Source organism: Cyanidioschyzon merolae, chromosome 6 (genome assembly GCF_000091205.1).
Source record: "Cyanidioschyzon merolae strain 10D DNA, chromosome 6, complete genome".
NCBI lineage: Eukaryota > Rhodophyta > Bangiophyceae > Cyanidiales > Cyanidiaceae > Cyanidioschyzon > Cyanidioschyzon merolae.
In genome coordinates, this window is record NC_010132.1 from 89,861 (window position 1) to 207,968 (window position 118,108).

At 55.6% G+C, this 118,108-nt stretch overlaps 36 protein-coding genes and 2 non-coding genes across 38 annotated transcripts, besides 9 other annotated features; 16 read left to right on the top strand and 22 right to left on the bottom strand.

Annotated features, from left to right (window-relative positions):
* Nucleotides 1-3,220: part of a sequence feature (repetitive element) that runs on past the window's edge.
* Nucleotides 3,221-7,376: a sequence feature (retroelement, dead).
* Nucleotides 7,377-8,498: 1,122 nt separating this feature from the next.
* CYME_CMF038C (similar to sedlin) lies at nt 8,499-8,999 on the bottom strand (the record flags this gene model as incomplete). The annotated part of the gene is made up of 1 exon (XM_005535652.1): nt 8,499-8,999. The coding sequence occupies one exon, from the start codon at nt 8,997-8,999 to the stop codon at nt 8,499-8,501; it is 501 nt and encodes a 166-aa protein (XP_005535709.1).
* Nucleotides 9,000-9,824: 825 nt separating this feature from the next.
* Nucleotides 9,825-10,769, top strand: CYME_CMF039C (hypothetical protein, conserved; the record flags this gene model as incomplete). The annotated part of the gene is made up of 1 exon (XM_005535653.1): nt 9,825-10,769. The coding sequence occupies one exon, from the start codon at nt 9,825-9,827 to the stop codon at nt 10,767-10,769; it is 945 nt and encodes a 314-aa protein (XP_005535710.1).
* Nucleotides 10,770-11,620: 851 nt separating this feature from the next.
* Nucleotides 11,621-12,568, bottom strand: CYME_CMF040C (hypothetical protein; the record flags this gene model as incomplete). The annotated part of the gene is made up of 1 exon (XM_005535654.1): nt 11,621-12,568. The coding sequence occupies one exon, from the start codon at nt 12,566-12,568 to the stop codon at nt 11,621-11,623; it is 948 nt and encodes a 315-aa protein (XP_005535711.1).
* Nucleotides 12,569-12,755: 187 nt separating this feature from the next.
* Nucleotides 12,756-13,956: a sequence feature (possible transcribed region).
* CYME_CMF042C (similar to programed cell death protein 5) lies at nt 13,530-13,949 on the top strand (the record flags this gene model as incomplete). Its single annotated transcript, XM_005535655.1, has 1 exon — nt 13,530-13,949. One exon carries the CDS (start codon nt 13,530-13,532, stop codon nt 13,947-13,949), a length of 420 nt encoding a protein of 139 aa, XP_005535712.1.
* A 481-nt stretch (nt 13,957-14,437) lies between the features above and the next one.
* CYME_CMF043C (probable glutathione synthetase) lies at nt 14,438-16,183 on the bottom strand (the record flags this gene model as incomplete). Its single annotated transcript, XM_005535656.1, has 1 exon — nt 14,438-16,183. One exon carries the CDS (start codon nt 16,181-16,183, stop codon nt 14,438-14,440), a length of 1,746 nt encoding a protein of 581 aa, XP_005535713.1.
* Nucleotides 15,760-17,217: a sequence feature (possible transcribed region).
* On the bottom strand, nt 17,119-19,104 carry CYME_CMF045C (probable alpha-1,2-mannosidase, endoplasmic reticulum; the record flags this gene model as incomplete). The annotated part of the gene is made up of 1 exon (XM_005535657.1): nt 17,119-19,104. The coding sequence occupies one exon, from the start codon at nt 19,102-19,104 to the stop codon at nt 17,119-17,121; it is 1,986 nt and encodes a 661-aa protein (XP_005535714.1).
* Nucleotides 19,105-20,845: 1,741 nt separating this feature from the next.
* On the bottom strand, nt 20,846-24,202 carry CYME_CMF046C (similar to beta-tubulin folding cofactor D; the record flags this gene model as incomplete). The annotated part of the gene is made up of 1 exon (XM_005535658.1): nt 20,846-24,202. One exon carries the CDS (start codon nt 24,200-24,202, stop codon nt 20,846-20,848), a length of 3,357 nt encoding a protein of 1,118 aa, XP_005535715.1.
* Nucleotides 24,203-27,108: 2,906 nt separating this feature from the next.
* CYME_CMF047C (probable mercaptopyruvate sulfurtransferase) lies at nt 27,109-28,053 on the bottom strand (the record flags this gene model as incomplete). Its single annotated transcript, XM_005535659.1, has 1 exon — nt 27,109-28,053. One exon carries the CDS (start codon nt 28,051-28,053, stop codon nt 27,109-27,111), a length of 945 nt encoding a protein of 314 aa, XP_005535716.1.
* A 2,436-nt stretch (nt 28,054-30,489) lies between these two features.
* CYME_CMF049T lies at nt 30,490-32,978 on the bottom strand. The gene has a single exon (XR_002461260.1). It is a non-coding gene; the product is annotated as a hypothetical transcript (transcript).
* Nucleotides 30,524-31,606, top strand: CYME_CMF048C (similar to E3 ubiquitin protein ligase Itch; the record flags this gene model as incomplete). The annotated part of the gene is made up of 1 exon (XM_005535660.1): nt 30,524-31,606. One exon carries the CDS (start codon nt 30,524-30,526, stop codon nt 31,604-31,606), a length of 1,083 nt encoding a protein of 360 aa, XP_005535717.1.
* Nucleotides 32,979-33,214: 236 nt separating the features above from the next.
* Nucleotides 33,215-34,591, top strand: CYME_CMF050C (similar to ribulose-1,5 bisphosphate carboxylase/oxygenase large subunit N-methyltransferase; the record flags this gene model as incomplete). Its single annotated transcript, XM_005535661.1, has 1 exon — nt 33,215-34,591. One exon carries the CDS (start codon nt 33,215-33,217, stop codon nt 34,589-34,591), a length of 1,377 nt encoding a protein of 458 aa, XP_005535718.1.
* A 1,211-nt stretch (nt 34,592-35,802) lies between these two features.
* CYME_CMF051C (probable calcium/calmodulin-dependent protein kinase) lies at nt 35,803-37,098 on the bottom strand (the record flags this gene model as incomplete). The annotated part of the gene is made up of 1 exon (XM_005535662.1): nt 35,803-37,098. The coding sequence occupies one exon, from the start codon at nt 37,096-37,098 to the stop codon at nt 35,803-35,805; it is 1,296 nt and encodes a 431-aa protein (XP_005535719.1).
* Nucleotides 37,099-38,463: 1,365 nt separating this feature from the next.
* Nucleotides 38,464-38,657: a sequence feature (possible transcribed region).
* A 1,651-nt stretch (nt 38,658-40,308) lies between these two features.
* CYME_CMF052C (hypothetical protein, conserved) lies at nt 40,309-42,741 on the bottom strand (the record flags this gene model as incomplete). The annotated part of the gene is made up of 1 exon (XM_005535663.1): nt 40,309-42,741. The coding sequence occupies one exon, from the start codon at nt 42,739-42,741 to the stop codon at nt 40,309-40,311; it is 2,433 nt and encodes an 810-aa protein (XP_005535720.1).
* Nucleotides 42,742-43,368: 627 nt separating this feature from the next.
* Nucleotides 43,369-46,638, top strand: CYME_CMF053C (similar to hormone-sensitive lipase; the record flags this gene model as incomplete). Its single annotated transcript, XM_005535664.1, has 1 exon — nt 43,369-46,638. One exon carries the CDS (start codon nt 43,369-43,371, stop codon nt 46,636-46,638), a length of 3,270 nt encoding a protein of 1,089 aa, XP_005535721.1.
* A 944-nt stretch (nt 46,639-47,582) lies between these two features.
* Nucleotides 47,583-47,663, bottom strand: CYME_CMF054R. The gene is given in 2 exon segments: nt 47,583-47,641; nt 47,650-47,663. It is a non-coding gene; the product is annotated as a tRNA-Ala (tRNA).
* Nucleotides 47,664-49,097: 1,434 nt separating this feature from the next.
* On the bottom strand, nt 49,098-49,952 carry CYME_CMF055C (GTP cyclohydrolase I; the record flags this gene model as incomplete). The annotated part of the gene is made up of 1 exon (XM_005535665.1): nt 49,098-49,952. The coding sequence occupies one exon, from the start codon at nt 49,950-49,952 to the stop codon at nt 49,098-49,100; it is 855 nt and encodes a 284-aa protein (XP_005535722.1).
* Nucleotides 49,953-51,758: 1,806 nt separating this feature from the next.
* On the bottom strand, nt 51,759-53,645 carry CYME_CMF056C (NADH dehydrogenase type II; the record flags this gene model as incomplete). The annotated part of the gene is made up of 1 exon (XM_005535666.1): nt 51,759-53,645. The coding sequence occupies one exon, from the start codon at nt 53,643-53,645 to the stop codon at nt 51,759-51,761; it is 1,887 nt and encodes a 628-aa protein (XP_005535723.1).
* A 1,601-nt stretch (nt 53,646-55,246) lies between these two features.
* On the bottom strand, nt 55,247-56,629 carry CYME_CMF057C (hypothetical protein, conserved; the record flags this gene model as incomplete). The annotated part of the gene is made up of 1 exon (XM_005535667.1): nt 55,247-56,629. One exon carries the CDS (start codon nt 56,627-56,629, stop codon nt 55,247-55,249), a length of 1,383 nt encoding a protein of 460 aa, XP_005535724.1.
* Nucleotides 56,630-57,962: 1,333 nt separating this feature from the next.
* CYME_CMF058C (probable zinc transporter) lies at nt 57,963-59,267 on the bottom strand (the record flags this gene model as incomplete). The annotated part of the gene is made up of 1 exon (XM_005535668.1): nt 57,963-59,267. One exon carries the CDS (start codon nt 59,265-59,267, stop codon nt 57,963-57,965), a length of 1,305 nt encoding a protein of 434 aa, XP_005535725.1.
* A 2,731-nt stretch (nt 59,268-61,998) lies between these two features.
* CYME_CMF059C (hypothetical protein, conserved) lies at nt 61,999-62,613 on the bottom strand (the record flags this gene model as incomplete). The annotated part of the gene is made up of 1 exon (XM_005535669.1): nt 61,999-62,613. The coding sequence occupies one exon, from the start codon at nt 62,611-62,613 to the stop codon at nt 61,999-62,001; it is 615 nt and encodes a 204-aa protein (XP_005535726.1).
* Nucleotides 62,614-63,648: 1,035 nt separating this feature from the next.
* CYME_CMF060C (similar to dishevelled associated activator of morphogenesis) lies at nt 63,649-68,433 on the top strand (the record flags this gene model as incomplete). The annotated part of the gene is made up of 1 exon (XM_005535670.1): nt 63,649-68,433. One exon carries the CDS (start codon nt 63,649-63,651, stop codon nt 68,431-68,433), a length of 4,785 nt encoding a protein of 1,594 aa, XP_005535727.1.
* A 625-nt stretch (nt 68,434-69,058) lies between these two features.
* CYME_CMF061C (hypothetical protein) lies at nt 69,059-69,517 on the bottom strand (the record flags this gene model as incomplete). Its single annotated transcript, XM_005535671.1, has 1 exon — nt 69,059-69,517. One exon carries the CDS (start codon nt 69,515-69,517, stop codon nt 69,059-69,061), a length of 459 nt encoding a protein of 152 aa, XP_005535728.1.
* A 1,563-nt stretch (nt 69,518-71,080) lies between these two features.
* CYME_CMF193C (hypothetical protein) lies at nt 71,081-71,791 on the top strand (the record flags this gene model as incomplete). The annotated part of the gene is made up of 1 exon (XM_005535672.1): nt 71,081-71,791. One exon carries the CDS (start codon nt 71,081-71,083, stop codon nt 71,789-71,791), a length of 711 nt encoding a protein of 236 aa, XP_005535729.1.
* Nucleotides 71,792-72,352: 561 nt separating this feature from the next.
* On the bottom strand, nt 72,353-73,426 carry CYME_CMF062C (mitochondrial general import pore subunit Tom40; the record flags this gene model as incomplete). Its single annotated transcript, XM_005535673.1, has 1 exon — nt 72,353-73,426. One exon carries the CDS (start codon nt 73,424-73,426, stop codon nt 72,353-72,355), a length of 1,074 nt encoding a protein of 357 aa, XP_005535730.1.
* A 1,435-nt stretch (nt 73,427-74,861) lies between these two features.
* Nucleotides 74,862-75,641, top strand: CYME_CMF063C (hypothetical protein; the record flags this gene model as incomplete). Its single annotated transcript, XM_005535674.1, has 1 exon — nt 74,862-75,641. The coding sequence occupies one exon, from the start codon at nt 74,862-74,864 to the stop codon at nt 75,639-75,641; it is 780 nt and encodes a 259-aa protein (XP_005535731.1).
* Nucleotides 75,642-76,429: 788 nt separating this feature from the next.
* Nucleotides 76,430-78,313: a sequence feature (repetitive element).
* A 1,339-nt stretch (nt 78,314-79,652) lies between these two features.
* On the top strand, nt 79,653-80,639 carry CYME_CMF065C (mitochondrial ribosomal protein L3 precursor; the record flags this gene model as incomplete). Its single annotated transcript, XM_005535675.1, has 1 exon — nt 79,653-80,639. One exon carries the CDS (start codon nt 79,653-79,655, stop codon nt 80,637-80,639), a length of 987 nt encoding a protein of 328 aa, XP_005535732.1.
* Nucleotides 80,640-81,647: 1,008 nt separating this feature from the next.
* On the bottom strand, nt 81,648-83,993 carry CYME_CMF066C (flavin-dependent tRNA:m5U methyltransferase trmFO; the record flags this gene model as incomplete). Its single annotated transcript, XM_005535676.1, has 1 exon — nt 81,648-83,993. The coding sequence occupies one exon, from the start codon at nt 83,991-83,993 to the stop codon at nt 81,648-81,650; it is 2,346 nt and encodes a 781-aa protein (XP_005535733.1).
* Nucleotides 83,994-84,690: 697 nt separating this feature from the next.
* CYME_CMF067C (hypothetical protein) lies at nt 84,691-85,038 on the top strand (the record flags this gene model as incomplete). The annotated part of the gene is made up of 1 exon (XM_005535677.1): nt 84,691-85,038. The coding sequence occupies one exon, from the start codon at nt 84,691-84,693 to the stop codon at nt 85,036-85,038; it is 348 nt and encodes a 115-aa protein (XP_005535734.1).
* Nucleotides 85,039-85,519: 481 nt separating this feature from the next.
* Nucleotides 85,520-88,720, top strand: CYME_CMF068C (2-oxoglutarate dehydrogenase, E1 component; the record flags this gene model as incomplete). Its single annotated transcript, XM_005535678.1, has 1 exon — nt 85,520-88,720. The coding sequence occupies one exon, from the start codon at nt 85,520-85,522 to the stop codon at nt 88,718-88,720; it is 3,201 nt and encodes a 1,066-aa protein (XP_005535735.1).
* Nucleotides 88,681-91,392, bottom strand: CYME_CMF069C (chromosome assembly complex Condensin I, subunit H; the record flags this gene model as incomplete). Its single annotated transcript, XM_005535679.1, has 1 exon — nt 88,681-91,392. The coding sequence occupies one exon, from the start codon at nt 91,390-91,392 to the stop codon at nt 88,681-88,683; it is 2,712 nt and encodes a 903-aa protein (XP_005535736.1).
* A 362-nt stretch (nt 91,393-91,754) lies between these two features.
* Nucleotides 91,755-93,373: a sequence feature (possible transcribed region).
* Nucleotides 93,374-93,607: 234 nt separating this feature from the next.
* Nucleotides 93,608-96,490, bottom strand: CYME_CMF070C (probable mannosyl-oligosaccharide glucosidase; the record flags this gene model as incomplete). The annotated part of the gene is made up of 1 exon (XM_005535680.1): nt 93,608-96,490. One exon carries the CDS (start codon nt 96,488-96,490, stop codon nt 93,608-93,610), a length of 2,883 nt encoding a protein of 960 aa, XP_005535737.1.
* Nucleotides 96,491-97,308: 818 nt separating this feature from the next.
* Nucleotides 97,309-97,650, top strand: CYME_CMF071C (hypothetical protein; the record flags this gene model as incomplete). Its single annotated transcript, XM_005535681.1, has 1 exon — nt 97,309-97,650. One exon carries the CDS (start codon nt 97,309-97,311, stop codon nt 97,648-97,650), a length of 342 nt encoding a protein of 113 aa, XP_005535738.1.
* Nucleotides 97,651-97,684: 34 nt separating this feature from the next.
* On the bottom strand, nt 97,685-99,455 carry CYME_CMF072C (glutamate decarboxylase; the record flags this gene model as incomplete). The annotated part of the gene is made up of 2 exons (XM_005535682.1): nt 97,685-98,680; nt 98,766-99,455. The coding sequence occupies 2 exons, from the start codon at nt 99,453-99,455 to the stop codon at nt 97,685-97,687; spliced, it is 1,686 nt and encodes a 561-aa protein (XP_005535739.1).
* A 1,951-nt stretch (nt 99,456-101,406) lies between these two features.
* On the top strand, nt 101,407-103,749 carry CYME_CMF073C (probable high-affinity potassium transporter; the record flags this gene model as incomplete). The annotated part of the gene is made up of 1 exon (XM_005535683.1): nt 101,407-103,749. One exon carries the CDS (start codon nt 101,407-101,409, stop codon nt 103,747-103,749), a length of 2,343 nt encoding a protein of 780 aa, XP_005535740.1.
* Nucleotides 102,694-105,205: a sequence feature (possible transcribed region).
* A 425-nt stretch (nt 105,206-105,630) lies between these two features.
* CYME_CMF075C (hypothetical protein, conserved) lies at nt 105,631-106,719 on the top strand (the record flags this gene model as incomplete). The annotated part of the gene is made up of 1 exon (XM_005535684.1): nt 105,631-106,719. One exon carries the CDS (start codon nt 105,631-105,633, stop codon nt 106,717-106,719), a length of 1,089 nt encoding a protein of 362 aa, XP_005535741.1.
* Nucleotides 106,720-108,400: 1,681 nt separating this feature from the next.
* On the top strand, nt 108,401-109,186 carry CYME_CMF076C (similar to dnaJ protein; the record flags this gene model as incomplete). Its single annotated transcript, XM_005535685.1, has 1 exon — nt 108,401-109,186. One exon carries the CDS (start codon nt 108,401-108,403, stop codon nt 109,184-109,186), a length of 786 nt encoding a protein of 261 aa, XP_005535742.1.
* Nucleotides 109,187-110,598: 1,412 nt separating this feature from the next.
* Nucleotides 110,599-111,378: a sequence feature (possible transcribed region).
* Nucleotides 111,379-111,529: 151 nt separating this feature from the next.
* Nucleotides 111,530-112,777, top strand: CYME_CMF078C (26S proteasome ATP-dependent regulatory subunit; the record flags this gene model as incomplete). The annotated part of the gene is made up of 1 exon (XM_005535686.1): nt 111,530-112,777. The coding sequence occupies one exon, from the start codon at nt 111,530-111,532 to the stop codon at nt 112,775-112,777; it is 1,248 nt and encodes a 415-aa protein (XP_005535743.1).
* A 511-nt stretch (nt 112,778-113,288) lies between these two features.
* Nucleotides 113,289-114,212, bottom strand: CYME_CMF079C (hypothetical protein, conserved; the record flags this gene model as incomplete). Its single annotated transcript, XM_005535687.1, has 1 exon — nt 113,289-114,212. One exon carries the CDS (start codon nt 114,210-114,212, stop codon nt 113,289-113,291), a length of 924 nt encoding a protein of 307 aa, XP_005535744.1.
* Between the last annotated feature and the right edge of the window lie 3,896 nt (nt 114,213-118,108).

Here is a 118,108-nt window from a genome sequence, read left to right on the forward strand (position 1 = left end):
GAACGGCCACCCACTACTGCTTCCAAATTTCTATCATATAGTTAAACATGAAGAGGTGTCCAATGAAGTTCTCTCTTGTCGACTCTGGAGGTCTTTTCTCCAGCACCGCACATCTCCTTATATTGATTGCGGCATTAAAGTCTCGGTTCACAAACTCCATACGTTTCTTGCAATTGATTGTACTTCCTAATGCAAGTAGCCCTCGAACTTTCGCCCTCCTTTCCATTTGCTCGTCTGTCAGCGGTCCGTACTTTGCGATTTCCTCAGGGCTCCGTTGGCACTTTTCCATCTCGACCCTATGAAGTATACAGTCCAGTCCATGGTGTATATACGATGTTCGAAACTCATCTACAGGTATTGTAACAAAACGCCTTGCCCACTCCTTGTACGTTCTTGTCGTTGGAGCTGGCGTAGTCCATTTTTTGGGTCTTCTAGCGCCCTGCTCCGTACGCTTCTACTAGCCTCTGATTTTCATCCTCCTTCAGGGCACTCAACTGATTGAAAAAATTCGCGAACGCCCGCTGCTTCCCACAATACAAATTCATTCGCAAACGAGCCCACGGGGGTTGGTATACTTCTCCCACAGCGCATCCCAATGCGCCATGCGAACTTTCATGAACTCCCGAAAAGCTTCAAAGTCCGCCCCTCGGCTCGTCACCTCGCTCAAAGCTTCCAGGTGATCCTTCGTTCCTGAATTCCATGTAACGATTTTCTTCCTCGCATTCATGGTGCCCGATTCCCGATTGTATCTCGCTCTCGAGAACCTCAAAAGACGCATGTCTTTCTGACGTAAGTTACCATCAGTCCCATCTTCCGCACACTTTGGTACAGAGATGGTTATGATATTTGTATTCCCAGGGTCCGCGGCAACGACAAAGTCGTTATCTTCCACTTTCTGGGTCGCAGGATCCGCCTCCTTCTTTTCTTCATCCTTCGCCGCGTCAAAGACAAAGTCGTTATCCTGCACTTTCTGGGTCGCAGGACCAGCCTCCTCCTCATCTTCATTCTTCGCCGCGTCAAACATAAAGTCGTTATCCTCCACCTCCTGCGTCGCAGGACCAGCCTCCTCTTTGTTTTCTTCATGCATCGCCGTGCCAACGACAAGGTCGTTATCTCGCACCTCCTGCGTCGCAGGACCCGCCTTCTTCTCATCTTCATGGTTCGCCGAAGGCGGAACTGGCCGATCTTTCTTCAACCGCCGATAGTGTATACATAAGGCCACTCCATCGGTTTCGATCACCCCCGTGAATACCTTTTGTTTGCTCACGTTGAGACGTTTGAAATCGAAGATACTCCTCCAGTACGTCTCCCGTTTTTCACCGGAGAATTACTCCCTGCTGACATCGAACTCGGGACTGATCTCCCTCATGATGCCATGAAGGACTGCGGAGTCGGTAGTCACAAAATGTGACTTGATCTTGCACACTGGAACCACGTCGAAGCGCTTACCCATTCGGAAAGCCTTCCGTCTCTCCTACTCTTCATTTGTCTCTTCACTCAGCTTCATCTCTGCCTTGCGTTCGAACTCTCGCTCCAAAAACACAAAATAGCGCACGATGAGGCGATAGTATCTTTCCTTACCTTTTTTTCAACACTGATATCTTTTCTGTTGGATTCGCCAGCCCCAGTACCGCACGGTGCTCTTGTATAACCGCGCGGATGACGGAGTCCTCATTTGTGCTCCTGCGTGACGTCTTCTTGTCGACGAATTCGACCTCACCTTCATGCTTGCGATCTTTCGTGATGCCATTGATAATCGCAAATTTTCCATTGCGAGACAGACCCGGGTAGAGTGCAAACACGGCGCGTATCATGAAACGTTCGAGGTTCGTTGTCAAACGGTTCTTCAGGTTCGTAATGTACTTCATTGCCCCGTATGTGTAAATATCCTGGTCACCCTTGTATCGAGTACCATTGAAGCTGTAAAAGGGATGTTTTCCGTGGAGGGCATGCACCCGCTCATTTTCCATCCGCGCTTCCTTTGTACCAAGCATCAGCTGACGAATAAACTTCTTATCGAAAAACTCGTCTGGAATCTCGACCGTTTCCATGTGCGTCACGTCGCGATACATCTCTCTCACCAAATGCATCAGTCCTGACGACGCCTTGACGATACTCTTGGAGTATGACGCAACACGTTTTTCGATAGCGTCTCGCAACTTTTCCCTGTAGGGATCCTTGATATGTCCAAGAAGAAAGGTTTTCACCACCATCTCGTTGTACAGCCGTCTTTCTTGCCGCCTTCGACGTAGGGCCTCTCCCTTTAGGTCCTTCTTCGCTTCCTTGTCTTCTGGACTCGGCACAGTTTTCGTTTTTTTCTGGTAGTCGGCGACCCTCGGCCTCCAGGATCGTCGACTTGCTTTTTCATAACTTTCCTTTTTTAGTTTTTTTTTGAAAAAGAAAGCTCCTGGAACGCTTCTGTTATATACTGCGAAAAAACAATTGAATACACATGTTTGAGGTTTGAGACTCAAATGAACTGAAAACTATACTTGGCTATGAAGTTAACGAAAATACAACTTTTACATTAGAGCTACATGCTAGATATCAAGATCACGTTTTCCTTCGACGGCGGCATTTTTTTCATAAACAAAACGTTTCCTTTGGCCAGCGTTCTCCGACTATGCGCGTTTCTCTTTTCTTACTTTTTTGTGTTTTCCAATGTGCGGTGAAGTATCCATCAAACAGCCTACTTCCAAGTTCCATTACCTATACTTCTTCTAGGATATTCTGGTCGTTTCATACGTCCTATCGGGTGTGCCTCGTACCTGCCTTTCTGTATTCGCCTTTGCACCTTAAATGCTGGAGCAGATACCTCATAGAGACAGAACGGCGTTGCCGTACCACAGAGGGCGTCGGCTCAAGGCGTGGTTCACCCGACGTAGAATCGGGTGTCGTTGTCTGTTTGTGCTCGGACAGTCTGCGGATGCAGGCCTGTCTTCGCTGTACGACACGCTGGAGACACTTGGCTGTTAGGATAAATCGAGGGAGTCGCCTCCCTCCTTTGTGATCATGCATGGAATGCGTTGTCGTCGGTTGGCAATGCGGATTTGTGCTTGACACCCACCACAGTGGGTAGGCGCAGAAAGCGCACTGGCCCCGTGTTCGCATCCGATCCGCTGGACCTTCCGCCCAGAAGGTAGCATGTGAGTTTGTTCGCCATTAATGAGCGCTGAGGCTCCGTTAGCGGACCATCAGTTGCCAGTGCTGCACTCAAAGTGAGTGTCCGGCCTTCGCCTATCACGGCGATGTCCAGCTGCTGCTGTCCTTCAAGGAGCTCGCTGCGCTCCTGTTTCCAGTGCGGGCACTATAAGCCTAAATATGTCAGCGTCTCGGGGGTCTGGTCTCCAGAGCAGGGACAGTGTGATTCCCAGTGCGATTCCGGTGTTTCCGTACGGCTTAGAGACGGTGCTAGTCAGAAACCACCAACGCGGATTTCGGCGATCCACTGGGTACCTCGAGCAAGTCCCGGGAATTCCAGCACCCACTACCAGTACTTGCATGTGTATGCTAGGGTGTAGTTCCGGATAGGGTCAAGCCGGCGTTACTTGCGCGACTGGTTCCATGTCTACATTCCCGTACTGTTGTTTGGACCGTTCGCTTCAGGCGACGGGAGAATTCTATATTTCTGGGGAACGATTGGGTAGCGTGTTTTCGCGTAAGAGGCGCTTCAGCCAAATCTGCGCTGATTTCATCCAAGTGTTCTAGCGGTGCGTTGGGGTCTGCATGAAAATCCGACTGAACCAGGTGTACATGGTGGGCCCTTTGGCCCACACACGTGCCTGGCAGCCTGCTGCTATCGCTTCTATTGAGGGTATTTGGAGTTCAAGTCCGAGTGCCAGGCAGGTTGGTTGCTCTGCTCTGCATTGAGCATCCAACAGCAACAACGAGTCGCATTGCCCTGTTGGCGGCTATCTGCAGACGTGAGATATTTGTGTGGTTCATGCCGCACCATTCAGCACCCCAGGTCGCAGGCTGGATGATACACATCCTTAGCGCCCTGGTACGAATTGCTAAGGGGATAGAGGGGTCGGATGGGAATGGGCGTGCGATCGCTGTACGTCTATGCATCTTGGCGATCATCTCGTCGATGTGTGCCTTTTCGTCGAGCGTCGGCGTGAGACAGACCCTGCAGATAGCGATATTTTTCCACGATTGGAATTTCCTGATTCTGCAACCGCCACGAGCGATTGCGAATGCTCTGCGAGTCTCCATGGATGAGCATGACGCCGCACTTCGATGCTCCTACGTTCATCTTCCAGCGATCGACCCAGGTGCTGACTTGTTCCATGCTAGCCGCAAGCGTTTCCGGGGCGGATGCCAACAGCACGACATCGTCCGCAAGTAGAAGGCCTGCGAGGCGGTTCGTATGTGAGGGCTCCTCATCGGGCATCTCCACAGTCTATCCACGGCACCTCAAGCCCGTATTGTCTGCAGTTGTTCAGCAGATCGTTGATGAAGATGTTGAAAAGGAGCGGGGATGCGGGGTCGCTCTGTCGCAGTCCACGGCGGATTCTTATACGAGGGATTCATGAGCCGTCGCCCAGTCGGATGCGCATCCATGAGTCTGCATAGAGCGCCCGGAAGAATGCTAAGCACTTTTCGGAGACTCCGGCGCGTTCCATCTTGAGAAATAGAGCCTCATGCGGGACCGTGTCAAAGGCCTTTTGAAAGTCGATGAAGCATACATGAGGATCGGTGCGACCTCAACACTCCTACATACATCAGGGATGTATGCTTCTTCGAACATGCGTTGGATGAGCTCCAGAAGGCGTTTGCCCAGGATTCTGTCAGATTCATCTGGTATCGATGGTGTCCCTGTTGTCTCGTCTTTTGGGGTCGCCAGTTTCATCCACTCCGTCGCGATACCGTCGATGCCAGGTGTTTTGCGGTTGCTTGAGCATAGCAGGGTCCGAACAGATTCAGGCCAGAAGATTGGGTCGTTCCATACCGGTACCGGTTCGAGGCGCGGTAGTTCTGCAGCATATTGGTGCCGATAGATTCGGTTTTGGCAGTGCCCAGTTGCGTCTTCATGCAGCTCTGTCCCGTGGTCTGTGCAGGCCTCATTCACTGAGGCACTCTCCGTCCTCAGCGCTTCCTCATAAACGATTGGTGTGAGCCCCAGGCACTTTTTTGGTGGGTCAAGTCTCGATCGGATGTAGCGCCAGGTCTCATCTTCGTTGGTGCTCTCTAGCATAGATTTCGCCAGGGCGGCGATTTTGCGGCTTCGATCCTCTCGTTTGTCTTCTCTGGAAAGTTTCTTCTCTCTTTTGATAGCTTCCTCATGTTGTGCCTGTAGCGCCGGTAGCGCTGCCTTCGCTTCCATGTCTCCGGCGTTGGCGCGTATGGCGGTGCGGTTGACGATCTTATAGAGTCGGCGGTATTCATCAATCCGAGTTTTGGTACGTCGTTTCAGGAACTGAGGTTTGCAACTGTTGTGTTCTGGTCCAAGCAGTCCCAGCTCTCTGGCGGTCTTCTGATTCCCAGCTACAAACTCGCGTGCCAATTGGTCTAAAGATTTGCATGCACGGCTTTTCGGATCTACAGCGCTGTGAGTAGGTGACTGGGTTTGGCGACGGCTTTCTTGAGTTCCTGCTCGGGTGCTCTTTCGGGGGATCACTCATGATGGGCTCGTTTGGGAGTTCTTCTTTCTATTCTTCTGTTTTTTTCTTGCTGGTCTTTTTCTTCTTCGGGCTCTTTCCTGAGCTGCATTCTCTGCTTATTTTGCATCTAGGTGGATCATGAGGTTTCTGTGCCTCCTTCTCCGTATCCCGTTGGGTCTCTTTCGCTATTGTAGATCCCTCTATTGTTGTCTCTTCTTCGTTAATGTACTGATAATTCGTTATCTTTTCTCGGAAGGCTGCAAGTGACTTGTTGGTTAGCATCCGGGCTTGGTATGTTGAGGGTGCACTTGCTGGTAACCCTTGCTGTGCGCTCTGAGTCGTGTCGGCTGCTGGTTCAGCATTTTGGTTCCTCGGGCGCGGGTACCATCTGCAATGGATGGGCCAGTGATCTGAGGCATCCCAAATTCGGTCAACGGCGGTTTGTAGGAGTGCCGGGTCGCATCGGTCGCTTAAGATGTGGTCTATCGATGAGCGAAGCAAACGTTGGTCGGTAATGCGGTGCCACGTCAGGGGTGAACCTCTACACGGATTCACCGACAGGAATCCGCATCTCATTCGTTGTAGGTGTTGCCTAAGGTGGCCCGCCGACATGTTAAAATCTCCCATAATTATCATCGGTTCCTGATTCCGTGTGCGGCGTTTCAATCGCTGGATGTTGGAGGCCAACTCTTTGAGTGCCTGTTGGCGCATCTCTCCGGCGTGTGGTATATAAATGGAGCCCACAAGCCAAGGTGCAGGCTGACCTGGAATTGTAACACTCACAAAGACCATCCATGGAGACGGGTTGCCGACCGCATAGCAAGTGAGGCGTCGATCGACAGTGAGCGCCACACCACGTGTGCGTAACGAAGTTGGCTTCTCCGTAGGGTCTACGTATGTTGGTTCAAAGGTGTTGTCGCCTGGGGTATGCAGACGATAATACGTCTTTGTGTTCTCTGAGTGTAGTGTCTCCTGCAATGCTAGGATATGGACGTCTCAGCGTTCCAGGAAGTACCTTACGTCATCTAGTATCGAGGCTGTCCCACAAATATTCCATGATGCGGAACCTATCGAGTCGTAGCGCATAAGGGAATAGGAATAGCGCTGCGGTACTCGAGAGATACGTTGTCGATTGAGATGCACCCTCCACGGCGTGTGAGAACGCACATGCCACCATTGCCTCCTGCATTCCAGTCGTTCAGTGAGTGTCTGCCGCAGCGCTAGCGTAGAATCAGATGTACATTAGTCAAAGTCGATTCGAATGCGACCTTTATCTTGCCGGACGTGTGAAGCTACCTTCAACCACTGGGGATACGCTATGAACCACCCTGTCAGCGGCTTCGTATCCGCTCCCCAAATACATAGGCGGGCAAGTCGCTTGTTCCAGCTTCTACCGCGAACATACTGCCAGCTGTCTTCCGAAGTATCCGCCGAGATTGTTTCCAAAGTTGAGGTAGGTACCCAAGGTAGGAGGTAAAACTGAGCCCGATTTCGAGGATGGATCTAGGATTCGCGCCGGAACCCGCAGCGTTGTTTCGAGAGCAGCGGATAACTGCTCAGCATTCTCGTCAACTTTTTCTGCTGCTGCTGCCTCCGCCCTTCCGTTCCTTGCGGTCAAGGTTCCTGTTGTGGGCTTCCTTCCTCGTCGCCCGAGCACCCCGTGTTTACCCACTTTCAGAGCTTCTCCGGAAAAACTAGACCTCTTAGGCGGGCGTGGTGTGTGGGTCTTTAAGATAGTTGTTGTTTATTAAATAGTTTGCGACTAGTTTGTTTTTTTCGTCTCCTATCAATGCGGCAGATGCCGAGATCATTCTACGGGAAAAAATCCGAAGCGGCTATTCAGTCGTTTTATGGTCTACCGCGGGTTCGCCTCGCCGTTTCGTGTGCGGAAACAGACCAGCAGCGGCATCACTCGTGTGCGCCTGCTTGGTATCGCTCCGAACGGCTTCAAAGCGTCGACTAGAAAAGTCGCGCATGCGTCTGGTAGCGCGTCTGGCATGCTAGTCCAGTGCCCACAAACGATGATCGTTTCCCTGCACGCTGTCCGAGCATTGGACGCGATGGCTTCAATACCGCCTGACTCCAGCCATCCTTTCTTGATCGGCGGAACGTTTACACTGACCAGAGATACATGCCACTGTGCAACTGGATATCTGCATCCGGGAAAGCGTCCGTGATAACTCGCGCTACGTCAAAGTTCCACGACGCGTACTTATGCTCGGAGGGTGTGGTCTATGCATAGGTTCCGCAGCACACCGAGTCTGCTGTGAGCGCTCGCCAAGACGCCTGTAGCGCCGGCGCTGATGCAGCACACTGACAGAAAAGCTTTGCAAGAACGTTGAGCGTGTCGGCTCGAGGCGCCGTTCATCGATCGCAGGGTCGTGTCTCGTCGTCCGTGGGTGCTCGCCCAGTCTGCGTATGCAGACCTGCCTTCGCGGCACGACGGGTTTGAGAAACCCCGCGATGACGAAGAATCCAAGAGGCCGAGTCTCAACTTTGCTCGTTATCCACCAGTGAGGTGGTGTACGAATCGCTGGACTCGCGTGCGCATCTAGTTCGTGGAACCATTCGCCTAGAACGTTGCACACAACGACTGGCCCAGAGATCCAGAGTAATTCCAGCGGATTCACTCCAGAGCGATTCTTTCTCGCACAAGAACGGGCGTCTAGAATCCGATTCCGCGGATGTGCAACTGCTGCTTGTCATCAGAAAAGAGATCAGGATCCTTCACAGATGCACCCCGTGCGCCAGCTCTACCAGCATCATATTCATCTTTTGCTTGTGAATCGAGGCTACCACTCCCGATCGAGATGCATCAGCGGATACGAGCAGGAAACTGCCCCAAGGCGTACATCGTTGCAAGTGAACGCTGCCCATACGAGTGAGGCCATAGCGCTAACCGGAGAAGTAGCGCTTTGCGAGATTTTTAGCCACTTCGTGGAACCGCTTGCTCGTAATCGGTGCATCCTCTTCTTGGAATGGGTTGCACACCACATGAGGCACATAGGCCTCGTACACGGCGTGCAGAAACGCCCGTACGTTCCGTGACGCATCGTCGCTAGCCCCATGCACTAATACGAAGCGCGTGGCTGCGTTCGGCGTGAGCTGAACCGATGCAGACCAGTCACGGAATCGGAAGATATGCTTCAAACTTCGGGCCGAGGTTAACCAATATTTCTCCTCGATATGGTCCAGAGCGCTGTAGGCAACGAACTGCAGGAGAACCTGGATGCTCGGTATGAAATGATGGGGCTCGAAGTCTCCACGCTCTGCCGGACTCGAGAGCTCTGAGCTCGTTCTCCAGTCCAGCTCGGAGAGCGATGCCGGATACAAGAGATCGTAGAGAACACGGTCATCTCGTCCGACGATCACAAAATAATAGAGCCGCTCGCTCATGGTACGACGTTATCGATCTTCCCCGCCTGCCGCGGTTGCCTCTAAAACCAAGATGATGCCGGGTCCGCAACACCGCCAAAAGACGCGGCAGTTCCCCAAAACCGGGATCAATCAGCGCTCGGGGAGTAGCGCCCCGCCGAAAGCACCGAACCCTGCTCTAGGTTCAAGAGCAAATCGCAAACAACCCGTCTACGTCTTTTCAAACGTTTGCCGAACCAGGGCAACGAAAGATACGTCAAGTGCTGATCAGGCTCCAACGACGGTCGTCGTAACAGCAACGATAGCAGTCGTAATGATATCAGCAGCAGGAACAGTAACAATAGTAGTAGCCTGAACCTGTACCCAGTGCCACTAGTGCCAGTCAACGGAGCCAGGACAGCTGAACTGCACTTTCCCAAATTCAGGTGCCCTGCTTCATACCCTGCCTTTGAAATAAGACACAAACTCAGCTCTAAACCCTGAAACAGAAATAACAGCAGTTTTACTGAACGTTCCCACAGCTCTTGTTTCCTGACAAGTTGAGGCTGCTGCTAGGCGTCACACCTCCGAATTGTACAGGCACGTGTGCGCTGAAACAAGACACAAACTCAGCTCTAAACCCTGAAACACAAATAACAGCAGTTTTACTGAACGTTCCCACAGCTCTTGTTTCCTGACAAGTTGAGGCTGCTGGTAGGCGTCACACCTCCGAATTGTACAGGCACGTGTGCGCTCTTAAGAGAAACGCCGCTGCAGGGCGTCTGGGCAAACAGCACAGCGGCTCTGGAGGGAGCGACGCTGTTGCGACAACGAGTTGAGGTTTGTTTCGAGCGAGAGTTTGCTCCTATGGTCCAAGATACAGCTTGGGTAGCTTGGGGTTGCAGGCCAACTTGGTGTACGCGGACGGTCTCAAGCGGGCAAGGCCATAGTCGAGACGCTGGGTGCTGCAGGTACGCCGGCAACCGCCAGCAGCGGTGGCACCCAAAGCTGCCAGCACGCGGTTTTCCTCTGGTTGAAGGTAAACGGCTCTGGTGCCGCAAGCTTGGGGCTTTGCGCGGGCGCTTTCGAGCAACAGCAGACCCACCAAGCGATGATAAAGACGGCGCTGAGGAGTCGTCGTCGGACAAGCACGAGGAGGACGCTCAGCAGCCGCCACCTGGCGAGCGCCCGTTGCACCAGATTCCTGGCACTTCTTTGCCGTTAGAGGAACTTCAGAAACGCATACAACAGATGAAGCAAACTAGGGCGAGCGCTGATAGCCCCGAGGACGCCGCCAGAGACCAGACCACCCGTGCAGGTAACAGCGAGCGCTCTGTATTCGAAGTCGAAGCGACTGTTGTCGAGGGATCGCAAACGCCCTATGACGCTTCGAAAGAGGTCTGCGTGCTTGTGTTTCGCTCGTCACCTCGTGGTGACGGGATCTACAGTCTCCGGCTGGGCGACGAAGACATTATTTTGGCCTTCGAGCGGGACGTGGAGGCCATACGCTACGCGCGTTTACTAGCGGCGCAGGAGTTTCCCGAGCCGCACGTCGAAAAACTGCAGATAGGTGAGGTCTATGCGTTCTGCGAACAAGCCGGCCTGCGTATGGGACTGGTTCCATCCGGCATGATGGTGATCCCTCCAGAGGACAACATGCCCGGCTATGAGCGGTACTTCCGCGACGCAAAGGATCAGGGGCCTCCAGATCGCGAATACGTGGGAGAGCTCACTGAACGTCAACTGAATGAGCTGAAAAATCGCCTTGGACGACTTGTGGACGGCGATTCAGGGCCAAGCAGCCTCGACTAGGGTAGCGATCCGACACGAGCGTGCCGTTCGAGTCGGTCGGAGCCGCTCGCGCTCTGGTACGAATGGCGGCACATGCATCATGACACGCTACCTTATGGAGTACTTGGGAACGAATGGATTGCTCACGATGCAAATCAAGGTTACGGAGATGGGTAGGGTTGTTTGGATTTCGGGTGCCTGCTCTACGCTGGTACATAAGCACAAAGCGTTTATCACTGTGGAACGCGGTGATCAGCGTAACCTCCGGTGATTGCTCACGATTACCGGAGCCGATAGTGATAATGATGATGGTGGTGATGATTTCAGCCGAATACGGTGAGACTAGCAGTCCGTGCTTGGTTACGTGAACGGTGTGCAGACGCCTACTCTGGCGACCACGCGCGTAGTGAACCAGTTCGCAGCACTTTTTCCGCGAACAGTGAACGTGCTCAAGCGAGCGTCTATGGATGGCCGCTGATGATGCTGTTGTTTTTGTATTTGCTACGACTACGACTACTACTGCTGCTGCTGCTGCTGCAATATGTTGTTGTAGGGATCAATTGCTAAAAGACCGATCGACGGGGGATGCTGATGCTGGCGTCCATTCAACGAAAAGGTATGCGTTTCTGGATGTTCCAGATGCTTATCCCTTTCGATAAAGAATCCTCGATAGCTTCGATACCGTGCGTGATGAGTCCTACACCAGTGAATCCCAATGCATGCCGAGAGTGCGAGGTTGGCATGCTCCTGACAGACACATCATCAAAGAAAAAGTCCATTGGCGTCATCGCTGGCCCTTATTTCACATCCGAGTTTCCGCCATACCTTTTTGCGGAAGGTGAAAACGCTTCGCGGGATACACGCTAACGCCTCTAAGATTTCTCGGGCGATCGCGGGTTGCTTGGAGCTGCACTTTTCGACACCAGCTCTACAACTTGATCGGACATTTTCCTCTGCTCGATTGCGGGCGCAGACTGTTCGGCTGACAGAGCGCCAACGCTTCCGTCAGCGAAAAAGGTGGTACCCTGCCCTGCTCTTCGAAGCAGGGGTAAAACGCGTAATGCAGTACCTGCCGGACATGGCTCGCCGATGCTCACTGCGGGTAAACTCTTCGTGGTCGTTCTCCCATGAGCCAATGATGCCAGCGCTTTGGCAGCGGTAGCCTGCGCAAGAGAATCCAACCGAGACTGGTCAATGGAACGGCTTTTCGGCTCGGGGTAGTCATACATGATGTGCACCGTCCGTGGGATATCCACCGCTGAGGCGCTGGTCCGCCATCGCGTGTGACTCGCTGTTCCATCCGGGTAGCCGGGTTCGCCTCCAGGTCGCAGTTTTCGTGCCAGAAGTTCCTCCTTGCGCGGACGGCCACGTTTTCGACGAGGTAGCTGTGACGCCACAGCCGGCAAAGCATCTCTACCCGTTCGACTCGAGCGATACATCATGTCTGTCACAGCGGATTCTCCGTTTGCGTTCGTGTTCTCCCCGAGCTCTTTCGAAGCCCCACCTGACGCATTGGATGAAGAAAACTCCGTCTCCTGTTCCGACGCCAACGCTTTACTCGGGGCGTCACTTGCGATTCGGTTGCTTGCGCAGTCCTGGATATCTGCAGACTGATGCGGCGGCGGTCGCTTCGTACACAAAGTCGGTCTCTCGGCGGGCACAAATGGCATCTGTGTTTCTCGCGCATCGTATTTAGCGTCTGTCAACGGGGGTACATGGACCGCTTCGTCTGCTCCTTCGCCAAAGACTGGGCTGTCTGCGTCTGCAGAATCTGGGTCCCTCGAGTCCCGGACGTTCTGCGCTCCCTGCAACTCGCCCATACACGCTACTTGTCCTTGACCTTGCAGGACCTAAATATCGTTGTAAAGGGGCGTGGACAATGCCCCAAAATGCCCCCCTGACCGCAGACAGATCGCTGACGTTTGTGACTTGACAAGTATACGGACGAGCGGAGCGCGCGAGCCAGCCCCGTGCCGCACGCGCGCTCTAAAGACGCTTTTCTTTTCCGGTTTTTACGTAATACCGTAGCGCGTACGCTTTTCGACGCACTCCTGAATATCTCTGCCCCGCCTTGAGGTCTTTATGTACACGTGCCCCGCACAAGTCCGAAACCCGCGAACAAAACCGGGAAGCGCGACCGCGAACGCTGACACAGCGTAGCCGGGAATGCGCGCTCTCCAGAACTTGTACGAAGTTGACACCAACACAACCATCCGTCGAGAAATTCCCTAATTCGTAAGGGAATTTCGTACCTTGTTTGTCAATCGCTTCCCGCAGTGCCCAGCTGACACCCGATCCGCGTCCCTGCACCGTTCTCGCGTCGACTGGGTTGCGGGTGAGCGTCCCAAGCCACAATGCGCTAGCGCCTCGACGAGCTACGCGTGTCGTCTAACAACGCTGGCACCATCAGTGTACAGTTTACCGCGAAGAACGCATGATCCGCTTGATGAAACTCGCATATTCTGAAATGTGTGCGCACTAGATCAGGACGTTGACTTCATTTCACACCACTCGGGATTCCTCCGTTGCACACGACATCATGGCACAGGCGCTGAGCAACATACGTGGAAAACACCGATTTCCAGGCTATACCCCGTAGCAGCGGGCAACGTCCATCTGACAACGACACCCCAGCAGTGCGCTGTTCCGAAGCACCGACGCAGACGCTCCGCGCCACGGCAGCCGACAGCAAGCAGGCAATCGTCGCTGCGGGTGCAGTCCCAGGGGACCGTTGGTCTCTGTGTACTCAGCGAGACCGCGGTTCGAAACACAGTTGCTTGTATGCAGTCGTCGCGGTTTGGTTGGTCTAGTACTGGTTCAGATCAAACACCGGTTCCGGGGAAGGCCCCAGGGCTTGCAACGCACCTTGACGGGAGCAGTGCGGAGAAGGAACGAGCCGATGAAGCTGCTCGCCAAGCGGCTGCCGCGGAGGAAGAGCGAAGGCGTTCGCTTCTGCGTCTGATTCTCAGTGAGGAAGCTTCTGAACGCTTAGCTCGTGTCGCGCTCGTGAAACCGGACAGAGCAAGGGCGGTAGAAGACTACCTGCTGCGAGCTGCGCGCTTTGGGGAACTAGCTCCAGGCTCGCGGGTTACCGAAGAGCAACTGATTGCGCTCCTGCAACGGGTGCACACCGAGTCGGAACATAGGCCATGCGTGACGATTGCTCGGCGCAGGACCTGGTCTGATGACGAAGATGAGTAAGGCAAGCAGAGGCGGTATTGACGTGCGCCTTGGAGCAACGGTCGCTCGGCTGCTGCGGGGGCCAGGCGCTCGCCCGCACTATTGCCACGCGAAGGCAGCGCCACATGATCCAGGCGTTTTCACCGAAAGCACCGCATGTTCGCTAGTGACGGATGATGCCCGACGACTGCTGTGCTGGGCAGGGTGGTCGCGCTACGCCGCAGAGGCGTGAAGCTGCTCGTCAAGTGGTTGGAACCTGGGCGTCGGCCTGTGCGGCACGCTTGCGAACACACACACGTACATACATAGATACACACACAGCAAAGCGTAGTGCGTACTTGGTGCAAGGAAGCACGCCGCGATCACATACCAGTCCAACCGAAAGCGCGAGACGTGCACACCAATGCACTGCCTACCTCACTAACACACCAACGCACATCAGACTGGAGGAACAATACCGCAGATACCGGCTGTGTCGGCTTCGATTCAGACGTTTGACACGTGGACGTTTACGCAGTGTCCAACCAGGGCGAGTCCAGGGCGGCGACCCCGGCAGCAACTCCACCGTCATCCTGCCGTGCTAGCTTAGTCCGTAGGAGATGCCCAACTGCCTGATTCAAAGTCTCTATCACACCGATGGATCCAGGCGACCCGGCATTCTCAGTGCTCCCGAAAAATATCCCGAAAATACCGAGCTCGGAAACACAGTCGCTCTGTACTGGTGTGTGTCCGTTTCGGAGGATAACATTCGGAGATATACCTGGGTGAATTCTATCCATGAGTACGTAAGCGCAAAGTGGGTGGTCTGGGTCCTGTCGATGTGCCAACATGTCGGGAGCATTCCACGTGCGTTCAATGAATGTTTTCATCTCTGCTCCATAGAGATTATGACCGCCACCTTCACGTTGTGGCTTGAGAACATAGTTTTCCGGCTGATCCAGCACGCGCTGCACCAGCGCAGCACGCGTACTTGGATCATCGAACGCATACATCCCTACGAAAGTCTCACGCAGCGCCTCGGCTTTGGGATGCGATGGACGAATCGTTGACGCTGCCGCATGCCCATGCGTCATGCGCTCCGACCCGCGCGTATCGTCCAGATACCGCTCTAGGACACCAGGTTCGCCCAGAATCTGTTGCATGCGCTTCGTTCCGACCAACTGATACGAGGCGTTTGGGCACTCTACCGCATTGGAGCGCGCAATCATCGCTCGAGCTTGCCACTCGCGATCGCTTGCATAGTCCTGCGGCACGTAACCGGCGCGATAGTAAACAACCGAGATGAACGCCTGCTCCGTTTCCGCGTTTGAGGTGCTGCGAAGCTGCAACGTCGGACGTGATCCTTCTGCTCCGCCGACGAGTTGTCCGTTCTGAGCAATCTCGGTAAGCGTTGCGCGCCGCACCCGAATATTGTGCTCCTTCCACAACGTCAGTTCGATCCACTTCTGATCGTAGATATTGCGCTCCTTCGGTTGGACCACGAAGAGAATCACCGTGCTTCCAACGGGTGACGAATAGCGCTCGTGCTGGGCGCGCCACCAGCGGTGCGCATGGGCAAGTGCCTCCGCAATACCCTCGAGCGCTCCGCTCTCGGGCATGTTGTTTTCGCACTGCCCCCGTCGCCATGAAGCAAGCTGCGCCATTGCCCCGTCGAACTGACCGGATCCATCCGAATGTGAACCGTGTCGGAGTTCGCTGGCGAGTCCGAGAATATCCGCGCGGTGCAGGACGTGTGTATGGAGTGCCCGTAGACGGCTGCCGAGTGCTCCAAAGGAGCTCGCAATGGTATTGATTTCCACCAGCTGCAACCGGCCGTTTGCAGTTACAAAGTAATCCGCACGCGTAACGCTCAAAGCCGGAACATCCGCTTTCAAGGGCTGCTGTCTGACAAGGTCACATAATCGAGCGGTGAAATCATCTTGAGAAGCAGTTGAGTGCAAGCTCTGGAGCAGAAAAGGAGTATCTCGGGCGAGCCCGTCGATGCAACGGTGCAAGGTTGCCACCAGGCTCCGGGCTTGGTGGTAGCAGGCGCGCGGAATGACCGTTGGGAAAAGCGTCATGGGCACCGGCACCGCCGTCCAGGTTTGAACTTGATTGCATTCAGTACCGGACGACGTTTCTAGGGCCATAACCAAGCCATAGAGCACTGCCGCACACTGGGCGTATTCGGCGAGCTCATGAACGTCGGCTGGTGACGGCACACGCACCAGAAAGGGTAGCTTCAGCTCAACGGCCGACGACGACGACGACGACATGCCCCCAGCCGATAACTTTACGCCCAAAAATGGTGTCCCGTTGGAAACGTTTCGTGTCGGGACGCAGGCGGGGTCCACGCAACGAAAGTCGACTCCGCTGCAGCAGCTAAACGCGACTCGCCGCAGCGCTCTTGACGACGCTGCGTCGCACGCGTGAAACAACTGACACCCAAACTGGCAAACTTGTTGCCAAACTCGTCACAATTTACCACAAACCGAGTTCCAAAAAGCAGTCCCCTCACGTGACTTCGCCCGAGACAAACCGCGGCAGCGTACGCTTGTTTGCAGAGCCGAACAAGCCAGCGCCCCGCTGAGTCGGCTCCAGGAGCCCCGCTCGGACACGGGGCAATGCTGCGGGTCCAGGGCCTGGACTAGACCTCTGGATGCTGTACAGGTTGCTGGTGGATTTTCTGCTGGTCTGTGTGTGTGTGTCTGTGTCTGTGTCTGTGTCTGTGTCACTTTTTCCGTACCTCCACTCCGGTTCCAAGAGCCAACTGGAGTACTAGACCAAACAAATTTCAGAGACGAGCAAGAGTTGCCCCATGATGTTGACGCACTCCGCACCTGGCAGACGCCGAGGCGGCTCCAGAGTATAGCGAGCAAGCCCAGGATCCAGCGTCTAAGCGTATGAACGATTTGAAGATTCACCTCCATACACGATGATCTTCTTTTGCCGAATGCCGACGACGATGCGATACAAGCGCGAACTACGGATCGCTGTATCTTCCTGATGCATTCCTGCCATGCCGACGAAACGAGCCATGATACGATGCATTGCCGCTGTCAAGTAGCAGGTCATTCGCGCTACGCATGCCGGTCCACAGGCGTTGGGTTCCACAATGAACTCACGGAAGCGCGCTCCCTTCTCGGGAACACACGACGCTAGTGGCCTTCTGGGTCGCTCACGAAACTCGTCGGAGGGCGTTCCAGGTGCGCTAACGCTCCCTCGAAACGCTCATGATGCGCAGTGGATGTGCCTCGGTGTTGAAAACCCATTCATTCTTGATGTCAAGCGCTGCATCGTCCGAGAAGAGTAAATACGCGTACTTGAGCGTCTCTGCCAAGAGAAAACTTTCCATTTTGTCGATCGGTATCCGGCAGCCGTTGTCTGGATCTCTACAACCAACGTAACCGCCCGAGGGCACGCGGGTGTACCATTCCATGGCCTGGAATATTGTCCATCCCCAGTCTCGGTATTTGGGGTCATGTGTCGCTCTCCAGAGATAAAACAGCGCCTCCAAAGTCTCCGGGCGCTGATGGTAACCGCGCACATAGCTCCGAATCTGCACCAGGGGACGATCCGCGTAAGGCGAGTCTTGCGGCGAGGATGGCTGCACCTCGACGCTCTCGCTACTGAGGCCCGCATTCACCAGATACATTTCGAAGCAGAATCGAGCATGTTCACCGGCTAAGCGGAGAAGACGCTCCGCGCGATCGTTTCGAACGGAGGCGTCCCATTGCTCGGGCGGCACCGCCAAGACAAATAGACTGGACGCGAAGCACGACAAATGATCGGGCTGGTGGATTTCTTCGCTATTCGAGAGCACGACCGGCCAGCTCACGTTCACAAAGCGCTTCAGCGGTTGCTTGAGTTGGTGTTGGCGTTCAGTCTGACGCGCTGGGTCGCTCGGTGACTCGAGCGTCTCGATCAGAACGCCGCGTCGGAAAACAATTCGTTCCAAAGCGTCGATGATGCGATCGCTTTCACGTCGCCAAAAGGGATCGGTACGACCGAGTTGAATGTAGGATTTGAGAATGTATTCGTAGTATGAGTCACCGGCAGCGCCCAAATTCACAAAACGTACGATTTCGGCGGACTTGTTCACAAAGCTGCTCCCATCCGCACTGCTAAGGATGTTGTTTGGCAGGCCATCGAGCGGAGCTCGCGCGATAATATCGCGCAGAACCTGGTCAGCGCGTTCGGCAAGTCCTTTTAACAGAGGGTCCCGCGTGGCTGCGCCCAGCGCTCGAAACTCCAGTTGTAGCGTACCGCACTCGCTCAGGACGACTCGTTCCGCAGCTCGACAGGTCACGATGGTTCCGTTCTCGTCATCGGATCCCGTACGCTGACTCCGGACTCGAAACCGACAAGATGGATGTGGCATGCGAGGCGGTGGACGCCCCAGGAACGCATGGGCAAATAAATGTCCCAGTTCTTCAGCCTTCTGGAGGAAGAGCGGGTCTCCACTAAGTTGGTAGGTAGAGAGGAGCCCCCCGAGCAGACGAATATTCATCTCGAAGATGGATACTGGCTCCGCTTTGGGTCTCGCAAATCGGTGCTCGGAACGCGCAAGCCAAGCTCGAGCGTCTCGAAACTCATCATGGAGCCCCATGAGGTACAGTGTGTCCAACGCATCGATCAGGGTCAGGCCGACTCCATTCATGCTGTCCTCGTAACTGTGCGAGAGCGGACGCAGTTCGTCGTGATCCCAGGCGTACTGGCGATACCCCCGCCACGCGTGTTGCATCGCTCGACGCACCGCTTCCCTGCGCCGCTCGTTACGAGTCACGTCGTCCAAGAAGAGTTCGTTTCCCAGCGTCAGGTTTGGCCGCAGCGCCGGGGGCCACCGCGAGTAGGATTGATGGCGCCGCTGAGTCGAGCCCGCCGACAACGCCTTCGCCAAAAGACCGGGCAGCCTCGGCTGCAGACGCCCAGCCAACTCGTTTTCGTCATCAAGAGCTTGAGGACGCCCCACTCGATACATCCACAGAAGCAGTGTGAATACCGTGAGTGCGAGCAGCTGGCGATAGTACCGGAAACGGCTGAACGTGCGTTGCCAGCTGTTGATCGTGCGGTGCACCGTACGCCTTGTCAGACCAGGATTCAACCCGCAAAACGTGTTCATTGTTTTGGACCCACAAAAATCGAGCTCGTGGTAACTTGCCTTTGGGACATGTTGCTCGACTGGGCGCCACTGCATGACGGGAGAAACGGTGAGACGCTTTTCTCCTCCAAAGTGTGCCCAGCCTTCAGTGGCACTTGCGTCCGCACTTCTTGATTGAGGATCCTAGCGCACGATGTACTGTAAAAGTCACCAAAAGATAAAATGATGTTCGTATAAAAGTTCCTTGCGTCCAGTATGAATACGGAAAAGCCGGGTGAAACAGTCCTGTGCCACGATTCGAAGAGAAAACGGGACAATTGCGGATTTTACGAACGGCTCGCACGGACGGTAAGGCCCATGCGCCGAGAAAGCGCCGCGAGATCTCTCGCCACCACCAGCCCTGAAACGGATCGGAACGGCCGTGCTCAAGGCCTCTGGATAGATTTGACCAGGAAGATTTATTTTTATACTACATAGGAAGGTCTCGGGTAGAGACGCTTCCAGTTGGCTTTTTCTGTTTGCAATGTACGGGCCTCGACGAAGCCAGTCCACAGCCGATTCGCAGATGCCTCCGTGTTTCAGAGAAGTCAGAACATTGCAGCTTCTTATATCTGAGCAGCTTGACACTCAGCGCAACTTGTCAGTCGTCATCCGTTTCGGGCGGCTGCGCAGAACCATGAGGCGGCAAGCGCATTCGACGGCGCGGCACACGCATGCGACACCCCAGCGTGCATCCGTGCACGACAAACGCAACGCCCCCAAGTATGACCTTCCACACTGGATCACTGGGAACTTAGAGGCATTCTGGAGGCAGCGGCCGTCTTTCCGCTGGTCACCAGCAGCATCCTCAGCACCTGTGTACCCGGATCAACGCAGGGCCAGTGCAAGGTTGCCGATCCTTCGAAAAGACGCTGGCGTACCGCCAGCGCACAGAGTGTAACCCGTACGAACAAACGCGCGCGCGTGTGCTGCGGCGGCTCGCGGCAAATGCGCCCGCGATTTTGAAACGCCGATCGGTGTGTGCGCGTCGACTGCGCAAGCGCCGTTTCTCGTGGGCGAAAAAACCGCCAGTAGCGCTGGTTTTCTGTGAGTCGCCTAAGCGGTACTTGAGGACTGTCCAAACGCAACATCAGTGATGTATTCATGCACTTGCAGTCGAGTACGATGGGCAAGTGATGACTCCGGTGCGACCTCTGAGCGTGAAGACGTCTTTACGCGAGCCAGCGGGCTTTCGGCTACCGTTGACTCTAGATGAAGGCCGCACGCTTTTCGAAAAGCGTTCGGCGACGATGAGCGCCTCACGACCGAACACTTGCATCAACTTAGATACGCAGTGTAGATCCATTCTACGCGATAACAATCACCAAGCGATATCCTCGAGTGAAGCGACGCTCGCAAAGCGCGTGGCGACACTGAATGCGCTCATCGAAGCCATCGAGTACAGCAAGGCGATTTACGTGCACTACGACTACAGTGCCGCAGCTCGTGCTGGCGGTGCGATCGATTTGTTGCGCGTGAAGCAGGCAGTGGTTAAGGCTGCCGGTGCACTCGGTCTGCGTCGCTCCGTTGTGCAGACGTTGCAAAGCTGCTCACCAGAGACGCTGACCAACGAGTGGCTTCTGACGGTGGTGATAGACGGCTGGTATCGACCGCCGTCGCCGTTACCGCGACCCGAGGAGGCATCGGGGAAATCTCTATATCCAGGTTCGGAAGCTGCAGAGCCGACTGTCGAGACGCAAACGGTGCGCAAGCCGCGCGTATCGCAGTCTATCGAGCGAACACGCGGTTTCTGTTGTTGTCGCTGCATGTAGGATCGGTGTCCGCATTCGAGCCTCTGCTAGGCGTTTGGCTCCTCATCCAGTGCGTCGAGCTGGTGAATCAGTGCCCTGCATCTTGCGTGGATGGTTTCGTGGGTCCGGCAGCATTCGTGGAACATGTTATCAGCTCTCGGAATGACAGCTAAAGCGCAGCTATAGAGTTGACCGAGAATCTCTTCATCGAGCCAGGAAAAGCGGCGCTGCAACAGTGCCTCGACGACGGATGACGCAATGTTCCGGTGTGCTGGGTACCAGCGTAACTGGATGGCTGCAGTGGCTGCCCCGCGTAATCTTTTGGGGTCCTGCGAACGCTGAGCGTATACTGAGGCCAAAGCCAGCGCTTTTGCACCACAGTGAGTATCCAGGAACTCGACACAACGCCAAGTACGGGGCAGAAGCGAGTACGCTCTCAATGCCGGCCACTGTAAACGCTTGAGCTGTGCTGAGGCTTCCGCAGGGCAGTCCCAAAACTTGTTGAGATGCGCAGCGATCACCAATAAACGTTCAGGACTTGCAAGCGCCAGCGATTGCACGAAAGACTTCAGTGCTAGCTTCGCACGTTCGTGACCGCCAGGGCTGGCAGAGGCCCACAGCATCCCGTCCAGAATCGCCAAAACGCAATGTGCTGGAGTTTCATCAGCAGCGAGCGCTGCTTCAAAGACGCTGAAAATGTGCTCTTCTGCGTCCGTCAGTGGCTTGCGAAAATCACGCGAGAGAGGCACTGTCCCGTCTGCTAGCGCGAACAACTGCGCTAAACGCTCCCTTGCCAGTGCCCGGACACTGTCAACTCGATCGAAACAGAGAAACAAGAGCGACGGTACGAGCGCGGAAGAAAGAGCTTCCCGTTGCGGTCCCGTTAACGCGGTCTGCCATAGAAACGGCAGCACCTCGAGTGCGGCTTCGCGTACCCAGCAGCCACTGTCACCTCTAGCCGAGGTGATGTGGAAGCACAAGGACGCCGTCCAAGTCTCTAGAAGTGCGTACCAGGCCTCTGTGCGCCTCGTAGCGTCCGTGTCGCTGCATACTTGTGTCTCTACCAGCAGCGGCAACGACTCGACGATAGCGCGCGCACTCGCATGGTCCTGGGCATCTGCACAACGCTGGAGCGTGTCCTTCAGTAACGCTATATCGGTCGAGTGCCCGCTTACGGCAACGAGGACACCAAGCAGGACACAGGCTGCGTACCTGCACGGGTCCGGAACAGACGAGCGCGATCGCTGCAACTTATTGACGAGAAGACGACGCTTTCTCGGCAGGTGAATTGTATGCACACATTGTTGGCGCCAGTGCGAAACAAGATCCGAACGCAAGCGGTTATGTTCAAAGTAGAGGAAAAGTGCCCGGCGCGCAACGGAGGCCAAGGCTGCAGCATGGTGCTCCAGCGAGCGCAGCAAATAGTCCGGTACGAGAGGATTGCAGCTGATGCACTCATGGCCGACTTCAAGCAGGGCAAGCAGCAGATCACAACGTGCACGTACGATATGCTCTGCCTCGGACTCGGTGTGAACTTGAACGGCGCATTCCATCCAGAGTGGTAGGTTGTCCAGCGGAAGCGTCATTGGCTCCGGCGTTCGTCGTGCAAGCGCACCCAGAAAGCACAGCGCTCCGTGATGCGCAGCCGCCGTGTTCTCCGTAGCCTTTCCTGTTGCGTACATCCAACACAGCTCCAACACCGCAGGCAGCGCCGTTGATACGTCTCTCGCAAACCCGCGCTCTGTGCCATCTGCCGCCGATATCGCAGCAACAGACGTCCCTGCGGTCGATACCGATCGTTCGGGCGGTGCCGCAGCAGATGCGCCCGTGAAGACATCAACCAGGGCTCTGGCTGCTCGGAATCGGATCAACGGGTCTGGTGAAACGAATAACTTGTACCGGAGCAAGTAGCACTGAATCTCGCCGGCATATTGCTGCCCGGCAGTGGCGCACAAGGCGTTGGTGAGTAAACCAAACGTAGCGTCACAGTCGGCAACACTGTAGAAGTTGACGCGATCTGCAAGGAATAGTGCGCATGGTACAGAATCACCCCAGCGACCAGCGCATTCCTGGAGCGCTGCTGCTGCCGCTCGTCTGCATTGCACTTCACGATCATAGAGTGCGGTACATAGCAGAAGGGAGGCGATGTCGCGGCTCATCTCGCTACATGCTGTTGATGGCAAATACCGCGCGAAGGACCAGAAGACGTAGCAGGCCGCATCGCGAAGGGCCTGGTCTTCACGCCGCAGATGATCGGGGCGTTCTAGTCCAGCTGTGAGCGCGCTGGACGTCCAGTCTATCAGGCCGCGGAGATCACCCAGAGGAACGAGTTGTGCACGCGCCAGTTCCGCGAGAAGCACACACGCACTTTGGCAGGCAATGACATCGCTTGTGCTGGTGTTTCTAATCATGTCCAGCAACTGCACAACGAGGTCGCTGTGTGCTTCCGCCGGCATCAGCCTGACCAGACCGGCGACAGCAGCAGCGGCAGCCCAGCGCGAACGGGTGTCCGCAGATAACCATATTTTTACCAGGTTCTCAAGTACCTCGAGGACTTGTGCGAGCACATCGCTTCCCCTCTGAAGCGTCAACAGACATCGACCAAACTGTTTCAGAAGCTTGACACGGGCATGCCCTGTGAGGATCCGGTACCCTGCACCGAGAAACACTTGGATGATCGGCATCATGGACTGCAGATCCTGTTCATTTCGGGCATGTTTCAGGAGCAACGCGAGATGATAGCAGAGATTCTGGAGAGCATGGGCTGCGTCATGTGCCAACTGCCTGTTGATTTCGCTGGCCAGCCAGCGCAGGTGCTCGTCGAATAGCCTCGAGGTGGAAGGTCGCATGTCACGCGTCACCAGTCGACTCATGAAACGGGATGCAGGTACTGCAGCAGCGCTGGCGGCGATCAGCCAGCTCCGTGCAACACCCAGGAGGCCACTCGTCAGCTGTTCGTCAAGTGCGAACGGAGCTTGCGCCGCCAACTCCGCCCAACCGAACAACACGTAGGCGACTTGCCAAGGTGTCGTAACCGGTGTTTGAATGGGATGTTCCTTCAGCATCAGTTGGAAAAGCCAAAGTACTGTCGGGCGCTCGACTGGAAGCAGTTGGCAGACAGAGGCTAGACCTCGGACCTTGCATAGCCGGTAAAACGCGTCGCAGGCGAGGTAACCGATGTTGTCGCATGTTATAGGCTTCTCAAGCGCGCTTCTGAGCACTCCAGCGAGTGTCGTTACAAGGCGCTCAAGAACGGCGTCCAGTACCGTCCCGTCCTCTTGAAAGGTCTCGATGAGCGTCGCGAGTTGCGCGTACGCATCGCTCTCGCCCAAGCACGACGTTCGTAACCACCGCTCAATCGCTGCACACTCTGGAACCGCCGCAGAAGTTTCGCTGTCCGCCATAGAGCGACTTTCAGTGGCTGTTTTCCGGTGGACCTGCTTTGACAGGTTGAGAAAGGTGCAGCGGCTGTCTCAGATCGCTTCGCCGAGAACACCGAGCGCCGTCGCAAGCAAGCCCAAAGGCCGGCGTGCAACGGCCTCGAAACGCCTCCGCTACAAAGCTCGTTTTGTTCCAGTGCACACTGGACGCGTCGAATTCCACTGATCTGAGGGCGCGATCACCGCCACAGTCGATGTGGCAAGCGTCCTTGGCTAGACCGCGGTCGCGCCTGCGTTCCTGCAGAGAAGCACCCCAGAATGGGGATGATGTGCGCAGGTGTTTGCGCGCGCACTTTTGCCGCGCGCGATTTCGATTTTATCGCCTTCAACGCTTATCTGCTTCACTCTGCTGCGGTGTAGAGCCGGAGATCGACGTCACGGTAGAATGTACCCTATAGACCGTAGACGGACTGCTTGTGGGATATATATTGTTTAATGGTCAGTACAAGAAGGACTGCATTCTCTCTTCAGCATGGTCACACCACAGTACTCAGATGGGTACGGAAGACTGCGGGAAAAAGAGTATGCGCTTGGCCCCATAAACCGATATTATGAAAGACTGGCTGCGGTCAATGGTCGAAATCGACCCGTTAATGACCTTACGGAATGCAAAACGAGGTGGTGGCCGACATGTACGTTTCTGTTTCTCAACAGATTGTTCATGTTGTCTTGAAAACATATGAATACAATCGCGAAAGGAGCGTCAGATTTCACCCGAGGTCATCTACCGACATCGAAACGACAGCGTTCCTGGAACAAAGGGATCAATATGGAGCACAGGGACGTCGATTTGTTTTTCTCAGACGATGGGACTTGTTTCGGACGAAATGGTCAGGGCGCGAATGGGTACTCGCGGAGCAGGGAGCCCGTTGTATGTACAATCGAACTAGAAGGTAGCTAAGGCATCATCATCTGTTCTAGATACAGTTGGTTCACGTAGCGGCCGCAGTATCGTTCGTACAGGAGGCTCATCCAACAGCATCAACGACTTTGTCGAAGTACTCGAACTTCTTTCCTTGACGTCCAGAAACGCACTGCTTTGGATGCCGTGGCATCTCATCGTTTCCCTTGCGTTCGAGCTTTTGCCGATTCTATCGGGGTAGAGCTGCGTTTCATTCCTTCGTACGCTTTGTGGTCCAATCGCATAAAAAGGAGTGTTGCCTGTCGTGAAACGTAGTGATCGCTCCACTGGACGAATCGCTGAAGCGTTCATCACACGGGGACATATTAAGGCACATTTCGTGTTCCTTGAGCCAGTCCTGCTCGCTCCGGGAACGTCCTCACCACAACCTATAAAAAACTGCGTTCGTTTTCAAAGAATTAAGGTAGAGCCACGATGCATAATTCAGAAGTTCGACATGGAGAGAAGGCAGCGGAACGCTTCGGCGATAGCAGAGGACGCAGAGCTGACACAGCACCAAATGGTTCAGAGGGCGCGAGTTCTACGACACTTTGCACTGGTGAGTACAAACAGCGGCAATAAATGCATGGACTTCATGAACCGCGACTTTAACGCTGCTATCAAGAACAGACGATTTGATAAGATGAAGACGAGACCCGTGGAGCAGACGCGAGCCAACCTTGTAGGGCAGCCTCTCAGTCTCGTAGTGTGCATGCAGATACTGAAACCGATAGCAGGCGGCCAGTCGACAAGCGCCCGGAGGAGGCGCCCGCGGATGGGCATCCATTTACCCTGCACGGTCGTGAACGTATTTTTGTTTCACTCAGGATTGCAAGGTGGAAGATCGAGGCATCGAACTGGAAATCCCGAACGTGTGACTGCTGCTGCTATACCCGGCCACATCGAGCGATGGAAACACCAGAATCGTTCACTGCTTGTCCGGCAGAATCGTTCGCAGTGTGTAAATTCGAGGATCTGCGTCTGTGCTGGACTGTTGAACCGTACCATACCAGTGCCATGATCCAGGCGAGTATCCAAATGGACTCCCTCACGGTTACTGAAGTTAACCTTATCGAAAATCTCCAGCGCTTCCGAGCAATGCCCCTACTGGGTACCAAACGAGTGCTTGGAAACGTTGTTCGATAAACAGATGCTACAAGTTCCAGAAGCGCGAAATGCTTCCGGATGTTGATCGAGGCGTTCAGGGCGCGGTGTGCAAAGTGTGGCGCGCATCGGGTCCTGGTCGACTCGTACCGTGGCAAGTCTGTCACCTTCGATTGCTTTGCCGTTCGGCGTTCGGTCAGCTTGCCGTTCACCACCTCGTGCGACAGTCTCTGGCTCAGCTGCTTCTTCTGTATCTAATTCAGGGTGCATCTGAGCTCGGTATGTGTGAATAAAGTACAGGACGCGTGAAAGAAAACCGGTTTGAATCGATTCCTGCATCCGTGACTCATGATCACCATTCGTATCAACCGTACAGAAGCTTTCCATCTTGTGGCTACTTTGATAGTCTTTTTTGGGAACGTATGGAGTAGTATGGATTGACGGAGAGTCAATCGCACAGAACGAGTTTTGCCACCTTCTGCTTTGGGTGCACGACATTCAGAATACGGAGCACGAGAACTGCGCTTTATCTAATGATTGAACGCAGAGTGACTGGCGGGCAGAAATCAAGCCGGTTTGCGCAACCTAGCAGTGATAGCATGCAGACGTTCTGCTCGACATTCCTGCAATCTACAGCATACATTCCTTTTCTTGCATACCTGCAAGAAAAACAAACAGGGCGAGCTGATATAGGTATTCCAGAATTCATTACCCTGAGTATCGCAACGGACCTAGAGGCGCGGGCACCCACTTCCGGGCCAAGCCATCTTTCGATGACGCCGCTCTGTGGTATGCGCAACATTCGCCGCAAACGAACATGAAATGCACACCGCTCCGTCGATATCGTACCCGAGGGCATGTACTCCTAGGTCGACGTTGTTTCTATCGTCTCCAAGGGTAGTTCCATGCAGGCACCATACTCTGCCCAGCTCCCGTCGTAGATGGCACACTCGGGAATCCCTAATTCATGTAACGCTAGCGCTATGATAGCTGCAGTGACCCCAGAGCCACACGACGCAACCAGCTGTGGCGATTGCGTGTTCGCGTCTGCTGCTGGAGACGGCACCGCAAGATGCTGGACGCAAGATGAGAAGATTTGGCGCAACTCGGATACGGGTCGCAGAGAGCATCCCTCATTGCATACAAGTGACTCGTACGGGACGTTGTAGGCTCCGGGAATATGGCCCAGTCGTAGACCTGGTCGAGGTTCGGGTTCCTCTCCGCGAAAGCGACCCCGTGAACGCGCATCCAGAAGCCGGATTCGTCGACTTCCCGCAAGATAATCGCAGATTTCCGTACGCGAACAAACGAGCTCTCGTCGAAAGCGCAGCGGGAACACGGCACTCGAGGGTGCGGCCTCCGAGTCGCCGCTTCGCGGCGATGGCGTACCAGTTTCTAGTTCATACCCAGCATTTATCCAGGAACGAAAGCCACCATCAAGTACGAACACTCGATCAATACCAAAGACGCGAAACATCCACCAAGCCCGAGCAGCTGCAATGAATGCCCCGTTCCGGGCATAGCAGACGATGGCGGTGTCAGCAGGGTCAGGTGTTCGAGGACGAATACGAAGACGTTCCAAACACTCGCGAAAGGCTTCTGCGCTTCGCGGAAGCATATGAGGGAGCGGGGTTTCTTTATCGGCTACTTCGTCGATGTCAAAGCGAATCGATGTGGGTATCCGCGCCTTGGTGAACTCGGCAGCAGCGTCCTTTCCAGCCGAAGGCATGTACCACGTCGCGTCCAGTACGCAGCAGCGCTTCAGTTCCGCTCTGAGCCAGGCTGGAGAAACCAACGCTGAAACCCACATTTTTTTAAAAGCAAAGAGCAAGAGCGAACGCAGGTTGCTCTGGACGTGACCTGAGTCAGCGAAATGCCTTCGCAAAACGCCGCGTCTGGTGCGTTCGAGCAGCGCACTTAGAAACGGTGCCCGAAGCGTCGAGGCCAACGACGACGACGCGTCCCTGTCGCTTAATTCGAGGCTGAAGAGCGTTCCGTGCAACCAGAAGAATGGACCTTGACCCGCACACCCGCCCGGGCGACGTCACGAACTCGTGCAGCAGCGGTGTGGAGCACGCGAGGGAAACGGAGATGATACAGGCGTGCAACCTGCGTCTCAGCATGCCCGACACTTGTGATACATCTTCGGCGGCGATGCGTTTGTGTTGCAACCACCGCTGCAACCAGCCTATGATAGATTTGTTTCAGGATATCAAGGCCAGAGGCATGAGTTCATGGGCTTACGGGGATTTGCTGCAATCATTCGCTGATTCGAGAGGAACTTGCCGCCGAGGCAGCGGTCATGCGTACGACGCCTGCCGACGGGGCTCGCCTGGTACACCAGCTGCAAGGTGTAAAATTCGGGTTTCACGGTACGGGAGCGTTGTACGGAAAAAAGACTATTGCCTGCTTCACAGACGCTGTGACGAAGATTCTGCGATGGACGCTGTCGCCAGATAGTTGCCACAGGCAGGGGAGCTCGCTCGCTCGCTCGCTCGCTCGCGTGCTGTTGCCAACAGGATCCGTGATGCAGCTCCCCCGATCATCGCCAAAGCGGCGCTCACTACTGCGATAGACAGTAACATCCTATACAATGTTACTTCATATCGTGACGCTCATGGAAGAAAGCGAGTGTCAACGGGGAGCTGCTCTGGCTCTAGCCGACAACACGCAAGCGACTGGTGCTCATGCACCGCGGTTCCTCCTCGGCTCGCATGCACAAAGCCAGGGACCACGCTGTCTCCGCACGGCGGCTCCAGCGAGACGGATCCAGTGCAGAAACAGGCACCACGCCAGGCTCGACACCCGGAGACTCTTCTAGAAGAACCATCATCCATAAAGTTGCGACCGGTCCGTGGTTTTTGAAAGCAGGGATCTAGAACGGTGTATCCGTTGCTTCTCCGGATGCTGATAACAATGGCGCATTCGGGAGATCCGCGGTTATATTCATGGACTCCGAACCGTAAAACCCGGAGCTTGAGCGTTCGTGGTGGCGCGGCGACGCTGAACGTTTCCAAAATATCGTAGCCGTGTTGCGTATCTCTCAAGCAAATCGAGGAAAAGCTATGGGGTCACTGAGCCCGACCAGACTTTCCTGAATTCGCAAACGCTACCGAGCACGAAGGAATATACTTCAACTTCGTTGACAACGTCGCATCTTGCCTTCAACACCAGAAGCGTATTCCCTTCTGGTATAGAGGCCGGTTCGATCAAGCGACTCGGCAGGCGCTGCTCAGGAACAGACTGGCGCTGTGATGCCTCGATCCAGCGCCAGCTCAAAGCGCACAGGGCCCGCCACACGGCGAACACGCATCCTTCGTTGGCGCCCGTGGAAGCTGGACAGGCAGCCAGTCAGGAAGAGCCGCTGTCGGCGGCGCGGCACACTGGAGAAACTCAGCGACTAGCGCAATAACTGTGCTTTAGGTGCGTTGTTCTCGCGATTGCGTCCAGAGTAATCGAAATCGATGCGCGTTATCGGATTCCGGTGGGAATGCCCCAGCTTGGTGCGTATTCTCAGCGTTGAGGCCAGGATAGCACGTGTCCCGATACCGCTTGTGCCCCGCACCATGCCGACCTATACGTCATGCGGACGCATCCGAGCATGTCCAAAACAATACACATTCTTTGGGATATCACTCGCTACCGATCGAACGTAGCTATCGGTGAAGCGCATGCGATCTGCACGACGATGCAAAAGCGCACACCAGAGGCCTCACCTCGGGACACGTTGCACGTTTTCAGCAGACACCACCGACGCATCCCAATATGGATCCAAAGAGCACGCGTCCCGCCAGAGACCATCTGGATCGGATGCGAAAAAGAACGAACCGGCCAACAGAAGCACCCGTAGCTTGTTTGCGTTGTTCTGTCCTGTGCGTGCTGGCACTCGATCCACCGCGATCCCGCCGCCAGTAAAGTGCGCCCCGGGCAACAATGCGCCGCCGATGCCGATGCCGCCGCCATCACACGCGGTTTGCGGTGAACAGCGGCCGGCGATGCACCGCATGCGTGACGCGTGTGTGTGCCTGAGACGCGCGGTCCGCTCAGCGCGCGCCGCATCCGCAGCCTGCGATCATGTACGGCCGAGCGCGCACGCTGCCTGCAACACGGAGGCGATTTATCTCGCTACTTGATTCACGGCGGATCATGGACGAAAAGGACTGTCGAGATGCTGGGTGCGACGAACATCTTCGTTGCGCTCCGCCATACAAAATTTTTTCTATGTGTTTCTACAATAAACAATACATTGCCGTCGTTGTGTTTTAGCTGAGGTCTTGAAGATGACTGGGTTCTTACACAGCGCAAAGTTGTTTTTCCTGTCAAGCTCGCAACGCGCGGGTCTTGAGAAGGGCGAGTTTTCTGAGGTACAGGCCGAGTGGGAGGCGAAGCTGCGGCGCACCATGCGGCACGCCGAGCGGCTGGAGGAGGGTCTCACGCAAGTGACACCGGCCTGGAAGTCGGTCATAAAGTCTGTGCGAACGACGACGAGGAACGCGAAAGTGAAAGTGGCGAAAGGGACCGGTCGTAGAAAGCAGGTCGTGGAAGACTCGTTCCATGACGTAGACCCCGGGTACCTTGAGTTTGTGCAGCTGTCAGAGGAAGCGCTGAGCGCACTCGAGAGCCTGTGTGGGCGCGAGCTCTTCACGGGCGGCACGACGCTGTCGCATATGCTCAGCGAGGTACGCCAGTACATCGAGGGATGCCGCACACTCATCACCTACATTGGACAAGACGTAGAGAACGCCCGTCTGGAGTTTGACCACTACTACAACAAGTGCGAAGCGCTGAGTCAGCGCGCTCGTCAGCGTCGTTTGACAGAGGCGGAATCAGAGCGCATGATTCGGAATCGCGTGAAACTCGAACGCGCCCGCGATCGTTACGTTGCTCGCAAGCGCAACTACGTCGACAGCGCGCGTGCGATGTACTACAAGTATCCACCGCTGTGTCGCGCCGTGTTGGCCGCACTGTGGTCATACCAGATGAGGGCATCGGAAGCGTTTCAGGAAGTTTCGGAAATGGTCGAGCAACATGTCTCGAACAATATTGAGCTGGCGAAGACGATCGATGTGCAGAGCATGGCGCCGGCGATTGCGGAAGAGGACAAAGAGGTCAAGCATGATGACCCCGAGATTCCGCTGACGTCCTACGAAGCAGCGACCAAGTTTGAGAAAAACGTATCGGAGGTGCCGCTGCCGCCTGGCTGGGAGGAACGCATCGATCCGGCTACCGGGCGCATCTTTTACATCTCGCATGCGGAGAAGAAGACGAGCTGGGTACCGCCGACGCCGCCAAAGTACGAGAAGGCGCTTAAGGCACCGAAGCCGCATATTGAAAAAATGACGCCAGAGTCAGTACGTGTCTGAAATCGGATTGACAGGGACAGATGTAACAGCAAACGCCGGCACGATGGGCGTCATTGGAACATGATGAGCACCGCGGCATGCTTTTCAGTTTGGAGAGCATCGCGAATACATGACGAACCCCGGGAGGACACGTGTATTTCATTGGCACCATCGTGAGGTGCAAGGTTTCAAAGATAAAAGTTGAGATGTTTCAGTCATAGAGTCAGGTATGCCAGTGCCAGAATGACATGCGGCGTGGAACATGTCCTCGAAATCGGGCGCTCACGCGAAATTTGAGTCTCTTTCTGCTGTCATGGAGAACAGGCTCTTGGGGGCTTTGTCGGCGACTGCTTCCCTTTCCTCCCTCGTATCTCCAGCGTTCAATGCCGCGGTCTGTCCTTGGCTTTCGGACCCGCTGTCCGCAGTCGCAGGATGTCGATGGCAGCGCCAAAGACTCGCTTTCGGTGTCTCTTGATGTTGTAGATGCATTACGTGCACAGAGAGAACTTGGGATCTACGCTTCGTTTCCTATTTTCCTCTGATTGTTATCTGGCCTCAGTGCACCCTTCGCAGAGATGACACTTGTCCGTGGTGAGACGTTCCCATGTGTCCACCATGCTTCTCCTTCTCCGTGCGCCGCCCTGCCGCGCATTATTGAAAACTTGAAGAATGCGTAATTCGAGCTCGCTCAATGTAAGCAGCAGGAGAAGCGTGGACGCCTGTATGTATGAATCAATAAAAAAATATCGGCGTTTTTTGTTGTAAAACACCTTGCTCGATGCCGTCGCGGATCATCTCGATGACGATAACGTAACGAATGCCATGGATGAACTGTCGCGGGATCCATTCCGAAAGCATCACCCGAAACCCTAAACCCTAACATGAAACCGTTATAACCCGTTGATGTTCTTACAATGCGGATGCTGTTCATTGCAAACAACCTCCAAAAGTCTCCAAATGCAAGAATAGAGCGAGCTCCTCCGTGCCCCGTTTGAACCTGGGTTCGCTGGAGGTGCCACTGGTACACCGACCGGGGCTCCAGTCGGGCACTCGCCTTGAAGCCAAACTGCATCGCTGCTCCAGGAGAACCCTACCACTAAACCGACGCTCAAAAAGCCTCCACGAAACCGTCCGCCCTCCGAACAGCATTGTCGACGACGCTAACGCCCGATCGCAACGAGCACCCAGCGTACGCGCTGCACTCTGTAGACCGGTGCTGTCGTCAGAGGGAACGAAAACCAGGCTCTCATTTGGAATGGCTGATTCGACGTTCACGGAACAGAGAAGCGTCTAGAGACGTACCTCACATCCGCGTTCTTGGTTCCCAAATATCCAGCCCACATCCAGAGAATAGGCAGATGACCCCCGGGATCGTCCACGACCAGGTACCAATGCAGCGTTTGAGCTATCGACGTGCGTGCGTGCATGCGTGCGTGCATCCCGTGTCACGCGCGTCACGCGGGCGACCAGCGCGCCGGTCGAATCCAGCGAAAGCGCGCTGCAGCGGCAGCTCTAGTATTCAGGGGGCTTCTTGCGCTGACAACAGGTTTTTTCGGGCTGCATCGAACAGTGTTGCCGGTGAATCTAGCGTCCAATTCAGTGGACTGTGCGAGGTCTATAAGTACACCCATGGACTGGAGTTTGAATGGTGTCGGAGATGACGCGGACTTCCGTGCGCGACGGGGGCGTTACGCTGGTGCCGCTGGCGCTGCGGTGCCGGTGGTGGCGTTCGCGGTACCGCCGGCGCACCTGCAGCTCCGCAAGAACCTGACACCCAACGCTTGTACGGTGCCTTTTCGTCGAAAGGGTCGTGTACTTGGGAGTCGGCGCTGTTTTGTGGTGGCAGAGTCTGACTACGCGGCGGACGACGACTCCGAGACAAGCTATTCTGGTACAACAAATCACGGGTATGCGCAGCCGGGTACCGCGCGAGGTTTTGGGGTATTCACGCGCAGTCAGGACAGCGAACTAGAGCGTGGACGAGGACGGAGGCAGCAGGCATATCGGTTGCTGTCGGATAGTCGCACGTTTCGGTTCTACGACTATCTGAGAGAGGCGCACTTTCCAAAAGTTGCGCTAGCTGAGGTTCCAGTGGATGGTGCGTCGTCGTTGAAGATGCGCGGGCTCGTTGCTACCGCAGCCATTCGAGCTGGCGAGGTCATCTGTCGGATACCTCGTCGGCTTGCTATCTGTCTGGGTAGCGAGGGTGAGAACCCCGGTTTGCCCGCACTCCATCTCTTGCGCATGATGACGGACGGCGAGGCCGTGCACAAGTATAAGGCGTACTTTGACGTTTTGCCGCGCCCGGAAATGTGCCAAATGACTACCGACTTCTATAACGATGAGGAACTGGGGCAAATTGCGCACACACCGACTGTTGAGGAGACGCGGCGACGTCGACAGCAGTTGCGAGACACCTTCCTGCAGGAGTTCCTTCGAACGGGAGCGGATTATCTGCATCCCCAGGTGGCTGCCCAAAATCTTGATCATATGCCAGAGTTTCAGCGTTATCTATGGGCTGTGCACTTAGTCGTCAGCCGGGCGTTAGCAGTGCGCACGGGCGACGAGGCTCAGCGCTACCTCATCCCGCTCCTCGACATGATCAACTGCCGTATGGATTCGAAACACGAGCTTCGTTACCGTATTGCAACTGATGAATTCGTACTCATCGCTGGTGAATCTGTGCGGCGCTCGGAGGAGATTCGCATCCCATATGGCGGGGGTTTCGTCAGCAACGATCGACTCATTCAAGATTATGGGTTTATCGTTGAACGGAACCCCGCCGATCTGTTGCTCTTCCTTCCTCGACATTGTGTCCAACGGGCGGACCTCCTGTCCTCCGAGGAACGCGAAAACGTCCGCCAAGAATGCGCGGCGGTACTTGCGCGGCAGCAACAGGTTCTTAGTGTTCCGTCCGAGCGCATTCGTGCCTTTAATCGAGCTGTCGTGGACGCCGCTCGAAAATGCATTGAGTTGCTGGAAACCGCCGAAGAAATTCAGTCTTGAACTGATGGACGCGTCTCGTTACGGGCTGTGGCGCAGCTGCTGCGGCATCCGCACCGCCTCTGGGTCTTGAAAATATCTTTCGGGTGCGAATCGAAAAACGGCGTCAAAGCGAATCTCGAGCTGGTTTCATGACCAGCGCTATTTGCTCATACATCGGTTGCTGTTTGCGGCAGGCGTGAGCATCTTGATATGCCGAAGAGCCTGCATCGTTCATGGGCATCGTCGGCAGCGGCACCGATAGGCGCTGCGGTAGAAGCAACTACGTTGTGCGAATCGTAGCTCACTGCAAGGTTCACTGAAAAATCTCTTGTCAGTGATGTTGCACCCAGTGCATCACATGGCGTTTCCATAGCGCCATAAGATGCTCCGCGTGGCGGTATCGCGTGTATGCAGTGCCGCGCGCACGCCAGCCTCGAGAACCCTCGCACCGCCCGGTGCTGGCGTCACGCCTGAGCGGCTCTGTGCAGGCACGGCGTCGGTGTAACAGTCACTTTTGTGTGCATGTAGGTTTGTGGGAGTGTAATTCTATGCGTATGTGCGTTTGTTTGCACTTGCGTGTTTGTCCTGATTATAAACGTTTCCTGCACTGCCGAGGGTGCAAACAATAGCTGCACGGTACACGCTGGAAGCGGTTTGTGATGCGCACAGACTTTGCATCGTGACTCGACAAGATGAATGCGTTCCGTTGCGCACGGCAACAGAGCACGAGCTGCGTCACCAGCGTGTTACAGAGGCGAGCGAGGAGCGGGCTCCGTGCCTGGCGTCGTCACGCGTGGCGTCATGCGATGTGTTCGCGTTGCTAGCGAATCCTTAGCATGGCACAACACACAAGCATATATGTATATACATACACGCGTGCGTACCCGTCTACCAGACGCAGGAAAGAAAAGAGATGCAAGCATGGTCGTTTGGGTATGAGCGGCGCGGTCGCGGGCGGTACGCGTCTCGAACACAGTCCAGAGGACGCCCGACTCCACAGTTGCATGACCTGTCCGGGTCGTGGCAGCAGCAACAATTTTCCATCCCCTATAAGCGTACTGAAAGCAAGGCCCGCCGACATTCTTCGTTTACCTGATGCTCGCCGGAACGCCCCCAAACAATGTCGCACACGGGATGCAACGCGGTGTGCTGGCCCTTGCATCGGCCGCGATTCTGAGGCGAGAAACGCGCCCCACAAAGGTCCTTTCATGTGCGTTTGTGTCTGTGCCGATTCACGCTTTGGGTTGCATATCGATGGTCTCGAGCTCTTTGGCAAGCTGCGCCATTCGCGTACCCTGCGCAGCTGCTTTGACTGCTGCTTTCATTTTGTTGCGTTTCGCCTCCTGCATGGCCCTCAGACCTGCTGTGCTAGAGAGACTAGCGACCGACAATGTATTTGACGTGCACCAGGGATGCTTCAGTGCCTCCTCAGCCGAGAGGCGTTGTTCCGGGTTCACCTGGAGCAGTGCCCGAACCAATTCCTTGGCGTCATCGCTGACTTGTGCCCATTCGGATTCTCGGAATTTGTATTGCGCTCGTACGATGCGGCGCATGATTTCGTAGTCGTCTTTTCCGTAAAAAGGCATTTTTCCACTCAACATGATAAAAAGAATCACACCAGCGCTCCAGCAATCTACCTTGCTCGTGTAAGGTTGATGTTTGACGATCTCGGGCGCTACGTAGCCCGGTGTACCAATACAGGTTCGCATGAGCGCTTCTGTGCCCTTGCCAATCACGTTCGCCAGACCAAAGTCGGCGATTTTCAGGTGCATTTTGGAAAGCGGCGCAGTCGGGTCTGTCGTCAAGAGGTTCTCTGGTTTGAGATCACGGTGTGCAATGCCGCGGCTATGCAGGTACGCAACGCCGCGCATCAACTGCCGAAACACGTGAGCGGCATCGCGCTCACTAAACGCACCAGCCACGGCGATGCGGTCAAAGAGTTCACCGCCTTTCATTTTCTCCATGACGATGTAGATGGCATCCGGCGCATCATAGATATCGTAAGTCTCGACACAATTCGGGTGTTGGACCGTCAATAGAATATGAACCTCTCGCGCGAGCAGGGCAAAGTCCGCCGGGTCTAAACTCGCCTTTCGAATAACTTTCACTGCTGCCTGCTCACCGGTGACTTTGTCGTAGGCGTCGTAGACGACGGCGAACGCACCTTCCCCGATCTTGCTGCCAAGCTCATAATCGCGCTCAAACGAGCGGCTCACTGCTTGGCTGAGGGCCACGAACCAGTCCTCTGCCTCTTTGTCGGAGGGGGCCACGAACTCCAACTTTCGCTCGGTGGTCGTGATGCGGAATCCACGTTTACCCACGCGCTCTAGCTGTGCGCCGAGGATGTTCAGTCTCCAGGTCGGCTCGAAGGCTTCGCGACTCGTGTAGTTGCTGAGCGTGGAGCCGGCTGCCACCATCCAGCGTTTCGTTGAGGAAAACGTTCGACACTTTTTCTGGACGTAGCCACGGTACTGAGCGGGTGCCCCGTGGCGCATCGTCACCTGGCGCACATTGTCCATGGCTGACATCGCGCTCAACCGGTACACGTTCCGCGAGTCGCAGCGTCACCCGACGTGCGTTTTCGCTCTGTGCTGCGCAGCACCGTGCCGTGTCCCGGCCTGCCGTACTGGAAGCGCTGCTATCCGTCGTGCCGCTCAGGGAGTATCCTCGCCGATGCGCGCCTGCGTCCAAAGAAGCAGCATCTCAGATTCTCGACATATATGGACTAATCGGCATTCAGCATATCGCCCGCAATGCCGAGAGCCAACGCTACCGAATACTATCGCCAGGGGCAAAGCACATGCGGCAAACAAGGAGCGATACGAACGCTTCATGTATGGCGCACGAAAAGAAAGCGTTGCAAAGCATGACGTCCGCTCCAGTATCGATGTCGTTTGCGTATGTGCGGTGAATCGCAAGTGAGATGGCGAATATGTGCCGAGTGCGCAACTCGACCCTGATCGCGCGAGCATCCCTGTCTAACCGCGTGTTTTCGTACTTGTACGAATGATGATACTTTTCTTTTCAACGACACTGCTCGGGATCAGCACGGATACACACTGAGAAGATGTAGTCGACTGTGAGCCCAAGTGACACCACGATACCGACCGACCGACCGACCGACCGACCGACCGACCGGAACTGCTGCCGATACGAGCAGCAAAGCTCCGGGTGGCATCCCGGCGTCGTTTTCATATCCAGTGCCTTGGTCGAGGGTGAAACCACCAGCTTTATGCTTCGACTGTGAATGTTTATGGTTTATAAGCGTGTTCGTGAATATGAAAAGGCAGCCTGGGGGGAATCACGGTTTCCAATGGAATACGCGTTTCAGCGAATACTCTGTTGACTGCGCAACGTACCAACAGACATACTCCGAATGCAGCATCAAACTCGTAGTAGAGAAGATACGATCTATACCATCAACATTGCGGACTCGGTGACTCGGCATTGGCTGCTGAACGGATGAGACGCATGCGCGACGCTCGTGCAGGTACCAGGTTCCGCCGGCGCCTCCTTGAACACTGCTACTGCAATCGAGACGAGTCGCTCGAAGTACCAAGTGATTCCGGACAGCGCGCACCATTCATGCATGATGACCATCTGCCACGTACGAAAGCCGCAGAACTAACTTCGGCAGCACACTTCATCTTCAAAGCGCGCATTCTTGAAACGCAGTGCAGTCGCTGCCCGAAAATCAGCGCGCTCGTCTGGCAACGCCTCGAACTCGACTGAGGTTACAGCCATAGCTGACGCCAGTCAGCATACTGCACCACCGTACCACAAGCACTGAACTACGACCGATCACCAGACTGGAGGGACGCGATCAGCGGTTCGCACCCGACACCCGTGTCGCTGCAAGTCTGCAGGGCGACAGCGCCGGTGTCCTCACGACCTGGGTCCACGCGCAACAACCGTCGCCAGACGCTCGCCGTCATCATCCTCGCCACTATTCATTCCAAGTGCCCAGTCGTAGCTTCCGAAAGAGTAACAGCGTCTTGGAAACAAATACCAAGTAACCTGATGGAAGAATGCTCCAGCATCAAACGATAGCACAGCAGCGCTGCCTACGCTCTGCGCGGGGAATGAAACGACCACAGCGCTTCCATTTCGCGCCAACGTCGTTTTCGCTGCGACTTCCACAGCTTCGCTATGGGCTGCTGTGGAAGTTGCCTCTATAGAGCCTCTACCTTGGTCTCTTACCGAAGAAAACCAAAACGTCGACCATGGAGAAGGGTGTTTCTCACAGAAGATGCCGACATACTGGAGTATAGCGGGGGTTTTCACTGGGTCGAGGCGCCCAAGGCATCTGGGCGCCCGCTCAGCGCTTCCCACGGGGCACAGTGGCCCCAGGCTGGGGTCTTCGCACAGTGCTCACAGGGCACACCCAATATCACTGGGTCGCTACAATTGAATGATCGAAATGAATGTAGCAACGACGATGATAATGAGACCCCGGCGGCTGACCGTCCCGTTGAGTGGCCGCTGTCCAGGCAGCTGGACCGGGTCTCGAGGGCCGCAGCCAGGCGCCGCGACCGCACTCTGGAACCTTCGCACTGTACACGAAGACGTTTACAGAATGTTGCAAGTAGCTCGTCGAGCTCGACTTTTATGGCTCATCCCGAGGAGGCAGGAAGCGTGACGGAGTCGAGTTTGGCTGAGGCCGCTCATCGACGGGGTCTGTTTCAGGAGTGCCCAGTCACCGAGCGCGTGCTCCCATGCAGTCGAGACCGAGAAGCGCCCCATGTGCCTGCCCGCGCAGACCCGCTAGTGCCGACGGAGAGCGGGTTTCCGGCACGAACGCCTGAATGGCGTCGGTGGTTGCGCGAGCATCCATCAGACGCTGAGGATGACGGCGAGGAATCCTTACCACCGGTGGTGCGACGGCTGGAGTTTGCGGATCAGTCACCTCGGTGAAACAGGTTGACCATGCTGTGCGCACATCGCACCAAGATAACGAAGCATATGCGTATTTATGCGCAATGGGGATACGAGTTCGCAGCGCTCACGTCATATTTGCCAAAGTGTTTGCAGAGACAAGGTCATCGATAGCGAACTGGGTGCCAAATGATCACAACAGTTGACCAGCGACACTGTTTACCCAGACACGCTCACGGATAGGGAACTGGGTTCCAAATGATCGCAAAAGTTTGCCACCTGCCGGGCTGCAACAACGGTACCAATCGTCCATCTCGACTTGGGCGCTGCCTCGCGGACGCGTACTGGCCGCTGCAGGCCGGTACGTCATCGGCTGAACCCCGAACACCACGCCATCGGGCCCTGGATAACCTTTAAGCTCCGCCAAGGATACAATGGTGCAGCTTTTCTGGCTATCCTCGCGCGAAGCAGTTCCCGATCTAGCAGCGAACAAGAACGAAGCAGTTCGGGAAGGTAGCGGGCCCAACGCAGCTGCACTGCCCATGTTCAGCGACGTCCAACGCCGAGTCGCGCTAGAGTGCCCGCGCTTGCCGGAACGCTGCCTCAGTATCGAGTGCACTCGCCTGAAGGGGTACGGTCCAGCTGGTGCCATTCGCCGGGCCTTGCACTGGACGCTGGTAGAGGATTTCCGGTGTCTGCATACGCGCCAGTACGCTTGTATGAATCGATCTGGGGCGCTGGAATCATGACGCCCGCCTATACCACACTGCGGGGAGTTTCCGCTGTCGCCTACAGCAAACCCTTCAAACCGTAATCCAGACAAAAAAAGCTCGTCCGTACTGCGTCATCGCATCCAATGAACTTTAGCGCTTCTCTGGGGGTTGTATAACCTCCACTTGAACTGGCGTCACGTTCTCCTCCGTGGTATGGTTGCTCGCCTGAACACCTTGCTCGTTCGCCTCATCAACGTGAACATCCCTGTCCACAGTGTGCGCTGATGCTGCGGACGTCGAGGACGATCGCGGTACGCCAAGTGGAAACATCCGCGTCAGAGAAGTCATCGAGACGATAGAATCGATATTGGGCGCTTTGGAACGCAGCGCCTGTGACGACGACGAAGACGACAACAACAACAGATCATCGTTGTCCGCGTCGACATAGGCCTGGTATTGTACGCCGATGTGGAGGCGGCTCTCGGCAGCAACGGAGCCGCGCAACGGAACCCACATATCCCGTCTCTGACCGTCTCTGAGCGCCGACACAGCCATGCTGAAAGCGCCGATGATGCGGTGTTTCAGTCCGTATCGATCTGCGACTTCGATATGCAGACGTGCTGTATTCGGATTTCGCACGGGCAGCTCAAACAGCTGATTCCAAATTGGCTGGCCTCGCACGCTCCGCGCACTTGTGCTCTTGTCCGGCTTACTCCGCACAGTTATCCCGTCCACAGAGATATAACAGAATGGATTGCTCAGCCCGAGCGATGTTGTGCCGCTCAGATTCCGCGCGCCGTAGAGCATGACGATGAGAAGGCCGTCGTCGAGACTCGGGTCGTCAAGAATATCGGGTTCTGATTCGCCAGCGTCGGACAGGTCATCGGTGCTGAGGTCGTCACGACCAGGCGCTGCGGACTCCGAACGTCGTCGAAAGCGCGCTTTGGTCAGAGCGCCCATGCAGGGATCATTTCGCGAGCCGTCCCAGGCACCCATGCGGGCATAGCGCTGCAGTTGCTCGAGGCTGCTGAGGCGCAGGATCGGCATTCGCCGCGGCAAAACAAACAGGTCTGGAATATCGCACGTGAGCAGTTTGCGTAGAAACGGGCGTAAACCAGGGATTTCCATCACATCAACAACTTTGAAAGGTCGCAGCTGTAAATCGATGAGCGGTCGTCGCAGCAATGCCACATTGACATCGCCCAAGTAGGGTGCCTCTGGGATCATCCGGGCTCGAATCCATAGCTGCGAATCGATATCGAGGCCACTGACAACAACTGGTACTGCAAAGGAGGCCCGCTGGGTGACCCCGAAGTTCACGCGCAGATGCAGCTGGGCGTCGCCATCATAGCGAACGCCTACCAGCAGCACAAGGTCGCCATCCGAACGAGTCGGTAGCTTCTCCACCGACGGTAGCCGCAGCGCTCTCTCGTGCAGCTCGAGTCGCTCCACCGTCACCGACTGCACAAACGGCGGTCGATTGTTCTTCAGATTCGCGTCGATCAAGTCCTGCAGAATCATCTTTCCGGTGACAGATAGCTCCGTGTTGTACAGACGCCACATTTTCCGTATTGCCGCATTAATCCACTCTGCCGACTCCGCTTCCGTGGTTTCCCGCGCTGCGATCGCTTGCAGACGCTGACGCTCTCGGGCAGCACTGCTGGAGCCCAGCGTATTCATGGAAGCCGAGTCCTCAGGTATCGCTCCTCGGCCGCCGTCTGCAGAGGTCGCTGCATCGACTTGAAGCTCTGCCGTCTTCTTTGCGCGCCGTTGTCTAGCCTGACCCGGCACGTAGAACACCGATACCACAATGGCTACGATGAACGCAAGCAAGTCGCATACGAATTGTCCGAGGCGAACGACCAAATACGTCAGTATCCACATGCCCAGGAGGACATAGAGTCCGTCGGGGTAGAGCGGCGGACGGTTTGCGGCAGCCGGGTCCACAGGTTGACGACGTCGCGCATCGGCAAAGCGCTTCGAGACTTCGTCTGTGAAGCTCCGGATCTGTATCAGCGTCTGCGTCCACCAGGTTTTGATCCGCGACTCCGTCTGCGAAAACATTAAGCTTGGATTGAAAAAGCCGGTGCGGGACGCTTTTCGAAACGTTCGTTTCCCGTCCAAGAAACAGACAACGATGCTCTTGTGCGAACTGCGCTGCGGACGGGTCCATGTTGCCCGAGTTCGCTGCCCTGTCGCGTCCGCTACCACGCTCGGGAGACGCGTGCACTGTTCAGATTGACGCGGCACAGAAACCGTCCGTTTCATGCCTTGACAGGTCGAGAAACTGTGACGGCGAAAGTGTTGTTGTCTGTGCTGCAGCTCTTGATGAGGTAACAGAGCGTCTAGCGGAAGCGCACCGCGCAGCCACGTGAACGGCCCTCGCCTGCGAGACTGGGGTCGACGTTTCCCGTGCACAGAAAACTGAGGTTTTCGCGTTCCCCTACCACGCGAAACCGCTTCATACATTGGCCCCAAACCTGTGCAAAAGCAAACCGACACCTGAGAATGGGAATGGCGCTCCATTGGCGCGTTTGTACCCACCTGCACACTGCCGACTGCGCACGGAACTTGACGTTCCATTTCCTGTACCAGTACCACCAGCACCAGCGCCACTACCACCGCCAATGTAGCCACCGGGTTTCACGTCACCAGCTCTATACTTAGCACGAACGCTCCAGTTATAATCTAGCGTCCAACTAGAGATGCAAGTTGTTCATTCGCGTTCCGCTTGGAGCGTGAAGCCAGTCCCCGCCAACAGAATATTGTAGGTGCGACGACAGCGCGCGTTGAACGCCTTCCAGTCTTTCCTGTGGCGATGATTGAAGGCGATGATGGCGATGATGGCGATGATTGAAGGCGATGAAGGCGATGATGGCGATGATTGAAGGCGATGATGGCGATGATGGCGATGATGGCGATGATGGCGATGATTGAAGGCGATGATGGCGATGATGGCGATGATGGCGAAGGCGATGAAGGCGATGAAGGCGATGATGGCGATGATGGCGATGATGGCGATGATGGCGATGATGGATGGCGATGAGCGCCAACGCCGCCCGCCGTGCCGTCTAAACGGAAGCAATTACCCTAAAAGCGCTTACCGGATAGCATCAAAGCCATTCGTTCTGTGAAGCATACGGTGCTTAGACGTACGTGAGCAGCGTCGCTCTAGCTGTTTATGGGCGTGTGGGTGCTCACTAGTGACCCATGGCGAACAGGGAGAGCAGTGATGGACCTTTTGTAGCATATACGTTGGCGTTGACGCAGAGTGTGCGTTCTAGTTTGGTGCTCGTGCGTGACGCCGCAGCGGAGCTCGCCGTACGCATCGGTTGCCTCTTGTGTGAACCCAGTGACGGTGCCAGTGGAAACGCTAACTCGGGCCTCAGTCCGCTGAAGAAGCATTCGCGCAACTATGCGACGGCTCAGCGGGTACAGCGTGAGGCGGAGTCGCTGAAGCTGACCTGCGACGCTATTTTCCCCGAGGTGGAGCAGCTGTTGGCTGTTGTGGCGGGGGAACCATCTTTGTCGCTTTCTGACGCAGCTTTGAGCGTGGATGCGAAGGACTTTGCGAACTGCTCGGTGCTGCACGCCACAGGGAACGTCGAAGCTGCTGGATGCGGATGTTGCGGGGCACGGCGCCGTTCCCCGCTTGTGGGACGTGGCTGGGGCGGTGCCTATGGTTGCCCCGGCAACGGCTACGAGTCACTGCTGTGCATCCTCTGGCGTTTGCTGCAGCGTCTTGAGGTCGAGACAGCACTCACCAACCAGGAAGCGGCAGAGCGTCGTGCGCGTCAGCGTTCGTTGCGACGTTCGCCGCGGCTGGTGGCGAACAGCGGCTACGGGCTCTCGGGCGGTGCTGATGAGCGTCCGAGCCAAGCGACAGCGCCCAGCGTGAACTGGCGAGAGCTAGAAAGGCGCTGGCTTGCACCGCATTCGAGTGCTAACCAGCTGACGCCGTTGGGTCGCCTAACTGGTCATCATTTGCAACTGAAGCAGTTCTATGCGATGATCCACCTAGCCTGTCGTTGTGTGCGACAGAGCGATGTTGGGCGAACGCTATTCGTCCCGATGAGTGCCGAGTTCGATCATCGGGTTTGGGCGCCCGTTGTGAAGCTGGACAGTTTTCAGGGAGTTCATTTCGGTTTTCAGTACAGTCGTGAAATGCGGACGGTGCTGCGTATTGTGCAAGTTATTCGCAGTGCAGTGCGACGTGCAGTAGCCAGCGAATACTTTCGAAGAAGCGCTTTCGCTCGCAAACTAGCATTCTTTTCGTGGGGATGGTTCTATATTCATATGGCGCTGCTGGAGAACTATGGGTACAGCACGAGCATGGCCCAACAGATTGTAGAGAAGCTGGCAAGCGCGTTCGGAGCGAGCCTGTCGACAGTGGAGCGACCAGCAGGTCGTCGCGAGGCTGCAGATACCCCTGAAGTGGCAGCGCGCTCACCTGTCGTGAGCCTTGACGAGGCACGCATGTTCTTCAATCTTTCAGAGGATCCTTTGTTCTTGGGATTCGCACTTATTCGGGACAAAGACGTTGCGCTCGACCAGTTCTTCGAAATCGACGATGCAGCGGATGCATTGAAGCGCGCGCCACACAAGAACGCGCAGCACCGAGTGCAGCGGAGCGTCGACCACTCGACCTCATTGTCGCGCGGAGATGCGGAAATGTCGCCAGAAGCAGCTGCAAGTGGTACGCGATTAAAACTGCCCGCTGCGCTGCATGGACCGTTGAAAGCACGCCTTCTATCGTCGGTTGTCCGTTGCGTGCAGATCAAGTCGCAACGAACGACGGCGCCGAATACCGCGGAGCATAGCGCCTCTGGTACCGCGACATGTGCAAGCGCTGCCGAAAGCTTTTCCCCAGCACCGATGACGGATTGCTGGCAACGTCCACACGAAATGGACGAAACGATTGACGCTTCCGCGGATGCGACTGCAGCCGCGATGAGCCCAGATCGCTTCTGCCAGCACGCCGATGATCCATGGAGAGCATCGAACCTAACTGTAAGCGCAACCGAACCGGTTGCTGCAACTGATGCGTCACCACGTCGCGCTGGTGCGGCGGCAACTGGACCAGATAGCGAGTCAGGTTCGTCGGTTTGGGCAGCAGATAGCGCAGCTTTGCAGCGGGATACCGCTGACGCCGATGGAGCTCTCGGAAATGCAGCAGCAGCAGCAGCAGCAGCAGCAGCAGCAGCAGCAGCAGCATCCAATGGAATCGACCGCAGCCCGCGGGCGCTTTCCACCACGCCTGCCGAGGCGGACGCTGGGGATCCTCCACAGTCTAGCTCGCGAGCGGCACGCAGCCTCCGACGTGAGCGCTCGGGTTCACTCTTGGCATCCGCGATAAGCTCATCCATGCGAAGCATAGGCGCTCGGATCGATTCGCTATTGCGGCATCAAGCCGACGAGGGGCTAGCGCGCTCCCTCATTGTCTTCTTCCATGGTGGCGGCTTTATTGGCCAGAGTTCGCTGACCCACACCAGCCTCCTGAAACAGATCGCTCATGACATTCCAGATGCAATGGTCGTATCCATGGACTATAGATTAGCGCCAGAATATCCCTACCCCACAGCGGTGAACGAGTGCTTCCATTTCTATATCTGGGCTCTCGAGAACGCACATCTTTTGGGTACGCACGCTGAACGGATCGTTGTTGCAGGCGACAGCGCTGGCGGGAATCTGGCGGTGGTGCTCACCATTCTGCTTATCCAGCACGGTCTGCGACTACCTGATGGACTGGTGCTGGCATACCCGGCGTTGAATTTGACATTGCAGTGGTCACCGTCGCGACTTTTGTCGGCTTTCGATCCACTGCTCTCGATCGATCTGTTGGAGTTAATTCTCCAGTCGTATGTGCCGGCCGATGTGGATGCGAGTAGGGATCCGTATCTGAGCCCATGCATCGCAGCTTCAGATACGCTGCTGGAGGCGTTCCCACCCGTCTACATGGTCTGCGGTGCATACGATCCACTGCTGGATGATACGGTCGAGTTTGCGCATCGGCTGCGGCTCGTGAAGCGCGACACCCATTGCGATCGAGATGCCGTTCGGTTGCGAGTCTACGAGGGCATGCCGCACGGTTTTCTCAGTATGAGCAGCGCAATCCATGAGGCATCTGCTGCCGTTAGCCAAGTGACCCTGTGGATGAGCGAACTACTGCAGGTGTCGTGGGCCGGTGACCACGAGCGAAGCTGCCGCTCGGCACCGTCGTCACCGCGACTGCCGCTGCCAGCGCCGTCTGGCGCAGACGCGAGCCTATCCACATCGACGGATTCGCTGCAGCACACCGAACGCTCCGGAGTCGATCTGCAGGCCTCGATGGACACCACGAAAGCCGCTGCTGCTCCTGCTACTACTGCCGCCGCACTCCGTCAAGCTATGCGTGAACTCAGCGTGGCATTTTCCGTATCTGAATCAAGTGACAGCGACTCGGATGAGGATCGTGCGGAACAAACACCGCGTTTCGCCTGAGCTCGCATCGACGCCAACGCACCGGGAGCAGCGTGCATGTAAGGATGAATGCTTTTATCCCTAATTGTCTTTGTGTATTTGTGCGCGCGCGTGTGTGTCTATTTGTGTGGAGAGATGTCCGTATGGCTCGTTGCGTACGACAGTACGGATTCGTTTGCATGGAAGCAGCCAGGCACTCGCGAGACTGCGAGCAACGACGAACATGCATCGACGCGTCGCGTTGCGGTATCTGCAGACGACGGCTTGTTCTGAAACCGGGACGCTTCGCTTTCGCTGGGTTAGCCTCCATAATTCTTAACGTATACGTCCGTAAATCGACATGCTCGACTCGTCGCTGACGCAGAGCGATGAATCGGCAGCGGCAGGCTCGGTGCGGCGTTGTACGCAGCGTACACGCGGTGATCAACGAGGCACCGTGTGGCGACCTGACAACCTGGAGAGGATTCGGTGAACCTACAATAAATCTTACCTGTTTCCCGCGATACCCGCGTCCTGGGGACTACTACGGAAGCGGCGCATGTGCGTCACGCCTCGATCCGAACCTCGTTAAGCGAATGCAAAATGGCGCCAGGTCCGTATGGTATCCAGTGCGTCAATGGATTGATCAAGCGTCTGGGGCATGCTCGACTAGGGTGGATCGAGCGCGGGTATGTTTGACGTAGAGCCTGCTTCCCGGGCCCAGGTCCCGGGAGTGCCTGCGAACATCTGAGAGACTGCTGGTTCGATGCAGCGCACCTACACGGTGACAAGCAACCGGAGCGCGTCGCAAAACCTCCGACGCTGCTGGCAACGTCCTTGCGAGACAGACTCGTCGATTGCGTCGTCCGCGGCTCGAGCGGTCACCGTTGATGGGATTTCCATACGTGCCGGCGAGCTTTAGGCGCTGCCTTTCTCCACAGTTCTATATGCTATTCGATTTTACTGCAACGGGCCCCAAAAATCGTATCGAACCCGCGTCCTCCCGCTTGCAAAGCGGGCGCTATAACCCCTAAGCCACGCCCCCGTGAAATGTGGAGGCGGCGGGAAATTCTCGAATGATCGGAAGTAAGAGTGGAAAATTTATATATAAAGGGTTGCGCAGGTTGTCCACGGACGAGCGTCCCGTGTCCGTCCAACATTCGATTTTTTTCCGGTGAGTCTTCGATCCTTTTTCCCAGGATCCATTCACTTGCGTCCAGCCTGCAAACGTCCGCGCAATGTTTCAAAGTCTCAGCACCTTATATGTGCCCGATAGCCGCTGGTGATCGGCTTGCAGCTTGCCGATAAAGGCGCTCGCCGAGGCTGGAGCCGCTCGCTGACGCAGCGTTCGCGCGGTGCTTTCGACGACTCAGCTCTGGGCGAGGGCGCTCCCGTGTCTTTGTAGGCTGTGCATAGCATCGCTGCCGAGTGGTCGCGTGATATTGCGGCTTGGTGTTCCTTGCCGAGTGTACGGCTTCACCGTGCGCACCGCTGCATACCCGCAGTCCTTGGGGCGTGACGATTACTTGACTCTGGGCAGGGCGCGCTGCTGATCAGTCCAGAACGCTTCTTCGGCGCATCAACTGATTCTCACGTGCGCCAAAAGTTCCGGAAAGCGAGGTCACGTGCGAAGCTGTACCGCTCCGCTGCACCGACTGCGTCACAACAGGTACCTTCTCTAGCCAAATGGACTTGAATCCTCTGCCTACAGTCAGGAGCGGATGTCGTCTACGATAGGATTCGCTCTGGATCGACTTTACGCAACTTAGGTGCGCGATATGGTGTTCACTCTGCGGTTTCGCTGCGAAGCATGAGCGATGATGAATGTGCAGTTCTCCGCGCTGCTCCATCGCGTGGCGTACACGCGCCCTCCGAGCAGCGCTCAATCACGGTCAAAGACAAGAGTTGCATCAACACGCTGCGAACGTGCGTCGCTCGCCTCCCGAACACCCGGAGGCTCGCACTGCAGTACATCGTGGTGCAACGGGCTAAGATCAACGTCAAAAGGTCCGTTGCGACCTTCATTGCCGTCGCGAAACGACGGGATTATCTGACAGGGCATTTGCGGCAGACGAAAACAAACGTCACGCATATATTCTGTGAACAATGAGCACCATAACAACCTCCGCGCTCATTCGGACTGGTATGCGTGCTGCGAGCATTCAGCCGGTGACAGCCTCAGCGGAGGCTGGTCGTCCCTCGAAAGACGCTGTCTTCGTGGTATCGCGGGATGAACATATTCGACCGATTCGTCCGCCGCATACATCCTTCAGAGATGTCGTCCAGCTACTCTGTCGTAGCAGGGCGCCCCATGCACCTGGGGCACACCAGTAGTGAAATCGATGCCCCAGAGGCCGCTCTGCATGCAACCAGTCCTTGCCCAGGACGCAGCACGCGGGTTGCAGGGAGCAGTGATAGGCCCCAGGTGCAGGTCGATACCCTGCCTTGCCTGGTATCTACAGCGCTGGCGCATCAGAAAGTTAGCAGGTACGCGCGATCTATTACCGTTTCACGAGGTCGAGAAACTGTTCCTGAAGGCTGCGGTCGGTGGCAAAGACGCCCCGTGTTGTGATCGTGGTCGTTCTTGCATCCGTTTTTCGAATGCCACGCATCGACATACATAAATGAGTCGCCTCGATGTAGACTGCAACACCGCGTGGCTGTAGGTATTCCTCAATGCAATCCGCTATCTGTCGAGTGAGACGCTCCTGCACCTGCAAACGACGCGCATACATTTCCGCGACTCTGGCGAGCTTGCTCAGACCCAGAATTCGTCCCTGTGGAATGTATGCTATGTGACATTTTCCAAAAAAAGGCACCATGTGATGCTCACACAGCGACCAAATATCAATATCACGCTCTAGAATCATATCAGAGTAGGTTTCCGAGAAAACAGCATCGCTCAGCGTCTCCTCTGGCGAGAGCGCATACCCGCTGGTGAACTCTAACAGCGCACGCGCGTACCGCTCGGGTGTGTCGCGCAAGTTCGAGCGCACAGGGTCTACGCCCAGCTCTTGCATAATTACAGTCACTGCTTCGGCAATGCGTTGGCATCGCGCCTCGTCGCTCCCGTGATTCGCACTGGTGACATACGATCCGGAACCTCCTAGTTTCCGAGCTCGAACGTTCTCTGTGGCATTCTCTGGGGCTACGTCTGGTCCGTTTTCTACGGCACTGCCTGAATCGCGCGACCGCGGAAAAACACCTGCTGGCTTCATGGAGGCGTGCTCGTCACCATTCACTGCGTCTGCCGGGGCCGACGCCTGCGGAACCCGCCGCCAATCCACGGAAGCGCTCGCTACACGTTGCACCACCGACAAGTCGCAGTTTTCCTTGGGTGACTGGCAGCTAGGCATTCCCGTCAGGTCACCCAAAATTGGGTATTTCAAACCACCAAGTCTGAGTTGCGCGAAAAGAAACGACGATTCTCAATGATGGCGTTATCCGGGCGTCGCAGGCGATTCATCAGGAAACTGCACTGGTTGCGGGCGACGAGGCGGCGGCGCCACAGACCGAGGTGCGATGAAAATGGAACACTGACCTGTTCGCTTTGTTCTTGTGTTGCGCTTTTTCCCCGAACCTTTTTTATGAAGGTATACAAAGGCCACGTTGTAAGTAGAGCGATACGGGCTTACGGATTCATACATTGTTTTGGGATTCTCGGTCGCCAGTTTGTACCGGCTGCTTTGACGATTTACTGTTGGAGTTCGTTACGTCATTGTTATCAGGATGATTCGTGATGCCCTTGAACACGGGTTCGTACCATACCCGATACCATTATCGAAGACCCGGATCGCAGACACTACGCTTCTCGTTTTCTTTCAGGATGCTTGCTCGTATCTGGCATTTATGAAGCGTTCTATTTTTCCCATTTCATTGCATCGAATGGGCACAGCATTTTTCTTCGCTGGATTGACCAGGTAGATGAACCCGACGTCGTCCGTTGACAAGTTGCTCACGAGCTCATGCCGAATGTTCACTGAACTTGTGATAACGAACAATCGATTCGCTGCGAAATACAATTCTTCTTGGCATTGTTTCTATCAACGAAACGGGATTCGATACCAGCATGATACTTGTCACGGAATGTGCTTCCAGAGGCTTCCTCTCCGCTCTATCTGCATAAAAACGTGCTTTGGACTCGGAATTCTGTTATTGCAGCGATCGCTGCGAGAAGCGGTAGTGTCAACGCTCTGCACGAACGGGAGCATCGACGGATCGAAATCTCTCGACTTGTTCTCCAGTCGGGATTCTAATTCCGATACATGTTTCATCACTGGACGACATTATGCTCCTCATATCCTCCGTTGAATGGGATGGCGTGCACCTGCGAGCACCGCGGATGACCTGCTTGTCGAAGGGATCAATAAGATGCAGCTGGTGATCAGAGGATGCTGCATCGGGCAGCGGACACGGTATAGGGCATCGAGATTGGCCTTCTGGATCGATCACGAGCGTAGACCTGGCGATAAAGTGGGCCATCACGCGCCACAGGGAGGCGCTCCAAGGAAAAAGTAAGGTTTTTAGAGGAGATCACCTAATAAAAATCCAGTGTCACCGCTGCAATGGGCGCACCGAATCTGTATGCAAACCATGAAATAAGAATTGCGATTGAAGCGTAGATCGCAATTTCTGTCTGCACATGAGACATGTCGACAGCTGCCAGAAGCGGCGATATCGGGACCTGCACGCTGCCGGGAACATTGCCCGCCAGCTGGGAACGGAACAGATGGGGAACGAGGGACAGGCACACTTAAAAGCCGGAGATATGATGGATAACGAGGATGCTGTCGCAGGTAGACGCCTTAAAAGCTGATAGTGATGACAGCGGGAACGAAGTCAAACTTTAGCATGGACGTTCGTGCACGAAGACCCGTTCCTTTCTATTCTGACATGGGCTTCGTACAGGCATTCTACGCACATCCATTCGCAAAAACGCCTTGCATTTCTGGAATAGCTCACCGATATGTCTCAACAGCTGTGAAGCTTGGGAGCAGCCCAACACTAGGATACGCTGTGCATTCGCTCTGACCTCTTACCGAAAAGATACCACTTTCAAGTACCCCCATTCATACACGCTTTAAGAACTGCGCAAAGGAACCGACCAGTGCATGCCGCACTCAACCGGAGCACTCGGGCGCCGCTCGTAAAGTTGCAGCGTTTCAAAACTGACTGATATCTCGCCCGAAAATAGCCGCTTTGATCCAGTCAAACGTAATCAAGATCCGATTGCGCATACTGACCTGCTTCACTGCATAGACAGAGCGCCATATCAGATAGGTCAGCGTTCCGCTCAGTTTCACCGAGGTGTCGCCCATTTCTATCTGGGCCATTGCACGCTCGCGACCGATGTAGGCAAGAAGACCGAACGAAAGGAACTGGAACGGCTTCGCAAAGCGAGCCCGATCGATCCAGGTGCGCGTGTACTCGGTGCGTTCCGGGATGTCGCAATCAAGACAATACTCGCGGTTCAAGAGACGGGCGAGATACGCGCCCTGCTGGCCGGCGACCTGGGCAGTTGCAGGCAAGGGTTCGTGCAGGTTCGTTGCACAGTCGCCGGCGGCGAACACGCCTTCGGCACCAATCACGCGGAGCCAATCATCGACAACAAGTTGGCGCTTCTTAAAGGTCGTCTGGGCGGGAATCGACTCGATGAGATCCGTCACGAGTTTCTGAGGACCGACCCCCGCGGCCCACACACACATGCCATAGGGTATCACTGCACCATCCTGCAGATAAATCTCGGTCTCGGTGATGCGAACGACTCGACTGCCAGTCCGAACGTTGATCTCCGCGTCGCGCAGGTTCTGCAAAGCCCGATCTTGCAGGGACTTGTCGAACTGTGTCAAGATACTTTGCCCGGATTGCAACAAAGTGACCTGTACATATTTCAGCAGCTTCTTGTAATACTTCACAGCATCCTCTACGAGAAAATCATGCAGTTCACCAGCGAATTCGACGCCGGTTGGACCACCGCCAACCACTACGAAGTGCAGTAAGCGACTGCGCTCCTCGTCGGAGGTCTCGGGTAGATTCGCCTCTTCGAAGATGCGCACGACCTCAGACCGGATTTTCCGCGCGTCTGGGATTTCTTTCAAAAAGAAACAGTTCTCCTTGGCACCCGGGGTGTTAAACGTGTTCACCGCGGAACCTACGCCGACCACGCAGTAGGTGTACGGCACTTCGAACTCGCGTATGCCGATGATTTCATCAGTATTGCTTTTCGTCGAAAATCGCGGTTGCAATGCGTGGACATCTTGGCTTGTTTCCGCCAGAGACGGTGCACCGACGTCGCTTTCAGAGCCCACGGAGAGCGCGCCCCGACGCCGGACTTTGGCCCGACATTTCACCACCCGCCTTTGGATATCGACCCCGACCGCCTCTGCTTCATAGTAGATGATGAAAGGATTCGCCCGGAGTATCGGTTCGCAGCACGAACGAAACTCCACAATGCCCAGTGCTGACGACGGCAGCATAGGTTGGAAGAGGAAGTAGTTCCGGGGCGAGATGACGATTACCTCGTACTTATCGATGTCGATGATTTTCACCATCGCGTGACCAACCCAGCCGGTTCCCAAGATCACCAAGCGCGGCTTGGGCCGACCGCTCGAACTCAGAAACTCACCCTGCCAGAAAAACTGACGCCTAAGATGCAGCAGAGCGTCCTCAAAGGTATCGAGGGTGCGGTCCCAGACCAGACCAAGGTAGGTGCGCCGGCGCCCTCGCGTCTCGACCGGAGGCGGGGGAGATGGCGGCGCGGGACTCTCTTTTCCATCACCAGGTTTAAGAGGTTGTGTATCCGGCTGCACTGCTGGCTTCTCGTCGGTTTTCACCAAACGTTCGCCTTCACACAGACGTAGCCCGCGGAGCTTGTGCGTGCGCTGCACCACGCGAGCGCTCCTCTGGGGCCGGAAGTTAGGCGTGTTTGGTTTTCTCGAAACAAGCGGTACCTGTCTCTGTCGACCAAGTGCATGAACGGAACTGACAAAACCCGTAATCAGGTATCCCTCATCCATATCTGAACACGATGCGCCATACAACAACGGCATGCAAACTGCAAGCTGCAACAACAACAGACGCGCGCTTGTGCATGCACGATGCCCGCATCGCGATCGCGTCATCCATCGATCGATCGATCGATGGATGCACGGATCGCACTGGGCGCGGCGGCGCTTTGGTGTCGATGCGAGGCCTTCGGCGGCGCTACGCTCTATATGCCGAATCGACGCTCTGGATCTGGAGAGCATCCACGGTCTGCGAATGCGACGCCCCGCGGATGCATGAACGATATCCTGGTCGCTGGGGGAGCGATCTTTGCTGCTTTTGTTTTTCTGGAGAAACCGTGCGATATCGTTGCGGAATGTGTTGATCTCAGTCATTGGATTGACTTCAAAAGAACAGCGACGAGGTTTACACATTGGTTACTGGTTACGTATGCGGACGGCGGTGAGACCAGCTTGATTCGTTGGTTGACACAGTTTCAGGAAGAGAGAGTGCTCTGGGTATCCCGTCTGGACAGGTGCCAGAGGCATCGCATGCCGAATCACAAGCATATATGAGGCCATCTGTCGTCGTCAACCGTGACCTCTGTGTAAAGACAATGTCATGGTGTGTGTAAGATGCTTCCGGATGGCGCACATCCGACAACTGGGACCTCAGTTCTGGTACGAGGTACGCTGACGGGCTCGGATGCACATCCCAGCGAGGCGCTATTGCGAACGCGCAGGTTTCCTGGGAAACAAAACAGCGCGTCGGCGGGATCGGCTGTGCAGTCTCTGGCAGGCTGTCCGCCGAGCGCTGTTCGCGATCGTGCCTTGCTGCATGCATTCCGAGCGTGCGAGACGAAGCGCTTCTTGAACGTTTCCTCTTCGTCAAGCGGGGTGGCGTTTTACGATACGCACTTCGAGCGCGGCAAATGAAACGCTTCTGGAACGTTTCCCATTTGCTCGATGAATATCCGCTGGTCTTTCTTGTGGCACTCTCGATATCGCAGCGGCTACGACAGCTCGTGATACCAGAGCGTGCACGCTCTGGAGCTCTTTCGTCTTGTACTTGACTTCATATCACCGCGAATCCTCTGCACACGCATCCAGCGATAACGCGCACACACACAAACAGACATGAAAATTTTTGAATGTAACAGCGATCGACGATCTCCGGGACAACTAGGAACCGCCAGTGATCAAGAAAAAGGCAACGTTGTAGCATCGTATTCCGAAATCCAAGCGTCAAGAACGAAAAAAAGAATCAACGATGTCTTGGCTCTGTGAAGCTACGCGAGCGCGAAATGCATCAACGACACTCTGGCGCTTTCGATGTGTAAACACAAGCGCATCGAAGCCGCAACCAACGCGGTATCGCGCAGCCAGATGCCGCCTCAACAATGCATATACGCTCTATCATGAACGTATTTCTTTTCGCACTTTGTACGCAGCGCGCTGTTTTCGACGGTCTTGTCAGCGTCAGGGCCCCGAAAACTTTCCAGTAAGCGCAATGGTGCTCGAGTCAGATCCGCTGAGGAACGATAGTTCGCACGCATATGTATGGTGTTGGCGAATACCCCTTACGCACGTCGTGCATGCACTGCCAAGACCCCGTTGCTTCGACTACAATACCGGTACTGGTGCGCTCCCCGAGCGTTCGCGACGTGTTACCAGCGGCGCTCGTATTCGAACTGCGGTGCGGGTTCCTCCTGATCCGCGAAAAGTCGCCTGACGTTCATCACCCGCAGATCGTCAAAGTCTTCAACGGTCAAGTCGGCCAATCGTAGGTCAAATGCGGGAAAGAGGCCAACCAAGCCGATAGCTTTGCTGAACACCTCGTGTGCAGCTAGGATACCCTTCGGCGTATCTTCGTACACAACACATTTCTGAGGCGCTCGCTGCATCTTCACACACGCGACAAGAAGGAATTGGATTGCGGTCTCCACTTCGGATTCGGCGGTGATTCGCTCCTTGAAAAAGTCGGCGACACCCATGTCGGTCAGCGCCTTTTCGACGCTTACGCGATCCAACCGACTGTAAACCGCACACGGCATGTCGTACCTTTGGAGCAACTCGAGCCATCGCAAAAGTCCTCGCGTCGGTCGATGCTGCTCAGCTAGAAAGCGCTCCCTGTAGATTTCCTGCTGTCGATAAACGATGCTAAGTACCTCGCGCCAGCTGTCGGTCCATCGCAGAACTCCTTGCACAATCCGCTCCGGGCGAAGATGGTAGGTTTGCTGCACAATATCCTCATCAGGTGGCTCTTTGTCGAGCTCCTCCGCCAGCTGTTTCCATGACGCATACTCAATTGCATGCGCATTCGCACTGAGAACGCCCTCTAATTTGAAAATGTTCGCAAATGCTTCCTCGGGTTGAAGTATAACTCGCAGCCGTTGCCAGTAGTCAGGTCGGAATCGTTCATTAAGGTCATAGGCATCGAAAAAAACTTCCTCACTACCACGCATAGCGCTCAGCGACTTGCGCTGTGCTTGTGACTTCCAGGTCTCGTAGCGCTCGGTGATATCGGCGAGTAGCTCCTGCTCGGCATCGAGCTCCTCGTCGTCGTCGTCGTCAACCTCGTCGACTTCCAGGTCGGCATCGTCACCGTCCGCCTCGTCTGCGCTGTCTCTGTTGCGGAACCGACGCTCTCTCGCTCTCGGCGACGACGACGACGACGACGACGAACCTGAGTCGGAAGCGCGCCGTCGAGGCATCGTCTTCGCCTCAGAGGCGTCCGGATCGTTCTCGGGGGCTGGCGTCGCTGCTCGGAGCTGCAGCGGCGCCAGTGGCGAGGCACTGACCCGTAAGCGTCTTGCGCTTCGCGTTGAGAGCTTATGGAAACCCAAGTGGCACCGGTGGCTGCCCCAGCGAGCCTCTGGTGCCAGTTGTTGACGCGGTGCGCTCGCAACCCCGAGCCGCCTCGACTGCAACTGCAAAGTCCTGCACCGGCGAGCGCTCGCTGTGACCTGCTCCCGCGTCGCTACCGAACACGCCCAGGTGTGGAAGACGAATGCCTGTCCGCTTCGTTCTCTTTGTTTCGTGTCAAGCATTTTCCGCTAAGCTGCAACTTGAACGCTCAGTAAGCACCGAAGCAACGTGATTGGTATCAGGAGGCGATCGGTTGAGATTCGAATCGAAGCCGTCCGTTGACGAGAGCGTCGCAGCGCTGTAGCACAGCAATTTTTTTCGATGTCATATCGTTTACATAGACCATGGATCCCAGATTGCGAGGTGGATAATGGTAATTGCAAAAGCGTCCATCACGCTGCTACAGCCTACCTCCAAGTTCCATTAAATATACTTCCGTTGGGATAAACTGGTCGCTTTGTACGTTGTATCGCACACCTAATGCCTGCCCTCAGCGTCCGCAGTAGCGCCTGTACCTTTGGTACAGGTGCATCACGAAGACAGGACGGCTTTTCTATACCGCAAAGAACATTGGCTCGAGGCGTGGTGCACCCGATGTAGAGTCGGGTCTCGTCGTCAGTTTGTGCTTGGACAGTCTGCGGATGCAGGCTTGCCTTCGCTGCACGACACGCTGGAGAAACTTGGCTGTTTGGATGAATCCTGGGAGCGGCCTCCCTCCTTCGTGATCATGCATGGAATGCGTTGTTGTCGGTTGGCAATGCGGGTTTGTGCTTGACACCCACCACAGTGGGTAACTGCAGAGAGCGCGCTGAACCCGTGTGCGTATCCGATTCTCTGGAGCTTCCGCCCAGAAAGTAGAAAGGCAGCAGATGCTACAGTTAGCGTACGCGAGTGTGCGGATTCGTTCGGCGGTGGGTCAGTTACTCAGTTCCCGATAAGTCAGGATAGTGCAGCATGCACTCGGGTTGCTGCCTCGAAAGCTCCACATCATTGACGCCCCACGCATCGACTTGTGGAGGACAACGGTCCACAAGAGCATCCGTTTTCCACAAGGCGGCCAAGGGATTCTACGAGGCCCCACTCCGATGCTGCTGCTGGCTTGTACATGCCCATGCGATGCTGCTGGTTGCAGATGCGCTATGCGCCGTACCTGGCGCTCTCTGATCAGCGCCCGAGTCTCACAAGTCGTGCACAGCAACGTCGGCTCGCTACGCTCTGCTTGTCTCTACTGCAGCGGTTCCTGGCGACACCTCGCATTGGGCGCTCTCGGAGACCAACTTGCGATCCACGCTACCAGAAGCGTACGAAGAGTAAGCGTCTCCGCACGCGATGCGCGAAGGATCTCACTGGCCCTCGTCGCGCTTGTGACAGCTCCAGTGCGGCGCTATCGGTGGAACTGCTCCTCGTACAGCCCATCTCACAACCCTGAACCGATGAACGATAGAGGTGCTGCGGAGCAACCATTCCCAATGCCTCCGCACGGATTCGCGCGCTCTGCGGAGGATTCGAGTGCCTTTACATTCTGCCGGGCGAAGCACACTCAACATGCTCGACTGGCGGACAACACGACAGATTCACACAATTCACTTGAATGGTAGCGTGCTCGATTCCAAAATTCTTCAAACAAACCTGTTCAGCTGCCATGGTAATCTGATGCGCGTCTTTGACACTGGCATCGCACCGCAACTTTGCACTGAGCGCAGTACGGCCCACGGACAGGCTCCAGATGTGCAGATCCTGGACCTCTGAAACGCCATCGATCGAGATGAGCGCCTCGTACACGTCACGCACACGGATATTGGCAGGGGTCCCTTCCATTAAAACCTGCACGATGTCACCAATCATCCGGAGAGTTGTATAGAGCACGATAACGCTAAACAGCAGCGTGCACAGCGGATCGGCCAGAGACCAGCTGGGGCGCCACCAAATCACAAGCGCTGCAATAGCGACGCCTATGCTCTGGATAAGGTCACCCAGGACATGCAGATATGCCGCGTGAACATTCACACTCTCCGAGACCGGATGCCGGTGCGACATGTCCGCCACTGAGAGCGGTGCTTCAATGTCATCCGTTGCCGTTGCTCGCATGTCGTCATGTCCCGGCTGCTGATCACGCGGGCGGTTGAGGCCGCTCTCCGATGGACCTGCTTGATCGGGTTCGATACTTTCGACATTGCCACTGCGCTGACGATGACGATGACGACCGTGGCTGCGGTGCTCCTCGCTGGTCGACGACTCGGCTTCTGCGTTGACCTGGGCAAAATGGTCGTGATGATGGTCGTGAGCGTGTCCATGGCCATGACCATGTCCCAAAACCGTCATCATCACTAAATTGATACAGATACCCATCACCGCAATGATGAACATGAGGCGGCCTTTAACGGGCTCTGGGGTGATGATTCGTCGGATAGATTCAAGCACCAGCACTGCTGTGAGCGTCCAGATCAACAGAATGCTCGTGAATGCCCCGAGTACCTCCGCTCGCCCATAGCCATAGGTCAGCAACTGATTCGCTCTTCGCTGACTTTTCTGCAGCGCAACGAGCGAGATAATAAAGCTTGCAAAATCAGATAACAGGTGGCTGGCGTCCGTCATCACCGCGAGTGAACCGGTGATGTAGCCACCAAGAAGCTCCGCAACCATGAAAGCAAAGCAGAGAACAGCGGAAAAGAGCAGCTTTCGGCGGGCGCGCTGATCCCGAGCCGCCCGTTCCTTTCGCTGCTCCCGCTGTTGTTGCCACAGCTTTTGCGCTTGTTCAGGCGCGGTGGCGTCTGACATGGGGCCTCGGGCTCGCAGCAGCGGCTGCTCCTCGCCTAGCATGCGTCGTGGGATCACCCAGAGCCTGGGAGAGAGCGCTCACCAAACCTCGCACAGTACCGTAGAAGACGTCAAAGCGATAGAGCCTCTCCACCGCTGTGTACGGTAACGCTTTCAAACGTGTTGCAAACGCGTGTACGTTGGGTAAGGAGCAACCCGCGCACGGCACCCAAGGTACAGGTTCCAGGTGCAGTAGCAGCAGCTGCTGCTGGTGTTGCGAGACTGTCGTCTCGCGTACTGCGTAGCCGGCACACTGCGCGTCGTGCTGGCGTCGCGAACGTTCCCAAACGAAGCACGGCATATTGGTAGACGTTTTGCGCATCATTTGTCGTTTATGGTATTGCTATGGTGTCGTGACGTCGATGGGCAAGCCAAGACGTTCACGATGAACGAGATAGCTGGCTAGATTGGATCCTGCACAGGTCATTGAATGCGAAGCCCAGGGGTATGCCCTGCGTACCGTCACCGGGATCTTGAAGGCGACTCGGGGATCGCCTGCAACGACTGTGTCAAAGACGCAAACGCTATCCGTAAATATGGTGAGCATGCGCAGCATACGCTATGCCTCATGGTCTAGAATCGATTCGATACTGAGCGAATGCAGCAGGATGGTCGAGTACCAACGTTCGTCTGGCAGCCTGCGATCGCTCCAACGTTGTGCGAGCACCTGCTGTGAGCGTCTCGTAGCGACATTCCGTCCGTAGATGCGCACAGCAGCGACAGCAACAGCAATCGTGCTGCAGTATTTGCGAGTCGCTTGCTATTGATATCGGAAACTCACCGTCAGGCGTGCGAAAGATAGCGCGGCATCCGCTCATATTCCGCAGCAAGGCGCTGCAGCAGATATCGCTGTGCTTCCCGGCCTGCGGATGATCGCTTACCAGGTGCCGATACCGCTGCAGATGCGCGCTCTCGACTCGATGGATGGCAGGTTCGGGTACCAACATCTTGGGTAATGTTTTGCATGGTGTCTGCGTGCGGAGGTGGATGCTAATGGTTAGCGCTGGTTGCATCCATTCGAGGCAGATGGCGAACAGCTCATGCGACGCAGTATCACCGAGCGAGAAAGCGTCGCTTGATCACGAACTGGAGCACTGCTTCGCGCGTGTTGCCTACTGCTTTCTCGTACGGTTGCGATACGCGGAGTCTATCTACCGTCAGTGAGACGCATTCCAAGTCCTGATGTGTGCTGAGCCTCAGGGGCAATGGCTACATGGTCTCCGACAGTAGCTGCCCACGTGTAGAGAAAGCTCAGTTTCCATGCCGCATTGAACTGGCATGCAGAGATATGCTTGTGGCGCTGCACAATGTTCATGACCCGTCAAAATACTCCTTTGTCCCACGTTCATGCATGGTGAACGCTTGCTTTCTCATTACATGGCTTCAGATTCGTTTCAGCAGCGATACGCCGGAAACGCGCTCTATCCACATACGATACGGGATTTGTCCGCAGCACGTACCGCGTGATCACCTCTTATCGAGGCATCGCTGCGATGCGCATTGGCTGAACACAAACGAGAACGATGAAGGGATTGCCTGGAAGGAAGCTCTCAACAAAAATAGTCGCTGGCGGCAAGTTTGCATCAGAAGGCAAGCTCGTATAAGCTTCTGGTTACGCCTGACTCAGAAGGAAGTATGTGCAGAAGCACCGCCTGCAGGCATGCAGCGATTTCGTCAACAACGACCTCGACCATGCGATTCGCATACGTCCGGTGTCGAGCACGTGCTACAGGCGGCGCTTGTCTCGAGTGCTCATCTGTATCCTTCGTCTCGCATCGACTTGAGTGCCATTGAAAACCGCAAGGGCAGTTTGCATGCTATACTCGCGATTCACGTGCTGACAAATAGACTGGTAACCAGGGCCGCTGTCGTTTCGACGCATAACGTGCAGCACTCGCCACCAACTTGCAGGAACACAGACTCCTAAATCGGCTTACACCGTTTAGAATTATTATATGTGGTGCAAGCGACCCATATGCAGCCGCAGGGACGTGTACGCTGCGCCACTTGCCCTGCGACGCGTGAAATGCGGCGCTAGCGACCGATGTGCAAACAAGTAAACTCGTAACCTAGGCCGATGCCACCCCGAAGTGTTCGGTACTCGACGGTGGTGTGGCAGGTCACCAATGCCGCTGCCGCTGCCGCTGCCTGCACAGCTCCCCTGACCATGAAGGCGCTTTGCAAGCGTTAGAAGCAGGAAGCGTCTATCCAGAAATCAGATATGTACGCGCTGTAGCAAACAGGTTCATGCACGATTCGGGGATTGTGCAGTGCACCAGGCGCTCCGCTTACGAGCGCGGATGCAGCCACCACAGCGTTCAACACTGTATTCGAAGCAGCTGCTGATCAGACAGCATGTGCGACACCGCGAGATTCTTGTCAAAGACGCGTACATGAGAGGAAATCCCCGCTCAACCTATAGATTATCTTTCAGCTACGCAGATACAATGAGAGCACTTCCACAATGCTCCAGATGGATCAGCTCATGCAAGTCTTCGATTCTGTCGCTGACCAGAGCGAGAGCTGTGCTCTGGAGGCTGGCTCCGTACCTAGGAATGACACGAGTACGGCGATGCGAGAGCTCCAGGTAAGCGTCAAACATCAGGAACAAATTCACCAGTGGTGACGTGCAGCGTTTAAATACACTTCGCGCGTGAAAAGTTGCGCCTTAGCGCGACGCAGAGCGGCGTCACCGCAGCCCAGGGCGTCACCAGTGCCTCCGCAGCGCCAGTCGTCAGAATCGCTCCCGGAGCCGAGCGCTTACTCGCCGCAGCTTCTCATAGGTCTTTCCTGGTGGCGTACCCAGAATTAGTGAGCAGATGGCGTCTCGTGCGAGACGAACCTGCATATGGCCTCCGAGAATGTGCACCTTCGAGCCCGCTAAGACGATCCGCACACGACACGCGTTCTCTATGGCGAACTTGGTTCGCCCGCCAGTCCCTGCTATTCGCCCTATCGCTCGGGAGAGGTGATCACCCTGCAGCCGACGCACATCCTGTACCTCAAAAGAGTCGATCCGGAGATCATCGAAGCGGATCAAGGCGATAGCGTCCTCGACAGCAAACCCGAGAAGAAACGCTTGCATGAACTCGTACCCCCGCTGAAGTGCGGTCCGGTCTGGCGTCTGAGGACTACAGCGCAACTCAACGGCGCGTTGCTTCAGGTTCATTCGAACTTGAAGCGCTAGTTCCTTCGTAAGCGGCTCATAAAGCGCTAGCCAGTTGCTTTTCAAAGCAGCGAAACGGTGCTGAGGAACGGGTATCCTTCGCAACTCCCCAGGACTGTACGACGGCCCGTTCCCAGTTGCGTCGCTTGGCGGCACCTTATGTACACTCAGTGCAGGTTCCATATCGTGGTCAAGTGAACCTGTGCGACGTGTTCGAAGCGTCTCCTCACAAAGTCGCCGGCAGCGCTCGACACTCCCTAGACGTGAGCATCGTGCGCGCAGGCCGCGCGCCGAGGCACGATCATCCAGCGCGCGGCGACGTCGAATGCTGAATGATTTTTCCGATGACGAAACGTTGACATTGAGCAGGGACCCAGATTGCGGTATGGGTATTGGAACTCGGGAAAGCGTTCATTCTGATGCAGCACCAATGCCGTGACTGATGCTCTCTGCGTGCTGCATTTTCGATGCGAAAATTAGTAGCGAGTGGCGGGTGGGGGGGCCCACGCTAGCATGCCCCTGCAAGGGCATGCGATCCGTGCGAGCGCATTGCGCTGCTGCGCATTGAACTGCACTCAGCGCCGGGCAAGCTGCTGTATTTGCGCTAAAGCATCAACTGTGCGCCAGTCCGCATGTCGACAAGCGCATAGTCCCGCTACAGGTGCCATTCCTGACCAGAGCAATGACCGTGCGAGAGCCAGCCAGGGCGTCCGGTGCTCCACCAAGTCGCTGCGAAAAACGTGTTTTGACAATCGATGCAGCCACAGCGGTGCCTACTTCGACCACGAAGAAATACGGGTCCTGCCAATAGGCCAAGCACCAGTTGGCCAGTGTTGAGGCATCCGCCCGCCCGTTGCCCCCGGATATGCGTACCCTAGCGCTGCGAAAACGCCCCCTTGGGCAACGACACCGCTTCCAAGGCAATGCACAAGTCTGCCATGTCGTCGATCGCTGGGCGCTGTTGCCTGCACCCAGCCACCGCACCAGGGTGAAGACACAACAGGGACAATATTGTACAGTTCATATCACCACCGACGTACATCGCGTCCATAGCGGACCGTGGCGCTACGCTCGAAAACGGACAACGTTATCCAACCCAGATCATCATTACCCCTTATAGCCCAGACGACCGTCCCTGGCGATCGTCGCAACACAACGTCTTGTTAGAAATAATGGCACATAAGAGACATCGATCCACATATCCGCCGTTTCGATTTCATGAACGCCAGCAGCGCGATACCGGCTGCAGGCCGCGCACCGATCGGATGCATCGGGCGAGCGGGTCGAGCGCGCGCCTCGCCGGACGCGATGACGGCAGGCGCTGGTGTGCGCAGCCCAGCGCGGAACGCCGACGCGAACAGCACCTATGCGTTATGCCTTCGACTGGAGCAAACACCGCAAATTGCCGCCTTCATGAAGAAGCTTCTGTGGAGTGGGCGATCGAATGCTTCCAGTTTTCCACAGAGTTTAGCAGAGTCCTTTCTATCGACGATAGGTATTCATCGCTCAAAGGCTGGTGCTTCACGAGTGCACACGGGAACGGGCAGTACGAGTGCGTACCTCGTGGACGCTAGCCGAGCCCGGGTGTACTGCGGCTGCTACGATGCGCTCTCGCCAGAGTCATTTTTTCATCTCGCGGGAAAACTCAACGGGAAACTTGAGCGCGACGAAGCGCAGAATGGTCAAGTGAACTGGTTATACCTGGATGCGACGCCGACGGGCTTCCTCACACAGCACGCTGGAACTGCCTTCTTCCCCAGTGCTGGCGATGCCGGTAGTTTGGGCTCCGCAACGACAACTGTGATCCCGCTTGCACCATTTCGTAACTTGATTGTCCCCGGAATCGACCAAATGGTGGAACTGTGCGAGTTGGTGTACAAGTGGATTCTCGGCGGACACGCTGCTGGCGAGTGCTCGTGCGTCTGTGTTCTCACCACGTCGGGCAGAGCGCACCGGGGCGTGCTGGCTAGGCCACACACCGTGGCGACACTGTTTGTTGCGTGTTATTTGCTTTTTATTGGACTGTTCGATAGTGGGCTCGATGCTATCGAATACACGGTGCGCCGACAGCTCAAGGGTCTCCGTCGCCACCGGCGAAAGACCCGTGCACGTGCCCTGCCGCGCCGCGAGGACCTCGTCACTGCTGCTGTTTGTGAATACGCTGCGCTCTTCGGTTACCTCATTCAAATGTCAACGATCCTTCCGCAACACCTGCAGCAACTGAACCCTTCTGAACTACCGAACCGCGCACCGGTGCTGCTCCGGAGGGCCATCGTCAATGGCGAGGTGCTCCTCGGAGACAAACCCGCTCACTTGACGTTACGAATCCGCAACCAGGTGGGAGATGGCGACGAAGTGCTACTCGATGAGCGCTTCGAAAACGAGTGTGCCCCCGGTGATGGTATCATGAGTTATCGCCTGCGGGCTGTAGTCGTAGGCGACGTGGCGATTCTGCTGGAGCTCAACGGCTGCCTAGCGCTGCTGGCAGTCGTGCGCCATACGAGCACGCTGCGCGCCCCGGTTTGTCGCATTCGACGAGAAGATATGGATATATGCAATGGGTACGAGCAGCTTCCACTCCATGTTGCGTCGGACTTTGCGATGGACCTGTATATCGAAGAAATGACGAGCGAAAGCTGTGCAGATGAGCCGATTGCCGTCACGGAGTTGGAGCAAGCGCAGCATGTCGCCGAAAGCGAAATCGCTGCCCTGGAAACAGCGTTTTCTCGAGCGCCCCTACTGGATCCCAAGTACATTGCTCGGAATCGAACGATGCAGGGGTCGCTCTCCCATCGCCGAGGACGTGGTGCGGGTGCCTGGCGAGCACGTCCGCATGTCCCATCTCCGTTTCTCTCCGAGTTACGCGATGAACAGAGCCGACGCAAGCTCGCGACCGGTGGCGAGGGTACGATCTCGCTCCACGCATTGCTCCAGGAGAGCGTTGCGGAGCGTGAGCCTGTGGGTGCTCCGGCAACGCATTCGACTCTGGACGCTGGACTCGATGGAATCGTTGCGAGAAGGCACGTGAGTACGAGCGATGACTTGGACCAGGCTGCAGATCAAGACTGGAAACAGAGGTGTTTGGAGGCGGATTCGGCATCGATGGTTGAATCAACCAACGAGGAAGCGAGCGATGCATCGTCTGGCACAGGGGTGTTGACGTCCTCGTCTCGTTCTTCGTCGTCTACAGACTCGTCTTCCACCTACTGGGCGAAGCGAGCGGCGCAACGGAGTGCTCGTCGACGACGACTTGATAGACGTCGACAGCAGCTGCTGGAATCCGAGACGCAGTGGGAAACGTCTCCAAGGAGGATGGCGCACGATATGCAGATCGACGAAGACGCTGTTGCCGCGTTCTTGTTGGGAGAAGAAAGCCAACGACTTTCGCCCGCTCAGCGCAGTCTACTGGTCCAGACGGCACGTGAAACGTTGCAGAAACGTCGCGAGTTGCTGTTACAGAGTACAGAGCGTTCTATGGGTGCATCTCGGGATCAGAATCACCGCGAACTCCTCGGCGATACGCAGAGTGAGCACTGCTCTAGCTTCGTGACGAGCGTCAGCTTCATTGATGAACATGCGGTGAGCAACACGGACTTGGAGACTGCGCACACACCGCCACGAGCATGGCATCAGACAGCGCAGGAGGCTGGTGCTGCTGCTGCTGCTGCTGCACACGGACCCGCGAGTTATCAGGCGTCAGCAACTGTTCACGTGTCAGATGCTGCGCTTGAAGGAGCACAGGAGAGCAGCTTGTCGATAGCCGGCGCCACGGAGGAGAGCTTCGCTTTTTCGAAGACTCGCTGGATCGCAGGCGGGGATGGTGCTCTGCTTCGAAGCAGCGAAACAACTGCGGACGCATATTCACTGAGCAGAGGCCCATGTGCCACTGAGGAACCGAGTGCCATGCGAGCTTTTCAAGTCGCAGGTGCAGGCGCTGAGGCATTCGGAAAGTGCGCGACCGACGCAGATGCACAGACCGCACCCGGAGTCGTTGCTTCGATGTCATCGGACCGCAAGGATTGGAAAGATCGTGGCAGTCCAAGGGCTCCGGTTTCGACGCGGTCGAGTCCACGAGTGATCTTGCCGGTGCACATAGGGGCGTCCGAGAGTTCACCGCCATTCGAACTCCAGGACGAGCGAGATCGACTGCAGGTACAAGCACCAACCGCGCCGCCGCCGCCACCACCACCACCGCCGCCACCACCACCACCACTTCTTGACACAGCCGCGTTTGATGTATGCCCGCGAGATACAGAGTCATACAGTCGTGATCATGGTGACCGTCAAGGTCTTGCAAACGAAGCGAACGGAATGGGTGTACCACCGCCACCACCGCCACCATTGCCGGCAACTGTACCTATGGCCAACGGTGCTCACATGGGAGGTATTCTGGGAGCGGCGCGTTTTGCACGCAAGCCGCGACGAAACGTCAAGCAGCTTCACTGGAACACAATACCACCACATCAGGTTCCCCAAACGATATTCTCTCGGGGGTTGCATCGAATGCTTGATACAGACTTGGAAAACTCATCCTCTGAAATTGATCAAATGTTCATGAATCGACCAACAATCGAACAACGCCGCATGGACAGCCAACGAACCGCATTCGACCTTGATGAGACTGCGGACCAGAAGGCGAATGCACATCGCACGCAACTCCACTTTCTTGAGAGCAAACGAGCCACCAATTTTGAAATCATGTTGAGCAAATTTAGTGTAGATGTCGGAGCGATCGCGAACGCAGTCATCGCACTGGACGCAGCGGAGAAGCCGGTACTCACGACAGAGAACCTGCTCGCTCTGAGAATGAATATGCCTAAGCAGGAAGAACTAGAAGTAGCCCTTCATTGGGCGAAGCAAGCGCAGCCCAAAGCATTGGCGCCGCAGAATCACCCAGAAACGGCGAGCATGGACCCCGGAAGTCACGCAGACCCGCGTCTGGACGCAAAGTCAGACGTTGAGGAGCTCCTGAAAAGCCGTGCCGAGCGACTGGTCTACAGAATGGCCACCAGTCTCGAGGTGCTCGCACCTGATTCTGCAGAACAGGCAACACTCCATCAACGCTTGCGCGCAAAGCTCGACGCTGCGATCGCGATACGTCAACTGGGTCACCAGGTGGAGGAGGTTCAGCACCTCATCGAGGTTGTGCTCACTGCTTGTCGCCAGGTTTTTGAAAGCGACCGCCTGGCATCGGTGTTGAGCGCGATTCTGGCCATTGGAAACTATCTGAATCAGGGCACAAATCGTGGCAATGCCCTGGGTTTCCGCCTCTCCAGCGTATTGAAACTAAGTGAGACTCGAGCTACTTTAGATCGCCGCACAACCCTGCTTCACTATTTGGTCAAGTTCGTGTCGCGTCGAATGCCAGACGCGGCGCTCTTTACCAGTGACCTCTCGGCGGTAGCTGCGGCAGCTCGCGTCGACCTCGGGGAACTCGACGCTGAGATACGTGCCCTGCGCCTCGCGCTTGCCCTGGTGCGGAAGGAATCGCAAGACCATCCATCGGATGCTGTGAACGGCTTTCTACAACGAGAGACGCCCAAGGTCGAACAAGTTGAGCAGGCGTACGCCCGAATGCGTCGACAGCTGGAGCGAACGACGACGTATCTGGGGGGCCACCCCACGAGCGTACCGGCACCGGCGCTGCATACCGGCTCTGTGGCGTCGCTCGCCGAAGAACACGACATTCCCGAAACGCTGTTCTTCACGCTCCATCGCTTTATGGACATGTTCGATCGATGCCGAGCAGAGCTGCAGCGACTCGAAGCGACCATGCAGCAACACGCGAAACGCTTTGCGCGATCGTATGTAACGCAGGTGATTCAACAGGCGATCGGGCGAGCTACACAAGGAAGCAGTCTTCTGGCGACACAGTCGAGTCCGAGGCGTATCGCGCCGCATGAGCGAAAGGAGCGCGTCTATGCGCACCAGCCGGAAGAAGCAGGCAAGTCGGGGGTTGCATCCCTGGTAGCAGGGGTAGGGGTATCCCGAGCGTCTGGATGAAATGGTGTGCGTGGGAGCCAAGCGAGCTCGATCACGGGACGATTCGAGGGGTACCTTACCGAGTTGTCCAATGTACCCGGAATGGGGCGCCTTCTTGACAGTGTTCCTCTGGTACCGTTGTCGATGTTGATCGACATTGCAGCGCTGCGATGCCCATGGAATTCGTTTCGTTGAAAGCCGGCTGGCGTGTGTCGGTAGAGCGCCGTCGATGCGGGTCAGGCACCGGGTACAGGTGCCAGGGGTCTGCGTGAAGACCACCGCTGCTGCTTGCACTCGATAAAACTGTGTTGCCGGTGATGCTGTCTGTTGTGATTTCCAGGCGCTTATCATGCATGCGGTGGTCTGGGCATTGTACGCCAGCAACAACAATACCAGCAAAATCAGCAAGAGTGCTTGACGCTGGCGCAACGGACCCGGGCCTAGGCTTCGTACAGAAACGACCGCATTGGCGTGACTGGTTCAGAGGAATCGATAATGCAGTGTATATGGAATGCGCTCTCAAGGCTGCGGAGAAAGCAGATCTACATGCAGGGCAACTCTTCGCGTTAGAAGCAGCAGCAGCAGCAACAACAACAACAACAACAAGAGCAACTTTGACGGAGATCTGGCGTATACCAGTATTTTTTCATGTAAAGCGGGTAAGAGATTCTAGCAGAGACGGCGGAAGCCGCTGTTTGAACCTGTATATAGTATGCGAATGCTTTCCGCTGGGGAAGCGTTGGCTCCAACCATTTGCGCATGCCGCACCGGACACCTCCTCAAGGTGGTGTATGATCTGTGCATCATGCGAAACCCGGTCCATCCAGCAGATGAGCCGGACGCACAGTCCAGAGTTCTCGTCTTGTACAGAATAATCCTCGACAGCCTGCTCCGAAATGCTGCGCCTGTGCTCATTCGGGTCATCTGTGAGCTTCTGAATGGACATCCAGCTCCGCACTTTGTTCACGATGTCAAGAAAGATGCCTGTAAGCGATGAGAGTTTGCGTAGAACGCGTGCCGGCTCCGTAGCGTGCATACCGAGCAAACACACGCGCACTGATTGCCATCGATTTCCGGTGCCCTGTTCAAAGACACCAGCATCCATTGAGAAGCCTTTGATACAGACGCTTTGTAGCAAGTACGGTTTGCGAGATGTCTCCAGGAGAATGGTGCATCGCTCGCGCGCTACACCCGTGACAGCATACAAGCAAACATGTCCGCCAACACGGGTATTCACGCGAACGTGTGGACCGCGTGCGACTATCCTTAAATGAAGCGTTTCTGTGCTTTTTCTGTGACTGCTTCCTTCGCCTCTTTCATATCTCGAGCTTGAAGTGAGCAGGTCGCTCCTGTCCCTCCAGATCGCTTATCAGAAACAGAACGATGCTGATGGCAGCGGGCAGGTCCCGATTTCGCAGCTCTCGGCTGTTGGCAACGCGTTGGATACACAGACGATGATTGCGGTCTACGATTCGCTTGCCCTGTTGCTCTTCTTTTGTAGAGCCGCGGTGCGCTCGTCGCAACAGTGACACTTGACTGTGGTCAGGTGTCTTCGTACGGGCACCTCAATGCCTCGCACCAGCGCCGTCACGTGGTATGCACTGGCTTGCTTCACCGTGCGACCCATGTCTTGGACGGGTACCGAACGCTTTCCTTCGATGCCATGCTCCGTTTCCCACGCCCGGTGCCGTTCACAGCGATCACGGGCTGCTTGTTCTGGGCGATATGCTTGGAAAGTACGCTGTCTGCCGCTTGCACGAGCGCAACCTGTTCCATTCGATAAAATTCGTGGAACGCGATGGACTCCAGTGTGAAACAAATGCCAGAACGTAAAGTCAGATTGGAGAACAAGTCGAGAAATTTTGATCCGTCCTCGTTTGCTTCGTGGAAAGCGATGACGCGCGCTCCACCGGCATCGATCGCTGAAATGATTGCATGAACAGTCCAGGACTCTTTACCCGGCAAACAGAAGACACGAGAGCGTCTCATCGTATATCCCGTGAGAGGTATCATGCGGCTGTCGAATACCGTCACGTCGACAGCCACAAACAAATGAGGAGTTGTTTTCGTACAGTATCGATTATCTTGAGAGACGATGCCAGAGTGATTTCAACAAGAGCTTGCGACGCAGTCACCCAGAAACAACGTCGAATGTGGCTCCTCGTCTATCCAGAAGCGCGAATCGCCGCACCCACGAGTTGCCGTGAAACACATAGATCGAAAACTTGAAGTATGCTTGTTTCGAGCATGCCATTCGAAACGGCATGGAGGATCGTCGAGCCTTGATCAAGTGAACTTCACAATCATATCGGGTATGTTACGATCCAGCGTTCACGATCGTCGCAAATGGTCTCGAATCCGGAGACGTAACGAATCCCAGCGACAAAGCGTCGAAGAAGCCAATACGAAAAAGCGACCTAACCTCCATACACTACGTATGACGACTGTTGCTCTCACCAATGCACTGAAAAGGTCGAGCCTTTATATACGAAACAAAGTTCGAAAGAAAATCGCAACCCAGGAATCGTCCATCGGTCAGTGCTCCCTTTCCATCGGACACGGGGAATGACTGACCGAAATCCCGGTATCTCGAGCGCAACCGCTAGGATACCCCGGGGGTTTTCGTGGCGGGACCAGTGGCGGCTCTGGATCGAAGCCGGTGGTATCCATGCTGGGAAACTCGGATACGCTGGAACCCGCACTTATCCTAACTTTCGAGCGGTTTGTCGCAGAAGTTGATCTGCTGGTGAAGAGCGAGGCTACGGTGCGTGTGGTAGCACGTCTGGGCCAAGTGTTGGCTGAACTCGGTCTCTTGGTACTAGAGTACCGACGGAAGCGGGTGTTGGCATATTTTAAGGGGCAACTTCCAAGCGACGTCTATATCGGGAGCTTGGTAGAGATTACTGGGCGCGTATACACCGTGTCTCGGAGGCGGCCTGGTGCCGAACACCAGCCGAATGGTGCAACTTTTCGGGGCGCTCGTGTGCCGGTATGGGTTTTCGACGAGCGCTTCGTCGGCCTTGGTGCAGGTCCTACGGGTACCTGGCTCTCAGACGGTGACGCGACCGACAGAAAGGGAGACGCTCCCACGAGCAAGGTCATTGTGGACGTGCTGACGTTGCGGACAATGGCGGAGGGCTTCGATATCATGGCTTGGGAAGAGGTGCTTCGCGAACGCGAGTTCTATTTACGGGAGTATTTTGCGTGTCTGGCTGCTGCCGAAACACTCACGGATCAGACGGGAAAAGCGCCTCCGGTTCAGCAGCTCTATGAGGGAGCGGTCGCCGTTGAAGCCGCGCTGAGGACGGGTCCAGCAAAAGCCGCAGACGGCACAGAGGAGGTCGCATGCAAGAGTCTCTCTCCAACAGCGAAGAACTAGAATGCACTTGGCAGCGTTGTATGCGGACGTCCATGTGGTGCATGAGGCCGACTGCGGTTCGCGTTGCTCCACGCGCACCTCGATGTGGAGCGAATGAAGCCTGTCGTTTGCTGCGCCCAATGCTGATCAACACACAGTGCGGGAAGCCAGCTGCAGTTCGTAGTACTCCACAAATCGCACGGGCATTGCCGTGATCAACTTGAGCATTCACCAGAGAGATGATGGAAACGCATCCATGTGGCATGGATGACATGCAGCAGGGCTTGGAAAATTCCCCGCCAAACCGTACGCAGATCGTGGGTACTCGGCTATGTCGCTTGCGCAACCATACACGAAGCCACACATGTGCACTCGGCGACATCCAAGATCACTGGTTCGTAAAAATACGAGCTGTGCTGTGCCATACCAGGGCAAGGACATTCCGCATCCTGCGAACGTCAGTCTAGCTTCCCGAAAAGCGCTGAGGCAGTCCCTGTAGTGCTCGTCAGGCACGAAGCAACCGTTGCGCAGCGCTTTGCGGGCACTAAACTCGCATCCAATCGTCGAAACGCCTCCACGCTGCTAGGCAGTGCCGCCAACCTGTAAACCGAAACCAAACTTGTACTGCTGTTGCCAGTGGTCAATCTCCCCTGACAAAAGGAAACTCACCCCCGGACTCAGTTTCTCTTCCAGTAACGCGGCAACTTTTCCTAGCGAGGTCACCTGCCCTATCACAGTTGCAGATCGCAAATCAAACTTGTAGCCGGCCGTGACGTACGACTCCCGACTGCGAGTGTCCCAGAAGAGCTCCGCGGCTAGAGAGACTCGCGGATTCACTCGATGAACATATGAAGCTACCACGGGCCCGAAGCTGGCAACGGTTGCCGAGAATATCCCATCCGTTGTGAGGAACCTTGCAGCTGCCGTCAATGCACTGAACTTGTTCCGTAATTGGAAAAAGCCCTCACCACCCATGGAAAACGAGGGAACAATACTCTGCATATAAGCTAGTGAGATCACACCACCTGTCCCTAGTTTGAGGTTTGCCGAGTAATCACTTCCCCGATAGTCCAAGTCGTACATGACAGTGGTGGTGGCACTCGTCGGCGGTGGCGGTTGTATCGCAGCTCCGCCAGTAGCCGCAGCCAACATAGCCGCAGCGGCTGCCGGATCCTCCGCTGGTTGCCGACTCACTAAAAGCTTGGATATCAGACGTGGTGTATGGGTGTAGAAGAGACGTCCGTTGAACCGGCCGGTCATGTCCATCCGCGAAACCGCGATCAACGTATTCGTGATATAGTTCACAGAAAGCGCATAACCCGGCGTTGTTTGCGTGGAGCCCATCTCTATCGAGTGCCCGGTAGAAAGCGTGGGCGTCAGCGGAAGATTCATGTCAAAGCGGGTACCATCAAACAGGTTCGGCCGCAGCACGGTGTTCGCCTCTTGGTTGATCTCCTCGTAGGCGCCCGGGTTCGGTAACTCTGTTCGTTCGATTGCCCGCCACCACCAACTCGAAGATGTGTACGGGAGCGCATCCCGTAAACCGCTTGGCAACTCTTCACGCCGGATCGTCGTATCGCGACCCGGATACGAGTCCCGTGCGTGCGTCTCTTCACCAGCACCGGTGCCGGCGGTTGTTTTAAACGTGGACGCCATAGAGGAGGCCAGGCACTGTGCGAGTTACGTCGGAGACCCCGAGCTTAGGCGGGTTACTACGTGTATAACAATCCCAGCTACGCTGTATCCTTTGCGTCCAGACACGAGTCAGCGGGTTGAAGGTCTCGAGTGCAGTGCACTGGCGAGAAAAGAGCCCGCTGCTGCTGTCGTCGTTCCTGCTGCTGCTGCTGCTGCTGCTGCTGCTGAACAAGTAGAGGCACATTGGAACAGCAGCAGCAGCAGCGGCGGCGGCGGCGGCGCCCTGACGAATGGCGCGCCTACGCGACTTCTCAGCCTGCACCGGGCGAGGTTGCGCAGTTGCCTGGTGAATATATGCCTGTATCAAGAGTTGGGACTAGAAGGTGAAAGGTGGCGACACTGCTTCAGAGAAAACCGAGTATCGTATACGGTGTGCTAACGGGCAGTTTTTCGATGCTGCTGCGGTGTTTGATTGCTCCTGCAGCACCAAAGCATCGTTCAAATGCATCTCGAGTCTGGTGAGGATGCCGGGGGCATTTTCATGACAATATGCGTTGGTATGGGATCATGAGCTGCCAGCTAGAAAGCAGATCCGCAGCGTGATACGACCTCCCGCTCGAATCAGAGCGTCCTGCATTGGCATGCGAAACTTTGTCCGTCAGGGCGAGGTGTAGAGCGTGCGGCAGCTTTGTTTGCGAACAACGTCTGGCATCGTTACAAGTGAACAGCTTGTGACAGGCACACACCGACGGGTATCGCAAGTCGCCTCCAGGGAGCCTACTTGCCGCACAAATATACATGCAGGCATGAACAGAGTCACCGCGAATCCCGATACGCACACCAATGTGGGTGACGTGTCAACGCTTCGCGCTGGAGCGATGCACCAGACTTGCGGGAACACCAGAGAAACCGGTTATTTATGGACAAGGACATTACACGCTGCACCAAAGACGAGCTCGGGGGCCTGCTCTAACCACCACACGCCAGCGATACTCCCGTGTTCATCGTATGCATGGGTGGAGGAAACGACGACGACGACGACGACGCTCTCTCTGCTTGCGATCGAGTCGAGTACCCGTCGATATGATAGCCGTTCCCATTGGGCTTGAGCAAAAGTCGCTGCAGAACATCCTTAGCGCAGTTCGCTGCCCAAAAAGAACCAGTAAGGACTAGGCTCAATCTCGTGTACCTGAAATGAGGGAGTTTTGAGCATTCCCACGGCATCGTTCGAATCCAGCACATCCACGGCTGACGTATCCCGCTGTTGAGAGGCCAGGTTCATGGGGCAACGCTTGGCGCTCCATTGGGTACACTTTATAGACACTGGGGTCGCGTAACGCTTCATCGTGGCAAGAGAGTCGCGAGAGAGGGAGCGCTTCTCAAAAGCGCCGTGAACTGGAACCAGCCCCCGCAAGATAGTCCAGTGTTACCGAACTAGTGGACAGTGTCTCCAGCGATGCCCGGTTCCGAGGCGCGGAACCTCGCCGGACCCCCACACTCGTCGGGGCCCGAAACCCAGGTGCCCGTTGGTGCACCAGCAAACGAGGACTCCCCCGAGCGCCACCAGGAGCCTGTCTTGAACGCCACCCAAGCAGCAGGCATTTCGTTCGGTGTGTTTGCGACGACTACGCTGACGAGCGGGTATCTCGTTTACAGACTACGACGGCGGGAGCTGGCGTCGAGCCCAGAGTCGTCTTCGGGGCTCCAGCCGCTACCGAAAACCGTAGACGCTTGGACCGAGCGCGGTACGTTGGTTGGCGATACCGCAGCAGTCCAAGCGGCAGCTGTACGGACAGCGTCACTTGCGCTCCTAAGCGGCACTTTGTTATGTGCGTCTTTCGGCTACATCGGTTGGCGGTTGCTGCTCTGGTACACAGGCACCAACGACCTGGAAAACTTCGCTACAGCGCTGAAGCAACCAAACAGCATGCCAAAGCGCTTGCGACGCAGCCTTGAAGAGGGGTCTCTCGGGCGTTCGCTGCGGAACTGGTATGCATCGATGACGACGGAGACTTTCGAGGATGCTGGGCGTTCAGGGATCCGGAGCATCGAACCAGCGGCGACTGGTGCTGTGGATACCGGGACGATGACCTGGCTTCAGAGGGTTGCGAACAGGGCACGTCGCTCAGGCCTCATTCTATGGTTCCAGAAGCGAATGCACGGACCGTCGACCGAGGCGAACGGACATTCGCGTCCACCCAGAGAGACGTCTCCTTCGAACCCGACGTCTCCATGACGCCACTTTGATGTGCAAGCATGCGGAAACGGACGCCCCGCGGCCTTTGAGGTACGCTCCGGACGGTGGTATGCACCTCTCGGACGAGTGCAGATCGCCAATTCGAGCTGTTCATGCAGCGGGTCTCTCGATCCGGGGCTCTCTCATGGATATGCTCCATCTACAGCGTCATGGGCGATGGATATGTAATGGAATGTTCGTTTCATGCGAATATTCAACCGGCCTGCAATGACGATACCCGGGGGAATCATGTTGGTGTACAGAGCGCGCTGCTTGTGCCAAAGACAAACTGTCGTTACGAATAGGCTATGATGTCGTGGCAAGGCAGCGCCTATGAGCGTTATGGACGCTCACCTATCTGCTAGCTCGCGTGCAGCTTGGCCAGCTTCCCCGGGGGGTACCTTCGCTCATTTGCATTCGAGAGCGAGGATTTTTGCTTTAGGGCTCGCGTGACTGACATACGATGCCCACCAATCAACGGATATCGGCGTCTGGTAGACACCGGCAGATGCAGTCGGCACCAGGTTGCAGATGCTGCAGCGCCGAGGCGCCACGGAGCATCGACCTGCAGCTGCCCTTGGTGTACGCAGTGAGGAGCAGCGACACCTATGCTGGACGCACCGAAGATGTGTCCGCGACGATACGGCACATGGGTATGCACTCAGAGACGCCTCACAGCCTTTTTTTGACAGGGCGCTTGCTATCGGTTTCGACTTCTCCTTGTATTCGTCGACCGTGGGAGATTGCTCCACAATGCTAGATCTCGTCAACTCCGGAGGTCTCGTCTTCAGCACCGCACATCGTCTCATATTGATGGCGGCGTGAAAGTCTCGGTTCGCGGAGTCCGTGTGTTTCCTGCCGCCGCTGGTTGAACTCACAAGAGCGAGTCGTCCTCGAACTTTCGCCCTCGTTTACATTTCCTATTATATCAGAGCTCCGTACTTTTCTGTATCCTCAGGGCTCGGCTGGCACTTTTCCAACTCGACCCTCTGAATTGCACATCCCAGCTCATGTTGCATGTGTGACGTTCGAAACGCATCTATCGCTATTGTGACGAAACAGTGTGCGCACTCTTTGTGCGCACTTGTCGACGGAGCAGGTATGCTTTCTTTTCCGGGTACCCAGCGCCCTGCTCCATACGCTACTACGAGTCTTTGACTCTTGACTTCCTCGAGGGCACTCAACGGAATGATAAAGTTGGCAAAGGCACGCTGCTTCCCACAGAGCAGATTCACACGCAGACGAGCCCACCGTGGCTTTGTATATTCTTTCCACAGCGCCTCGTCATGACCAACACGAACTTGCATGAATTCCAGAAAAGCTTCCAAGTCCGCTCCGCGGCTCGATGCCTGGCTGATCGCTTCCAAATGCTCCTTCACTCCTGTACTCCACTTCTCAATTTTCTTCCTTGCATTCATTATCCCTGACTCTCGCTAATATCTCGCTCGTGAGAATCTCAGAATACGTATGTCTTTTTGGCGCAAGTTGCCGTCGATACCATCTTCTACATGCTTGGGTGCTGCGATGGTCATGATAATCATGTTCCCGGGGACCGCGCCGACGATAAAGTTGTTCTGCTGCACATCCGGGGTCGCAGGGCCCGCCTCCTTGTCTTCTTCGTGTTACGTCAAGGGCGAAGCCGAGGACAGAACAGGACGATCCGCCTTCGAGCGCCGATAGTCGACAAATATGGCTTCTCCATCAGTTTCGATCATCCCAGTGAATATCTTTTGCTTGCTCGCTTTGAGACGCTCGAAATCGAAGGTATTCTTCCAGTGCGTCTCCCGGATTTCACGGGTGAACTCCTTCTTGCTTACATCGAACTCCGGACAGATCTCCTTCATGACGCCGTAAAGGACTCTGGGATCGATTGTCACGAAGGGTGACTTGATGTTGCATAATGGAACAACATTGGAGCACTGTTCCGGTAGGGAACCCTTCCGTTTCAACTACTCTTCATTTGCTTCCGCCAAGCAGCTCCTGTTCGGCCATGCGTTCGAGTTCTCGGTCCAAAAACACGAAATAGTGCAGGATGAGGGGATACCATCTTTTCCATCTTTTTTTTCGAATCTGATATGTTTTATGCTGGGTTGACAAGCCCCAGCACCGCAGGGTGCTTTCGAATCGCCGCATGGATCACAGAAGCTTCATTCTTTCTCGCGTGTGATGTCTTCTTGTCGACGAATTCGATCTCCTGTTCATGCTGGCGATTGTTCGTGATGCCGTCGATGACGGCCCATGTCCTCTTTGCGAGAGAGGCCCGGGTACAGCGCAGAGATAGAGCATATCATGAAGCTTTTGAGGCTCACGATCCTATGATTCTTCATGTTCGTGAGGCATTTGATTGCCCCGTAAGTATCAATATCAGTGCCACCCTGTATCTAGAACCGTTGAAGCAGCATTGGGGGTGATTTTCGTGGATGGCGTGCACTCGCTCATTTCTCCTCGGCGTTTCCCCTGTGCCAAGCATCAGGCAAGGAATAAGTGTCTAGTTGAAAAATTCCTCCCGAATCTCGACTGTTTCCATGTGCATTATGTCGTTATACATCTCCCTCGCCATATGCATTAGTCCTAGAGAAGCGTGACAAGCACTCTTGGAGTGGGACGCGACACGGTTTCTGACTGCCTCTCGCAACTTTAGCTCATACGCATCCTTGATATGTCCAAGAAGACGGGCTTTCACCAATATCTCGCGGTACTATCGTCTTAATTGCAGCGCTTCATTCAGGGCCTGCCTCTTTTGCTCCTTCGTCTTCTCATGCTCCTCTTTGCTTGGCACTGTTTTCCGTTTTTTTTTCCGACAGCCGGCGACATCTGCCCACTAGGACCCTCCACTACGTTTTCCGTAACACTCCTTTTTTCGTTTGAAAACGAATCCGCTTTGAACACGTCTGCTATAAACTGTGAAAAAGCACTTGAAGACCCTAATCTGAGTATGGAACGCCATTGAATTAAAAGACGATGCTACGACTTTAGCAGCGTTACATCTTGTCCGTCAGAGCAAAACGCTAACGGTCAGGATTGCGTTTCCGGTCAACTTCGAGATACGCGCCGTATCTCATGCTTGCCAGATACGGAGGTGCGCGTATCGAACGCGCTTTATCGAAAAAATAACAGATAGCAACCACTTACTAGCCAATTGGTAACATTTTCTTTCCCGCTTTACGGTAAACTCTGAACGCGGAAAACGTTTGCAGAACTTCGGGTGTTTACCTCCCAGGAGGAAGGTCCCGCAAACCGGACGAGTCTCCCAGGCTGGTTCTTCATGATCCGTAGGGGCGGGTGCAGTCGCGCGACCCGAGCAACTCGTCCGCGCTGCAGTTTATCCTGGATTAGGAGCGGGTATGCTGCGTTTGGACGTCACCCTGGACGCGGTGGACGCCCAGTGCATCACGTTGCGCTGCGGCAATCTGTAGGTCTGTCTGCGCAGCCTGCATGCTCCCAGCATGATAATGAATCTCGACCCCGTATCGCGCAAACTACACCTCAAGCTGATGCCGTCATCGATATGGCAAAGCGATTCTGTCTCCGTGATGCGTCTGCTCAAATGGTTTAGGTGCGCTTGCTGGAGCTCAAAGCAGGTACTCAGAGCTCGATGAAACGTACAAAATAACCAGTGCATTCGAGAACAAGTCATGGAACTTGAAGGTAAGGTGCAGCAGCATGATGGACGCTTTCCCGGATACCAATATCCATCCAACCATTCCATGATCCCGCGATCTGAGATCCAAGGTCTCAGCAAACGGTTTGTCATCGACGCTGGCCGCCAGCGCACCCTTTACGCGGTATGCGTCATCTAGGCTCATATTGGACTATATTTGTATAAAAAGGAAAATAACGAACTCTATTTCCCGAACTGCAGCGATCGTCGTACAATGCAATGCAGGCAGCGCCTTCGTCACAGCGTCTGCTCCAACTTCTCCCTCGCTGCCAGAAGTTGTGCACTTGTCCCATCTGCCCAGTCCTGTGCGCCACGTTGCATAGCTCGGGGCTTGAGTTGCCCTGAACAGCATGAGCACCGGTTTACGACACTGTATCCGGGCTGTCGGGCGACTCGTGCGGACGCTCTGTACGCAGGCGGAAACTGCTGCTCGCAGTTCGGGGCCACACGTGCCGCCTCTGCGGCTGCGGCTGCCGCCGCCGAACACTGAGCCAGTGGCCGAACTGTATGGACGCTTCGTTCGACGCATCGGTGTCGTTGCGCGAAAGATCGGCATGCTACCACACTGGGACGCAAACGGTGTCTACCGTTGTGTGACGGTCCTGCACATCGATAACAACCACGTGATCCAGGTTAAACAGCTACCGAGCAACGCGTCGAATCTGAAAGGACTCTCCGAATGGAGCGTTCAAATCGGAGCGGGATCTATGCGACCCTACCAGGCCAAAAAGCCGCATCGTTATCACTGCGCCTACGCCGGGACCGACGTCAAGGAGAAGCTGGTGGAGTTTCGGGTCGCTCCCGCTGCTGCCGCCTGCATCGAGCCGGGGACGCCCATCACTGCGCGTCACTTTATCCCTGGCCAGTACCTGGATGTGATCGGTACGAGCATTGGCAAAGGATTTCAAGGTGCGATGAAACGCCACGGATTCGGAGGATTACCTGCATCCCATGGCGTTTCGCTTACGCACCGCTCGCTCGGTGCGACAGGGCAACGTCAGGACCCTGGTCGAGTCTTTAAAGGCAAGCGCATGCCTGGTCGCATGGGCGGGGAGCGAACCACCGTCCAGAGTCTACGACTGGAACGCGTCGACTGCAAACGAAACTTGCTCTTCGTTTCGGGGCCGGTTCCTGGTCATACAGGCAACTGGGTGCTGGTTCGTGATGCAGTCAAAAAAAGTGGTCTCAAGTGGTGGGCAGAGCTCCCGCACTTGCCTCCTTTTCCGACTTTTGTTGCCGATCCACAGCAGCAGGTCGAGCATGAAGCACCCGCTGATTGGTTTGCAGCACCCCGCCGCAATGTCTGGTTACAGGAGGTGCTCTCGGCCCGAGCTTAGTGAATCTTCTAGATCCATGTGGGAAAAAATGGAACCGGTGGCCTTACTCGGGCACACACACACACACACTAAAGTTTGCGCCTGCACTCATTGTCTTCATGAATACCAGCCTTGGCGGGCATTGTCTGCCACTGCATTCTGTTGCGCTCTCGCTCTACATCAGGAACGGAGGGCAATGGAGACATCTGCTTATCAGTTGGATGGTGGTAGCGGTTGTTTTTCGAACCGCGTGTTCGAGGGCACCTCGGAATCTCTCACTTCCCGTGACGTAACGAAATCTAGCGACAACGAGCCCAAATAGCCGCTCCAAAAAGTTGACCCAGAAGCCTCTAACGATAGATGGATGCGTAAGTCTTTATTTCAGCATTTCGAACATGGAGGCTGTACATCGGAGAAACTCAAAAAAAAAGACGAAAAGCAGAAACAGAGCCACTAGTTCAGCGTTCCATTTTAATCTGAAACAGTTCCAGAACCGGTTCATGACGGGAAATTTCGTGGATAACGCCAGCTTCTATGCGAGAGCATAGGCGCGCGAGATGTCTGGCTTGCAAAAGCGGCGCTGTGATTACGGAACACCGCGCCTTGGGTATCGTCCGGCAACGAGGCAATGTCAGTGTACGGATGTACCGCAGAGGCTCCCAGCTCAGGACGTTCTCGGGCGAAAAAATAATGTGCTGTGCTGTGCTGTGCAGTGCTGGGGACGCATCTTGGGACGTGCATCCAGCTGTCGCCCTCGGTAGGTCGAGACAAGTTGCGCTCTGCTCGGGTGTATCCGCAGCGAAGCCGAACGTTCCAGGCAATCTGTTTGATACATCGCCGCTGGCGATGTGCAGCCGCTCGCACGCGACCGCAGCCAGGCATGGTGCGCTATCCCCGCGCACCAGGCGCGTTGTCGTCAGCGGTCCAGATGCGGTGCCGTTTGGGCCGATGCCTCTACCCGAAGCCAGTGGCCAGCACCGGAAGCGTCACTGGTCTCCAGGCCGCGACCCTAACGCAACAACGATCCGCTCAGGGAGGTGAGGCGCCCACCTGCATTGACTGAATGGTGCTGATCCGTTCTCCGCCGTCCGTCGCCGCGGCATCTCGTGTAGCGGAAGCGGCATCTGGTTCCGTGATGCCTCTCTTGCCAACAGATGCTGTCTCTGCTGCTCGGCGTCGTTCGCGCTCCAGCCATACCAGAAGGATGAGGATATCGGCGGGCTTGACGCCACCTACCTGCGTCGCCTGACCCAGCGTTGCCGGGCGAATCTTGCTCAATCGATCCATGCTTTCGCGGCTGAGCTGCGTGATCGAGTAGTAATCAATATCATCAGGGATCTTTCGTCCATATTCCGCCTTGATTCGGCGAACAGTCTCTTGCTGCTGGTCAATATATCCTTGGTATTTGATGCGAGTCTCCAGTGTCTCCCAGTCGAAGACCGTCATGTTGGGTTCGGAATCCGCAAGCACACCAACTTGCTTCAGCACACTGAGACTCAACCGTGGCCGACGAAGCAGATCTGCCAGCGAAACATTCGCTGCGATCTTTCCGACATCACATTGTTGCTGAATGAGAAGTGCCTCTTCGCTGTCGCCGCGAAGCATTGTCGTTTCCAGCCGCATCCGTTGGCGCTCAATGCGTTTCAGCTTCTCTTGGAAGATATTCCAGCGACGATCGTCAATGAGGCCGATACTTCGACCCAGCGGCGTCATTCGTTCGTCGGCATTATCTGCGCGCAGGAGCAGCCGATATTCAGATCGAGAGGTAAGCACGCGATACGGTTCATCGAGCTCTTTTGTGCAGAGATCATCGATCATCACCCCAAGAAACGAGTCTTCGCGATCCAGCATGACGAGGTCAGCGTCACTGCCCCGCTTGGCAAACTGCGCGGCGTTCACGCCAGCAATGATCCCCTGCGCCGCAGCCTCCTCGTAGCCGGTCGTCCCGAGCACCTGCCCAGCGAGGAAGAGCCCCTCGATCTTCTTGCTGTGCAGTGTGTGATACACCTGCCATCCCGGAAGGTAGTCGTAATCAACGGAGTACGCGGGTCGGACCATTCGGCATCGCTCAAGGCCAGGTATGGACTGAAGCATCGCAAGCTGAATCGATTCCGGCATGCCGGTGGAGAAGCCCTGCACGTAGACTTCGGGAATGGTGCGACCCTCTGGCTCGATGAAAATCTGATGGCTTTCTTTCTCTGCGAAGCGAACGATCTTATCCTCGATGCTTGGACAGTACCTCGGCCCTGTTGAGCACATGAAGCCACCATACTTGGGAGTTAAATGGAGGTTCTCACGAATAATACGGTGGGTCTCCGCCGTCGTTCGCGTCAAATAGCACGGCATCGTGTCGCTCCGGGGGTTCCATTCGGCGGGGTCGAAGCTGAACCAATGATCCTCAGGATCGGATGGTTGCGGTTCCATAACCGTATAGTCGATGGTTCGGCCGTCGACACGCGGCGGCGTTCCCGTCTTCAAGCGACCTGTCTCAAATCCCATTCGCTGCAAAGTCTCTGTGAGCCCGAACGATGCCGGCTCGCCTGCGCGACCCGCAGGCATGGACTTGTTGCCTACCCAGATCGTGCCGCCAAGAAACGTCCCCGTTGTTAAGACCACCGCACGTGCCCGGAATGCGCCCCCAAAATACGTCTCCACGCCCACGACTTCACCATTTGGACCCAGAGCCAAATCGTAGACCATTCCTTCACGAATCTCGAGGTTTTCAGCTTCCTCCAGAACTCGACGCATCTCCGCTGAATACTCTCGCTTGTCCGTTTGTGCACGCAGCGCCCATACCGCTGGACCCTTGCCACGGTTCAGGACACGCCGCTGCAGATACGTTCGATCGGCGATCTTGCCGATCCATCCACCAAGAGCGTCGACTTCATGAACGAGCGTCGATTTTGCTGGTCCGCCAACCGCTGGATTACAAGGTTGCCAGGCGATACGGTCCAGATTCAGGGTCAAGAGGAGCGTGCGCGCTCCTAAACGAGCAGAGGCAAGTGCCGCTTCGCAGCCGGAGTGCCCAGCACCGATGACTATGACATCGTACTCGCCTTCGGGGTAGAGCGGTCCACCCCGCGAAGAACGCATACTTTGTGCCTGATTCGAAAAGTGCTCCGCAGGTAAGCTCGGTGCCGGTAACGGTGACGGCGCCTGCGAGGGCCGCGACGACGAGCCTTCCTCGACACCTTGCTGCGATGCACGTAGGCCAGTGCGATGTTGCCGGAACAAATGACGCCCTGAACTGGGACACAACCACCCGTTGGTGCTCCTCGTCGTCTGCAGCTCAAGTTGGCGTGAACTGCGCGACTCGCACCACTTGGTTGCCCCGGAATGAAACACTCTTGAGAAACTAAGTTCGGCTAGGAACATGATGGAAAAGATCGCACCGTACAGCGCCTTGCGTTCCGCGGGACGCTCCGGTGGCGTCACGTTGCACGTAAACGTCCCAACCTGTCACGCACAACTAGAGCACGTTACCCAAAAAAGTAGGCCAAGTAGATACGTCAAACAAACAACTCCAAAAGCCTTCGAACCGGGAACTTTTCCTGTTCCCTGTGTCCAGAAGCGCTCAGAAGGCACTTACACCACGAAAAGCAACACGTTGTCTAGTGCACGGTGACACGCATTCCTCGAAGCACGCATGCCTGCCGTCGCTGCTGCTGCTGCGATCTAATGGACAGGTCCATTCGGGGCGTCGCTGCTGCTGCCGTCGCTGCTGCTGCCGTCGCTGCTGCTGCTGCGATCTGATGGACAGGTCGATTCGGGGCGTCGCTGCTGCTGCTGCTGCTGCTGCTGCTGCTGCTGCTGCTGCTGCATATCTTGCGATGCGGGAGGCAGGGCGCTGGACCGCTCCTGTTCGGGGTCGGATCGCTGGATGGAGCATCCAACGCCACTTTTAGTGTTCGATGAATAGCGGGTGGCTATCCGGAAAGAGGCCACCGTTCGTCTGCGGACGCGTTCGCACGCAGCCAACTTCAGACTAGTTTTTCCGTCGGGAATAGAGGCTCGGTGGATACAGGTACCGTGTGGGTACCGATTCTGTCGCAGACGTTTGCTGCGACGCAGGATGGATACTGCAGGGAAACAGGATATCGCTGCAAGCGTCGGCCCGAAGAGGCGCTGCATAGACGCGCAGAGGATTTTCAGCGGTGCGTCGGTTTCTCGTGATGCGTGGCGAGCGCAGCGTGATACGGAAGGCGGATGTACCTCAGCGGAAGATGACGCACTGGGATCTGTTTGCTCGCTGAGCATCGCCGATAGAAAACGCTCGCTCAGCGAAACACGCGGCTGTTGGAGGCGCAGTCCACGGGATTCGGCATCGACCTGCTTCTGTATGCGACTTGCGCCGCCGCGCATCCATAGCGACGACAAATGTTCCCAGGCAGCTTGGTACCCGCAAGCCCGCTGGATCTAGCTTCTATTCCGGACGAAAGGACCAGTCTGGAGTTTTAGAAAATGCGAAAGCGTCTGTGAAGGATCACTCGTCGTCGCCTCTTCCCTGGCTGGTGGCGCCGATCGCACATCCAGAGATGCATTCGGTTCGATGCACCGACTCGGCATCATCAAACTGGGTATGATCATCACGGATCCCGATATCCATCACGCAATCGGGCATCTCTGATTCTTGCAAACCATCCCACAACTCAGAAAACGTAAAACAAGTAAGACGCGTGTTATCATCTTTCACTTTATGATGTAGCTCTTTCTAGCGCTGCCTGCGGCGCTTTTCGAGACAGCGGCCGCGAATCCAGCCGCTGAACGCGATCGAGCACCATCATCGGGAGGCGTCACGCTGGTGCCTGGCGCTGTGACGGAGCGCATGACTCTATCGCTTCGCGTTGCCCACTAGTACCCGTTTCGTGAACTCGCTGGAGGAACACCTGGGAGAAGGCGCCATGCTTCGTGTCGTTCGGGCCCTGAACCCGATTCTGTTCCGTTCATTGTCTCCAACAGGTGTTAGCAAGCGACTGCTGGGGCTAACTGGCTGTAACGTGTTGGGTGCTCGTTTGTTGAGCACTGCTAGCGCCAGCAGTAGCAGTGATGCAGCGACAGGCGCAGCAGCAGCAGCAGCAGCGGCAACAGCTGCGCAGACGACGCACCGTCAACCTACGTTAGCTGAATCTGGCCTTTCTAGTGCTGAGGACTTTCTTAATGGAACCAATGCAAACGTGCTGGAAGAGATGTACGAGTTGTGGCTCCGAGAGCCCTCCAAAGTCCACGGCAGCTGGCAGGCGTTCTTCCGTAATATCGAGACGGGTGCCCCGTTAGGCCAAGCGACAAGCTTGCTCAGCCGGCCTCAGCGGGAGCGCATCTCCCGTGCGGCACCTTCGGTAACCGCAGGTCGGGACGTTCTGGAGGTTGCGCGGGACACAGTGCGAGTTATGTCGATGATTCGCGCCTTTCGCCACCGCGGTCACCTGGTCGCCAACCTGGATCCACTGAACCTGTCTCAGGCAAGCGGTCACGTTGTAGCCGGTGCGCACGAGGAGTCTGCATTGAGTCCAGCGAGAGTGCGCTACGATTTGGATCCCGTCTCCTACGGTTTCACTGAAGCGGACATGGATCGAATTTTCTACGTAGGCGGTGACTTGCCGGGGCGTCCGCTGCGAACCTTGCGTGAGATTCACAGCATGCTGAAGAATGCATATTGTGGAACCATCGGCTTCGAATACCGCCACATGCTCAGCAAAGAGGAAAAAGACTGGATCGCATCACGGGTGGAGGTGTTCGGCCCGATGTTTCGTTTCACACCGGAAGAGAAGCGACAAATTTGGAACTTCACAGCGGAAGCGGAGCTATTTGAAAAATTCCTTTCCTACAAGTATGCAACTGCAAAACGTTTTGGTCTCGAGGGTGGAGAAAGCATCATTCCCGGCATTCAAGCGATGCTCTTGCGCGGCAGCGAGCTCGGTATCGAAAACGTCATCATTGGCATGCCTCATCGTGGACGCCTGAACGTGCTGGCCCAGGTAGTGAAGAAACCGCTGGAGCAGATCTTCCATGAATTTAATCCAGACGAGAGCCGTACTCGGGTCTATCTCGCTGGTGGATCCGGTGACGTGAAATACCACCTGGGCACCAGCTCAGATCGAACCTTAGCCAACGGAAAACAGATGCATCTTTCTTTGGTCGCCAACCCGAGTCATTTGGAGGCGGTAGATCCCGTTGTAGTCGGGAAAACCCGGGCCAAGCAGTTCTTCACATACGATGTAGATCGCCGCCGCACGATGGCGCTCCTGCTGCACGGCGACGCGGCGTTCGCTGGCCAAGGCGTGGTGGCGGAAACCCTAGAACTAAGTGATCTGCATGACTATACCATCGGTGGTACGGTACACGTGATTATTAACAATCAGATTGGCTTCACCACGGACCCAAAGCATGCACGCTCATCACCCTACCCGACGGATGTGGCGAAATGTGTCGGCATTCCGATATTCCACGTGAACGGCGATGATGTGGAGGCAGTCGTTCACGTTTTCCGCTTAGCCATCGAGTACCGTCAACGCTTCCGCAAGGATGTAGTGGTGGATGTCTTCTGTTACCGCCGCCATGGCCATAATGAATTGGATGAACCGTCTTTCACCCAGCCGCTGATGTACAAGAAAATAGCGGCACATCCCACGATCTTGCAACTGTACACGCATCGTTTGGTGAATGAGCAGATTGTTCAGCCGAGCGAGGTCCAGCAGATGCGCGACCAGCACATGCGTCGGTACGAAATCAGCTTCCGCAATGCCCCGAACTGGAAACCCCGCGATAGCGACTGGCTCGCCTCGCACTGGAAGGGATTCAAATCGGAGTTTCAGTTGAGTCCGATTCGTCAGACTGGCGTCGATCGCGATGTGCTGATGCGCGTTGGCCGGGCGCTTTGTCGTATTCCGGAAAGTCTGCATATCCATCCGCATTTGAAGCGCCTCCTGGAGCATCGCAAGCAGATGCTCGAAGGCGAGATCGGTATCGACTGGGCACTCGCTGAACAGCTCGCGTTTGGAGCACTCATGTGTGAGGGCACGCACGTGCGTCTCAGCGGCCAAGACAGCGAACGCGGGACGTTCTCCCAACGTCATGCCGCCCTGATCGACCAGGATACCGAGGAGCGTTACGTGCCGCTGGATCATATTGAGGGCGATCCTCCGGGACAGTTCCGCGTGTGCAACTCCTCACTCAGCGAATACGCTGTGCTCGGCTTCGAAGTGGGGTACTCTTTGGAATCCCCGCGGGCACTGGTGATGCACGAAGCTCAGTTTGGCGACTTTATGAATGGCGCCCAAGTGATCATTGATGAATTTATCGCGTCTGGTGAGAAGAAATGGCGTCGTCAGTGCGGTATCACCATGCTCTTACCGCACAGCTTCGGGGGCCAGGGTCCCGACCATTCCTCCGCACGACTGGAACGCTTCCTCCAACTCGCCGACGATGACCCGGACGAGATCCCGGCTGAACTCGGCATGGACAACCGTATGCAGATTCAGCGCGCGAACCTTCAAGTTGTGAACGCGACCACCCCGGCAAACTACTTCCACGTGCTTCGACGCCAGATTCACCGCGACTTTCGAAAGCCCCTCATCCTGCTGACGCCGAAAGAGCTATTGCGCTTGCCGGAATGCCGCTCGCCGCTCGCCGACTTTCTCACCGGCACTCGTTTCCATCGGCTGATCCCGGAAACGGACCCCGAGATCGCTACCGGTGAGAAAACGCGTCGCTTGATTTTCTGCCAGGGAAAGGTTTACTACGAGCTCGTTGCCGAGCGAAAGAAACGCCAGATCCGGGATGTCTCCATTGTGCGCCTGGAGCAGATCTCACCGTTCCCGTACGATCGAGTTGCGGAAACGCTCAGCGCTTATCCGAAAGCGGAACTGGTCTGGTGTCAGGAGGAACCCAAGAACGCCGGTGCTTGGTTCTATGTGCAGCCGCGCATCCGCACGACCCTGCGAGGTCTCATCGACGAGGCACACGGCAAGCACCGGGTAGTGGCGTACGCTGGGCGCAAACCAGCAGCGGCACCGGCTACCGGTATCTACACGATCCACGTTGCCGAGCAGAAGGAGCTGATCGATCAGGCGCTAAGCGATGAACCGTTGCCCGTCACCGTCTGAAACGACGATGCACTGGACGATGTACCGCTGGCGATGCGCATATCGTCGAGCAGCGGGCGACACGACTCGAGGATCAGTGCCCGCTCGTTTGCCAGATGGAGTAACGCAATGAAGATGTAGGAGAGCGACACCTCGGAGCGGAGATCCTGACCCAGACGCGGCCAGATTTCGGGTAGTAGAGCGCGCAGCCTGGTTTCGTTGCCAGGTCGGATACCCGGATTCTCGCAGGACGCTTCGGTTTCCGCACAGTGCGTAGCAAGGTGGCGCTGAATCACTTCCCAGAGCACATTCTTCAAGAGATGCATATCAACGCGTTTGGCACGAGTTGCATGGGCCAAATCGATTCGTTCGACGGCGGCAGGTGCGTCTACGAGCGGTACCAAGTGCCGCGCATCGATGCACCCGAGCGCATCCACATCAGAGACCAGATCGAGGGCGTGGAAGGCAGTTTCCAGTTCTGTGTCGCTGGATTCGGCGTCGGCAGTGCTCAGCTGTGACGATGAGCGCTCCAGCGGTGCGCAAAAGTTCTCATCTTCAAAGGCTCGCCAGTCGAGCTCAGTCTGGAGCGCCTGCAGGTTGGTGTCGGTGTAGGGTGCAGAAGCAGAAGCACCAGCACCAGCGCCTGCACCAGAACGAGCATTGTCTCGAGAAGCATGCGGACGGGCTGCGGCTACCATGATCGAACACGAAGGCTGCGTAAACAGACGCATCAACGCGTCGATCGTATACTGGTGGTCCGGAGGCAACGTTGTGCGCTGTTCGCTGTGCCGTTCGAGAACAGCTGCCGAGAGCTGCGTGACGCCTCTCCGTCGGCATACCTGAAACTTGTTGTCAAAAGCGGGATCTGAGACGGGTTTTCTCCAGTCCAGCTGCTGCTGCTGCTGCTGCCCGGCTTTGGGACGCGGTCGCTTCGCACTCGATGGATGCGGCTGACCTGCCAGGAGTCCAGCAGCGTGTGGTGGTCTCCAGTGCTCGGGGCCGGCCCAGCTACTGAACAACTCCCTGGGAATGGCACGAAGGAGACTGCCAGCAGCCTGTCCATTTCGGAACAAGTTCAGATAAAGTTGAAAAGCATCGGCGCAACCTGGCGCCATCGCTGCACTCCCGAACAAGGACGTGTGCAGCGCGTCGTCGGAGCCGCCTCCACCGCTGCTGCTCGCATGGCTTTCGGCGAGACGCAGTGCGGCGTGATCGTCATGATCATCCTCGTGATCGTCGTCATCATCATGTGTAGCAGCAGCAGCAGCAGCAGCAGCAGCAGCAGCAGCAGCAGCGACAGCAGCACTGGCGCTTTCCGTATCGGATACAGCATCGGAAGCGTCTGCGCTTCCGCTCAGCGCGGGTACGGCCTCGTATGCGGTTGCCACGGAGCTGGGAAAGAGCTCCATGTGCTCAAAGCCATCTCCATAATCTCGCGGTGGACCGAACATGTCATCCTCGGGGAAGAGATGCCCTTCTTTCGCTGAGGTTCCGGGTACGAGTCCATGCAGGCCGACTTCGCCGGAGGCTATGTTTGTGCCGGCAGTTCGCCAGGCCTCGGCTGCGTCGTTCTCGAGTTGATGGAAGAGTCGCTGAAAATTTGGACACAAAGCTTTCTGACCGCGTTGTGTCCAAGCCAGCATCGCGTTGGGAAACAGCTCGGCTGCTATCTCTATGTATGGATCCGCCGCCGTCTCATCCTGGTCATCAGGGTGTGATGCGTCCCCGACAGCTTCGGCATGCTCTTCTGCATCCAGCGCCATCGTTCCGTCTGCGAGCAAATCCAGAACGCGCACAAGTAGCTCCTGTGATCCGCTCTGGTCAAACAGTTCGCTGAGTTTCATAAATAGTGGATCGATGGAGCATCCCTCCTCCAGACTCTGCAACGTGAGATGCTCGGGGTTGGACTCCAGCGTGGCTTCGCCCCAGCCGCACTTGACAAGTTTCGAACGCTGTCGCGAACGACTCGAGGGTGTGGCTTCGGCAGGCTCCTCATCACCAGCGACGGTTGCGCTGTCGGTGGCGGTCTCTTCGGGTGACTCGTCCTCGTCGGCAGCATGCTGTGCTAGCCCGTTGAGCACGCGATACGCGTTATTGTGCACAGAATCCACTCGGTACGCATATATTTTCACGCCTGCGTCGATGGTGGAGCCCGCAAGCGCAAAGTTCGTATCGAGCGCTTCACGTGTGAGGTCGTCCTGAACCGAATGACGGGGCGCCCGCCCTCGCTGAGCGTCATGCGAACCCTCTGAGCGAAACGCGACCGCAGCAATATGGTCGATGAGATTCAGTTGCCAGGAGTTCACCGCGTTGACGCGGTTCTCAGCACACAGACGGATCGTAGTCGCGTACAACTGCAAAAGCTCCGGATCCGAAAGCTTCTTGACGCTAGCGTCCGGCTCGGCAGCCGCCAAGAAACTCTCGTCTAGACCGCGGCGCGCCTGCGGTGAGCGTAAGCTCAACCCTGTTCTGAGCGTATTCTTCGATTGACGCGCGACTCGTGCTTGCTGCCTTTCTCGCGCGTCATCGTTCCAGCACAGGGAGTCCTCAAGTGCCAGAAACGAGCTCGAAGCCCGCTCAGTCGGTTGTGCTTCTCCGCTTGAAAGCGACGTTGGTGCACGGTGCTGGTGCTCCGGTTCCGATGCTTCGGAACGTTGACTTTTATCTTGATGTTCTGCACGCCTGCCTCTCATGTTGAATGAAGAAGCTACCCCACCACCGGATGGATTCCCTGAAAACAAACGCGTGTCCTTGAGGTTGCTGGTGCACCAAGCAGGCTCCCAGTCTGTGTCACCCGCCGTTACAGCGCAGCGCGCACGATGAGCGTAGCCTGCGCAGTTGCCGGGTATCGGCCTTGCAGCAGCAGCAGCAGCAGCAGCAGCAGCGGGCGATCTCGTTGTGCAGCATCCGCAGCATCCGCAGCGGCGGCAGCGGCGGCGCTCACGCTGCCGGGAATTTGAATGTGATGCGCATACCGTCGCCTGCAGCGGTGCGCGCGCGCGCGCGTGCTTTTCGCAACGCTTGCTGGCGGGCGCTGGTGCGCAACGCGCCTTGCGCGGTCGATGCTCAGCGGGCGTACGGGTTGCAGGTGCTGGTGCCTCTCCCAGGGTGCACGGTATGGAGTCATGGATGGGAACGGTGGATCAGTGATTGTTTCGGGGGCAAGTCTCTCGGTTTGTAAGTGTGGTATGCTTGTTTTGATGGACTGCTGAACGGTACAAGAGCAGTAGATTGTTCCGAGTGGGGATAGCATACACGCTCTCTACAGGTTGCCGTATGACACGCATGGGAACTCTTCAGCGTTCCAGCACGATGTTTGTTAAGTGGCGTGCGGAGCGCTGATCTAGAAATCTTGTTTGACGTAAATCCGATAGATGCTGTAGAAGATCAAACGATTGCCGGGGATGAATTGAGGCGTTCAAGTGTGGGTGCATAGAGAGTGCTTGCGTACGGGTTTGCTGGTGCAGTCACAACGTGGCGAGCTGCGGATCTTCGATTGTCTCGGCATTCGATGATGATCGCTCAGCTTAACGTACACCATCGATTACCTTCGCTTCTGATTTTACGCTTTTCTCTCTGTGAGTTTCTGCGTGCACACGCGTGCTCGTGATGCGTGGGTGTCGCCGCTCGCGCGCATCGACGAGCATCGACCAAAGTCGATGCCTGTGCTCCTTGGAAGCGCTCGTTTAGAGAGCGCCGCAGTGCAGCTTTTGCACGCTACTGCACGTCCAGCATCATAGATGACCATCATCGTACCACGCGGACTGTGGGAGATTGCCAGTTCCAACCCATTGGACATGTTGCTGCATGCACAATGCCTGGCTTTTTATAAACGAAATCGCTGGCGAAACCAGCGCGATCTCCTGTACTGATGCCCAAAGCTCGTTCAACTGAGCTATTCGGGCGCTCAGGTCCTCGCCGAATAAAGCGTGCAGAGCATTCTCCCATGTGCTGGATGAGGCGCTCAGAGCGTCTCAGTGGATCCTGAACGCGCCCTAGCTCTTGTTCGTTTGCATCCTGACGAGCGTCATGCCTGCCTATCGATACTGGCGAGCTCTGGAAAATTTGAACTGCTTCAACTGCTTTCCATTCAGGTCTTTCCGTTTGATCTCTTGAGTTCGAGGAACGGCTGGTGCCTGGACGCCCCTCAACACCGGAACCAAGAGCACAACATATTCTTTCCCTGCATCTATCTTGACGTGTTGGAATTGAGCCGCATTCAACGACTCTGGCCCAGATTTCACGACGCGCATGCGGACCGATGTTCCATGGGTCTCTTTCGTACTTGAAAAATTCTTTCCTCTGTTGAAACGACAATTTTTGAGCGAGCTCGGCGAGTGGTCTTTCCGATTCAAGGCGGTTGCTTCAAAGCTGCTCGCAGCCGCAAGACGCAGGACTCTGAGAAAGCCATACAGGACACAACTGTTTACGGTGACGTCATGGGCATTGGGGTGACCTATGCAGACCAGAAAAAATCGACTCATGAAGGGGCGAAGGCGCTTAGATTCAGGAAAAGGTCTGCTTTTCTCTGGAGCGCTCTGTTCAGCAAAACATGGCAGCGCACGCTTGCAGCACGTCAGGTATCAGGCGGGACACCATGCGTCCAGACTGCATCCGAATCTCCGCGGATACGGCCTGCGTTCTCAACGAAGTATGCGGTAATGTCAGGTTTTTAGTATTTCTCGGAAATTTCAAATTTTCAGACACGCGAACACGCTTCCAACGCCGCGCTGACCCATGAGAAGCGCGAAAATCGAACAATCCGTGGCACCTCTCATTCGCGTCATGCCCAGTGCACGATCTTTGCCTTCATATACAGCGTTTGGGTGCATCGCCCAGTGTCCAGCGGAATGCACCTTGCAACTTGTCCGTACAATCGAGGCGACCAGAGTCCAGACTCGGCACGCATTAACTCTTAAGCACCGTACCAGTCTCGTCAATAACGATGACTCCACGAAAATCCTCTTCCATGAGCAGGACCAGTAGCGAAGTCCAGCCCGTAAACGCATGCCCGCCGCCACCCTTGCCCGTCTCTGGGTCGTAATGCTCCCAGAAAAAGCCTGTGCGCTGGTGTTCCCGCAAAATCGTTTGTATCATCGCATTGCGCGTACGTTCGTAGAGCTGTTGCGCAAGCTTCTGGTACGGACCTGGCATGCGCGCATACTTCTCCCTAAGCGCTGCGAGTATCAGATAGTTCATCGGGACCCAGATAGGACCTGTCCAGTACCGATCACCTCGCATATAGAAAGGGTCCGCGGCACTCAGCGAGCGCAACCCAAAGTCGCTGTACATTTGTCGCGGATCCGCGACAGCCTTCAAGAGTGCCCCTGTCGATGTTGCATTGACCGGCAACAGGCCCAAGGAAAGTGGCAGAAGCGTTGGATATCCTAGATGGCAGTGGTGACGCCAAGTGTCCACGATACTCGTGGAGGAGTTGCCGCGAGGTCCAGCGTCACAAAACATGCCAGCGTCAGCATTCCAGTGCACCTCGTAGAGGCGCTGTTGCAGGACGGCCTCAAGGGCACCGAGTTCAGGAGGCGACACGGCAGAGGCCTCAGCAAGATCGCCTGCGGTACGTCGCCAAACCAGGAGTCTGCGAACACCGTCCAGTATCCACGACAAGAGATCCACATGGGCGTCGTATGGGCTTGGATCTGTCGATCGCGGAAAGTCGTCAAAGCCGGACGCAAGCGTCAACGGATAACCTCCGTCTTGAGCAAGCAAGGTCGTCAAGTGGCGTCCAAACCAGCCGTGATTCTTTTGCGTCGCATTCAGCCAACGTATGTATTGTTTCATCTTGCGGAATCCCAAATGCGAGACGAGTCGCGCGGTGTTCGTCGTCTGTGCTACCGCCTTGCAGTCGCCCACAGACTGATTCAGCACCATCGCCGCATAGTCCGACAAGGAGCCATCACCACCCTGGGAACACAAGCTAGAAAAGGTTTCCAGTTCCAAGACGGGGAAAGTGTCCTGCAGCAACTGCCAGTGCCGATACAACGGCAGCATTAGCGTCGGTGGATTCGCAACCTTCTCCGATTGAACAAGCAGCGATGCCAGTTCGCGCGGGAAACGATTGCGGGCCTCAATACCTAGGGCCAGCTCGCGCGGTATCCATCCAGAAGGCTGCATGAAGCCCAGCCAGGAATCGAGACAGATGAGCGAGAGTTCCGGGTCCCAGCGCTGGATCAGTAGCTGATGAAAGCCCTCGTCCCAGAGAAAGCCGCGCGGGAACTTGTTCTCCGACGGCACCGCACTGACTAGTGCCCTAGGCGGCGAGACTCGGAGTTGATCTGATCCTCGGTCCTGCGTATTCTCTCCAGCAATGAAACTCCCATAGAAATAGGAGACACCGCCGAGTAGACCGGCAAGCGCCGCCCTCGCTTGAGCAATCTGAGCGCTGCCAAAGTCACCACGGTGCATCCGGGGAAACAACTGCTGAAATCTTTCGCGAAAGCGACTGTCCGCCTGTTCAAGCAACACGGACAGCGCCGATGCATCCATTCGTGCACTCGACGTGATCATGATATCAAAAGGCGTCTGCACTGTAATCTGAACGACAAGAAGGTTGCTGGGGAGTCCGTCATCTATCCCGCTGTGGTGCTGGGCATCGGGTTCCAGCTCTGCGTCAGCGTTCACTTCTCGACGCGCCCGTGCATCAACATCCTCGATACGCGTAATGATCGGGAAGGGCGCTGCAGTGGGCGTCTCCCTTGCATGGGCAGCGTCCTTGAAAACATCGGCGCCCCTGAAAGCCGTATCTGGAAGCTGCTCGTGCTTTTCGTAGAACTCGCGCAGCCGTGTCCGCTGGTGGTCGTAGCTCTCGCGTAACCACGACTCTACCATGGACTTCACCTCAGTTGTCGCGCCAACATTCACTCGGCCTTTTCGGTAGTAGATCCTGCCAGGGTCCGGTAATTCTCGGAGGATCTCGGCGCTCACGGGGCGACTAGCGCTTGCCCGTTGACGTCGGCGGCGGTGTCGTCGCTGCCTCCACTGGGAACGCTCTGGAAGGCCCTGTACGGCCACAATGCGCCATCGATGGTCGTGGTCGGGTCCACACTCCAGGTGGACTTCATTACTGGACGCTACGGTGATCGATGGCGATGAACAGTGCTGCAGGGTCGGCGGCTCCATGCCCCTAGCCGCGGACTCCTGCAAGCGCTCTGGGTCGATCTCATCATGTTGCGCTGTCCAGTAGACGATGAAGGAAACGGTACGACGCTCTTGACCAGTTCCTTGGATACGAACAGAGAATTCTGGAGAACGCAGTGGCTGTTGTTCAGAGCTGAGCTGCGCGTCTGGCTGGAGCAAGTTCAGGTTCTCCGTGTGCGCCACGTGGGTGATGTTCAAGTGCCAGCCTCGCTCTTCGATGTGGCGTACGCCATAGTTGCGGCCGTTATGCTGCAGCCAACCGTAGCGAAGTGGCCCAGCTGCGTCGAGCTCTGTCCCGCACTCTAGTCGGAGTCGAACGGACTCGAACGGCTCATCAGCGGGGTACCACATAATCCCCAGGACGGGGCTATGCGGCACTGGCCGACGGTAGCCCGCAAACACGCCCGGCACCAAAGAGCTCATTGTGTGCGGATCGAGAGTAGGTTTCGTTTGCACGGGTTCGCGCTCACTAGACGTGCGCAAACTGGTCCCATTGCGGTGTGCAGTCGCACGTGCAACAGCAGTCTCGATCTGTTGGAAAGCTCCGAACACCAGGACAAGGGCCAGCGCTACCAGGTAAGCAGCATAGCGTCGGGCGCAACACCGACTCTGCCTCCTTGACAGTAACCGCTTACGCATGGGAGCAGCTTCTCGGCCCAGACGCTTGCGATCGGGACGAGTTGCTCTGACTGGCCAGTACAGCAACGCAGCGGCAGCTCAGTGCAAAGTTGGCGGAACACGGCCGGAGCATACGGTTCGTACAAGCAGAATAAATATAGATCTTTTGGAACCAAGTATCCCTCATGGATTTGGCATCGCTTTGCACTGCATCCAAATCCGAACGCAGCTGTCAGATTTTCCGATTCGATGGTAGAGGTTCTGGCGACTTGTGCTCGCAGCAAGGCGCTCGACGAGCAACGGTCAGAATCCAGTGTTTCCTGCGAGGCCTGCACACTTCCTGGTTGGTTGGTTGGTTGGTTGGTTGGTTGGTGTTGTTTGGAACAGCCTCTTGCTCGACGGTGTGGGTGCTTAGGCCCTGGCAAGCCGCTTACCTTGACCGCGCGCATCGCTGAGAGGCGTCGCCCGGTCGCACGGGCACTTGAGCAAAATCTTTGAAGATATGAATCGATGATTCGACGAGATAATGACATGTCGACTGGTCTGATGGAGAGAGTTCCCCTACAGGCGGCTACTTACTGTGCCTGGAGGATTCGTCACGATGTTCATAGGCACTGGAGTGACGCTGCCACACACTGGTGCATAGCGAGGGGCGTGAAACGCCTCAGCGTGCGTGATAGGCACGGCGCATGGCCAGCATGCTTTCAGAAATGCTGCGCGAGCACTGTCGCTGCGAGCGAGAACTCTACTTGCCTTCACGCCTAGACTCGCCGTAGGCTGCGTCTTGGCGTGCTGTGTGTTTCACCTGGTCCAGGATATCGACGAACGCATGCGTGTTTATGCTGCCTATGCGCAATGATACCGGGACGCTTCCACAGAAGCACAACAGACTGCAGTTCGATGGTGGCTTTTCTATCTGCATGCACCAGCGCTGCGCAAAGCGGCGAACCTTTGTAGCTTCTAGAAAACACGGCATGAGCGGGTGTGCGTTTACTGTGCTGCTCCATCAGCGGTTTCGAGCGTCTGCGCCAGCGACGGTCCGTTCGCTTTCCCAAGTTCTGGCGATCCAACTGCCTCGCATGGGCCTTTCTGTCAAGTTTGGGCTCTTCCGCATTGCCTTTTCGCAATGGAAGCCGAACCTTGACGTGCCCGATATCTGTGCAACCGCAGTGCCGCTTTAGCACTGCGGTTGCACAGGCTCCCCCACGATGCCGTTCAGCATACAGCACCGCTGCGTTTCTTGTGCCGTTGGTGGCGGTCCACAGGCGAGCGACGCGGTTCCGCATCCTTGGTGCCCTCTTTCGCATGAATGGTTCCCCAATTTTGCATATGAATGAGGTGGCGGGCTCCCGGTAAATCGTGCGTTCGCCGCAGCTCTTCCGCGTGTTCCTGTAGCGACTTGTTGCCGTGCAGCATCTTACCGAGGGCGGTGGCGGTATGCTCGCTTTCCGGTTTCTTTGTCGACGCCGTATCGTCCACAGCCAGGCCCTGTCCAAATAGGTTCAACAGTCCAGCCATGGCGACTAAATGATCATATGCGGCCCGAATATCCTGGACCAGCATATCTGCCCGATCGCGGGTAAAACCGACCCGCACCACCACCCGCAGCAGTTTCTGGTGCTGCAGGTTCGGTGCCAGCGTATACGCGGGAACGATCCATCCACGTTTGCGTAACTCTCCCGCTATGGCAAACTCATCAAAACCCAGTTTCGTGCGCTGGTCATCTGGGATCGCAAACGCAACCAAGGGCAGGCTTTCGTTGTCACTAAGCAGGCGGAAACGCCCATCCTCCGTGATACGTGTTGCAAAGTACGAAGCCAATTCTTTCAGGGTGTGCATTAGATTCTGGTATCCCCGACGGCCTAAGCGCAACAGCAAATAGTATGACGCCACAATCTGAGCGGAACCGCGTGAAAAGTTCAAGGTGAATGAGGCTTGGTCCGCGCCCAGGTAATTGACGTGAAAGACGAGCTCCTCCGGCAGATACGCAGCGCTGCGAAAAATGAGCCATCCGATGCCACAGGGCGCGAGACCGTACTTGTGCCCCGAAACATTGATAGAACGCACGTTCTTCAAACGAAAGTCCCACCTGAGATTGGGGTAACAAAACGGGGCTATGAAGCCTCCTGATGCTGCGTCTACATGGATACCGATATCAAAACCCTTCTGCTCGTTCATCTGCGTCACGAGAGCGTCCAAAGTGGCAATGTCCTAGACTCGAATCGATTGTTTCGCAATGGTTAGTTTCATGTTCGGTTATTTCTGAGGAAAAGCCCCAGAAGTTTCGTCAACTTGCTTCAAATTGTCCGGTGTAGGTGGTACCTAGAATGCCGCAAATTCCGATGGTGTTCTCATCACAAAGCTCTATAGCTTTTTCCGGATTCATGACGTATACATCGTCGTGCAATGGTACGTAGCGTGGTTCCACATCAAAGTAAGCAGTCGCTTTCTCCCAGCAGACCTGCACTTCTGAACCCATCACCATGTTCGGGCGTGCGTAGTCCTTGCCGGCTGCCTTGCGAGCTGCTCGCCAACGCCACTTCATCGCGAGCACCGCCAGCATGATCGCCTCAGAGGAGCCTACAGTGCTGGTGCCAACAGCCTGCTGACCCTCCTCGAGAGGAGCATGAAAAAGGTTCGCTATGATATTGACGCAGCGGTTGTGGATCTCCACGGTTTGCGGATACTCGTCAAAGTCGATCCAGTTCACCGGAAGCATGCGATCACAGAGCTTGTGCGTCGTTTCATCAAAGCGCGTCGTCACAAAGGATGCCAGGTTTAGTGCAGGGTTACCGTCTAGCTCCAGCTCCTGCGTAATGATACCTTCGGCAACAGCCGACGGCATCGGCTCGGCTCGCAACTGGTACTTGGGGAACTCCTCGAGCGCGAAGCTTGCAAAGCCGGTCTCGAAAGCCAGCGAGCTTGTGTCGATATGCTGAAAACGCTTCGCACCGCCTTTTTCAACGTTCGTCTTGTGTAGAGGCATCAGCTAGCGCTTGATCAGGTCGTAGGCGAGTCACGCGTTCACGAGAACGCACCGATGTGAGCGTTTGCTGCAGCGGCTGGCAACGCTGGCCGTTCACAGCCGCTCGTTCTGGCGGAGCATCGTGGCTCCAGGGACTCTGGTGAGCATCTGCAGCGGGCGGCGTCACTGCACAGCATCCAGAGGTGTCCGATTTTTGCATGACACGGATGCTGCCCTGTGTAGACGAATGCCTGCGAGGAATGGAGGCGGCAGTCTCATTCGGGCGTACACACGCAAGATGGGGTCTGTTTGCACTGTGCTTAACACTGGCTTCTGTGGGCTCTTTCTGCAACTGCCTGCTTTTCCTCTGGCTTGTTCCATTTTTTAAATACACGGGTCTCTAAAGTCGTCCCGGGTCCGTTGCCAGGATTCAAAGGATGCTCGTGGTTACGTGAAATACCTGATTTCGCTGCTCGCCATCGTTGGCGATACATTTCCCGGTCAAAAGGTAGCTGCAATATGTGATTCACTTGCCGCTTTCGTATTATTTTTTTAAAGTCTCGGTGCGGCCCTCGCAGCGTTGACATCTGGCACTGGTCAGCGCTTGCCATGTGTGAGCGACACTGCTCGCTCCGAGCGCTGCTCCGCGGCGCCTCAAGGCTTGCATCATATTTCGGTACATGCCTTTGGCAGGTATGGAAGTCTCTACTCGCTGGCATCCTCCGGGTCCGCGCCCGATGATGTACGCGATAATCAGGAGCTTGTTCTAGACGATCGTCACGTCGAGAATTCTGTTCGCTGCATGTGAAAGCGCACGCTGTCCGATTCGACACGGGATGGTGCGGAACACGATGTTGTCCAAGATGGATCGAATACCGGGAGCGAAATCGAGCCCGAAAGACAAGCTGGGAAATCTCGATTCGTCTACGCTGCCTTCGTGCCAAGCAGTGATGCACTCCTCAGCGGAAGCGATCATTGTGAGCATTCAAGCCCGAGTCCATGGCACTGTTCAATGGGGAAAGAGGTCACAGGAGCCTCTGGGAGCCTATCGCTTCTGCGGCATCACGCTGCTGTGAAATGCCTTTTCGTCGAATGCCAAAAAGAGAGGAGAACTTGCTTTTCGAAGATAATAGATACTTTCGCGCGAGGTGTTCAGAGAACTTTGCGGATGAGCTCATGAAGCAGCCGTCCACGGACGACGTCGATGAGCGTTCCTCATCCATCCAGCGACGCGCATTGCCGTGCCCCCGAATCGGTTTGAAACAGAACGATCGAAGACGTAAAACAAGCGTAATTTAGGCATGTTACATGTAAGAAAACCAGCAGCATGGAGTCTTGTTCCTAGGAATTGTTTCATAATAACGCGTATATTGCGAGCCCCAACTCCATGGTTCCGCGAATCGTCTTTATTCCGGTGACGTTACGAATTCCAGCGGCACAACGCACAAGGACACAGGCAAAAAAAAACACGACCAACACCCCCTAAAACTACGAACGCATCCTTAAGCCAGCATTAATGATGTTGGGATCTCGAACCTGCACATCTACAAGAAAAAATATCGAGTTGCAGGAACAGCAATCTCTGAATCAACGTAGGCATCTGAGCACTGCTCCATGAGCGCGATGACGGTGATGCTGATAGTGATGCTAATGGTGATGGTGATAGTGGTGTTGATGCTTATGCTGATAGTGATAGTGAGTGTGATGGTGATAGTGATAGTGATGGTGATGGTGATGCTGATAGTGATGCTTATGCTGATAGTGACAGTGATGGTGATAGTGAGTGTGATGGTGATAGTGATAGTGATAGTGATGGTGATGGTGATGGTGATGGTGATAGTGATGCTAATGGTGATGGTGATGGTGATGCTGATAGTGATAGTGATGGTGATGGTGATGGTGATGGTGATGGTGATGGTGGTGATGCGGCGCGCCCGGCGCACGCTCTAATCAACATCCGCACCTGTGGCGAATGCGCGTCGCTGCACGCAGGGGCACGCCTCGGGTCACGCATAAGACACGTGTCGACGATCGGTACTGGGCTTGTCCGCTGAACAATGCACGCTCCTTGCGTCCGGTCCAGGTTTGGCAGAGGAGTGCCTTGAACCTATTGGCTGGCGACTGGAAAAGTTTCTCATCGTCGTCTACGCACGAACGGCACCATATGAGCTCAGAAGAGAGTGGTGAGAGCGTCACGCATAAGGATGGCGCCGAAGAGGATCCCCAAGAGCTGGACGACCCTGGTACCGTTGAGGCCTGTCATTCAAGGACCACCAAGATCCAGTACCGAAAGACTTTGCTCGATTCTCGACGTCGCAGCACGAGTCGATCCGGAGCACTCTCAAGGGAGATTTCGCGAGAAAATGTTCTAGAGGAAGCGCTTCCGTCACCGTCCGTCGACGCTTACCGCTATGAACCCGAGCGCTTACAGGGCTGGCACCTATTCCTTCGCACTCTGCAGGCCGTAGGGCTCATCTACGGTGACCTAGGAACGTCACCACTGTACACCATCTCCAGCCTCTATGACGGCAACGTCGCGCCAAGCGAGTTCACCATCCTAGCCGGCGCTAGCATGATCTTTTGGCTCCTGCTCCTCATTCCTTCTATCAAATACGCCTTCCTCGTGGCGATGGCGGATCACAACGGCGAAGGCGGTGCGCTCGCCATGATTGGACTGATGCGCCAGCGACGACTCTCTGGCCGCTGGGCTCGCCTCGCTGTCATTATAGCTGTGATTGGTGCAGGTGCCCTGGTAGCAGATGGAATCCTGACGCCTGCAATCACGGTGGTCAGTGCCTTTCAGGGTATTCAGGTTGGGTCGCCTTCATTTCCTACCGGCGCCGTTGTCGGCTTGAGTATCGGTGTGCTTTTTCTCGTCTTTCTGGGCCAGTTTCTGGGCTCATCGCGCCTGGGAATCACCTACGGCCCCGTTCTGGTGGTTTTCTTCGTCGCGCAAGCCATGCTTGGCATGTACGGGATCACAAAGTATCCCGCGATTTTCAAAGCGCTGAATCCGTACTATGCTTTGAAAGGCATCGGCGTATACTGGAATGATGGCAAGGTGGGCTTCCTCAAGATTGCGGACGCGCTGCTCTGTGTGACTGGTTCAGAAGCGATGTATGCAGACATGGGGCATTTTGGGCGCCTGCCCATGCGCCTGGGCTGGTTCACGATCGTGCTGCCGTCGGTTCTGCTGTCGTATTTGGGCCAACTGGCATTACTTGCGTCCAATCCATCACTAGCTGAGACAGCGGGAAACGCTTTGTACTTTTACCAGGCGCCGCGCAGTGTCCTGTGGCCCCTGATTGTGCTCACGACGTTGGCAGCAATCGTGGCCTCGCAGGCGATCATCAGCGGTGCGTTTTCGATCGTGAGCCAGGCGATTTCCTTGGACCTGCTACCACGGATGCATATCAAACGCACTGACTGGCGCATTTATGGCCAAGTCTTTATTCCGGAGATGGATCTGGTCATGGGGATTCTAACAGTGGCTGTGACTGCGGGGTTTCAGACGAGTAACGCGCTGACCTCAGCGTACGGTGTGGCTGTCACGACGAGCTTCATCACAACAACATGTTTGTTCGTCATTGTGCTCGTGTTCGTTTGGAAACAGCGCTTCTACGTTTGGCTCAGCTACTTGGCGGTGTTTGGTTTGGTCGACCTCCTGCTCTGGTCGAGTGCCATTACAAAGTTTCCCACCGGCGGCTATATTCCAGTCATCATCTCTACCGTTTTCATTTTGGCCATGCTTCTCTGGGACTGGGGCACGAAACGAGAACACGAATACTACGAGCGAAAATTACGTGTTTGGAAAGCACAACAGAGCGAAGGAATTAGACAAGATTCATCGCCGGTGCTCAAGGGTACTTTTGTCTTTCTGGCTGGCTTGCAGCACGGCGTACCGTACTCTTTCCAGGTTTTCGTGAGCAAAATTGGTGTGATTCCCCAAACCACCATCTTCGTAACGGTGCGAAACGTTCCAGTGCCGTTCGTCGATGATCATCGGCGGTTTGTGATTGTGGAGGAGGCACCGGGCCGCTTCCGCGCCCGTATCTACGTCGGGTATGCCCAGTCGATCAGGAGTCTTATGGAGTCTCTACGCGAGGTACCCGCTGCTTTCTTTCACGAAAGCTTTGGGGAGAAAGTGGTGTTCGTGAAGGGTTACACGGATATTCTCGTGGACTCGCAGCGTCACTGGCTGCACCGTTTGTTGGTCTACTGCTACCACTACCTGAAGACTATAGCTGCCTCGGTGGACTCGGAACTCGGCATCCCACGAGACCGAGTGGAAATCGGCATGCCGATCCTTCTTTGAGCAGGCCTATAATGGAGCTGCTCGTCGAATGCGGGATTCCATTGTAAAGAGACTTGTTGCGTCTGTCGTTCGCCCAAAGGCGGAAAGCAGTGCTTTCGTGGAATTGCTCATCGAATGCGGTCTTCGAGCATGCCATGACTTGTTGTATTCTGACGTTCGCCAAACGACAGAGCGCAGTGCCATGGTGGATCTGCTCACTGAATGCGACGCGAGACTGCGGGGTCGCTTGATGGGTTTGCCTTCCTCTAAAACGCGCAAACTCCGTTGTCCGCAGCGAATTCTGAGTACATCGTCATTTAAGCCGAGATCGCAGAGCACTTTGCGCACCGTCTGTGTCCCGGCGCGACAGGTCCCCGATCCAGTGCAATTTCGGATGTCCATGGACGCTGCTTGTGCTGCTCCATACGAAATTGATTATCGCAAAGCACAGATCCAGATGCTCAGCATGCTCCTGTGATGTCGCGTTTTTGTGCCCTGCATCTCTTTTTTCTCAAAAGTGTGATCATTCCATCGGACATATCATCTGTTCGGAGAATCCGCGAATCAGACGTTCATGCAGACCAGTCGACGCCGCGGAGCATCTCTGGAGGGTAGGTCGTCCGCGCAGTCATGCATGAATGCGCTCAAGCTTGGATGTATCGTTATCAATGACCTGAAATCACAAGTCCACATGTCTTCCTATCCTGCGCTAGGGAGGAGCGTCGCGCCCGCGGCCGCCAAGTAACCAAAACATTCACAAGTATTCCGGAAATCGGCGTGCACATTAGCTGAAGAAGAGCTACCACATGCAGTGCCGCGGAGCGCGCCTGCTGCATGCACTTCGCTCTCGCCTGGCCATTCATCGATGCCTAACGCATTCAACGCATCTTGGGAATCTTTTCCTTTCAAAACTGCTTCACAAAGGACTGAGCTTTGGCGCTCGCTCCAGACGGAAGCATCCACTGAGAATGTTCTCGTGACGTTCATTGCACAACGTGGGCTAGACGGATCCACCCTCACCCAGTGAAAGCTTCGATACGGTCACCAGTACGATAAAGCCATACCAATACCGGGCTTTTCGCAACGATACACTCCCACTGCTTCCACCACAAAACGGAGCGAGCCGTGCAGTCGCCGTGTGTGCGCGCTGCGGCACAGACGCGAACGCCAGTCCAGCGCCCTGCCCAGGTCTGCGTACGCTGCGTTGCGATACCACCGCTCTGGATGTCTATGTTGCGCGTTCTGAAGGCAGAATTGCAATTTGCTTGCTCATTCAAACCACAGCATGCTCTAAAAGCAGCGTGGCAACCAACAAACAACACCGCACGCAGCAATCGTCACCTGCACCGTGGTGTATACACACACGCGCGCGTGAACTGCTACCTGCAGCATAAACTTTGCCGCACCCAACTACCAAAGATTAAAAGCTACGCACACGCTCACGCAACCATACCTGTTCTAGTCCATTTCGATACTTGGGGAAGACGAGGCACTGCTTCCCCGTCATCCAAATGCCGCGATGCCGGCACGCATGCATGCACATGCAAATGCGCGAAACGCTTTCCCGCCACATCACGCGATTCGCCTGCGATCGCGCTGATGTGGTACTGAGGCGCGCGCGCGTCCGGCGCTCCCAGCGCAGCGACGACTCCAGAGCGCACCCTGCCCTGCCGAGCCCGGCCCCAGAGGATAGCATCAGCGCCGCTTCCAGTCGTCAGTGCACCATGCGATGATCGCGCGCAGGCGTCTGTGGATCGCTTGTCAAGCGGCATCGCTTCATGGCAGGTGAGTGTCCAGTTTTGCTTGTCAAGCGGCGGTACCTTGTTCAGGAGCTGGTTGCGTGAAGCACGCTGCGTGTGTGAGCGGTTACCAGAAACAGGGCTCGCGGGTGGTGAAGGCCTGATGACCCTCCGCGGTCGCTTTCCGAGTGACGTGTGGCCCGGGCGGAACCGCTTCTACTGTCGAGGCAGGTGCATCAGTGGACCGGACCCCTGGGGTGCCCTGCTAACGTTTGCTCTGATCGCTGTTGCCACGGGACTTTTTCTCGCGATACCCGTTCCGTTTCTACTGGAAAACTATGTTCGAACGGGAGTTGCTGTGCTAGCGACGACGCTGCCGCTTCTTGTGGTGACGCTAACGTCGTTCTTCCTGACGGTTTTCGACGACCCTGGTATCCTGCCTCGCCAGAGCGTTGATCTCTTTGCACGGAGAATTCGGCGTAACGCGCCGCTTCTTCGGAAGAAGGAGGTGTATTATGACGGTCAACGCTTTGTCTTGAAATACTGCGAGACCTGTCAGCTATACCGACCACCGCGCTGCTCTCACTGCTCTTCGTGCAATAACTGCGTCGAGCGCTTCGATCATCACTGCCCGTGGGTGAGCAACTGCGTGGGTTTGCGTAACTACCGCACGTTCTTCATCTTCATATCATCTTGTTTGGTGCTGTCGGGGCTCGTAGTGGCGTACACCATTCTCTACCTGGTGGACGTGTCGAACCAGAAGGTAAGCATCGGAGCATCGTCGACTGGGTTTGCGGGCTTTGCCCGCTCGCTTTCGAACGGCCCTACCGCTGCGAGCCTGGTCTCCTTAATCATTGCCTTATTTGGTGTGGTGTTTACGGGCGCGCTTACTGTTTTCCATACGGTGCTTATATTCACGAACAAGACCACTGCTGAGTCCTTTAAGTACACGTTTCGGGGCCATGCTAGTCCTTTTCAGCCGAAGGGTCTGAAAAATCTGGCCAAGGTGTTGTGTTCGAGGAAGCCCCCGAGCAAAGTTAAGGTGAACGCCCATATTGACCCGAAGTTTCTTGAGATGATCCTCATTGATCCAAGAGATCTCGAAGCGGCTGCCCAGAATATGGAACTCGATTTGTCTTGGTATCATCCGCTGGATTTGCAAAGAGCACCAGCGAGTTACAAGTATGATCGAGTGATCTTGCCGGTACCGAATTCTGCGCGGACGTCAGCCGTTCAACAACAAGGCGAATAAGTTATTTCGCGCGTATACCGACCGAAGATGATGGCAGCTTCGCCAGGTCGCCCTATTGACCAGGGATATGCTCGTTGTGTGTATCGGTTGCGGCTCCGGGAAAACGCTCACATCGTGTGGCTCTCGCGTGGAATGCGGGCGCTGGCGACTCGAAGCACGATGGTAACCGCCACGTCGAGTAGAGTGCTTTCGAGATGCGATGTTGACGCGACGACGGCGTTGTTTTAGTTCGAGCGGTACCTGGGATAGGCAGGTTGCCTCTGAACCGCTCGTTCATTCAGCAAAGATGCTGTCGACGCTCACACCGATCTGGTATGACTCGTTCCGGATGGAGTGGCGGGCATCAACGCTTATGCCGCAGGTGTTTGTCCATAGTCGCGCATACTGTGCAAGTGGACCCTCGTATCGCAAGGAGTCGCCTCGCCTAGAGGGAGAAGGCGCCTTCCAGTGGCCATTGCGGATACGGCCTTGTTTTGGATTCTCTTGCGCTGTGAGGCTGTGTTCAGGTTTTATTCGAACGCTTGTGTTCGCGTGTTTCTACTTGAAGCGGTGCTAGCGTGGCGCATCACAACCATCCTTCGATCGCCTAGTCAGAGATCTCTGACCTTTCAGTTTCGTGGTCGCGCACCAGAAACCTCTCAGCAATTACTTTTACAGGCTCCGAGTGTCAAGTGTTTTGACAGCGATTTGAGCAGGAAATTGGCTCTAACCCGTGTCGCAAGCGCACAGCATGCGTCTTTGAAAGGGCTACGTTTTCAACAAAAATGGAAATCAAGAGACTGGCAGCGCTGTGCCAGCACGCTTGCCTCGGAACCATGGTGGAGAATTTCGGTCATTTGCATCGACCAGTCGTGTATAGCGGAGATGCTGGTCACCGCAGTGTCCCTCACTCGGGCTGTACGACCCCTGGGCCGTATGTCATGTGAGCACTCGACGAAGAAATCACCTGCGGGACGCTGTAGTACGTTTATAAGCCTGGTTCATGGAAGCACTTGTGTTCCCCGACCGCAACTCAATATCTGTTTACTGCCAGGGAGCGCAGGTAACCCACGGCAGCGGCCAAACGCATCCACGGCTTCAGCGAGCCGGCTTACGCAGAGGTCCCGCATGTCTTTCGTAAACGGGGAAGCCCTCTATGTCGTCTGGAGCCTACCAGAGTACCCAGTTCGATGGGCAGTGCATCAGATCCCCTGAGTGCATGCCATAAACATGGGACGCTTTGTTTCGATTTCGATGGTTCACAAACAGACGAGCATGCGTATGGACGCATCCACGAGGACAGGGATCCAGTGAGGGTTCAACCTATGTCCCGTTACAGCGGGGTCGTCTGTGAACGCTGGACGCGCGCTTGCTTCCCACCTGGACAGACTTCACAGGCGTCGACGTGCCACGACCGCACCGGCGCTATAGGCGGTACCACCGACGATCAGGGCAAGCACTCGATGCACGGTAGAATGTATGAAGCGACTCGTATATCCGAGAAGAGGTATGGGCTATGGGACTCGGTGAATCGAGCGGTGCTTCACCGCGCGCTGATATCAAGCGCAGAGACAAGGAATGCTAGCCTGTGTGTCTATGATTGTCTAATTAAAGATGGAAATGGAAAGCGACGGATGCTGGTGCTGGCACACCTGCGTCGCCTCCTACGCCATGTATTTGTAGTGTTCAGTACGACGTTTCGATGTGTGTTCGATCAAATAGCGCGATAGCGGGTAGACGGGTCTCGCGATGGGTGCTGCTCATAACGACGCTGCTCTTTTTGGTAGTGTCGCAGCCGCCAGACTGGCTTGGGCGGCAGACGCAGCAGCTGCCGGTGTCACGGGAGCCTGACTGGTCCAGTAGCCTCCGGAGCACGGCAGCGTTGTTACGGGTGTCGTCTTGGCTTCCACGGGTGGCGCTCGCTGAGGCCGCACAGTCGTACTACACAGTGCTGGGGGTTTCGCGAGACGCTACCGAGCGAGAAATCAAGCGGGCATACCTCAAACTCGCGAAACGGTACCATCCGGACAAGAATCGCGGTGACAAAAAAGCCGAGCGAAAGTTCCGACTCATTGCTCGAGCCTACGAGGTTTTGAGCGATACAGAGAAACGGAGAGTATACGACCAGCTGGGCGAGGAGGGCCTGCGTCAGCAGGAGCAGGGTGGCAGCCAAACCGGACCCTACCAGGGCCAGTCTGGTCAATTCCAGCAGTTCTTTTTCCCTGGAGGCGGACCTTTTGGACACCAACATGGGTCGAACTTTCGCTTCAGCTTTCAAGATAACGGAGGAAGGGCCGGAGGCGCCTTCGATACAGGTTTCCCTTTTGAGGACCTCTTCAACGAGTTTATGGGTAGTAACCCGGGCGGTTCTCGCCAGCGTCGCACCTTCCAACAGAGACGCCGCCCTGGTGGTTACCAGCGTTGTGAAGAGACAAAAATATGCTCAAATGGGCGCTGTCAGACGCGAATCACCTGTAGCACGATTTAGGCGTGCCGCTGTACAGAGACGCTGCGCAAGAGCATACAAGTTACTCGTTCGTTCGCATTGTAGCAAGCTTTGGAGGATCCATGGTACTTGCATGGCTTTGTAAGCGCTTCTGTGACACGTTCTTGTTGACGCGACCCCGCACTGCCCATCGAGCCGGACGCTTTCCGGAAGCCGTGCTGATTGCAAGAGGCCAGCATATGGTACCGCCCGAGCGCTTCAATCCTTAGAGCAAGTGTTTACTCGGCCGTTATCATTAGTCATTGCAGGAAAGGTAATCGTCGCAGTAGTCGTTTACATCGATGTCAGAATAAAGCGCAATTGGTTCCCTAGCTCGGACGTACACTCCGTAGTTTGGGTCGCTTCCCACTGGTATCAACACCTGAGTTGCAGGCTTTTTCTGCGACTGCGTCCTCCCGCTCTCTCGTATCTGCGGCTTCAAATAAGACCGTCTCCCCTGTACCTCGAGCTCCGTTGTCACTAGTCGGACGGTATTGATGGTAGCGTTCATGGTCCGATTTCGCTGTGTCCGGCTGCTGTCGACGCATTCCACGCGCAGACGGGTGTTGTTGCGATCCAGACTGCGGCTTGCCATTTTCATCCGCTCTGGACATAGATTCCGTGCTCCATTTTCACAGTAGTGAAACTGGGCTACGGTCAGGCGCTCCCGCATTTCTTAGACGCATTCTCCTCCGAGGACCATGCTGTGACGTATGAGCTTTTCATTCATCGCTGGGCACATGTCCGTATCGGATACAGCAGACTCCACTTGACTCACTCCTCTATTTCCGCGCCTGAGTGCCATAACCCAGGATCACACGCTTGTTCCTTGCGATCACTATGACGAGTATGCTGTCCGTTGCACGCGCACACTGTTTCAGTCTACAGCGTATTTGTGGAACGCGATGCCGTCCATAACGAGACATGTGCCAGAAGGTGAACCCTGCCTGGAGAACAAGTCGAGAAATTTCGATCGGTCCAGGATCCTTTCGTGCAAAGTGATGAAGCACGCTCCGACAGCAGCAAATCGCTGAGGTGACTGAAAACCGAGTCCGTGATCGTCTTCCATAGAAACGCGAGAGACGGGAGCTCCCGCGGGCATACCCCGGCGAGAGGTATCATGCTGCTGTGAAATTCCATTTCGAGCATGGCCACGTAGAGAAGAGAGTTTGTCTTTCGAACGGAGTCGATTATTTGAAGTGCCAAGTTCGGAAAAATTTCGTCATGAAATTATGAACGCCTACTCAAGGAATGACATCGAGTTTTTTCTTCGTCGTCCATCCAGAGGTGCGAATACCTGCGCCCACAAGTTGCCTTGAGACAGAGAGATTGAAAACTTGATGAATGTGCGATTGGAACGTGCTACACACGTTACGAAAGAACAAGAATGGACGCTTATACGCATGGACTTGATAGTGATATCGGTTATTTTAGGAACCTTTGTTCGCGGGCGTCGCGAATCGTCTTCATTCTGGTCGCGTCATGGATTTCAGCGGAAAAGCGTCGAAGAAGCGACGTCGAAAACACGCCCGAGCAACTTGGAAAAACTACGTATGGATCCGCAATTTCTCTTTGATGCAATTCGGATATTGAAACTGCAAATGTGAAAAACAATTCGCAAAACAATCGACACGCAGCAACAGAGCAACCACTTCAGTGTTCCACATTGGTCTTAAACATGAGTGTACTGCCAGAGAGCCCGGCGAGACTCCGAGAACCCGAATTCATAGCCACTCGCGAACAACGTACGGCATCCTTGTAGCAGAGGTACTGCTTACGGGTCGCGTATCAAAGGTCGCAAACAGAGGCTTTCCTTCACCTCGTCGCCGCCGCGTCCCAGCGAAATTCCACCTGCATCGCTCGCGATATTCTAGTTAGAGAGCACCACGCGACCACCAATAATCTTGCTCTTGATTCGAAAAGATTAATGAATGCTATGTGAAATAGATTCCGCGGCAGTGGCTTCAACAGCGAACGCTTACCAGCTCGTACCTCACTTGCTCAGAGCGCAGTAGCCTTCATGCAACTCAGCGCGCAGCCGGACAAGTTTACCTCTTTCTTTACTTTCAAGGACAGAAACTGCGTACCTCGCACTTTTCACGTCATCAACAAGCCAATCTCAGCTTGAACTTGAACTTCCAACAGCAGTCATCTGCAGTCCACAAGACCTCTTTCAACACACACAGCGCCCTTCTGAAGATACCAGCGCTCGATGCGCTGGAGGCATCGGGCACCCGCGCCATCGCGACGATCCTGGCGTGCTGCTCATCCGTTGGCGCTGCCAGCCCCGAGAGCGTAACCATACGGTTCAGCAGTCCGTTCTGCGCGCCATATCAAGAAGAACGAATGGGCTCTACGACTGCTGTACTGCCCGTTGGCAACGCCGATGGGTCGCTAACGCTGACAAAGCACACAGCGACTGAAAAAGAGAGTCGGACGCTGGCGCTGGAAGACGCGTTCCTGCGGCTGAAACGCTTGCAACGTCACTACGAACTGCTCTGTATCCAAGAGGAGTACGTGAAAGACGAGCTTCGCCATCTTCAACGAGAGTTCGTGCACGCCCAGGAGGAGGTTAGACGAATTCAGTCGGTTCCACTTGTTCTGGGAAGTTTTCTGGAAGCTATCGATGAGCACTACGTCATAGTGAGCAGTACAACTGGAGCAAACTCGTACGTGCGGTGTCTGTCCACCGTTAATCGTGAACTCCTCAAACCGAACGCTACGGTTGCTTTACATCGCCACTCTAATGCACTGGTAGATACACTGCCGCCCGAGTCGGACTCGAGCATTGCAATACTAGAGCAGAGCGAAAAGCCCGATGTCACCTATGCTGATATTGGCGGCCTCGATACCCAGAAACAAGAGATTCGTGAGGCAGTTGAGCTCCCTCTAACAAACCCGGAGCTCTTTCTATCCATCGGCATTGATCCGCCGCGCGGTGTCTTGCTCTACGGACCACCGGGTACCGGCAAGACGCTACTGGCGAAAGCAGTTGCGCATCATACAACCGCCGCCTTCATTCGTGTGCAAGCCTCGCAACTTGTGCAGAAATACCTCGGCGAGGGCCCACGCATGGTTCGTGACATATTTCGTCTTGCCCGCGAAAACCAGCCGGCTATTGTGTTTATCGATGAGATCGACGCGGTAGCAACCAAGCGCTTTGATGCGCAAACCGGGGCCGATCGTGAAGTGCAGCGCATTCTCATGGAGCTTCTTCAGTGCATGGACGGATTCGATCAACAAGATAATGTGAAAGTGATCATGGCTACGAATCGGGCCGATACGCTAGATCCAGCGTTGTTGCGCCCAGGGCGCTTGGATCGCAAGATTGAATTTCCGGTGCCAGACCGCCGCCAGAAGCGCCAAATATTTCAGGTCATCACGGGGAAAATGAACCTCGCCGAAGACGTCGACCTTGAGGAGTTCGTGTCGCGACCAGATCATCTATCCGGTGCTGCTATTGCTGCGATCTGTCAACAGGCGGGCATGTTGGCTGTGCGCAACAATCGATATGTGGTGCTCCACAAGGATTTCGATATCGCCTACAAGGAGAATGTCGGTAAGGACGAAACCGAGTTCGCATTTTATCGCTGAATAACGACACGCGCACAAGCGCCGCAGTGGCTGCTGTGGCGACGCTGGCGCCGTGCTCCACACAGATCCACGTTTCAGGAGGTTGAAACCATAAACACATGGGGACCGCTTGACATGAAGCACTCGGACGCCCCTGTCTCCGTCTTGTTCATGTCTGTGATGGCGATGTTTTCCAGAGCATGTCGAAAGCAGTGGCGTTGCCAGAGGCGCTGTGCAGGGCGCCTTGCCCGGGTTCGAGCGCTCTATTCGCTTAGACGAAAGCAGGTGCTGGTCGTCTCACAGGGAGCGCTGAGCGCCAGACGCTGTGTCGAAATGTATGCCTGACCCATGAGAAAGACGCAGCGGATAGCGAACCAGTGCTTCCCTGCTTCAATGCAGGTCTGCTGCGGATCCAAGGCGCACAGCCTCCGTTCTAGCGTGTATACCACGGGGCAGCGCTCGACATCGCTTCGCATCGCTACTCGAGGGGGTCGCTCGACGCAGAGAGACTATGGAGTCTTTGGCTGAAAATTCAGCGCTTCTTGTAGAGACAAGGTTTCAGGGAAGGCATCTCGATGATGTGAATCCTGCGCGCTGCTGATTCGGTCGCCTCGAATACGAAAAGCGTAAAGTAATCATGAAGCTGGCGATGTTCTTGTAGCCGCAGTCCGAGCGATTCGAGTGCGACGACAAAGTCTGCCTCGACCGAGCTCGACATCGTGGATGCCGTCGTCGATGCACCCCGTTGCAGCTGGACCCGAGCGCCGGGCGTGTCCCGGGTTTCCGCTCGGCTCTGAAAACGGCTTGTTATTTCGATAATGAGCAGCAAACCGGATCGAGTCGGGTCGCAACGCAAAAGGCGGAGGCCTTCCTTGACCATCGCGCCGTAATTGGGACCCATGAGTGAAAGACAGAAAACGACTGCATCTGCGCAGTCGTTGGGTAGACCAGTGCCCCGTGCCAGATCACAGGCCGTCACGAGTTCGTTTGCCGCAACCAAGTCGTATGAATGCACCTCGACAGTGAAACCGTTTCGGGCCGACCAAGAGTTGGCGAGTCTGCTATCCAGCGAGGCAGCGATGGTTGCCTCACCACAACCCATGTCGACGATCGAAAAGGCTTGAGCATTGAAAGTGGTGTTCAGCGGATGCGCTTTGGTGCCCCGCATGCGATGAAACTGGTGTATCCGCCGCTTCAGCAGCTCCAGGCACACTTGCGTTGGGTTCAGGGGCCACTTTGCGACCTGTTCCTGATAACCCTTATGATAGAGGGCAAAGAGTTCAGGCTGTTTCAGAAACAGCTGAAATACCTCGTGCGAGTCTAGCGAGTAAAGTTGCTCGTTCAAGTACCGAAAGTGCGCTGCACGTAGACGAGCCTCTAGTTGGCTTTGCAACCGCGTTAACGCAGACGGTTTGTGACCCTGGTCTTTTCGACGGACCTTGTGCCGTGTTGGCATCGCTTGACGCTCCGGGTCCCTGGCACTTACGGCCTGGGTTCACTCGGAAACCACGAGTTTTTGAAGGCGCAGTCCTGCGCGCTACCGCCTACGTTGAAGCTGGAGGAGCGTTGCGCGTATGGATGTTTGGTGTCGCCAGACTGGTATCTATCCATACTGGCACACAGTTCGACAGGTGCTCTTCATCGGGTACACAAGCTAAAGTTTGGGTTTCTTCCAATTGTCGCAAACGCAGGCTATTACGAGCTTATTCTGCAACTGCATCCGTTCGCTTTCTCTTCTTGCTGGATTTACATTCGCCGGTCTCTCCTTCCGTCAAGATGCGATGTCGGCGGTCGAGGGTTATTGACGGCAACGTACAAGTGCTGATTACGTCGCTCATCGCCGTGGTCAAAGCATCTCATGCACAGACGAAAAGTCGCGATCAACGCCTCGCTTGCCATTTCCATTGTCTTGTTCGTGCCCAGCGTTGGTGCGCTCTTCACTGCCGCGACACATGGCGGTGTGTTCAGATGCTGTAGCATATCGTGCATACCGCTTCAACGAATGGCCGTCCCGTGGCGCCTGAACGCTTGCTTCATCGTTCGGTACATGCTGGTGAAGATTGCTGAAGGCGCTCTACGATACGCACTTCCGTTTCCGTAACTGGTGGTGTACCCTACACGCACACGGGCTTGATGTGGGCGATGCCCTCGGCGAGTACGGCGTCCGCTGCAAGCGCACGCTCGTCTATTCGATCGAGGAGTTCTGAAACGCAATATTCTCCATGATAAAACACGCACCGGGAGCAAGTTCCGGACTCGAGAAGACGCCATAAGGCCTCAACCCGTGTTGGCAGCCTTCGTGCCAAGCGGTAACGCGCTGTCCACTGTAAGCGATCGCAGCGTTGCCTGAGGTCTGAGTTCAAGATTCTTTTCCATGCAAGTGGAACAAAAGGAAGCCTCTTGGTGAACAGCCCGTACGAGATATCATGCTGCTGCTGTTGAATGCAGTTTCATCGATGTCCGCGAAGCGGTTAGATTCTCTCTTTCGAATGGACTCCATTATTTGACATGAAAAGCCCGGTAAAATTTTGGCAGGTACTTGTGAACAAGCCGACAAGAGACGAGGTCGATTTTCTGTTCCATTTCAATCCAGTTGGATGCGTTGCTGCGCCAACGAGATGACTTGAAACACAATGTTCTAAAACTTCAAGCACGGGTGATTTGAGCATGCTACGAGTAAGGACGGGAAACGAATGGAGGCTTCTGCGAAGGCGATGGATAATGATATCGGTTATTTTATGAACCCTTGTTGGAGGGTGTCGCGAACCATCTTGGTGACGATGGCGAAACGAATTTCAGCGTGGAGAGTCGACGGATCCACTCCAAAAACATAACCGAGAATACTAAAATTACACACGAATCCGCAAGCACTTGTTCCAGCACCTCGAGCGTCGAGGATGGACATGTGAAAAAATTCGAAAAAAATCGAAACGTTTCAGCCTTATCAACCAGAAGGTGCAGTTGCCAATGATCAGCGGACGATTGCGCTCCGGACAGTGGCACAATCGACACCTGCACCACGTGGCCAAGTATCCGCATGTCGAAGGTGCGATTCCCAATACGTCTGCCTATGGACACTTCACCCATACTGGTCTGTGCGAACTCGAGCCCTGAGAGACCCGCACTCTGCCTATCTACATGGTCGCAACAATCGCCAAGAATAGGCTAGCGCCGCTCGTTCCACTCAGAGCAGTGAATCCCGGAACATCTGTACCAGCAGGCGGTTTTTTGTCTAACAAAGAGAGTCTCTATGAAGGTTGGAGAATGGTCGCGGAAAGACTTTGTGTGCGCACTGCTAGCTTTGGAGAAATGGCCTCACTTGTGCAAATCAGCTATTCGTCGGTCAGCTAGTGAGTGATCCATCCCTCTGCTCGTTCATATCCCGAATGCAGTACACCAAAAACTGAACTTGCCAAACTCTAGGCCAACGACTCTTCCCTCGACAATCTATTCCAGTCCAAATGCTCGCACCGTAATGCCACCAAAGATGCAATTCCATGTAAACTTTCGGTAACGTTTCCTCGAGCGGAGCTGAAGAGACGCGGATGGATCAAGAAACAGGCACGCCTCAACAGGAGACCGCACCATTTCGAACAATACACAACAGATTCTGTATAGAAATGCGAATACTTTTCGTGGAAGCGACGGGCGTTCATCTCGCATGATGACAAATTCATCGATGACCAATGCGAGACTTGTATAGACGTTGCCGTAGAGGGGCAAGCCGCTGTTTGTGAAGAAGAGTCAAGCGAGCATTCCGACAACGTCAGTTCTCGCGACGATTCAATACTGTGGTCGCCCATGAATCGCAACACAGAAAGCAGCGCTCAGCACCTGATCCTCCGTTGAAACACGCCTCGAGTTCCATCTTTTCGTGTCCTTCTCCTGGGCAATATCTCTCAGTCCATCACTGATGTCGGTCGGGGGGCGGGGGCGCGGTTTGTAGCTGCTCTTCGTGCTAGCACACGCTCGCGGGTTCCATCCGCTTAAAGACGTCGTATAGGATTTCAAACGCCATTTTGATCTACCGGAAGAACAGACGAGTCGTACGTAACCGTGTTACAGAAGTTCTTCGACAAATCACTCTTTGTGTTCACCAGAACCGAATCCATGCATTGATTCTCCGCTCATTGGCAGCTGAGAAGGGAAAGGTGCGCTCCGGTCTGGGAGCGGGCATGCGATGGCTAAGGCGACGAAAAAGCACTTGAGAAACAGTGCGTACATTCAAAGAGAAGACGAGTTTCAGGCACGTCGAGCGATCAGTGCGTCTGAGTGCCAAGAAAGAAAACGTATACAGCGTATCATGAAAAAATCCACGCTACCTAGCCGAGTAAGCGAAAAGGCAAAGATGTCGAAGCCGAAAGAGATGCAACCACACGTCAAAGCAGAGAAATAGCTTCCCTAAAAGATGACGAGTTCCGACGGGAACGGAGCACCTTCCGATCGGAAAGATCATTGTTGGACCGCTGTCAACGCCTCACCAATAAATCATATCCATTGGGAGAATCCTTGAAGGCGTCAGGCACACGACGCCATTAGAGATCGCGTAGCTTCTTACGCGCACAAGTCTTGCCTATTTCGTCTTGTCTTGGTGCACCGCGCCACGCGACGCTTCGGTGGAGTTCCAGACACGGGCGGCAAGCTCTCGGCATTTCTCTGGATTTTTTTCGGATCAGACCTTCGTGCGAGAACACCACTTATGCTCCGGATAGAAGGCGCAACACGGCCTGTTCATAGGATTCCGGATGTACTCGCACGCTTCCCAGAATACCTTGACACATTACCGCGCCACCTCGGCGATCTGAGGATCGACAACGCAGATGCCAGAAAGTACGGAACTACATTCAACATACCAAATTAGGTTCAGTGTCGAGCGCTTCACGAAACACCTCCCATGCGCATTGTATCCTCACGTCACATACGCGATAAAATACGGATGGATGGACGGGATGCTTAGCGGGTCGATGGAGGAAAATGACGAGCGATTGGCGGCAAGAGATCGAGGTGGTAGCGAGTTCGGAACTGATGTGCCAGCGATAGGGAGTATCGCTTCAGGTAATCCAAGCTCGTCGTGTTGCCGTCAGCCTCGGGTCGGCGGATTTCGTACCGAAAAGGATCGTTGAGACGCAACGCCTACCTTGCTTGCATCTACGGTTCCATGTTTCGCTGAGCAGATCTTCCCAGAGCAGACCAGAGCAGATTCCATCAGACCGTCGCCTCGAATCCAAGCGCCGTAGCCTCCGAAATCGCCAAGTGGATGTGCTCCCAGCACCTCAGATGGAAGCCCAGTCGATCACCCGAGACGCTTCTGCTCTGTACTGTATCGCATCTTCAGTGAGCTACAGCTGGTCT